This window comes from Mobula birostris, chromosome 15 (assembly GCF_030028105.1).
Source record: "Mobula birostris isolate sMobBir1 chromosome 15, sMobBir1.hap1, whole genome shotgun sequence".
In the NCBI taxonomy this organism is placed as follows: domain Eukaryota; kingdom Metazoa; phylum Chordata; class Chondrichthyes; order Myliobatiformes; family Myliobatidae; genus Mobula; species Mobula birostris.
In genome coordinates this window covers 439,731-583,909 of record NC_092384.1, presented here as the reverse complement: position 1 = coordinate 583,909, position 144,179 = coordinate 439,731, and the positions used below count along the sequence as shown (strand labels likewise).

General features: G+C 44.9%; 1 pseudogene; it reads right to left on the bottom strand.

Moving 5' to 3' along the window:
- Nucleotides 1–52,031: 52,031 nt before the first annotated feature.
- On the bottom strand, nt 52,032–142,663 carry LOC140210348 (uncharacterized; annotated as a pseudogene).
- Nucleotides 142,664–144,179: the final 1,516 nt, after the last annotated feature.

Genomic DNA, 144,179 nt, shown 5'->3' with positions numbered 1-144,179 from the left:
GACTTCGAATTCTATTTCGACTTGGAGTTCGAGTTCGAGTTCGATTTCGAATTGAAATTTGATGCGAGTTTGCGGGTAGTGGGCAAAATATCCGTCTAGTGTTTGTGGATCTCGTACTGGAGATGCAGTATCACTTTACCCTGCCACTTTGTTTTTGGCCCACGTCATCATCATCTTGGTCCTCGCATTAGAGTTAGGGTCTTCGAGTTTGATATCGAGGTCATCTTCGAGTTCGATTTCGACTTCAACTTCGATTTCGACTTGGAGTTCGAGTTCAAGTTCGACTTCGAATTGGACTTTGATGCGAGTTTGCGGATAGTGGGCAAAATATCCCTCTAGTGTTTGTGGATCTCGTACTGCAGATGCAGTATCACTTTACCCTGCCACTTTGTTTTTGGCCCACGTCATCATCATCTCGGTCCTCGCATTAGAGTTAGGGTCTTCGAGTTTGATATCGAGGTCATCTTCGAGTTCGATTTCGACTTCGACTTCAGTTTCGACTTGGAGTTCGAGTTCAAGTTCGACTTCGAATTGGACTTTGATGCGAGTTTGCGGATAGTGGGCAAAATATCCCTCTAGTGTTTGTGGATCTCGTACTGCAGATGCAGTATCACTTTACCCTGCCACTTTGTTTTTGGTCCACGTCATCATCATCTCGCTCCTCGCATTAGAGTTAGGGTCTTCAAATTCGACTTCGAGTTAGACTTCGAATTCGACTTTGAGTTCGAGTTCGACTTCGAGTTCGATTTCGACTTCGGGTTCGACTTCGATTTCGACTTCAGGTTCGACTTCGATTTCAACTTCGACTTCGAGTTCGAGTTCGACCTCGCGTTTGAGTTCGAGTTTGCCATCGAGATCGTCTTCGAGTTCAATTTCGACTTCGAATTCTATTTCGACTTGGAGTTCGAGTTCGAGTTCGATTTCGAATTGAAATTTGATGCGAGTTTGCGGGTAGTGGGCAAAATATCCCTCTAGTGTTTGTGGATCTCGTACTGGAGATGCAGTATCACTTTACCCTGCCACTTTGTTTTTGGCCCACGTCATCATCATCTCGGTCCTCGCATTAGAGTTAGGGTCTTCGAGTTTGATATCGAGGTCATCTTCGAGTTCGATTTCGACTTCGACTTCAATTTCGACTTGGAGTTCGAGTTCAAGTTCGACTTCGAATTGGACTTTGATGCGAGTTTGCGGATAGTGGGCAAAATATCCCTCTAGTGTTTGTGGATCTCGTACTGCAGATGCAGTATCACTTTACCCTGCCACTTTGTTTTTGGTCCACGTCATCATCATCTCGCTCCTCGCATTAGAGTTAGGGTCTTCAAATTCGACTTCGAGTTAGACTTCGAATTCGACTTTGAGTTCGAGTTCGACTTCGAGTTCGATTTCGACTTCAGGTTCGACTTCGATTTCGACTTCAGGTTCGACTTCGATTTCAACTTCGACTTCGAGTTGGAGTTCGACCTCGAGTTTGAGTTCGAGTTCGACTTCAAGTTCGGCTTCGAGTTGGAGTTCGACTTGGAGTTCAATTTCGAGTCTGAGTTCAAGCTTGACTTCGATTTCGACTTGATACAAATTTGCGGGCAGTTGTCAAAATATCCCTCTAGTGTTTGTGGATCTCGTACTGGAAATGCAGTATCACTTTACCCTGCCACTTTGCTTTTGGCCCACATCATCATCATCTCGGTCCTCGCATTAGGGTTAGGGTCTTCGAGTTTGCCATCGAGTTCATCTTCGAGTTCAATTTCGACTTCGAATTCTATTTCGACTTGGAGTTCGAGTTCGAGTTCGATTTCGAATTGAAATTTGATGCGAGTTTGCGGGTAGTGGGCAAAATATCCCTCTAGTGTTTGTGGATCTCGTACTGGAGATGCAGTATCACTTTACCCTGCCACTTTGTTTTTGGTCCACGTCATCATCATCTCGCTCCTCGCATTAGAGTTAGGGTCTTCAAATTCGACTTCGAGTTAGACTTCGAATTCGACTTTGAGTTCGAGTTCGACTTCGAGTTCGATTTCGACTTCGGGTTCGACTTCGATTTCGACTTCAGGTTCGACTTCGATTTCAACTTCGACTTCGAGTTCGAGTTCGACCTCGCGTTTGAGTTCGAGTTTGCCATCGAGATCGTCTTCGAGTTCAATTTCGACTTCGAATTCTATTTCGACTTGGAGTTCGAGTTCGAGTTCGATTTCGAATTGAAATTTGATGCGAGTTTGCGGGTAGTGGGCAAAATATCCCTCTAGTGTTTGTGGATCTCGTACTGGAGATGCAGTATCACTTTACCCTGCCACTTTGTTTTTGGCCCACGTCATCATCATCTTGGTCCTCGCATTAGAGTTAGGGTCTTCGAGTTTGATATCGAGGTCATCTTCGAGTTCGATTTCGACTTCGACTTCAATTTCGACTTGGAGTTCGAGTTCAAGTTCGAATTCGAATTGGACTTTGATGCGAGTTTGCGGATAGTGGGCAAAATATCCCTCTAGTGTTTGTGGATCTCGTACTGCAGATGCAGTATCACTTTACCCTGCCACTTTGTTTTTGGTCCACGTCATCATCATCTCGCTCCTCGCATTAGAGTTAGGGTCTTCAAATTCGACTTCGAGTTAGACTTCGAATTCGACTTTGAGTTCGAGTTCGACTTCGAGTTCGATTTCGACTTCGGGTTCGACTTCGATTTCGACTTCAGGTTCGACTTCGATTTCAACTTCGACTTCGAGTTCGAGTTCGACCTCGCGTTTGAGTTCGAGTTTGCCATCGAGATCGTCTTCGAGTTGAATTTCGACTTCGAATTCTATTTCGACTTGGAGTTCGAGTTCGAGTTCGATTTCGAATTGAAATTTGATGCGAGTTTGCGGGTAGTGGGCAAAATATCCGTCTAGTGTTTGTGGATCTCGTACTGGAGATGCAGTATCACTTTACCCTGCCACTTTGTTTTTGGCCCACGTCATCATCATCTTGGTCCTCGCATTAGAGTTAGGGTCTTCGAGTTTGATATCGAGGTCATCTTCGAGTTCGATTTCGACTTCAACTTCGATTTCGACTTGGAGTTCGAGTTCAAGTTCGACTTCGAATTGGACTTTGATGCGAGTTTGCGGATAGTGGGCAAAATATCCCTCTAGTGTTTGTGGATCTCGTACTGCAGATGCAGTATCACTTTACCCTGCCACTTTGTTTTTGGCCCACGTCATCATCATCTCGGTCCTCGCATTAGAGTTAGGGTCTTCGAGTTTGATATCGAGGTCATCTTCGAGTTCGATTTCGACTTCGACTTCAATTTCGACTTGGAGTTCGAGTTCAAGTTCGACTTCGAATTGGACTTTGATGCGAGTTTGCGGATAGTGGGCAAAATATCCCTCTAGTGTTTGTGGATCTCGTACTGCAGATGCAGTATCACTTTACCCTGCCACTTTGTTTTTGGTCCACGTCATCATCATCTCGCTCCTCGCATTAGAGTTAGGGTCTTCAAATTCGACTTCGAGTTAGACTTCGAATTCGACTTTGAGTTCGAGTTCGACTTCGAGTTCGATTTCGACTTCGGGTTCGACTTCGATTTCGACTTCAGGTTCGACTTCGATTTCAACTTCGACTTCGAGTTCGAGTTCGACCTCGCGTTTGAGTTCGAGTTTGCCATCGAGATCGTCTTCGAGTTCAATTTCGACTTCGAATTCTATTTCGACTTGGAGTTCGAGTTCGACTTCATGTTCGGCTTCGAGTTGGAGTTCGACTTGGAGTTCAATTTCGAGTCTGAGTTCAAGCTTGACTTCGATTTCGACTTGATACAAATTTGCGGGCAGTTGTCAAAATATCCCTCTAGTGTTTGTGGATCTCGTACTGGAAATGCAGTATCACTTTACCCTGCCACTTTGCTTTTGGCCCGCATCATCATCATCTCGGTCCTCGCATTAGGGTTAGGGTCTTCGAGTTTGCCATCGAGTTCATCTTCGAGTTCAATTTCGACTTCGAATTCTATTTCGACTTGGAGTTCGAGTTCGAGTTCGATTTCGAATTGAAATTTGATGCGAGTTTGCGGGTAGTGGGCAAAATATCCCTCTAGTGTTTGTGGATCTCGTACTGGAGATGCAGTATCACTTTACCCTGCCACTTTGTTTTTGGTCCACGTCATCATCATCTCGCTCCTCGCATTAGAGTTAGGGTCTTCAAATTCGACTTCGAGTTAGACTTCGAATTCGACTTTGAGTTCGAGTTCGACTTCGAGTTCGATTTCGACTTCGGGTTCGACTTCGATTTCGACTTCAGGTTCGACTTCGATTTCAACTTCGACTTCGAGTTCGAGTTCGACCTCGCGTTTGAGTTCGAGTTTGCCATCGAGATCGTCTTCGAGTTCAATTTCGACTTCGAATTCTATTTCGACTTGGAGTTCGAGTTCGAGTTCGATTTCGAATTGAAATTTGATGCGAGTTTGCGGGTAGTGGGCAAAATATCCCTCTAGTGTTTGTGGATCTCGTACTGGAGATGCAGTATCACTTTACCCTGCCACTTTGTTTTTGGCCCACGTCATCATCATCTTGGTCCTCGCATTAGAGTTAGGGTCTTCAAATTCGACTTCGAGTTAGACTTCGAATTCGACTTTGAGTTCGAGTTCGACTTCGAGTTCGATTTCGACTTCGGGTTCGACTTCGATTTCGACTTCAGGTTCGACTTCGATTTCAACTTCGACTTCGAGTTCGAGTTCGACCTCGCGTTTGAGTTCGAGTTTGCCATCGAGATCGTCTTCGAGTTGAATTTCGACTTCGAATTCTATTTCGACTTGGAGTTCGAGTTCGAGTTCGATTTCGAATTGAAATTTGATGCGAGTTTGCGGGTAGTGGGCAAAATATCCGTCTAGTGTTTGTGGATCTCGTACTGGAGATGCAGTATCACTTTACCCTGCCACTTTGTTTTTGGCCCACGTCATCATCATCTTGGTCCTCGCATTAGAGTTAGGGTCTTCGAGTTTGATATCGAGGTCATCTTCGAGTTCGATTTCGACTTCAACTTCGATTTCGACTTGGAGTTCGAGTTCAAGTTCGACTTCGAATTGGACTTTGATGCGAGTTTGCGGATAGTGGGCAAAATATCCCTCTAGTGTTTGTGAATCTCGTACTGCAGATGCAGTATCACTTTACCCTGCCACTTTGTTTTTGGCCCACGTCATCATCATCTCGGTCCTCGCATTAGAGTTAGGGTCTTCGAGTTTGATATCGAGGTCATCTTCGAGTTCGATTTCGACTTCGACTTCAATTTCGACTTGGAGTTCGAGTTCAAGTTCGACTTCGAATTGGACTTTGATGCGAGTTTGCGGATAGTGGGCAAAATATCCCTCTAGTGTTTGTGGATCTCGTACTGCAGATGCAGTATCACTTTACCCTGCCACTTTGTTTTTGGCCCACGTCATCATCATCTCGCTCCTCGCATTAGAGTTAGGGTCTTCAAATTCGACTTCGAGTTAGACTTCGAATTCGACTTTGAGTTCGAGTTCGACTTCGAGTTCGATTTCGACTTCGGGTTCGACTTCGATTTCGACTTCAGGTTCGACTTCGATTTCAACTTCGACTTCGAGTTCGAGTTCGACCTCGCGTTTGAGTTCGAGTTTGCCATCGAGATCGTCTTCGAGTTCAATTTCGACTTCGAATTCTATTTCGACTTGGAGTTCGAGTTCGAGTTCGATTTCGAATTGAAATTTGATGCGAGTTTGCGGGTAGTGGGCAAAATATCCGTCTAGTGTTTGTGGATCTCGTACTGGAGATGCAGTATCACTTTACCCTGCCACTTTGTTTTTGGCCCACGTCATCATCATCTTGGTCCTCGCATTAGAGTTAGGGTCTTCGAGTTTGATATCGAGGTCATCTTCGAGTTCGATTTCGACTTCAACTTCGATTTCGACTTGGAGTTCGAGTTCAAGTTCGACTTCGAATTGGACTTTGATGCGAGTTTGCGGATAGTGGGCAAAATATCCCTCTAGTGTTTGTGGATCTCGTACTGCAGATGCAGTATCACTTTACCCTGCCACTTTGTTTTTGGCCCACGTCATCATCATCTCGGTCCTCGCATTAGAGTTAGGGTCTTCGAGTTTGATATCGAGGTCATCTTCGAGTTCGATTTCGACTTCGACTTCAGTTTCGACTTGGAGTTCGAGTTCAAGTTCGACTTCGAATTGGACTTTGATGCGAGTTTGCGGATAGTGGGCAAAATATCCCTCTAGTGTTTGTGGATCTCGTACTGCAGATGCAGTATCACTTTACCCTGCCACTTTGTTTTTGGTCCACGTCATCATCATCTCGCTCCTCGCATTAGAGTTAGGGTCTTCAAATTCGACTTCGAGTTAGACTTCGAATTCGACTTTGAGTTCGAGTTCGACTTCGAGTTCGATTTCGACTTCGGGTTCGACTTCGATTTCGACTTCAGGTTCGACTTCGATTTCAACTTCGACTTCGAGTTCGAGTTCGACCTCGCGTTTGAGTTCGAGTTTGCCATCGAGATCGTCTTCGAGTTCAATTTCGACTTCGAATTCTATTTCGACTTGGAGTTCGAGTTCGAGTTCGATTTCGAATTGAAATTTGATGCGAGTTTGCGGGTAGTGGGCAAAATATCCCTCTAGTGTTTGTGGATCTCGTACTGGAGATGCAGTATCACTTTACCCTGCCACTTTGTTTTTGGCCCACGTCATCATCATCTCGGTCCTCGCATTAGAGTTAGGGTCTTCGAGTTTGATATCGAGGTCATCTTCGAGTTCGATTTCGACTTCGACTTCAATTTCGACTTGGAGTTCGAGTTCAAGTTCGACTTCGAATTGGACTTTGATGCGAGTTTGCGGATAGTGGGCAAAATATCCCTCTAGTGTTTGTGGATCTCGTACTGCAGATGCAGTATCACTTTACCCTGCCACTTTGTTTTTGGTCCACGTCATCATCATCTCGCTCCTCGCATTAGAGTTAGGGTCTTCAAATTCGACTTCGAGTTAGACTTCGAATTCGACTTTGAGTTCGAGTTCGACTTCGAGTTCGATTTCGACTTCAGGTTCGACTTCGATTTCGACTTCAGGTTCGACTTCGATTTCAACTTCGACTTCGAGTTGGAGTTCGACCTCGAGTTTGAGTTCGAGTTCGACTTCAAGTTCGGCTTCGAGTTGGAGTTCGACTTGGAGTTCAATTTCGAGTCTGAGTTCAAGCTTGACTTCGATTTCGACTTGATACAAATTTGCGGGCAGTTGTCAAAATATCCCTCTAGTGTTTGTGGATCTCGTACTGGAAATGCAGTATCACTTTACCCTGCCACTTTGCTTTTGGCCCACATCATCATCATCTCGGTCCTCGCATTAGGGTTAGGGTCTTCGAGTTTGCCATCGAGTTCATCTTCGAGTTCAATTTCGACTTCGAATTCTATTTCGACTTGGAGTTCGAGTTCGAGTTCGATTTCGAATTGAAATTTGATGCGAGTTTGCGGGTAGTGGGCAAAATATCCCTCTAGTGTTTGTGGATCTCGTACTGGAGATGCAGTATCACTTTACCCTGCCACTTTGTTTTTGGTCCACGTCATCATCATCTCGCTCCTCGCATTAGAGTTAGGGTCTTCAAATTCGACTTCGAGTTAGACTTCGAATTCGACTTTGAGTTCGAGTTCGACTTCGAGTTCGATTTCGACTTCGGGTTCGACTTCGATTTCGACTTCAGGTTCGACTTCGATTTCAACTTCGACTTCGAGTTCGAGTTCGACCTCGCGTTTGAGTTCGAGTTTGCCATCGAGATCGTCTTCGAGTTCAATTTCGACTTCGAATTCTATTTCGACTTGGAGTTCGAGTTCGAGTTCGATTTCGAATTGAAATTTGATGCGAGTTTGCGGGTAGTGGGCAAAATATCCCTCTAGTGTTTGTGGATCTCGTACTGGAGATGCAGTATCACTTTACCCTGCCACTTTGTTTTTGGCCCACGTCATCATCATCTTGGTCCTCGCATTAGAGTTAGGGTCTTCGAGTTTGATATCGAGGTCATCTTCGAGTTCGATTTCGACTTCGACTTCAATTTCGACTTGGAGTTCGAGTTCAAGTTCGAATTCGAATTGGACTTTGATGCGAGTTTGCGGATAGTGGGCAAAATATCCCTCTAGTGTTTGTGGATCTCGTACTGCAGATGCAGTATCACTTTACCCTGCCACTTTGTTTTTGGTCCACGTCATCATCATCTCGCTCCTCGCATTAGAGTTAGGGTCTTCAAATTCGACTTCGAGTTAGACTTCGAATTCGACTTTGAGTTCGAGTTCGACTTCGAGTTCGATTTCGACTTCGGGTTCGACTTCGATTTCGACTTCAGGTTCGACTTCGATTTCAACTTCGACTTCGAGTTCGAGTTCGACCTCGCGTTTGAGTTCGAGTTTGCCATCGAGATCGTCTTCGAGTTGAATTTCGACTTCGAATTCTATTTCGACTTGGAGTTCGAGTTCGAGTTCGATTTCGAATTGAAATTTGATGCGAGTTTGCGGGTAGTGGGCAAAATATCCGTCTAGTGTTTGTGGATCTCGTACTGGAGATGCAGTATCACTTTACCCTGCCACTTTGTTTTTGGCCCACGTCATCATCATCTTGGTCCTCGCATTAGAGTTAGGGTCTTCGAGTTTGATATCGAGGTCATCTTCGAGTTCGATTTCGACTTCAACTTCGATTTCGACTTGGAGTTCGAGTTCAAGTTCGACTTCGAATTGGACTTTGATGCGAGTTTGCGGATAGTGGGCAAAATATCCCTCTAGTGTTTGTGGATCTCGTACTGCAGATGCAGTATCACTTTACCCTGCCACTTTGTTTTTGGCCCACGTCATCATCATCTCGGTCCTCGCATTAGAGTTAGGGTCTTCGAGTTTGATATCGAGGTCATCTTCGAGTTCGATTTCGACTTCGACTTCAATTTCGACTTGGAGTTCGAGTTCAAGTTCGACTTCGAATTGGACTTTGATGCGAGTTTGCGGATAGTGGGCAAAATATCCCTCTAGTGTTTGTGGATCTCGTACTGCAGATGCAGTATCACTTTACCCTGCCACTTTGTTTTTGGTCCACGTCATCATCATCTCGCTCCTCGCATTAGAGTTAGGGTCTTCAAATTCGACTTCGAGTTAGACTTCGAATTCGACTTTGAGTTCGAGTTCGACTTCGAGTTCGATTTCGACTTCGGGTTCGACTTCGATTTCGACTTCAGGTTCGACTTCGATTTCAACTTCGACTTCGAGTTCGAGTTCGACCTCGCGTTTGAGTTCGAGTTTGCCATCGAGATCGTCTTCGAGTTCAATTTCGACTTCGAATTCTATTTCGACTTGGAGTTCGAGTTCGACTTCATGTTCGGCTTCGAGTTGGAGTTCGACTTGGAGTTCAATTTCGAGTCTGAGTTCAAGCTTGACTTCGATTTCGACTTGATACAAATTTGCGGGCAGTTGTCAAAATATCCCTCTAGTGTTTGTGGATCTCGTACTGGAAATGCAGTATCACTTTACCCTGCCACTTTGCTTTTGGCCCGCATCATCATCATCTCGGTCCTCGCATTAGGGTTAGGGTCTTCGAGTTTGCCATCGAGTTCATCTTCGAGTTCAATTTCGACTTCGAATTCTATTTCGACTTGGAGTTCGAGTTCGAGTTCGATTTCGAATTGAAATTTGATGCGAGTTTGCGGGTAGTGGGCAAAATATCCCTCTAGTGTTTGTGGATCTCGTACTGGAGATGCAGTATCACTTTACCCTGCCACTTTGTTTTTGGTCCACGTCATCATCATCTCGCTCCTCGCATTAGAGTTAGGGTCTTCAAATTCGACTTCGAGTTAGACTTCGAATTCGACTTTGAGTTCGAGTTCGACTTCGAGTTCGATTTCGACTTCGGGTTCGACTTCGATTTCGACTTCAGGTTCGACTTCGATTTCAACTTCGACTTCGAGTTCGAGTTCGACCTCGCGTTTGAGTTCGAGTTTGCCATCGAGATCGTCTTCGAGTTCAATTTCGACTTCGAATTCTATTTCGACTTGGAGTTCGAGTTCGAGTTCGATTTCGAATTGAAATTTGATGCGAGTTTGCGGGTAGTGGGCAAAATATCCCTCTAGTGTTTGTGGATCTCGTACTGGAGATGCAGTATCACTTTACCCTGCCACTTTGTTTTTGGCCCACGTCATCATCATCTTGGTCCTCGCATTAGAGTTAGGGTCTTCGAGTTTGATATCGAGGACATCTTCGAGTTCGATTTCGACTTCAACTTCGATTTCGACTTGGAGTTCGAGTTCAAGTTCGACTTCGAATTGGACTTTGATGCGAGTTTGCGGATAGTGGGCAAAATATCCCTCTAGTGTTTGTGGATCTCGTACTGCAGATGCAGTATCACTTTACCCTGCCACTTTGTTTTTGGCCCACGTCATCATCATCTCGGTCCTCGCATTAGAGTTAGGGTCTTCGAGTTTGATATCGAGGTCATCTTCGAGTTCGATTTCGACTTCGACTTCAATTTCGACTTGGAGTTCGAGTTCAAGTTCGACTTCGAATTGGACTTTGATGCGAGTTTGCGGATAGTGGGCAAAATATCCCTCTAGTGTTTGTGGATCTCGTACTGCAGATGCAGTATCACTTTACCCTGCCACTTTGTTTTTGGTCCACGTCATCATCATCTCGCTCCTCGCATTAGAGTTAGGGTCTTCAAATTCGACTTCGAGTTAGACTTCGAATTCGACTTTGAGTTCGAGTTCGACTTCGAGTTCGATTTCGACTTCGGGTTCGACTTCGATTTCGACTTCAGGTTCGACTTCGATTTCAACTTCGAATTCGAGTTCGAGTTCGACCTCGCATTTGAGTTCGAGTTTGCCATCGAGATCGTCTTCGAGTTCAATTTCGACTTCGAATCCTATTTCGACTTGGAGTTCGAGTTCGAGTTCGATTTCGAATTGAAATTTGATGCGAGTTTGCGGGTAGTGGGCAAAATATCCCTCTAGTGTTTGTGGATCTCGTACTGGAGATGCAGTATCACTTTACCCTGCCACTTTGTTTTTGGCCCACGTCATCATCATCTCGCTCCTCGCATTAGAGTTAGGGTCTTCAAATTCGACTTCGAGTTAGACTTCGAATTCGACTTTGAGTTCGAGTTCGACTTCGAGTTCGATTTCGACTTCGGGTTCGACTTCGATTTCGACTTCAGGTTCGACTTCGATTTCAACTTCGACTTCGAGTTCGAGTTCGACCTCGCGTTTGAGTTCGAGTTTGCCATCGAGATCGTCTTCGAGTTCAATTTCGACTTCGAATTCTATTTCGACTTGGAGTTCGAGTTCGAGTTCGATTTCGAATTGAAATTTGATGCGAGTTTGCGGGTAGTGGGCAAAATATCCGTCTAGTGTTTGTGGATCTCGTACTGGAGATGCAGTATCACTTTACCCTGCCACTTTGTTTTTGGCCCACGTCATCATCATCTTGGTCCTCGCATTAGAGTTAGGGTCTTCGAGTTTGATATCGAGGTCATCTTCGAGTTCGATTTCGACTTCGACTTCAATTTCGACTTGGAGTTCGAGTTCAAGTTCGACTTCGAATTGGACTTTGATGCGAGTTTGCGGATAGTGGGCAAAATATCCCTCTAGTGTTTGTGGATCTCGTACTGCAGATGCAGTATCACTTTACCCTGCCACTTTGTTTTTGGTCCACGTCATCATCATCTCGCTCCTCGCATTAGAGTTAGGGTCTTCAAATTCGACTTCGAGTTAGACTTCGAATTCGACTTTGAGTTCGAGTTCGACTTCGAGTTCGATTTCGACTTCGGGTTCGACTTCGATTTCGACTTCAGGTTCGACTTCGATTTCAACTTCGACTTCGAGTTCGAGTTCGACCTCGCGTTTGAGTTCGAGTTTGCCATCGAGATCGTCTTCGAGTTCAATTTCGACTTCGAATTCTATTTCGACTTGGAGTTCGAGTTCGAGTTCGATTTCGAATTGAAATTTGATGCGAGTTTGCGGGTAGTGGGCAAAATATCCCTCTAGTGTTTGTGGATCTCGTACTGGAGATGCAGTATCACTTTACCCTGCCACTTTGTTTTTGGCCCACGTCATCATCATCTCGGTCCTCGCATTAGAGTTAGGGTCTTCGAGTTTGATATCGAGGTCATCTTCGAGTTCGATTTCGACTTCGACTTCAATTTCGACTTGGAGTTCGAGTTCAAGTTCGACTTCGAATTGGACTTTGATGCGAGTTTGCGGATAGTGGGCAAAATATCCCTCTAGTGTTTGTGGATCTCGTACTGCAGATGCAGTATCACTTTACCCTGCCACTTTGTTTTTGGTCCACGTCATCATCATCTCGCTCCTCGCATTAGAGTTAGGGTCTTCAAATTCGACTTCGAGTTAGACTTCGAATTCGACTTTGAGTTCGAGTTCGACTTCGAGTTCGATTTCGACTTCGGGTTCGACTTCGATTTCGACTTCAGGTTCGACTTCGATTTCAACTTCGACTTCGAGTTCGAGTTCGACCTCGCGTTTGAGTTCGAGTTCGACTTCAAGTTCGGCTTCGAGTTGGAGTTCGACTTGGAGTTCAATTTCGAGTCTGAGTTCAAGCTTGACTTCGATTTCGACTTGATACAAATTTGCGGGCAGTTGTCAAAATATCCCTCTAGTGTTTGTGGATCTCGTACTGGAAATGCAGTATCACTTTACCCTGCCACTTTGCTTTTGGCCCACATCATCATCATCTCGGTCCTCGCATTAGGGTTAGGGTCTTCGAGTTTGCCATCGAGTTCATCTTCGAGTTCAATTTCGACTTCGAATTCTATTTCGACTTGGAGTTCGAGTTCGAGTTCGATTTCGAATTGAAATTTGATGCGAGTTTGCGGGTAGTGGGCAAAATATCCCTCTAGTGTTTGTGGATCTCGTACTGGAGATGCAGTATCACTTTACCCTGCCACTTTGTTTTTGGTCCACGTCATCATCATCTCGCTCCTCGCATTAGAGTTAGGGTCTTCAAATTCGACTTCGAGTTAGACTTCGAATTCGACTTTGAGTTCGAGTTCGACTTCGAGTTCGATTTCGACTTCGGGTTCGACTTCGATTTCGACTTCAGGTTCGACTTCGATTTCAACTTCGACTTCGAGTTCGAGTTCGACCTCGCGTTTGAGTTCGAGTTTGCCATCGAGATCGTCTTCGAGTTCAATTTCGACTTCGAATTCTATTTCGACTTGGAGTTCGAGTTCGAGTTCGATTTCGAATTGAAATTTGATGCGAGTTTGCGGGTAGTGGGCAAAATATCCCTCTAGTGTTTGTGGATCTCGTACTGGAGATGCAGTATCACTTTACCCTGCCACTTTGTTTTTGGCCCACGTCATCATCATCTTGGTCCTCGCATTAGAGTTAGGGTCTTCGAGTTTGATATCGAGGACATCTTCGAGTTCGATTTCGACTTCAACTTCGATTTCGACTTGGAGTTCGAGTTCAAGTTCAACTTCGAATTGGACTTTGATGCGAGTTTGCGGATAGTGGGCAAAATATCCCTCTAGTGTTTGTGGATCTCGTACTGCAGATGCAGTATCACTTTACCCTGCCACTTTGTTTTTGGCCCACGTCATCATCATCTCGGTCCTCGCATTAGAGTTAGGGTCTTCGAGTTTGATATCGAGGTCATCTTCGAGTTCGATTTCGACTTCGACTTCAATTTCGACTTGGAGTTCGAGTTCAAGTTCGACTTCGAATTGGACTTTGATGCGAGTTTGCGGATAGTGGGCAAAATATCCCTCTAGTGTTTGTGGATCAAGTACTGCAGATGCAGTATCACTTTACCCTGCCACTTTGTTTTTGGTCCACGTCATCATCATCTCGCTCCTCGCATTAGAGTTAGGGTCTTCAAATTCGACTTCGAGTTAGACTTCGAATTCGACTTTGAGTTCGAGTTCGACTTCGAGTTCGATTTCGACTTCAGGTTCGACTTCGATTTCGACTTCAGGTTCGACTTCGATTTCAACTTCGACTTCGAGTTCGAGTTCGACCTCGAGTTTGAGTTCGAGTTCGACTTCAAGTTCGGCTTCGAGTTGGAGTTCGACTTGGAGTTCAATTTCGAGTCTGAGTTCAAGCTTGACTTCGATTTCGACTTGATACAAATTTGCGGGCAGTTGTCAAAATATCCCTCTAGTGTTTGTGGATCTCGTACTGGAAATGCAGTATCACTTTACCCTGCCACTTTGCTTTTGGCCCACATCATCATCATCTCGGTCCTCGCATTAGGGTTAGGGTCTTCAAATTCGACTTCGAGTTAGACTTCGAATTCGACTTTGAGTTCGAGTTCGACTTCGAGTTCGATTTCGACTTCGGGTTCGACTTCGATTTCGACTTCAGGTTCGACTTCGATTTCAACTTCGACTTCGAGTTCGAGTTCGACCTCGCGTTTGAGTTCGAGTTCGACTTCAAGTTCGGCTTCGAGTTGGAGTTCGACTTGGAGTTCAATTTCGAGTCTGAGTTCAAGCTTGACTTCGATTTCGACTTGATACAAATTTGCGGGCAGTTGTCAAAATATCCCTCTAGTGTTTGTGGATCTCGTACTGGAAATGCAGTATCACTTTACCCTGCCACTTTGCTTTTGGCCCACATCATCATCATCTCGGTCCTCGCATTAGGGTTAGGGTCTTCGAGTTTGCCATCGAGTTCATCTTCGAGTTCAATTTCGACTTCGAATTCTATTTCGACTTGGAGTTCGAGTTCGAGTTCGATTTCGATTTGAAATTTGATGCGAGTTTGCGGGTAGTGGGCAAAATATCCCTCTAGTGTTTGTGGATCTCGTACTGGAGATGCAGTATCACTTTACCCTGCCACTTTGTTTTTGGTCCACGTCATCATCATCTCGCTCCTCGCATTAGAGTTAGGGTCTTCAAATTCGACTTCGAGTTAGACTTCGAATTCGACTTTGAGTTCGAGTTCGACTTCGAGTTCGATTTCGACTTCGGGTTCGACTTCGATTTCGACTTCAGGTTCGACTTCGATTTCAACTTCGACTTCGAGTTCGAGTTCGACCTCGCGTTTGAGTTCGAGTTTGCCATCGAGATCGTCTTCGAGTTCAATTTCGACTTCGAATTCTATTTCGACTTGGAGTTCGAGTTCGAGTTCGATTTCGAATTGAAATTTGATGCGAGTTTGCGGGTAGTGGGCAAAATATCCCTCTAGTGTTTGTGGATCTCGTACTGGAGATGCAGTATCACTTTACCCTGCCACTTTGTTTTTGGCCCACGTCATCATCATCTTGGTCCTCGCATTAGAGTTAGGGTCTTCGAGTTTGATATCGAGGACATCTTCGAGTTCGATTTCGACTTCAACTTCGATTTCGACTTGGAGTTCGAGTTCAAGTTCGACTTCGAATTGGACTTTGATGCGAGTTTGCGGATAGTGGGCAAAATATCCCTCTAGTGTTTGTGGATCTCGTACTGCAGATGCAGTATCACTTTACCCTGCCACTTTGTTTTTGGTCCACGTCATCATCATCTCGCTCCTCGCATTAGAGTTAGGGTCTTCAAATTCGACTTCGAGTTAGACTTCGAATTCGACTTTGAGTTCGAGTTCGACTTCGAGTTCGATTTCGACTTCAGGTTCGACTTCGATTTCGACTTCAGGTTCGACTTCGATTTCAACTTCGACTTCGAGTTGGAGTTCGACCTCGAGTTTGAGTTCGAGTTCGACTTCAAGTTCGGCTTCGAGTTGGAGTTCGACTTGGAGTTCAATTTCGAGTCTGAGTTCAAGCTTGACTTCGATTTCGACTTGATACAAATTTGCGGGCAGTTGTCAAAATATCCCTCTAGTGTTTGTGGATCTCGTACTGGAAATGCAGTATCACTTTACCCTGCCACTTTGCTTTTGGCCCACATCATCATCATCTCGGTCCTCGCATTAGGGTTAGGGTCTTCGAGTTTGCCATCGAGTTCATCTTCGAGTTCAATTTCGACTTCGAATTCTATTTCGACTTGGAGTTCGAGTTCGAGTTCGATTTCGAATTGAAATTTGATGCGAGTTTGCGGGTAGTGGGCAAAATATCCCTCTAGTGTTTGTGGATCTCGTACTGGAGATGCAGTATCACTTTACCCTGCCACTTTGTTTTTGGTCCACGTCATCATCATCTCGCTCCTCGCATTAGAGTTAGGGTCTTCAAATTCGACTTCGAGTTAGACTTCGAATTCGACTTTGAGTTCGAGTTCGACTTCGAGTTCGATTTCGACTTCGGGTTCGACTTCGATTTCGACTTCAGGTTCGACTTCGATTTCAACTTCGAATTCGAGTTCGAGTTCGCCCTCGCGTTTGAGTTCGAGTTTGCCATCGAGATCGTCTTCGAGTTCAATTTCGACTTCGAATCCTATTTCGACTTGGAGTTCGAGTTCGAGTTCGATTTCGAATTGAAATTTGATGCGAGTTTGCGGGTAGTGGGCAAAATATCCCTCTAGTGTTTGTGGATCTCGTACTGGAGATGCAGTATCACTTTACCCTGCCACTTTGTTTTTGGCCCACGTCATCATCATCTCGCTCCTCGCATTAGAGTTAGGGTCTTCAAATTCGACTTCGAGTTAGACTTCGAATTCGACTTTGAGTTCGAGTTCGACTTCGAGTTCGATTTCGACTTCGGGTTCGACTTCGATTTCGACTTCAGGTTCGACTTCGATTTCAACTTCGACTTCGAGTTCGAGTTCGACCTCGCGTTTGAGTTCGAGTTTGCCATCGAGATCGTCTTCGAGTTCAATTTCGACTTCGAATTCTATTTCGACTTGGAGTTCGAGTTCGAGTTCGATTTCGAATTGAAATTTGATGCGAGTTTGCGGGTAGTGGGCAAAATATCCCTCTAGTGTTTGTGGATCTCGTACTGGAGATGCAGTATCACTTTACCCTGCCACTTTGTTTTTGGCCCACGTCATCATCATCTCGGTCCTCGCATTAGAGTTAGGGTCTTCGAGTTTGATATCGAGGTCATCTTCGAGTTCGATTTCGACTTCGACTTCAATTTCGACTTGGAGTTCGAGTTCAAGTTCGACTTCGAATTGGACTTTGATGCGAGTTTGCGGATAGTGGGCAAAATATCCCTCTAGTGTTTGTGGATCTCGTACTGCAGATGCAGTATCACTTTACCCTGCCACTTTGTTTTTGGTCCACGTCATCATCATCTCGCTCCTCGCATTAGAGTTAGGGTCTTCAAATTCGACTTCGAGTTAGACTTCGAATTCGACTTTGAGTTCGAGTTCGACTTCGAGTTCGATTTCGACTTCAGGTTCGACTTCGATTTCGACTTCAGGTTCGACTTCGATTTCAACTTCGACTTCGAGTTGGAGTTCGACCTCGAGTTTGAGTTCGAGTTCGACTTCAAGTTCGGCTTCGAGTTGGAGTTCGACTTGGAGTTCAATTTCGAGTCTGAGTTCAAGCTTGACTTCGATTTCGACTTGATACAAATTTGCGGGCAGTTGTCAAAATATCCCTCTAGTGTTTGTGGATCTCGTACTGGAAATGCAGTATCACTTTACCCTGCCACTTTGCTTTTGGCCCACATCATCATCATCTCGGTCCTCGCATTAGGGTTAGGGTCTTCGAGTTTGCCATCGAGTTCATCTTCGAGTTCAATTTCGACTTCGAATTCTATTTCGACTTGGAGTTCGAGTTCGAGTTCGATTTCGAATTGAAATTTGATGCGAGTTTGCGGGTAGTGGGCAAAATATCCCTCTAGTGTTTGTGGATCTCGTACTGGAGATGCAGTATCACTTTACCCTGCCACTTTGTTTTTGGTCCACGTCATCATCATCTCGCTCCTCGCATTAGAGTTAGGGTCTTCAAATTCGACTTCGAATTAGACTTCGAATTCGACTTTGAGTTCGAGTTCGACTTCGAGTTCGATTTCGACTTCGGGTTCGACTTCGATTTCGACTTCAGGTTCGACTTCGATTTCAACTTCGACTTCGAGTTCGAGTTCGACCTCGCGTTTGAGTTCGAGTTTGCCATCGAGATCGTCTTCGAGTTCAATTTCGACTTCGAATTCTATTTCGACTTGGAGTTCGAGTTCGAGTTCGATTTCGAATTGAAATTTGATGCGAGTTTGCGGGTAGTGGGCAAAATATCCCTCTAGTGTTTGTGGATCTCGTACTGGAGATGCAGTATCACTTTACCCTGCCACTTTGTTTTTGGCCCACGTCATCATCATCTTGGTCCTCGCATTAGAGTTAGGGTCTTCGAGTTTGATATCGAGGTCATCTTCGAGTTCGATTTCGACTTCGACTTCAATTTCGACTTGGAGTTCGAGTTCAAGTTCGACTTCGAATTGGACTTTGATGCGAGTTTGCGGATAGTGGGCAAAATATCCCTCTAGTGTTTGTGGATCTCGTACTGCAGATGCAGTATCACTTTACCCTGCCACTTTGTTTTTGGTCCACGTCATCATCATCTCGCTCCTCGCATTAGAGTTAGGGTCTTCAAATTCGACTTCGAGTTAGACTTCGAATTCGACTTTGAGTTCGAGTTCGACTTCGAGTTCGATTTCGACTTCGGGTTCGACTTCGATTTCGACTTCAGGTTCGACTTCGATTTTAACTTCGACTTCGAGTTCGAGTTCGACCTCGCGTTTGAGTTCGAGTTTGCCATCGAGATCGTCTTCGAGTTGAATTTCGACTTCGAATTCTATTTCGACTTGGAGTTCGAGTTCGAGTTCGATTTCGAATTGAAATTTGATGCGAGTTTGCGGGTAGTGGGCAAAATATCCGTCTAGTGTTTGTGGATCTCGTACTGGAGATGCAGTATCACTTTACCCTGCCACTTTGTTTTTGGCCCACGTCATCATCATCTTGGTCCTCGCATTAGAGTTAGGGTCTTCGAGTTTGATATCGAGGTCATCTTCGAGTTCGATTTCGACTTCAACTTCGATTTCGACTTGGAGTTCGAGTTCAAGTTCGACTTCGAATTGGACTTTGATGCGAGTTTGCGGATAGTGGGCAAAATATCCCTCTAGTGTTTGTGGATCTCGTACTGCAGATGCAGTATCACTTTACCCTGCCACTTTGTTTTTGGCCCACGTCATCATCATCTCGGTCCTCGCATTAGAGTTAGGGTCTTCGAGTTTGATATCGAGGTCATCTTCGAGTTCGATTTCGACTTCGACTTCAATTTCGACTTGGAGTTCGAGTTCAAGTTCGAGTTCGAATTGGACTTTGATGCGAGTTTGCGGATAGTGGGCAAAATATCCCTCTAGTGTTTGTGGATCTCGTACTGCAGATGCAGTATCACTTTACCCTGCCACTTTGTTTTTGGCCCACGTCATCATCATCTCGCTCCTCGCATTAGAGTTAGGGTCTTCAAATTCGACTTCGAGTTAGACTTCGAATTCGACTTTGAGTTCGAGTTCGACTTCGAGTTCGATTTCGACTTCGGGTTCGACTTCGATTTCGACTTCAGGTTCGACTTCGATTTCAACTTCGACTTCGAGTTCGAGTTCGACCTCGCGTTTGAGTTCGAGTTTGCCATCGAGATCGTCTTTGAGTTCAATTTCGACTTCGAATTCTATTTCGACTTGGAGTTCGAGTTCGAGTTCGATTTCGAATTGAAATTTGATGCGAGTTTGCGGGTAGTGGGCAAAATATCCCTCTAGTGTTTGTGGATCTCGTACTGGAGATGCAGTATCACTTTACCCTGCCACTTTGTTTTTGGCCCACGTCATCATCATCTCGGTCCTCGCATTAGAGTTAGGGTCTTCGAGTTTGATATCGAGGTCATCTTCGAGTTCGATTTCGACTTCGACTTCAATTTCGACTTGGAGTTCGAGTTCAAGTTCGACTTCGAATTGGACTTTGATGCGAGTTTGCGGATAGTGGGCAAAATATCCCTCTAGTGTTTGTGGATCTCGTACTGCAGATGCAGTATCACTTTACCCTGCCACTTTGTTTTTGGTCCACGTCATCATCATCTCGCTCCTCGCATTAGAGTTAGGGTCTTCAAATTCGACTTCGAGTTAGACTTCGAATTCGACTTTGAGTTCGAGTTCGACTTCGAGTTCGATTTCGACTTCAGGTTCGACTTCGATTTCGACTTCAGTTTCGACTTCGATTTCAACTTCGACTTCGAGTTGGAGTTCGACCTCGAGTTTGAGTTCGAGTTCGACTTCAAGTTCGGCTTCGAGTTGGAGTTCGACTTGGAGTTCAATTTCGAGTCTGAGTTCAAGCTTGACTTCGATTTCGACTTGATACAAATTTGCGGGCAGTTGTCAAAATATCCCTCTAGTGTTTGTGGATCTCGTACTGGAAATGCAGTATCACTTTACCCTGCCACTTTGCTTTTGGCCCACATCATCATCATCTCGGTCCTCGCATTAGGGTTATGGTCTTCGAGTTTGCTATCGAGTTCATCTTCGAGTTCAATTTCGACTTCGAATTCTATTTCGACTTGGAGTTCGAGTTCGAGTTCGATTTCGAATTGAAATTTGATGCGAGTTTGCGGGTAGTGGGCAAAATATCCCTCTAGTGTTTGTGGATCTCGTACTGGAGATGCAGTATCACTTTACCCTGCCACTTTGTTTTTGGTCCACGTCATCATCATCTCGCTCCTCGCATTAGAGTTAGGGTCTTCAAATTCGACTTCGAGTTAGACTTCGAATTCGACTTTGAGTTCGAGTTCGACTTCGAGTTCGATTTCGACTTCGGGTTCGACTTCGATTTCGACTTCAGGTTCGACTTCGATTTCAACTTCGAATTCGAGTTCGAGTTCGACCTCGCGTTTGAGTTCGAGTTTGCCATCGAGATCGTCTTCGAGTTCAATTTCGACTTCGAATCCTATTTCGACTTGGAGTTCGAGTTCGAGTTCGATTTCGAATTGAAATTTGATGCGAGTTTGCGGGTAGTGGGCAAAATATCCCTCTAGTGTTTGTGGATCTCGTACTGGAGATGCAGTATCACTTTACCCTGCCACTTTGTTTTTGGCCCACGTCATCATCATCTCGCTCCTCGCATTAGAGTTAGGGTCTTCAAATTCGACTTCGAGTTAGACTTCGAATTCGACTTTGAGTTCGAGTTCGACTTCGAGTTCGATTTCGACTTCGGGTTCGACTTCGATTTCGACTTCAGGTTCGACTTCGATTTCAACTTCGACTTCGAGTTCGAGTTCGACCTCGCGTTTGAGTTCGAGTTTGCCATCGAGATCGTCTTCGAGTTCAATTTCGACTTCGAATTCTATTTCGACTTGGAGTTCGAGTTCGAGTTCGATTTCGAATTGAAATTTGATGCGAGTTTGCGGGTAGTGGGCAAAATATCCGTCCAGTGTTTGTGGATCTCGTACTGGAGATGCAGTATCACTTTACCCTGCCACTTTGTTTTTGGCCCACGTCATCATCATCTCGGTCCTCGCATTAGAGTTAGGGTCTTCGAGTTTGATATCGAGGTCATCTTCGAGTTCGATTTCGACTTCGACTTCAATTTCGACTTGGAGTTCGAGTTCAAGTTCGACTTCGAATTGGACTTTGATGCGAGTTTGCGGATAGTGGGCAAAATATCCCTCTAGTGTTTGTGGATCTCGTACTGCAGATGCAGTATCACTTTACCCTGCCACTTTGTTTTTGGTCCACGTCATCATCATCTCGCTCCTCGCATTAGAGTTAGGGTCTTCAAATTCGACTTCGAGTTAGACTTCGAATTCGACTTTGAGTTCGAGTTCGACTTCGAGTTCGATTTCGACTTCAGGTTCGACTTCGATTTCGACTTCAGTTTCGACTTCGATTTCAACTTCGACTTCGAGTTGGAGTTCGACCTCGAGTTTGAGTTCGAGTTCGACTTCAAGTTCGGCTTCGAGTTGGAGTTCGACTTGGAGTTCAATTTCGAGTCTGAGTTCAAGCTTGACTTCGATTTCGACTTGATACAAATTTGCGGGCAGTTGTCAAAATATCCCTCTAGTGTTTGTGGATCTCGTACTGGAAATGCAGTATCACTTTACCCTGCCACTTTGCTTTTGGCCCACATCATCATCATCTCGGTCCTCGCATTAGGGTTATGGTCTTCGAGTTTGCTATCGAGTTCATCTTCGAGTTCAATTTCGACTTCGAATTCTATTTCGACTTGGAGTTCGAGTTCGAGTTCGATTTCGAATTGAAATTTGATGCGAGTTTGCGGGTAGTGGGCAAAATATCCCTCTAGTGTTTGTGGATCTCGTACTGGAGATGCAGTATCACTTTACCCTGCCACTTTGTTTTTGGTCCACGTCATCATCATCTCGCTCCTCGCATTAGAGTTAGGGTCTTCAAATTCGACTTCGAGTTAGACTTCGAATTCGACTTTGAGTTCGAGTTCGACTTCGAGTTCGATTTCGACTTCGGGTTCGACTTCGATTTCGACTTCAGGTTCGACTTCGATTTCAACTTCGAATTCGAGTTCGAGTTCGACCTCGCGTTTGAGTTCGAGTTTGCCATCGAGATCGTCTTCGAGTTCAATTTCGACTTCGAATCCTATTTCGACTTGGAGTTCGAGTTCGAGTTCGATTTCGAATTGAAATTTGATGCGAGTTTGCGGGTAGTGGGCAAAATATCCCTCTAGTGTTTGTGGATCTCGTACTGGAGATGCAGTATCACTTTACCCTGCCACTTTGTTTTTGGCCCACGTCATCATCATCTCGCTCCTCGCATTAGAGTTAGGGTCTTCAAATTCGACTTCGAGTTAGACTTCGAATTCGACTTTGAGTTCGAGTTCGACTTCGAGTTCGATTTCGACTTCGGGTTCGACTTCGATTTCGACTTCAGGTTCGACTTCGATTTCAACTTCGACTTCGAGTTCGAGTTCGACCTCGCGTTTGAGTTCGAGTTTGCCATCGAGATCGTCTTCGAGTTCAATTTCGACTTCGAATTCTATTTCGACTTGGAGTTCGAGTTCGAGTTCGATTTCGAATTGAAATTTGATGCGAGTTTGCGGGTAGTGGGCAAAATATCCGTCTAGTGTTTGTGGATCTCGTACTGGAGATGCAGTATCACTTTACCCTGCCACTTTGTTTTTGGCCCACGTCATCATCATCTTGGTCCTCGCATTAGAGTTAGGGTCTTCGAGTTTGATATCGAGGTCATCTTCGAGTTCGATTTCGACTTCAACTTCGATTTCGACTTGGAGTTCGAGTTCAAGTTCGACTTCGAATTGGACTTTGATGCGAGTTTGCGGATAGTGGGCAAAATATCCCTCTGGTGTTTGTGGATCTCGTACTGCAGATGCAGTATCACTTTACCCTGCCACTTTGTTTTTGGCCCACGTCATCATCATCTCGGTCCTCGCATTAGAGTTAGGGTCTTCGAGTTTGATATCGAGGTCATCTTCGAGTTCGATTTCGACTTCGACTTCAGTTTCGACTTGGAGTTCGAGTTCAAGTTCGACTTCGAATTGGACTTTGATGCGAGTTTGCGGATAGTGGGCAAAATATCCCTCTAGTGTTTGTGGATCTCGTACTGCAGATGCAGTATCACTTTACCCTGCCACTTTGTTTTTGGTCCACGTCATCATCATCTCGCTCCTCGCATTAGAGTTAGGGTCTTCAAATTCGACTTCGAGTTAGACTTCGAATTCGACTTTGAGTTCGAGTTCGACTTCGAGTTCGATTTCGACTTCGGGTTCGACTTCGATTTCGACTTCAGGTTCGACTTCGATTTCAACTTCGACTTCGAGTTCGAGTTCGACCTCGCGTTTGAGTTCGAGTTTGCCATCGAGATCGTCTTCGAGTTCAATTTCGACTTCGAATTCTATTTCGACTTGGAGTTCGAGTTCGAGTTCGATTTCGAATTGAAATTTGATGCGAGTTTGCGGGTAGTGGGCAAAATATCCCTCTAGTGTTTGTGGATCTCGTACTGGAGATGCAGTATCACTTTACCCTGCCACTTTGTTTTTGGCCCACGTCATCATCATCTCGGTCCTCGCATTAGAGTTAGGGTCTTCGAGTTTGATATCGAGGTCATCTTCGAGTTCGATTTCGACTTCGACTTCAATTTCGACTTGGAGTTCGAGTTCAAGTTCGACTTCGAATTGGACTTTGATGCGAGTTTGCGGATAGTGGGCAAAATATCCCTCTAGTGTTTGTGGATCTCGTACTGCAGATGCAGTATCACTTTACCCTGCCACTTTGTTTTTGGTCCACGTCATCATCATCTCGCTCCTCGCATTAGAGTTAGGGTCTTCAAATTCGACTTCGAGTTAGACTTCGAATTCGACTTTGAGTTCGAGTTCGACTTCGAGTTCGATTTCGACTTCAGGTTCGACTTCGATTTCGACTTCAGTTTCGACTTCGATTTCAACTTCGACTTCGAGTTGGAGTTCGACCTCGAGTTTGAGTTCGAGTTCGACTTCAAGTTCGGCTTCGAGTTGGAGTTCGACTTGGAGTTCAATTTCGAGTCTGAGTTCAAGCTTGACTTCGATTTCGACTTGATACAAATTTGCGGGCAGTTGTCAAAATATCCCTCTAGTGTTTGTGGATCTCGTACTGGAAATGCAGTATCACTTTACCCTGCCACTTTGCTTTTGGCCCACATCATCATCATCTCGGTCCTCGCATTAGGGTTATGGTCTTCGAGTTTGCTATCGAGTTCATCTTCGAGTTCAATTTCGACTTCGAATTCTATTTCGACTTGGAGTTCGAGTTCGAGTTCGATTTCGAATTGAAATTTGATGCGAGTTTGCGGGTAGTGGGCAAAATATCCCTCTAGTGTTTGTGGATCTCGTACTGGAGATGCAGTATCACTTTACCCTGCCACTTTGTTTTTGGTCCACGTCATCATCATCTCGCTCCTCGCATTAGAGTTAGGGTCTTCAAATTCGACTTCGAGTTAGACTTCGAATTCGACTTTGAGTTCGAGTTCGACTTCGAGTTCGATTTCGACTTCGGGTTCGACTTCGATTTCGACTTCAGGTTCGACTTCGATTTCAACTTCGAATTCGAGTTCGAGTTCGACCTCGCGTTTGAGTTCGAGTTTGCCATCGAGATCGTCTTCGAGTTCAATTTCGACTTCGAATCCTATTTCGACTTGGAGTTCGAGTTCGAGTTCGATTTCGAATTGAAATTTGATGCGAGTTTGCGGGTAGTGGGCAAAATATCCCTCTAGTGTTTGTGGATCTCGTACTGGAGATGCAGTATCACTTTACCCTGCCACTTTGTTTTTGGCCCACGTCATCATCATCTCGCTCCTCGCATTAGAGTTAGGGTCTTCAAATTCGACTTCGAGTTAGACTTCGAATTCGACTTTGAGTTCGAGTTCGACTTCGAGTTCGATTTCGACTTCGGGTTCGACTTCGATTTCGACTTCAGGTTCGACTTCGATTTCAACTTCGACTTCGAGTTCGAGTTCGACCTCGCGTTTGAGTTCGAGTTTGCCATCGAGATCGTCTTCGAGTTCAATTTCGACTTCGAATTCTATTTCGACTTGGAGTTCGAGTTCGAGTTCGATTTCGAATTGAAATTTGATGCGAGTTTGCGGGTAGTGGGCAAAATATCCGTCTAGTGTTTGTGGATCTCGTACTGGAGATGCAGTATCACTTTACCCTGCCACTTTGTTTTTGGCCCACGTCATCATCATCTTGGTCCTCGCATTAGAGTTAGGGTCTTCGAGTTTGATATCGAGGTCATCTTCGAGTTCGATTTCGACTTCAACTTCGATTTCGACTTGGAGTTCGAGTTCAAGTTCGACTTCGAATTGGACTTTGATGCGAGTTTGCGGATAGTGGGCAAAATATCCCTCTGGTGTTTGTGGATCTCGTACTGCAGATGCAGTATCACTTTACCCTGCCACTTTGTTTTTGGCCCACGTCATCATCATCTCGGTCCTCGCATTAGAGTTAGGGTCTTCGAGTTTGATATCGAGGTCATCTTCGAGTTCGATTTCGACTTCGACTTCAGTTTCGACTTGGAGTTCGAGTTCAAGTTCGACTTCGAATTGGACTTTGATGCGAGTTTGCGGATAGTGGGCAAAATATCCCTCTAGTGTTTGTGGATCTCGTACTGCAGATGCAGTATCACTTTACCCTGCCACTTTGTTTTTGGTCCACGTCATCATCATCTCGCTCCTCGCATTAGAGTTAGGGTCTTCAAATTCGACTTCGAGTTAGACTTCGAATTCGACTTTGAGTTCGAGTTCGACTTCGAGTTCGATTTCGACTTCGGGTTCGACTTCGATTTCGACTTCAGGTTCGACTTCGATTTCAACTTCGACTTCGAGTTCGAGTTCGACCTCGCGTTTGAGTTCGAGTTTGCCATCGAGATCGTCTTCGAGTTCAATTTCGACTTCGAATTCTATTTCGACTTGGAGTTCGAGTTCGAGTTCGATTTCGAATTGAAATTTGATGCGAGTTTGCGGGTAGTGGGCAAAATATCCCTCTAGTGTTTGTGGATCTCGTACTGGAGATGCAGTATCACTTTACCCTGCCACTTTGTTTTTGGCCCACGTCATCATCATCTCGGTCCTCGCATTAGAGTTAGGGTCTTCGAGTTTGATATCGAGGTCATCTTCGAGTTCGATTTCGACTTCGACTTCAATTTCGACTTGGAGTTCGAGTTCAAGTTCGACTTCGAATTGGACTTTGATGCGAGTTTGCGGATAGTGGGCAAAATATCCCTCTAGTGTTTGTGGATCTCGTACTGCAGATGCAGTATCACTTTACCCTGCCACTTTGTTTTTGGTCCACGTCATCATCATCTCGCTCCTCGCATTAGAGTTAGGGTCTTCAAATTCGACTTCGAGTTAGACTTCGAATTCGACTTTGAGTTCGAGTTCGACTTCGAGTTCGATTTCGACTTCAGGTTCGACTTCGATTTCGACTTCAGGTTCGACTTCGATTTCAACTTCGACTTCGAGTTGGAGTTCGACCTCGAGTTTGAGTTCGAGTTCGACTTCAAGTTCGGCTTCGAGTTGGAGTTCGACTTGGAGTTCAATTTCGAGTCTGAGTTCAAGCTTGACTTCGATTTCGACTTGATACAAATTTGCGGGCAGTTGTCAAAATATCCCTCTAGTGTTTGTGGATCTCGTACTGGAAATGCAGTATCACTTTACCCTGCCACTTTGCTTTTGGCCCACATCATCATCATCTCGGTCCTCGCATTAGGGTTAGGGTCTTCGAGTTTGCCATCGAGTTCATCTTCGAGTTCAATTTCGACTTCGAATTCTATTTCGACTTGGAGTTCGAGTTCGAGTTCGATTTCGAATTGAAATTTGATGCGAGTTTGCGGGTAGTGGGCAAAATATCCCTCTAGTGTTTGTGGATCTCGTACTGGAGATGCAGTATCACTTTACCCTGCCACTTTGTTTTTGGTCCACGTCATCATCATCTCGCTCCTCGCATTAGAGTTAGGGTCTTCAAATTCGACTTCGAATTAGACTTCGAATTCGACTTTGAGTTCGAGTTCGACTTCGAGTTCGATTTCGACTTCGGGTTCGACTTCGATTTCGACTTCAGGTTCGACTTCGATTTCAACTTCGACTTCGAGTTCGAGTTCGACCTCGCGTTTGAGTTCGAGTTTGCCATCGAGATCGTCTTCGAGTTCAATTTCGACTTCGAATTCTATTTCGACTTGGAGTTCGAGTTCGAGTTCGATTTCGAATTGAAATTTGATGCGAGTTTGCGGGTAGTGGGCAAAATATCCCTCTAGTGTTTGTGGATCTCGTACTGGAGATGCAGTATCACTTTACCCTGCCACTTTGTTGTTGGCCCACGTCATCATCATCTTGGTCCTCGCATTAGAGTTAGGGTCTTCGAGTTTGATATCGAGGTCATCTTCGAGTTCGATTTCGACTTCGACTTCAATTTCGACTTGGAGTTCGAGTTCAAGTTCGACTTCGAATTGGACTTTGATGCGAGTTTGCGGATAGTGGGCAAAATATCCCTCTAGTGTTTGTGGATCTCGTACTGCAGATGCAGTATCACTTTACCCTGCCACTTTGTTTTTGGTCCACGTCATCATCATCTCGCTCCTCGCATTAGAGTTAGGGTCTTCAAATTCGACTTCGAGTTAGACTTCGAATTCGACTTTGAGTTCGAGTTCGACTTCGAGTTCGATTTCGACTTCGGGTTCGACTTCGATTTCGACTTCAGGTTCGACTTCGATTTTAACTTCGACTTCGAGTTCGAGTTCGACCTCGCGTTTGAGTTCGAGTTTGCCATCGAGATCGTCTTCGAGTTGAATTTCGACTTCGAATTCTATTTCGACTTGGAGTTCGAGTTCGAGTTCGATTTCGAATTGAAATTTGATGCGAGTTTGCGGGTAGTGGGCAAAATATCCGTCTAGTGTTTGTGGATCTCGTACTGGAGATGCAGTATCACTTTACCCTGCCACTTTGTTTTTGGCCCACGTCATCATCATCTTGGTCCTCGCATTAGAGTTAGGGTCTTCGAGTTTGATATCGAGGTCATCTTCGAGTTCGATTTCGACTTCAACTTCGATTTCGACTTGGAGTTCGAGTTCAAGTTCGACTTCGAATTGGACTTTGATGCGAGTTTGCGGATAGTGGGCAAAATATCCCTCTAGTGTTTGTGGATCTCGTACTGCAGATGCAGTATCACTTTACCCTGCCACTTTGTTTTTGGCCCACGTCATCATCATCTCGGTCCTCGCATTAGAGTTAGGGTCTTCGAGTTTGATATCGAGGTCATCTTCGAGTTCGATTTCGACTTCGACTTCAATTTCGACTTGGAGTTCGAGTTCAAGTTCGACTTCGAATTGGACTTTGATGCGAGTTTGCGGATAGTGGGCAAAATATCCCTCTAGTGTTTGTGGATCTCGTACTGCAGATGCAGTATCACTTTACCCTGCCACTTTGTTTTTGGCCCACGTCATCATCATCTCGCTCCTCGCATTAGAGTTAGGGTCTTCAAATTCGACTTCGAGTTAGACTTCGAATTCGACTTTGAGTTCGAGTTCGACTTCGAGTTCGATTTCGACTTCGGGTTCGACTTCGATTTCGACTTCAGGTTCGACTTCGATTTCAACTTCGACTTCGAGTTCGAGTTCGACCTCGCGTTTGAGTTCGAGTTTGCCATCGAGATCGTCTTCGAGTTCAATTTCGACTTCGAATTCTATTTCGACTTGGAGTTCGAGTTCGAGTTCGATTTCGAATTGAAATTTGATGCGAGTTTGCGGGTAGTGGGCAAAATATCCCTCTAGTGTTTGTGGATCTCGTACTGGAGATGCAGTATCACTTTACCCTGCCACTTTGTTTTTGGCCCACGTCATCATCATCTTGGTCCTCGCATTAGAGTTAGGGTCTTCGAGTTTGATATCGAGGTCATCTTCGAGTTCGATTTCGACTTCAACTTCGATTTCGACTTGGAGTTCGAGTTCAAGTTCGACTTCGAATTGGACTTTGATGCGAGTTTGCGGATAGTGGGCAAAATATCCCTCTAGTGTTTGTGGATCTCGTACTGCAGATGCAGTATCACTTTACCCTGCCACTTTGTTTTTGGCCCACGTCATCATCATCTCGGTCCTCGCATTAGAGTTAGGGTCTTCGAGTTTGATATCGAGGTCATCTTCGAGTTCGATTTCGACTTCGACTTCAGTTTCGACTTGGAGTTCGAGTTCAAGTTCGACTTCGAATTGGACTTTGATGCGAGTTTGCGGATAGTGGGCAAAATATCCCTCTAGTGTTTGTGGATCTCGTACTGCAGATGCAGTATCACTTTACCCTGCCACTTTGTTTTTGGTCCACGTCATCATCATCTCGCTCCTCGCATTAGAGTTAGGGTCTTCAAATTCGACTTCGAGTTAGACTTCGAATTCGACTTTGAGTTCGAGTTCGACTTCGAGTTCGATTTCGACTTCGGGTTCGACTTCGATTTCGACTTCAGGTTCGACTTCGATTTCAACTTCGACTTCGAGTTCGAGTTCGACCTCGCGTTTGAGTTCGAGTTTGCCATCGAGATCGTCTTCGAGTTCAATTTCGACTTCGAATTCTATTTCGACTTGGAGTTCGAGTTCGAGTTCGATTTCGAATTGAAATTTGATGCGAGTTTGCGGGTAGTGGGCAAAATATCCCTCTAGTGTTTGTGGATCTCGTACTGGAGATGCAGTATCACTTTACCCTGCCACTTTGTTTTTGGCCCACGTCATCATCATCTCGGTCCTCGCATTAGAGTTAGGGTCTTCGAGTTTGATATCGAGGTCATCTTCGAGTTCGATTTCGACTTCGACTTCAATTTCGACTTGGAGTTCGAGTTCAAGTTCGACTTCGAATTGGACTTTGATGCGAGTTTGCGGATAGTGGGCAAAATATCCCTCTAGTGTTTGTGGATCTCGTACTGCAGATGCAGTATCATTTTACCCTGCCACTTTGTTTTTGGTCCACGTCATCATCATCTCGCTCCTCGCATTAGAGTTAGGGTCTTCAAATTCGACTTCGAGTTAGACTTCGAATTCGACTTTGAGTTCGAGTTCGACTTCGAGTTCGATTTCGACTTCGGGTTCGACTTCGATTTCGACTTCAGGTTCGACTTCGATTTCAACTTCGACTTCGAGTTCGAGTTCGACCTCGCGTTTGAGTTCGAGTTTGCCATCGAGATCGTCTTCGAGTTCAATTTCGACTTCGAATTCTATTTCGACTTGGAGTTCGAGTTCGAGTTCGATTTCGAATTGAAATTTGATGCGAGTTTGCGGGTAGTGGGCAAAATATCCCTCTAGTGTTTGTGGATCTCGTACTGGAGATGCAGTATCACTTTACCCTGCCACTTTGTTTTTGGCCCACGTCATCATCATCTCGGTCCTCGCATTAGAGTTAGGGTCTTCGAGTTTGATATCGAGGTCATCTTCGAGTTCGATTTCGACTTCGACTTCAATTTCGACTTGGAGTTCGAGTTCAAGTTCGACTTCGAATTGGACTTTGATGCGAGTTTGCGGATAGTGGGCAAAATATCCCTCTAGTGTTTGTGGATCTCGTACTGCAGATGCAGTATCACTTTACCCTGCCACTTTGCTTTTGGCCCACATCATCATCATCTCGGTCCTCGCATTAGGGTTAGGGTCTTCGAGTTTGCCATCGAGTTCATCTTCGAGTTCAATTTCGACTTCGAATTCTATTTCGACTTGGAGTTCGAGTTCGAGTTCGATTTCGAATTGAAATTTGATGCGAGTTTGCGGGTAGTGGGCAAAATATCCCTCTAGTGTTTGTGGATCTCGTACTGGAGATGCAGTATCACTTTACCCTGCCAATTTGTTTTTGGTCCACGTCATCATCATCTCGCTCCTCGCATTAGAGTTAGGGTCTTCAAATTCGACTTCGAGTTAGACTTCGAATTCGACTTTGAGTTCGAGTGCGACTTCGAGTTCGATTTCGACTTCGGGTTCGACTTCGATTTCGACTTCAGGTTCGACTTCGATTTCAACTTCGACTTCGAGTTGGAGTTCGACCTCGCGTTTGAGTTCGAGTTCGACTTCAAGTTCGGCTTCGAGTTGGAGTTCGACTTGGAGTTCAATTTCGAGTCTGAGTTCAAGCTTGACTTCGATTTCGACTTGATACAAATTTGCGGGCAGTTGTCAAAATATCCCTCTAGTGTTTGTGGATCTCGTACTGGAAATGCAGTATCACTTTACCCTGCCACTTTGCTTTTGGCCCACATCATCATCATCTCGGTCCTCGCATTAGGGTTAGGGTCTTCGAGTTTGCCATCGAGTTCATCTTCGAGTTCAATTTCGACTTCGAATTCTATTTCGACTTGGAGTTCGAGTTCGAGTTCGATTTCGAATTGAAATTTGATGCGAGTTTGCGGGTAGTGGGCAAAATATCCCTCTAGTGTTTGTGGATCTCGTACTGGAGATGCAGTATCACTTTACCCTGCCACTTTGTTTTTGGTCCACGTCATCATCATCTCGCTCCTCGCATTAGAGTTAGGGTCTTCAAATTCGACTTCGAGTTAGACTTCGAATTCGACTTTGAGTTCGAGTTCGACTTCGAGTTCGATTTCGACTTCGGGTTCGACTTCGATTTCGACTTCAGGTTCGACTTCGATTTCAACTTCGACTTCGAGTTCGAGTTCGACCTCGCGTTTGAGTTCGAGTTTGCCATCGAGATCGTCTTCGAGTTCAATTTCGACTTCGAATTCTATTTCGACTTGGAGTTCGAGTTCGAGTTCGATTTCGAATTGAAATTTGATGCGAGTTTGCGGGTAGTGGGCAAAATATCCCTCTAGTGTTTGTGGATCTCGTACTGGAGATGCAGTATCACTTTACCCTGCCACTTTGTTTTTGGCCCACGTCATCATCATCTTGGTCCTCGCATTAGAGTTAGGGTCTTCGAGTTTGATATCGAGGACATCTTCGAGTTCGATTTCGACTTCAACTTCGATTTCGACTTGGAGTTCGAGTTCAAGTTCGACTTCGAATTGGACTTTGATGCGAGTTTGCGGATAGTGGGCAAAATATCCCTCTAGTGTTTGTGGATCTCGTACTGCAGATGCAGTATCACTTTACCCTGCCACTTTGTTTTTGGCCCACGTCATCATCATCTCGGTCCTCGCATTAGAGTTAGGGTCTTCGAGTTTGATATCGAGGTCATCTTCGAGTTCGATTTCGACTTCGACTTCAATTTCGACTTGGAGTTCGAGTTCAAGTTCGACTTCGAATTGGACTTTGATGCGAGTTTGCGGATAGTGGGCAAAATATCCCTCTAGTGTTTGTGGATCTCGTACTGGAGATGCAGTATCACTTTACCCTGCCACTTTGTTTTTGGTCCACGTCATCATCATCTCGCTCCTCGCATTAGAGTTAGGGTCTTCAAATTCGACTTCGAGTTAGACTTCGAATTCGACTTTGAGTTCGAGTTCGACTTCGAGTTCGATTTCGACTTCGGGTTCGACTTCGATTTCGACTTCAGGTTCGACTTCGATTTCAACTTCGACTTCGAGTTCGAGTTCGACCTCGCGTTTGAGTTCGAGTTTGCCATCGAGATCGTCTTCGAGTTCAATTTCGACTTCGAATTCTATTTCGACTTGGAGTTCGAGTTCGAGTTCGATTTCGAATTGAAATTTGATGCGAGTTTGCGGGTAGTGGGCAAAATATCCCTCTAGTGTTTGTGGATCTCGTACTGGAGATGCAGTATCACTTTACCCTGCCACTTTGTTTTTGGCCCACGTCATCATCATCTTGGTCCTCGCATTAGAGTTAGGGTCTTCGAGTTTGATATCGAGGACATCTTCGAGTTCGATTTCGACTTCAACTTCGATTTCGACTTGGAGTTCGAGTTCAAGTTCGACTTCGAATTGGACTTTGATGCGAGTTTGCGGATAGTGGGCAAAATATCCCTCTAGTGTTTGTGGATCTCGTACTGCAGATGCAGTATCACTTTACCCTGCCACTTTGTTTTTGGCCCACGTCATCATCATCTCGGTCCTCGCATTAGAGTTAGGGTCTTCGAGTTTGATATCGAGGTCATCTTCGAGTTCGATTTCGACTTCGACTTCAATTTCGACTTGGAGTTCGAGTTCAAGTTCGACTTCGAATTGGACTTTGATGCGAGTTTGCGGATAGTGGGCAAAATATCCCTCTAGTGTTTGTGGATCAAGTACTGCAGATGCAGTATCACTTTACCCTGCCACTTTGTTTTTGGTCCACGTCATCATCATCTCGCTCCTCGCATTAGAGTTAGGGTCTTCAAATTCGACTTCGAGTTAGACTTCGAATTCGACTTTGAGTTCGAGTTCGACTTCGAGTTCGATTTCGACTTCGGGTTCGACTTCGATTTCGACTTCAGGTTCGACTTCGATTTCAACTTCGAATTCGAGTTCGAGTTCGACCTCGCGTTTGAGTTCGAGTTTGCCATCGAGATCGTCTTCGAGTTCAATTTCGACTTCGAATCCTATTTCGACTTGGAGTTCGAGTTCGAGTTCGATTTCGAATTGAAATTTGATGCGAGTTTGCGGGTAGTGGGCAAAATATCCCTCTAGTGTTTGTGGATCTCGTACTGGAGATGCAGTATCACTTTACCCTGCCACTTTGTTTTTGGCCCACGTCATCATCATCTCGCTCCTCGCATTAGAGTTAGGGTCTTCAAATTCGACTTCGAGTTAGACTTCGAATTCGACTTTGAGTTCGAGTTCGACTTCGAGTTCGATTTCGACTTCGGGTTCGACTTCGATTTCGACTTCAGGTTCGACTTCGATTTCAACTTCGAATTCGAGTTCGAGTTCGACCTCGCGTTTGAGTTCGAGTTCGACTTCAAGTTCGGCTTCGAGTTGGAGTTCGACTTGGAGTTCAATTTCGAGTCTGAGTTCAAGCTTGACTTCGATTTCGACTTGATACAAATTTGCGGGCAGTTGTCAAAATATCCCTCTAGTGTTTGTGGATCTCGTACTGGAAATGCAGTATCACTTTACCCTGCCACTTTGCTTTTGGCCCACATCATCATCTTCTCGGTCCTCGCATTAGGGTTAGGGTCTTCGAGTTTGCCATCGAGTTCATCTTCGAGTTCAATTTCGACTTCGAATTCTATTTCGACTTGGAGTTCGAGTTCGAGTTCGATTTCGAATTGAAATTTGATGCGAGTTTGCGGGTAGTGGGCAAAATATCCCTCTAGTGTTTGTGGATCTCGTACTGGAGATGCAGTATCACTTTACCCTGCCACTTTGTTTTTGGTCCACGTCATCATCATCTCGCTCCTCGCATTAGAGTTAGGGTCTTCAAATTCGACTTCGAGTTAGACTTCGAATTCGACTTTGAGTTCGAGTTCGACTTCGAGTTCGATTTCGACTTCAGGTTCGACTTCGATTTCGACTTCAGGTTCGACTTCGATTTCAACTTCGACTTCGAGTTCGAGTTCGACCTCGCGTTTGAGTTCGAGTTTGCCATCGAGATCGTCTTCGAGTTCAATTTCGACTTCGAATTCTATTTCGACTTGGAGTTCGAGTTCGAGTTCGATTTCGAATTGAAATTTGATGCGAGTTTGCGGGTAGTGGGCAAAATATCCCTCTAGTGTTTGTGGATCTCGTACTGGAGATGCAGTATCACTTTACCCTGCCACTTTGTTTTTGGCCCACGTCATCATCATCTTGGTCCTCGCATTAGAGTTAGGGTCTTCGAGTTTGATATCGAGGACATCTTCGAGTTCGATTTCGACTTCAACTTCGATTTCGACTTGGAGTTCGAGTTCAAGTTCGACTTCGAATTGGACTTTGATGCGAGTTTGCGGATAGTGGGCAAAATATCCCTCTAGTGTTTGTGGATCTCGTACTGCAGATGCAGTATCACTTTACCCTGCCACTTTGTTTTTGGCCCACGTCATCATCATCTCGGTCCTCGCATTAGAGTTAGGGTCTTCGAGTTTGATATCGAGGTCATCTTCGAGTTCGATTTCGACTTCGACTTCAATTTCGACTTGGAGTTCGAGTTCAAGTTCGACTTCGAATTGGACTTTGATGCGAGTTTGCGGATAGTGGGCAAAATATCCCTCTAGTGTTTGTGGATCTCGTACTGGAGATGCAGTATCACTTTACCCTGCCACTTTGTTTTTGGTCCACGTCATCATCATCTCGCTCCTCGCATTAGAGTTAGGGTCTTCAAATTCGACTTCGAGTTAGACTTCGAATTCGACTTTGAGTTCGAGTTCGACTTCGAGTTCGATTTCGACTTCGGGTTCGACTTCGATTTCGACTTCAGGTTCGACTTCGATTTCAACTTCGAATTCGAGTTCGAGTTCGACCTCGCGTTTGAGTTCGAGTTTGCCATCGAGATCGTCTTCGAGTTCAATTTCGACTTCGAATCCTATTTCGACTTGGAGTTCGAGTTCGAGTTCGATTTCGAATTGAAATTTGATGCGAGTTTGCGGGTAGTGGGCAAAATATCCCTCTAGTGTTTGTGGATCTCGTACTGGAGATGCAGTATCACTTTACCCTGCCACTTTGTTTTTGGCCCACGTCATCATCATCTCGCTCCTCGCATTAGAGTTAGGGTCTTCAAATTCGACTTCGAGTTAGACTTCGAATTCGACTTTGAGTTCGAGTTCGACTTCGAGTTCGATTTCGACTTCGGGTTCGACTTCGATTTCGACTTCAGGTTCGACTTCGATTTCAACTTCGAATTCGAGTTCGAGTTCGACCTCGCGTTTGAGTTCGAGTTCGACTTCAAGTTCGGCTTCGAGTTGGAGTTCGACTTGGAGTTCAATTTCGAGTCTGAGTTCAAGCTTGACTTCGATTTCGACTTGATACAAATTTGCGGGCAGTTGTCAAAATATCCCTCTAGTGTTTGTGGATCTCGTACTGGAAATGCAGTATCACTTTACCCTGCCACTTTGCTTTTGGCCCACATCATCATCTTCTCGGTCCTCGCATTAGGGTTAGGGTCTTCGAGTTTGCCATCGAGTTCATCTTCGAGTTCAATTTCGACTTCGAATTCTATTTCGACTTGGAGTTCGAGTTCGAGTTCGATTTCGAATTGAAATTTGATGCGAGTTTGCGGGTAGTGGGCAAAATATCCCTCTAGTGTTTGTGGATCTCGTACTGGAGATGCAGTATCACTTTACCCTGCCACTTTGTTTTTGGTCCACGTCATCATCATCTCGCTCCTCGCATTAGAGTTAGGGTCTTCAAATTCGACTTCGAGTTAGACTTCGAATTCGACTTTGAGTTCGAGTTCGACTTCGAGTTCGATTTCGACTTCAGGTTCGACTTCGATTTCGACTTCAGGTTCGACTTCGATTTCAACTTCGACTTCGAGTTCGAGTTCGACCTCGCGTTTGAGTTCGAGTTTGCCATCGAGATCGTCTTCGAGTTCAATTTCGACTTCGAATTCTATTTCGACTTGGAGTTCGAGTTCGAGTTCGATTTCGAATTGAAATTTGATGCGAGTTTGCGGGTAGTGGGCAAAATATCCCTCTAGTGTTTGTGGATCTCGTACTGGAGATGCAGTATCACTTTACCCTGCCACTTTGTTTTTGGCCCACGTCATCATCATCTTGGTCCTCGCATTAGAGTTAGGGTCTTCGAGTTTGATATCGAGGACATCTTCGAGTTCGATTTCGACTTCAACTTCGATTTCGACTTGGAGTTCGAGTTCAAGTTCGACTTCGAATTGGACTTTGATGCGAGTTTGCGGATAGTGGGCAAAATATCCCTCTAGTGTTTGTGGATCTCGTACTGCAGATGCAGTATCACTTTACCCTGCCACTTTGTTTTTGGCCCACGTCATCATCATCTCGGTCCTCGCATTAGAGTTAGGGTCTTCGAGTTTGATATCGAGGTCATCTTCGAGTTCGATTTCGACTTCGACTTCAATTTCGACTTGGAGTTCGAGTTCAAGTTCGACTTCGAATTGGACTTTGATGCGAGTTTGCGGATAGTGGGCAAAATATCCCTCTAGTGTTTGTGGATCTCGTACTGGAGATGCAGTATCACTTTACCCTGCCACTTTGTTTTTGGTCCACGTCATCATCATCTCGCTCCTCGCATTAGAGTTAGGGTCTTCAAATTCGACTTCGAGTTAGACTTCGAATTCGACTTTGAGTTCGAGTTCGACTTCGAGTTCGATTTCGACTTCGGGTTCGACTTCGATTTCGACTTCAGGTTCGACTTCGATTTCAACTTCGAATTCGAGTACGAGTTCGACCTCGCGTTTGAGTTCGAGTTTGCCATCGAGATCGTCTTCGAGTTCAATTTCGACTTCGAATCCTATTTCGACTTGGAGTTCGAGTTCGAGTTCGATTTCGAATTGAAATTTGATGCGAGTTTGCGGGTAGTGGGCAAAATATCCCTCTAGTGTTTGTGGATCTCGTACTGGAGATGCAGTATCACTTTACCCTGCCACTTTGTTTTTGGCCCACGTCATCATCATCTCGCTGCTCGCATTAGAGTTAGGGTCTTCAAATTCGACTTCGAGTTAGACTTCGAATTCGACTTTGAGTTCGAGTTCGACTTCGAGTTCGATTTCGACTTCGGATTCGACTTCGATTTCGACTTCAGGTTCGACTTCGATTTCAACTTCGAATTCGAGTTCGAGTTCGACCTCGCGTTTGAGTTCGAGTTCGACTTCAAGTTCGGCTTCGAGTTGGAGTTCGACTTGGAGTTCAATTTCGAGTCTGAGTTCAAGCTTGACTTCGATTTCGACTTGATACAAATTTGCGGGCAGTTGTCAAAATATCCCTCTAGTGTTTGTGGATCTCGTACTGGAAATGCAGTATCACTTTACCCTGCCACTTTGCTTTTGGCCCACATCATCATCTTCTCGGTCCTCGCATTAGGGTTAGGGTCTTCGAGTTTGCCATCGAGTTCATCTTCGAGTTCAATTTCGACTTCGAATTCTATTTCGACTTGGAGTTCGAGTTCGAGTTCGATTTCGAATTGAAATTTGATGCGAGTTTGCGGGTAGTGGGCAAAATATCCCTCTAGTGTTTGTGGATCTCGTACTGGAGATGCAGTATCACTTTACCCTGCCACTTTGTTTTTGGTCCACGTCATCATCATCTCGCTCCTCGCATTAGAGTTAGGGTCTTCAAATTCGACTTCGAGTTAGACTTCGAATTCGACTTTGAGTTCGAGTTCGACTTCGAGTTCGATTTCGACTTCGGGTTCGACTTCGATTTCGACTTCAGGTTCGACTTCGATTTCAACTTCGACTTCGAGTTCGAGTTCGACCTCGCGTTTGAGTTCGAGTTTGCCATCGAGATCGTCTTCGAGTTCAATTTCGACTTCGAATTCTATTTCGACTTGGAGTTCGAGTTCGAGTTCGATTTCGAATTGAAATTTGATGCGAGTTTGCGGGTAGTGGGCAAAATATCCCTCTAGTGTTTGTGGATCTCGTACTGGAGATGCAGTATCACTTTACCCTGCCACTTTGTTTTTGGCCCACGTCATCATCATCTTGGTCCTCGCATTAGAGTTAGGGTCTTCGAGTTTGATATCGAGGACATCTTCGAGTTCGATTTCGACTTCAACTTCGATTTCGACTTGGAGTTCGAGTTCAAGTTCGACTTCGAATTGGACTTTGATGCGAGTTTGCGGATAGTGGGCAAAATATCCCTCTAGTGTTTGTGGATCTCGTACTGCAGATGCAGTATCACTTTACCCTGCCACTTTGTTTTTGGCCCACGTCATCATCATCTCGGTCCTCGCATTAGAGTTAGGGTCTTCGAGTTTGATATCGAGGTCATCTTCGAGTTCGATTTCGACTTCGACTTCAATTTCGACTTGGAGTTCGAGTTCAAGTTCGACTTCGAATTGGACTTTGATGCGAGTTTGCGGATAGTGGGCAAAATATCCCTCTAGTGTTTGTGGATCTCGTACTGGAGATGCAGTATCACTTTACCCTGCCACTTTGTTTTTGGTCCACGTCATCATCATCTCGCTCCTCGCATTAGAGTTAGGGTCTTCAAATTCGACTTCGAGTTAGACTTCGAATTCGACTTTGAGTTCGAGTTCGACTTCGAGTTCGATTTCGACTTCGGGTTCGACTTCGATTTCGACTTCAGGTTCGACTTCGATTTCAACTTCGAGTTCGAGTTCGAGTTCGACCTCGCGTTTGAGTTCGAGTTTGCCATCGAGATCGTCTTCGAGTTCAATTTCGACTTCGAATTCTATTTCGACTTGGAGTTCGAGTTCGAGTTCGATTTCGAATTGAAATTTGATGCGAGTTTGCGGGTAGTGGGCAAAATATCCCTCTAGTGTTTGTGGATCTCGTACTGGAGATGCAGTATCACTTTACCCTGCCACTTTGTTTTTGGCCCACGTCATCATCATCTTGGTCCTCGCATTAGAGTTAGGGTCTTCGAGTTTGATATCGAGGACATCTTCGAGTTCGATTTCGACTTCAACTTCGATTTCGACTTGGAGTTCGAGTTCAAGTTCGACTTCGAATTGGACTTTGATGCGAGTTTGCGGATAGTGGGCAAAATATCCCTCTGGTGTTTGTGGATCTCGTACTGCAGATGCAGTATCACTTTACCCTGCCACTTTGTTTTTGGCCCACGTCATCATCATCTCGGTCCTCGCATTAGAGTTAGGGTCTTCGAGTTTGATATCGAGGTCATCTTCGAGTTCGATTTCGACTTCGACTTCAATTTCGACTTGGAGTTCGAGTTCAAGTTCGACTTCGAATTGGACTTTGATGCGAGTTTGCGGATAGTGGGCAAAATATCCCTCTAGTGTTTGTGGATCAAGTACTGCAGATGCAGTATCACTTTACCCTGCCACTTTGTTTTTGGTCCACGTCATCATCATCTCGCTCCTCGCATTAGAGTTAGGGTCTTCAAATTCGACTTCGAGTTAGACTTCGAATTCGACTTTGAGTTCGAGTTCGACTTCGAGTTCGATTTCGACTTCGGGTTCGACTTCGATTTCGACTTCAGGTTCGACTTCGATTTCAACTTCGAATTCGAGTTCGAGTTCGACCTCGCGTTTGAGTTCGAGTTTGCCATCGAGATCGTCTTCGAGTTCAATTTCGACTTCGAATCCTATTTCGACTTGGAGTTCGAGTTCGAGTTCGATTTCGAATTGAAATTTGATGCGAGTTTGCGGGTAGTGGGCAAAATATCCCTCTAGTGTTTGTGGATCTCGTACTGGAGATGCAGTATCACTTTACCCTGCCACTTTGTTTTTGGCCCACGTCATCATCATCTTGCTCCTCGCATTAGAGTTAGGGTCTTCAAATTCGACTTCGAGTTAGACTTCGAATTCGACTTTGAGTTCGAGTTCGACTTCGAGTTCGATTTCGACTTCGGGTTCGACTTCGATTTCGACTTCAGGTTCGACTTCGATTTCAACTTCGAATTCGAGTTCGAGTTCGACCTCGCGTTTGAGTTCGAGTTTGCCATCGAGATCGTCTTCGAGTTCAATTTCGACTTCGAATCCTATTTCGACTTGGAGTTCGAGTTCGAGTTCGATTTCGAATTGAAATTTGATGCGAGTTTGCGGGTAGTGGGCAAAATATCCCTCTAGTGTTTGTGGATCTCGTACTGGAGATGCAGTATCACTTTACCCTGCCACTTTGTTTTTGGCCCACGTCATCATCATCTTGCTCCTCGCATTAGAGTTAGGGTCTTCAAATTCGACTTCGAGTTAGACTTCGAATTCGACTTTGAGTTCGAGTTCGACTTCGAGTTCGATTTCGACTTCGGGTTCGACTTCGATTTCGACTTCAGGTTCGACTTCGATTTCAACTTCGAATTCGAGTTCGAGTTCGACCTCGCGTTTGAGTTCGAGTTTGCCATCGAGATCGTCTTCGAGTTCAATTTCGACTTCGAATCCTATTTCGACTTGGAGTTCGAGTTCGAGTTCGATTTCGAATTGAAATTTGATGCGAGTTTGCGGGTAGTGGGCAAAATATCCCTCTAGTGTTTGTGGATCTCGTACTGGAGATGCAGTATCACTTTACCCTGCCACTTTGTTTTTGGCCCACGTCATCATCATCTCGGTCCTCGCATTAGAGTTAGGGTCTTCGAGTTTGATATCGAGGTCATCTTCGAGTTCGATTTCGACTTCGACTTCAATTTCGACTTGGAGTTCGAGTTCAAGTTCGACTTCGAATTGGACTTTGATGCGAGTTTGCGGATAGTGGGCAAAATATCCCTCTAGTGTTTGCGGATCTCGTACTGCAGATGCCGTATCACTTTACCCTGCCACTTTGTTTTTGGTCCACGTCATCATCATCTCGCTCCTCGCATTAGAGTTAGGGTCTTCAAATTCGACTTCGAGTTAGACTTCGAATTCGACTTTGAGTTCGAGTTCGACTTCGAGTTCGATTTCCACTTCAGGTTCGACTTCGATTTCGACTTCAGGTTCGACTTCGATTTCAACTTCGACTTCGAGTTGGAGTTCGACCTCGAGTTTGAGTTCGAGTTCGACTTCAAGTTCGGCTTCGAGTTGGAGTTCGACTTGGAGTTCAATTTCGAGTCTGAGTTCAAGCTTGACTTCGATTTCGACTTGATACAAATTTGCGGGCAGTTGTCAAAATATCCCTCTAGTGTTTGTGGATCTCGTACTGGAAATGCAGTATCACTTTACCCTGCCACTTTGTTTTTGGCCCACATCATCATCATCTCGGTCCTCGCATTAGGGTTAGGGTCTTCGAGTTTGCCATCGAGTTCATCTTCGAGTTCAATTTCGACTTCGAATTCTATTTTGACTTGGAGTTCGAGTTCGAGTTCGACTTCGAATTGGACTTTGATGCGAGTTTGCGGATAGTGGGCAAAATATCCCTCTAGTGTTTGTGGATCTCGCACTGCAGATGCAGTATCACTTTACCCTGCCACTTTGTTTTTGGCCCACGTCATCATCATCTCGGTCCTCGCATTAGAGTTAGGGTCTTCGAGTTTGATATCGAGGTCATCTTCGAGTTCGATTTCGACTTCGACTTCAATTGCGACTTGGAGTTCGAGTTCAAGTTCGACTTCGAATTGGACTTTGATGCGAGTTTGCGGATAGTGGGCAAAATATCCCTCTAGTGTTTGCGGATCTCGTACTGCAGATGCAGTATCACTTTACCCTGCCACTTTGTTTTTGGTCCACGTCATCATCATCTCGCTCCTCGCAGTAGAGTTAGGGTCTTCAAATTCGACTTCGAGTTAGACTTCGAATTCGACTTTGAGTTCGAGTTCGACTTCGAGTTCGATTTCGACTTCGGGTTCGACTTCGATTTCGACTTCAGGTTCGACTTCGATTTCAACTTCGACTTCGAGTTCGAGTTCGACTTCGCGTTTGAGTTCGAGTTTGCCATCGAGATCGTCTTCGAGTTCAATTTCGACTTCGAATTCTATTTCGACTTGGAGTTCGAGTTCGAGTTCGATTTCGAATTGAAATTTGATGCGAGTTTGCGGGTAGTGGGCAAAATATCCCTCTAGTGTTTGTGGATCTCGTACTGGAGATGCAGTATCACTTTACCCTGCCACTTTGTTTTTGGCCCACGTCATCATCATCTCGGTCCTCGCATTAGAGTTAGGGTCTTCAAGTTTGATATCGAGGTCATCTTCGAGTTCGATTTCGACTTCGACTTCAATTTCGACTTGGAGTTCGAGTTCAAGTTCGACTTCGAATTGGACTTTGATGCGAGTTTGCGGATAGTGGGCAAAATATCCCTCTAGTGTTTGTGGATCTCGTACTGCAGATGCAGTATCACTTTACCCTGCCACTTTGTTTTTGGTCCACGTCATCATCATCTCGCTCCTCGCATTAGAGTTAGGGTCTTCAAATTCGACTTCGAGTTAGACTTCGAATTCGACTTTGAGTTCGAGTTCGACTTCGAGTTCGATTTCGACTTCAGGTTCGACTTCGATTTCGACTTCAGGTTCGACTTCGATTTCAACTTCGACTTCGAGTTCGAGTTCGACCTCGCGTTTGAGTTCGAGTTTGCCATCGAGATCGTCTTCGAGTTCAATTTCGACTTCGAATTCTATTTCGACTTGGAGTTCGAGTTCGAGTTCGATTTCGAATTGAAATTTGATGCGAGTTTGCGGGTAGTGGGCAAAATATCCCTCTAGTGTTTGTGGATCTCGTACTGGAGATGCAGTATCACTTTACCCTGCCACTTTGTTTTTGGCCCACGTCATCATCATCTCGGTCCTCGCATTAGAGTTAGGGTCTTCGAGTTTGATATCGAGGTCATCTTCGAGTTCGATTTCGACTTCGACTTCAATTTCGACTTGGAGTTCGAGTTCAAGTTCGACTTCGAATTGGACTTTGATGCGAGTTTGCGGATAGTGGGCAAAATATCCCTCTAGTGTTTGCGGATCTCGTACTGCAGATGCAGTATCACTTTACCCTGCCACTTTGTTTTTGGTCCACGTCATCATCATCTCGCTCCTCGCAGTAGAGTTAGGGTCTTCAAATTCGACTTCGAGTTAGACTTCGAATTCGACTTTGAGTTCGAGTTCGACTTCGAGTTCGATTTCGACTTCGGGTTCGACTTCGATTTCGACTTCAGGTTCGACTTCGATTTCAACTTCGACTTCGAGTTCGAGTTCGACCTCGCGTTTGAGTTCGAGTTTGCCATCGAGATCGTCTTCGAGTTCAATTTCGACTTCGAATTCTATTTCGACTTGGAGTTCGAGTTCGAGTTCGATTTCGAATTGAAATTTGATGCGAGTTTGCGGGTAGTGGGCAAAATATCCCTCTAGTGTTTGTGGATCTCGTACTGGAGATGCAGTATCACTTTACCCTGCCACTTTGTTTTTGGCCCACGTCATCATCATCTCGGTCCTCGCATTAGAGTTAGGGTCTTCGAGTTTGATATCGAGGTCATCTTCGAGTTCGATTTCGACTTCGACTTCAATTTCGACTTGGAGTTCGAGTTCAAGTTCGACTTCGAATTGGACTTTGATGCGAGTTTGCGGATAGTGGGCAAAATATCCCTCTAGTGTTTGTGGATCTCGTACTGCAGATGCAGTATCACTTTACCCTGCCACTTTGTTTTTGGTGCACGTCATCATCATCTCGCTCCTCGCATTAGAGTTAGGGTCTTCAAATTCGACTTCGAGTTAGACTTCGAATTCGACTTTGAGTTCGAGTTCGACTTCGAGTTCGATTTCGACTTCAGGTTCGACTTCGATTTCGACTTCAGGTTCGACTTCGATTTCAACTTCGACTTCGAGTTGGAGTTCGACCTCGAGTTTGAGTTCGAGTTCGACTTCAAGTTCGGCTTCGAGTTGGAGTTCGACTTGGAGTTCAATTTCGAGTCTGAGTTCAAGCTTGACTTCGATTTCGACTTGATACAAATTTGCGGGCAGTTGTCAAAATATCCCTCTAGTGTTTGTGGATCTCGTACTGGAAATGCAGTATCACTTTACCCTGCCACTTTGCTTTTGGCCCACATCATCATCATCTCGGTCCTCGCATTAGGGTTAGGGTCTTCGAGTTTGCCATCGAGTTCATCTTCGAGTTCAATTTCGACTTCGAATTCTATTTCGACTTGGAGTTCGAGTTCGAGTTCGATTTCGAATTGAAATTTGATGCGAGTTTGCGGGTAGTGGGCAAAATATCCCTCTAGTGTTTGTGGATCTCGTACTGGAGATGCAGTATCACTTTACCCTGCCACTTTGTTTTTGGCCCACGTCATCATCATCTCGGTCCTCGCATTAGAGTTAGGGTCTTCGAGTTTGATATCGAGGTCATCTTCGAGTTCGATTTCGACTTCGACTTCAATTTCGACTTGGAGTTCGAGTTCAAGTTCGACTTCGAATTGGACTTTGATGCGAGTTTCCGGATAGTGGGCAAAATATCCCTCTAGTGTTTGTGGATCTCGTACTGCAGATGCAGTATCACTTTACCCTGCCACTTTGTTTTTGGTCCACGTCATCATCATCTCGCTCCTCGCATTAGAGTTAGGGTCTTCAAATTCGACTTCGAGTTAGACTTCGAATTCGACTTTGAGTTCGAGTTCAACTTCGAGTTCGATTTCGACTTCAGGTTCGACTTCGATTTCGACTTCAGGTTCGACTTCGATTTCAACTTCGACTTCGAGTTCGAGTTCGACCTCGCGTTTGAGTTCGAGTTTGCCATCGAGATCGTCTTCGAGTTCAATTTCGACTTCGAATTCTATTTCGACTTGGAGTTCGAGTTCGAGTTCGATTTCGAATTGAAATTTGATGCGAGTTTGCGGGTAGTGGGCAAAATATCCCTCTAGTGTTTGTGGATCTCGTACTGGAGATGCAGTATCACTTTACCCTGCCACTTTGTTTTTGGCCCACGTCATCATCATCTCGGTCCTCGCATTAGAGTTAGGGTCTTCGAGTTTGATATCGAGGTCATCTTCGAGTTCGATTTCGACTTCGACTTCAATTTCGACTTGGAGTTCGAGTTCAAGTTCGACTTCGAATTGGACTTTGATGCGAGTTTGCGGATAGTGGGCAAAATATCCCTCTAGTGTTTGTGGATCTCGTACTGCAGATGCAGTATCACTTTACCCTGCCACTTTGTTTTTGGTGCACGTCATCATCATCTCGCTCCTCGCATTAGAGTTAGGGTCTTCAAATTCGACTTCGAGTTAGACTTCGAATTCGACTTTGAGTTCGAGTTCAACTTCGAGTTCGATTTCGACTTCAGGTTCGACTTCGATTTCGACTTCAGGTTCGACTTCGATTTCAACTTCGACTTCGAGTTGGAGTTCGACCTCGAGTTTGAGTTCGAGTTCGACTTCAAGTTCGGCTTCGAGTTGGAGTTCGACTTGGAGTTCAATTTCGAGTCTGAGTTCAAGCTTGACTTCGATTTCGACTTGATACAAATTTGCGGGCAGTTGTCAAAATATCCCTCTAGTGTTTGTGGATCTCGTACTGGAAATGCAGTATCACTTTACCCTGCCACTTTGCTTTTGGCCCACATCATCATCATCTCGGTCCTCGCATTAGGGTTAGGGTCTTCGAGTTTGCCATCGAGTTCATCTTCGAGTTCAATTTCGACTTCGAATTCTATTTCGACTTGGAGTTCGAGTTCGAGTTCGATTTCGAATTGAAATTTGATGCGAGTTTGCGGGTAGTGGGCAAAATATCCCTCTAGTGTTTGTGGATCTCGTACTGGAGATGCAGTATCACTTTACCCTGCCACTTTGTTTTTGGCCCACGTCATCATCATCATTTCGGTCCTCGCATTAGGTTTAGGGTCTTCGAGTTCGAGTTCCAGTTCATCTTCGAGCTTGAGTTCGAATTTGACTTTGAGTTTGAGTTCGAGTTCAAGTTTGACTTCGACTTCGAGTTCGGGTTCGACTTCGACTTGGAGTTCGAGTTCGAGTTTGACATCGAATTGGACTTCGAGTTCGACTTCGAGTTGGAGTTGGCGTTCGACTTCGAGTTCGAGTTCGAATTCGTCTTTGAGTTTTAGTTCAAGTTCAGGTTCGACTTAGTTAGATTTCGATTTCGAGTTCGACTTCGATGTGAGTATGCGGGCAGTGGGCAAAATATCCCTCTAGTGTTTGTGGATCTCTTACTGGAGATGCATTATCACTTCACCCTGCCACTTTGTTTTTGGCCCACGTTGTCATCATCTCGGTTCTCGACTTGCCTTTACTGGGATCTTCCTCCTCTTTATCCTCCATTCTGGAGTTTAAGTTAAAATGATGGAGTTATTGCCGATGGATAGTGTTTTGGATTTGGGGTCATTTTATAGGGACTGGGTGCTGTGTTCTGGGGTTGTGCGGTAGCTAATTGAGGGGTGTGTGGGGAGGGACATGCCTGGGGGTAGAGTTAGGTAATGGGGGTTGAGGATTCACGGCGAAGGGAGGTGGGGTGGGATGGCAAATGGTATTGCGGGCGGGGGGGGGGTTGTTTGGCCTTTGCAGTGGGGGGGGGGACTGAAATAGGAGCCTAACTACTGGTGATATTGGGTGAATTTGGCCCCTTGATGGGGTAAGGGCTTGGGTATATGGGGGAGTTTAGCAGGGTGGGAGGTGATAGGTTTAGGGGTAGGGTAAAGGACTGTTACATGGGCCCTTTTGTGTGGTGTGGTTTGGGTTATTTGGGCTGCTGTCTGGTTTAGTTGGGGTGCGCGGTCCATTGGAAGTTATGCTTAGGGTGAGTGTTTAGGTTTGGGGATGTTTGCGGGGTGGCGTGGTGTTGGTGATGTGGGGTGAACCTGGCTCCCGGGTGGGGGGAGGGCTAGGGTTTATGGGGGTGTGCTGAAGGGTTGGTATTGTTGTGCTGGGGTGTATGGCTGGGTAGTGGGTTAGGGTTAGGGTAAACGCTAAACCCATCGGATTCACAATGCCACCGGGTACACTACAGTCAATGAAAATAAATATGCGGAGTAGACGACTATGATCACTCAAGCTAAATTTAGACAGCAGAAAGACTGCAGAACTAGAATCTACAAGGCAGCTAAAATCCAGTGACACTACCTACGAGACGGTTACATTTTCCAGGGGTAATTCTTTTAAGAGTGTTGTGTATGTGGCCTGGCTACACAACAATGCTATTAATTAAAACGCTGGAGACGGGAGCTAAGTTTCATGGTTCTTTACTCGTAGAAAACGAATGCAGAACACACACATACGTATCAATGTGCGCCTAATAGCGCATGCAATGACATGTTACTACAACATAAAGTAGTCCCCATATTATACAGTAGGCTGACCTGGCTGGTGATGTGGTGGCATCACCCCGAGTTCGAATCCAGCCGGCTCCCCTGCACGCTTTCCATCCGTGCTGGGTTACGAGCTGGTGATCTCTTTGGAAACTCAGCCAGCAGGAGGCAATGGCAAACCACTGCTGTAACTTGCTTCGTACGCGGTTCCCCACTACGTCAGAGAGGCGTGGAGGGAAATCGTCCACTAACTGGAGAAACTCCGGATGTGACGTAACTTTCCTTTTTCCGATACGGTACAAAGAGAGAGTGGAAGAAGGTTTTCAAAGATGTCGGCGGCAGATCTCGTTGCAAGTCTGGAGAGCCGTTTCTTCGCTCCTTTCTACGATAAGGCAAGAACTAGATAAGAAGGAACATGTGCAGATTAGATAGTAAAAGGAGACAAAATGTGAACGTTTCTGAAGATAATCAGAACATATATCTATCTGTAAGCTATGACAACAACTTGTGGGAATTCTAGCGATGGAGTATGTCATTTCTAAAATATTGCAAGTGAATTCATAGAATTGCCAACTCTTAATTCCTGTTGCTTCCAGACCTATTTGGGCAGATGGGACTCGTCAGCTCATCTAGGAGAAGGAAAATTCTGATCTCAAACCTCCGCTGCCTTGCGGCTGTACCCACTCACAGAGAAGGCTTCAGGAGTAAACCTGGAGCTGGAGTCTCTAAGGCAGTCCTACGCTGACTGACAACTCCTGCGGTACTCCTGGTACCAAATTGTATGTGCCGTTCCTTTGGGTGCGTGCAGAGGGGGAACTTGCTACATGGGGCAACAGCTTGCTCTCCATATCGTACTGCCCAAGCTTGCGTATCTAGACAGCTAGGACACAACATTCATGGTCGACTCTGACCGATGGAGGCCTCAGTCACTGTAAGACCTATTGAATGGCAGCACTACAGACATCCCACCTCTCCCGGAAGTCTCGGGAGTCTCCTGCATATGAATAGCGGCTCCCTGATGCCCACAAATTATATACAATATCATGGAAATCAATTTTTTTGAGAGCGAGGGAGAGAAAGCAAGAGAGAGCATCAGAGAGACCACGAGAGAGAGCGTGGGCGCAAGAGAGCAAGAACAAGCAAGCGAGTGAGAGAGAGCGTGAGCATGAGAGTGAGAGCAAGCAAGCGAGTGTGAGAGTGAGAAAGCAAGCGAGAGAGCGAGAGACAGCGAGAGCGCTTGAGAGCGCGCGAGTGACTGCGAGAGAGAGAGAGAGAGAGAAAGAGAGAGAGAGAGCACCATGGCAGAGTGTTCCAAAAAAATATAAAACGTACGTCACCCCAGACTACACTAAAGTGTACCCCTGCCTAATAGGGGTCAAAATAATGACAGTGTTGCTCGCTGTACTGCTTGCAACAGTGACTTTTCTATTGCCCATGGTGGGTTAAGACTTTAAAAGACGTGTTGAGGTGAGTTTAACAGGTGTCATCCGTTCATTAGCATAGCTAACGTTATTTAAACTGGCTGGCTAGCTGCTAAGGAGCTACTTTATTGCAGACATCCCAGCTCTCCCGGAAGTCTCCCGCAAATTGATGGTGTTACCTCCCTGAAATGAGTTTTTGCTAGGTGGGATGTCTGGCACTTGATTTTAACACCCATTCCTGAACCCTAAAAATCACCTAATATAAACACAGAACTCTTTACTGAGGATTGTACTCAAAACTCTGGACTAGTTCTTAAAATATTCAGCCTACAGAAACAGGGAGGCAAGTAAGAGACAGAACTGAGAACTTCATGTTTGGCTCTCTAACAAGGTTTATAATTCTGAACAATTAGCAAATCCCTCTAACTGGAAAGAGTTCCAAATATCACAGCATTGTTCCAGCTCCTCGAATAACCCTCTTGCTGGTTCAGTTTTGAATCCATAATCTGTGTTTTATCCTCTTTATTGAACTTGCTGAGCACTGCATGTTTTTCCCTGACCCTCACTAGTTACACGCGCAGATTACAAGGCACACATCTTTAGTTTAAAGAGCCTTTTCTACCATCAGTACACATACAGCAGGAACCCAGCAGACACCCATCTTGTCTTGTGCTCATCTTCAGAGACCCAGTGACAGACTCTGGGACAATGAAGGCCACAGCTGCTTGAAGGGAGAATGCTTATGCTCGTACTGAGCTGGGTCCAAAGCCACAACTTACCAGTCATGGTCTCCTGCGCAAAGTAATGCTCTACCTTCGGATGGCGGGGGAAACTTGTGCCTGGAACACACCGACGGCTCTGGTGGAAGTGGATGCAGGTATGAAAGAAGTGTTTACGATCCAATGAAGGGTCACGGTCTGAAACGTCGACTGGTTATTCATTTCCATGGATGCTGCCTGACCTGCTGAGTTCCTCCAGCATTTTGTGTGAGCGTTGAAGTATTTACACTGTTGGACAGGCAAATGAATGTGCGGAGAATGGAGGATATCAGCCACATGCGGGCGAAAGGACACGGTTCAATTAGGCGCTGCTTTAGTTATAAAGTCTGCAGGTGTTGGAAATCCAGAGCAACACGCACAAAATGCTGGAGGACCTCAGCAGGTCAGGTAGCACCTATGGAAATGAATAAACAGGTGACATTTCGGGCCCAGACCCTTCGTCCGGACTGAAAAGCAAGAATTAGTTTGGCACAACATTGTGGGCAAGTTCAGTGAGCAAGACAGAGGGATGTGGAGTTAGTGTGGCTGAGTGGGTTCACTATAGCAAGGAGTGATTGTCAGTATAGATGCAATGGACAAGAGGGCATGCTTCTATATGGTACAACTGACTATATCCAGAACCCAAGCTTTGCTTGAAACACCCTCCACCACCCTCAGCCAACTTTTAACCCATGTTGCCAGCTTGCCAGAAGTTTTAACAATAAGGACCAGCCTCCCGTGCGGGACCCTGTCAAAGGTCTCACTGAAGTCCATGCAGATGACATATATTGCATGACACACGAACAAAATGGTTTAATTACTGTGCTAGGCTCCCAAAAGGCCACTGGGAGCTGGGGAACAGATATACAGGCAGATACAACCATGCCACACAGGAGCAAAATCAGGCCATTCAGCCCATCGAGTCTACTCTGCCATTCCATCACAGCCAATTTATTATCCCCCTCAACCCTAGTCACGGAAAGACTTAAAAATAGGGTCACTGAGTGGCTGATGTCAACTTCCCCAGTACTGAATGGAACTTCCTGAGCACCAGAGGCTTCAATGGGTCAAAACTGATAACTGTGTCTAGGGGGGGTTACACCAGACAGTATGCAGACACTCCAAGTTGGCATGGCGACGTAACAGAGCTTACGAGGAAATGAGCCGGGCCAGATGATCAAATTTTCAACCATGATTGTAATTCCCTCAGTTTTAAGATAGTTACGGATTAAAACTGATCCTTGGGTGAAGGTGCTGAGGTGCAGAAGGGCTAAATGTAACAGTGTTAGGCAGGAACAGGAGAAGGTAAACTGGAAAGCAGCTGCTCGAGGGGCAAACAACACCTCTGACATGTGGGACTCTTTAAAAAGGCCAGTTAACTGGAGTTCCTCAGGTAGCGTGGGTGATGAGAGAGAGAGTGCAAGGTCAGACTTACAACCTTACAAAAAGGAATATTGCACATGGCTTGGGAAAGCTGTAGTAAAATGAGGCCCTTGGAATACAAAGGCAGTGGAGAGACCTAAAACAAGTAACTCGGAGGGTAGAAACGGGCCACTAAATGTTCTTGGTGAGGATGTCCTTTTTTAAAAAGAAATGGGGAGAAGGCAGGCGAGTGGGTTTGAGGGGAATAATAAATCAGCCATGATAGAATAGCCGTGCAGTATCAATGGGCCGAACAGCCTGTTTCTGCTCCTGTGTCTTATGGTCTTACTCTCTGGACAGAGAAGAAGATCGTTTAAGGGTACCAAAGGATCCAGGTCAAGCAGGAAAGTGAGGCAAACACCACAGGGGAAGGGGAGGCCCGAGGGTTAAGTTTATGCCCCTCCCCCAAGCAGCACATGGAATGAGCTGCCAGAGGAACTGGTTGAGGCAGGCACATTAACAACTTTTAAACGGACAGGTACGCGGACAGGAAGGGTTTAGAGCAAGGGTTCACAACTATTTTGGTGCCATGGACCATTACGCTAGAGGTCCATGAACCCCAGGTTGAGAAGCTGGGACGATGGGACCGGCAGAGACGGTGGTCTTGGCTGGAATGGACCTGTGGGGACAAAAGACGGTGCGACTCCATCACTAAACGCCACCACAGTGGCGTCTCAACTTCCATTCCAAACCGGAGACAAAACATTCTCCGCAGGCCGGGTTAAAAGCCCCAACTCAAATACTTACCTGGCATCTAAAACCGGTTCTATTTTCTGCAATGATTTAGCCACGTCGAAGTGAACATTTGCCACCTGATCGCCTGCCATCTGGAGAACCGTCAGTAGCATGTGCTTTGCTGTGATTTCTTGGCTACAGGCTTCAGACAACACCTAAAAAAAACAGCAGAAAATGCAAACGTTCATTCACAGCCCCGACCTTCACGAAGCAAGACTGAAGAAAAGATCATCGATCTGATTTGTGCGACGCTCAGAATGTATTTTGCCCCATGATAAGAAGGCATAGTCCAGGCTGGCACCAATGATCATCTGCAAGGAGAGAGATGAGGTCCTGCAACAGAGATTTACAGATCAATAGACAAGTTGTAAAGAAGAAGTGGTGGTATATTGTAATCGCTGGACTACCCCTTCTGCCATGTACGAGCGAGTTTAGAAACAGGAAGGCAGGACGGCTGAAACGTAGAGACAAAGTGTGGGTGCAGATCAGACAGCATCACTGGGGTCTCTTCCATGGCAAGGTGACCCGAGCCAAGAGGGGACCAAGACTATTAGACGCAAGACCGGAATTAGGCTACCGAGTCAAATATGATGGCAGAATATAGCATTAGTGGTAAGACTCTTGGCACTGTGAAGGATCAGAGGGATCTTGGGGTCTGAGTCCATAGGACACTCAAAGTTGCTATGCAGGTTGACTCTGTGGTTAAGGAGGCATACGGTGCATTGGCTTTCATCAATCATGGGATTGAGTTTAAGAGCCAAGAGGTAATGTTACAGCTATATAGGACCCTGGTCAGACCCCATTTAGAGTACTGTGCTCAGTTCTGGTCACCTCACTACAAGAAGGATGTGGAAACCACAGAAAGGGTGCAGAGGAGATTTACAAGGATGTTGCCTGGATTGGGGAACATGCTTTATGAGAATAGGTTGAGTGAACTCAGCCTTTTCTCTTTGGAGCAACAGAGGATAAGGGGTGACCTGACAGAGGTGAACAAGATAATGAGAGGCATTGTGTGAATAGTCAGAGGCTTTTTCCCAGGGCTGAAATGGTTAGAACAAGAGGGCATAGTTTTAAGGTGCTTGGGAGTGGGTACAGAGGAGATGTCAGGGGTAAATGAGGTGGAGGATAAATGCGTGGCTGAGGGATTGGAGCAGGGGGCAGGGATTCAGATTTCTGGATCATTGGGACCTCTCTTGGGGCAGGTGTGACCTGTAGAAAAAGAACGGGTTGCACTTCAATCCAAGGGGGACCAACATGCCGGCAGGGAGGTTTGCTAAGGCTACTGGGGAGAGTTTAAACTAGAATGGTTGGGGTGTGGGAACCAAACTGAAGAGACTAGGGAAGAGGAGGTTGGCTCACAAATAGAGAAAGCTTGTAGACAGTGCGAGAGGGAGGATAGGCAGGTGATAGAAAAGGGATGCTCTCAGACCGAAGGTTTGAGATGCATCTATTTTAACGCAAGGAGTGTTGTGAACAAAGCAGATGAGCTTACAGCGTGGATCAGTACTTGGAGATATGATGTGGTGGCCATTACAGAGACTTGGGTGGCTCAGGGACAGGAATGGTTACTTCAATTGCCGGGTTTTAGATGTTTCAAAAAGGACAGGGAGGGAGGCAAAAGAGGTGGGGGCATGGCATTGTTGATCAGAGATAGTGTCACAGCTGCAGGAAAGGTGGACGCCATGGAAGGATTGTCTATGGGGTCTCTATGGGTGGAGGTTAGGAACAGGAAGGGGTCAATAACTTTACTGGGTGTTTTTCATAGGCCACCCAATAGTATCAGGGATATCGAGGAGCAGATAGGGAAACAGATCCTGGAAAGGTGTAATAATAACAGAGTTGTCATGATGGGAGGCTTTAATTTCCCAAATATCGATTGGCATATCCCAAGAGCAAGGGGTTTAAGATGGGGTAGAATTTGTTAGGTGTGTTTAGGAAGGTTTCTTGACACAATATGTAGATAAGCCTACAAGAGGAGAGGCTGTACTTGATCTGGTATTGGGAAATGAACCTCTCACTGGGAGAGCATTTTGGAGATAGTGATCATAATTCTATCTCCTTTACCATAGCATTGGAGAGGGATAGGAGCAGACAAGTTAGGGTTTAATTGGAGCAAGGGGAAATATGAGGCTATCAGGCAGGAAACTGGAAGCTTAAACTGGAAACAGATGTTCTTAGGGAAAAGTACGGAAGAAATATGGCAAATGTTCAGGGGATATTTGTGTGGAATTCTGCATAGGTACGTTCCAATGAGACAGGGAAGTTATGGTAGGGTACAGGAACCGTGGTGTACAAAGGCTGTAATAAATCTAGTCAAGAAGAAAAGAAAAGCTTACAAAAGGTTCAGAGAGCTAGGCAATGTTAGAGATCTAGAAGATTATAAGGCTATTAGGAAGGAGCTTAAGAAGGAAATTAGGAGAGCCAGAAGAGGCTATGAGAAGGCCTTGGCAGGCAGGATTAAGGAACACCCCAAGGCATTCTACAAGTACGTGAAGAGCAAGAGGATAAGACGTGAAAGAATAGGATCTATCAAGTGTGACAGTGGGAAAGTGTGTATGGAACCGGAGGAAATAGCAGAGGTACTTAATGAATACTTCACTTCAGTATTCACTATGGAAAAGGATCTTGGTGATTGTCGTGATGACTTGCAGCAGACTGAAAAGTTTGAGTATATATTTATTAAGAAAGAGGATGTGCTGGAGCTTTTTGGAAAGCAACTAGTTGGATAAGTTACCAGGACCGGATGAGATGTACCCCAGGCTACTGTAGGGGGCAAGGGAGGAGATTGCTGAGCCTCTGGCGATGATCTTTGCATCATCAATGGGGGCGGGAGAGGTTCTAGAGGATTGCAGGGTTGCGGATGTTGTTCCTTCATTCAAGAAAGGGAGTAGAGATAGCCCTGGAAATTATAGACCAATGAGTCTTACCTCAGTGGTTGGTAAGTTGATGGAGAAGATCCTGAGAGGCAGGATTTATGAACATTTGGAGAGGTATAGCATGTTTGGGAATAGTCAGCATGGCTTTGTCAAGGGCAAGTCGTGCCATACAAGCCTGATTGAATTTTTTGAGGATGCGACTAAACACATTGATGAAGGAAGAGCAGTAGATGTAGTGTATATGGATGTCAGCAAGGCATTTGATAAGGTACCCCATGCAAGGCTTATTCAGAAAGTAAGGAGGCATGGGATCCAAGGGGACATTGCTTTGTGGATCCAGAACCGGCTTGCCCACAGAAGGCAAAGAGTGGTTGTAGACGGGTCATATTCTGCATGGAGGTCAGCCTCAGGGATCTGTTCTGAGACCCTTACTCTTCATGATTTTTATAAATGACCTGGATGAGGAAGTGGAAGTGGAGGGATGGCTTAGTAAGTTTGCTGAGACACAAAGGTTGGGTGTGTTGTGGATAGTGTGGAGGGCTATCAGAGGTTACAGCGGGACATTGATAGGATGCAAAACTGGGCTGAGAAGTGGCTGATGAAGTTCAACCCAGATAAGTGTGAAGTGGTTCATTTTGGTAGGTCAAATATGATGGCAGAATATAGTATTAATGGTAAGACTCTTGGCAGTGTGGAGGATCAGTGGGATCTTGGGGTCCGAGTCCATAGGACACTCAAAGCTGCTGCGCAGGTTGACTCTGTGGTTAAGAAGGCATACAGTGTATTGGCCTTCATCAATCGTGGAACTGAATTCAGGAGCCAAGAGGTAATGTTGCAGCTATATAGGACCCTGGTCAGACCCCACTTGTAGTACTGTGGTCGCCTCACTACAAGAAGAATGTGGAAGCCATAGAAAGGGTGCAGAGGGCAGAGGAGATTTACAAGGATGTTGCCTGGATTGGGGAGCAGGACTTATGAGAATGGGTTAAGTGAACTCGGCCTTTTCTCCTTGGATCGACGGAGGATGAGAGGTGACCTGATAGAGGTGTGTAAGATGATGAGAGGCATTGATCGTGTGGATAGTCAGAGCCTTTTTCCCAGGTCTGAAATGGTTGCCACAAGAGGACACAGGTTTAAGGTGCCGGGGAGTAGGTACAGAGGAAATGTCAGGGGTAAGTTTTTTACTCAGAGAGTGGTGAATGCATGGAATGGGCTACCGGCATCGGTGGTGGAGGCAGATATGATAGGGTCTTTTAAGAGACTTTTGGATAGGTACATGGAGCTTAGAAAAATAGAGGGCTATAGGTAAGCTGAGTAATTTCTAAGGTAAGGACATGTTCGGCACAACTTTGTGGGCCAAAGGGCCTGTATTGTGCTGTAGGTTTACTTTGTTTCTATGAGTTCCCTCTGCCATTCCATCATGGCTGATTTATTTTTCCTTTCAACCCCATTCTTCTGCCTTCTCCTGTATCCTTTCACGCCCTTAACTAATCAAGAATCTATCAACCTCCACTTTAAATATACTCAATAACTTGGCCTCCAAAGCCGTCTGTGGCAATGAATTCCACAGATTCACCACCCTCTGGCTAAAGAAATTCCTCCTCACCTCTGCTCTAAAGGGACGTCCTTCTATTCTGAGGCTGTGCCCTCTGGTCCCAGACTCTTGCACTATTGGAAACCGCCTCTGTGCATCCCTTTTATCTATACCTTTGCTCGAGCACTTTGGGAGTGTTTAAGCTAGTGAGGCAGCAGGGCTGGGACAGAGAATACTAGTGTAGCAGGTGTTGAGTCAGAATTCTATGTCAAACCAACTAAACAGGCAGGTCCGGTAAGCAGAGCAGGCAGAAATAAGTGAGGGAGCACGAGAGGGCTGGGAGGTTTAACTGCATCTGTTTCCGAACATAGAAATTCGCAGCACATTACAAGCCCTTCGGCTGACAATGTTGTGCGACCACGTAACCTACTCTAGAAACTGCTTAGAATTTCCCTAGTGCAGCAGTCCCCAACCACCGGGCCACGAGGAAACGATATGATTTGGTGATTGGAGCTGCTGCACCTTTCCTCGTTTCCTGTCACGCCCTGTTCAGCTTGAACGCACGCGAGGTCATTGCCCGCATGTCATCCATGTCAGCGCAGGAAGAAGATCAACTCCTCGAGCTTGCAAATGACAGCGGGCTGAAAAGTATGTTTGACATAACATCTCTGCCGGCATTCTGGATCAAAGTCAACGCTAAATATCCTGAGGTAGCCACAAAAGCACTGAAAACATTGCTTCCATTTCCAACATATCTCTGCAAATAATGCAATGAAAACTAAATTGCGGAATAGACTGGACATAAGGAACCCCTTCGAGTATTGCTGTCTCCCATCAGCCTGCGATAGGACTGTCTTGTTGCAGGGAAACAAGCCCAGGACTCCCACTGATTCAGCAATATTGGTGTGTTGCAATGATTTTATATGTTCATACAGGGAAAATATGTGCTGTGTGTTTAACATCCAAATGTTACTTAAAAGGTTATGATGCTATTGATTTATAAGTGACTTATATAACCATAGAACAATTAAAGCATGGAAACAGGCCATCTTCGCCCTTCTAGTCCGTGCCGAACTCTACTCTCACCTAGTCCCACCGACCTGCACTCAGCTCATAACCCTCCATTCCTTTCCTGTCCATATACCGATCCAGTTTTTCTTTAATTGATAATATTGAACTTGCCTCTACCACTTCTACTGAAATTTGTTCAACACTTACTTCAAGCTCCCCTGTCCTCCCCTGATAATTGATTTATCACTATATTCATGCGAGGAAAATATGCGCTGTGTGTTTAATACTAAATTCATTAGATAAACCCTTTCAGAAACGAAATTGAGTGTATTAGCCACTTATCACCTATATTCCGGTCGTGATTAACACCCCCCCCCCCAGAACAGAATCGCCAAAAAGGATTTGCAGAAAAAAATCGGCACGCACACGCATGCACACTGGTGCCCGTGCAAGGGTTCATGGTCATGGCAGTTTTTCTCAGGGTAAACACAACGTATTTGACTGCTACTCTTGTCCGTTGGCAACCTTACCCCCGCCCCCCCACCCCCCGGTCTGCAAGAATATTGTCAATATTAAACCGGTCCGCAGTGCAAAAAATGTTGGACACCCCTGCCCCAGTGCATAGCCCTCTATTTTTCTAAGCTCCATGCACCTAAGAGGCTCTTAAAAGGCCCTATTGTATCCACTTCCACCACTGCCCCAGCAGTGCATTCCACGTACCCACCACTCTCTGCATGAAAAACTTACCTCTGACATCCCCTTGTACCTAATTCCAAGCACCTTAAAAGTACGCCCTCTCGTTCTAGCCATTTCAGCCCTGGGAAAAAGCCTCTGACTATCCACATGATCAATGCCTCTCAATATCTTGTACACCTCTATCAGGTCACCTCTCATCCTTCATTGCTCCAAGGAGAAAAGGCTAAGTTCACTCAACCTATTCTCATAAGGCACACCCTCCAATCCAGGCTTCATGCTTGTAAATCTCCTCAGCACTCTCTCTATAGTATCCACATCCTTCCTGTCGTGAGGTGGCCAGAACTGAACACAGTACTCCAAGTGGGGTCTGACCGAGGTCTTATATAGCTGTAACATTATGATGCACTATCAATAACTCCAAAAGACTGGAAGTAGAGTAAATACTGAAAGGCTTTTATTAGCAGTGAAATGTGATCTCCACCATGCTGAGTATCTGCCCCGGACTGAGGGGGGAGCAGTGACACAATCGCCTTTATTCAGGGGTCTGTGGGAGGAGCCACAGGAGCAGTCAGCGGAGGGGCCTGTCCAGACAGGTAACCCAGTTACAACATATATGTATGGTTTACCACACATTACCTCACAGCTCTTGAACTCAGTCCCACGGTAGATGAATGCCAACACACCATGCGCCTTCTTAACAACACTGTCAACCTGCACAACAGCTTTGAGTGTCCTATGGACACGGACCCCAAGATCTCTCCGATCCTCCACAATGCCAAGCATCTTACCATTGATACTATATTCTGGTTTTAACAGAGAACTCGGGTGATCTGGCCAGTAATCACTACAGGGATTATATTATTCCTGTAAGTCTAGGAACATGGTTGAGGGATAGGAGCACAACGTCCTGGGTTACAGATGCCCTAGGGACAGGGGGAAGGGTTTGAGTGTTACACTAATCAGGGAGGGCATTACAAGTGACTGCTGAAGCTGGAATCTAGAGCAACAAATGAGCTCAATGGAGCAGATCTGTGGGAGGAAAGCAGACTGGATCAAAACCCTGCATCGGGACCGGGGAGGGGGGGTACAGTGGAATAGTGGGGAGAAAGGAGTCTGAGGTGACTGGTGCACTGATGGCAGGAGAGGAGCGAAGGAGGAGCAGAGACAGTGGCAGGCGGAGGACGACGGGGGGAATGAGGAAATCACATCGCGAGGGAGATGGAACAAGGTAGGGATAGTGTGAAGGTGCAGACTGACAGCAGGAACACAAAGAGCTACAAGGGTTGGACTCTGATAAATAACGGAGGTGGTAACAGGTTCGGGGAGAGGGGTGAACACTAGGTTAAACCAGACAGGGGAGAGAGAGTGTGAGTGTGAGAGAGGCGAAAGAGCGAGAGAGTGCGTATGGGGTGAGGGGTGGGAGAATGGGCCTCGGCCTTTCCTATCAACGTAACTGTACCCACCTCTAGAGATTTCTCTTTCAGCCCCAGTCACATGCCCACTTCTGAAAATCTTGTTCTTTACGTCCTTTTTTAACATCTTTCTCTCTCACTTTTAACCTCGGGGGCTTTAGGCTTCCCCGATGATGCGGGGGCAGGGGGAGGGTGGAATAAATTGGGGGGTAGAGTTCAAGAGTGCGAGGTAATGTTGCAGCCCTATAAAACTCTGGTCAGACCACACTGGTGTCCAGCTTTGGTAGCCCTGAAATAGGAAGCATGGAGAAGGTCTAGAGGGGACGCAGAGGAGACTTGCCAGGATGCTGCCTGCATTAGAGAGCGTGTCTCATGAGGAAAGGTTGAGTGAGTTGGGGCTTTTTCTCTTTGGAGTGAAGGAGGATGAGAGGTGTGGATAGAGTGGACAGCCAGAGACTTTTCCCCAAGGTAGAAATGGCCAATACCGATCAGCAAATCAACTCTGAACCCAATTTGTGAAGTTGCTTCGGATGCCTCAGTCTCTTATGCGTTTGGGGATCTTGTCAAAAGATTTTACCGAAGTCCCTGTAGACGACACCAACTGCACGAGTACACCCGTAACTCCAAGAAACTCAAACTGGCCGACAGAATCACCACTTGCACACTGACCATTTCTGATGAAGCTCTGCCCAAGTGCAGCTGAATCCCGTCCCTCGGGACTTTTTACAACTACCCTTCTACCACTGATGTTAGATTCACAGCTCTGTAGTTACCAGTTGCTGCCTTCGTCGAAGAAAGGCACTGTACTGCTGGGATCCCGTTACCTGGCACCTGTTCTGTGACAATTTAGGATTTTAAACTACTAGGATCCTCGGAACACACACAAAATGCTGGAGGAACTCTGCAGGCCAGGCAGCATCGGTGGAAAAGAGTACAATCGGCATTTCCAGCCGAGACCCTTCGGCAGGAGGGCAAAAAAAAGATGAGTAGATATAAAAGTTGGGGGGGGGGAAGGTGAGTGGAGAAAGAAATACAAGGTGATAGGTGAAACCAGGAGGGGGGAGGGATGAAGTAAAGAGCTGAGCAGATATCACAGAGTGAGAGAAGGTTTCACTGACTCCCGTCGAAGGGAAGCAGAGATCACGGAGGGGCAGCAGTGACAGAGGGTTTCACTGAACTCCCGAAGAGACCTTGGGAGCTCAGCCCTTTCTTCCCATAACAGCCAAGGATACATTTCATCAGGCCTTGGAAACATATCCGTATCCAACCCCACTAAAGACTCCTAATACCTCGGCTTCTTGCCCTGTTTGAGTTTTCCAGCCATGTCCTTCTCTCAGGAAGTTTTCCTGGATTCCCCCTCCTTTGGGCCGTTCCCTTTGAAATCCTTTGTGCTGATATCAGAGAAGTTGAGGTTCTGTACTGCTATAACCTGATAACTCCTACAACTGTGTTTTGCCTCTCTCCTTTGTATCCAGGACATCTTTCAGGAGCGATGCCTCAAAAAGGCAGCGTCCATGGTGAAGGAGCCCACCACCCAGGACATGCCCTCTTCTCACTGCGACCCTCAGGAAGGAGGCACAGAAGCCTGAAAGCACACACTCAGCGATTCAAGAACAGTCTCTTCCCCTCTGCCATTTCTGAATGGACACCTTCACTACTTTTTATTTCTGTTTCTGCACTATTATTTTATACATTTACTGTAATTCACAGTTTCCTCTATTATTATGTGTTGCACTGTACTGCTGCCACAAAGACAACAAATTTCACAACATTATGCTGCTGACGCTAAACCTGATTCTGATTTCCTTGCTTCTGCACCTCATGCTGAATACTGGGAGAGCTGTCATATGTGACCACTCCTAGGGACGACCTGTACAATGTTACTTGAAGCTCTTTTTGCATATTCCTCCAAGGAATGTGTGGGCATCACAGGGTGAAGTGGTATTTAATTCCTTTGTGGTGGGCTGCAGTCCTTGAGGTGTGGGTGCACCCACAATGCAGTTCGGGTGGGTGATCCAGGATTCTGACCCAGTCAGTGTCAATGCCCTGGTTCAGATTTTTACTGCTATGCTGTAGGCATTTCATTTTAGCAGTTCTCTGAGAGCAATCTGTTCTGCTTTCATCCTGTTTGGGTCTGAGCTCAGGAATGAGGTGTCATCCAATCAGGATGGTAGAATTGGGAGAAGGTGCTAGAGAATGCTAGGCAGAGAGGTCTTTGTTTGGCGGGAGCTGGGAGAAGACAGGAGGGAAGGAGGATGGTGCAAGGTGCTTTGTGCAGATGAATGGCTTCGAGGAGGAAGAACCAATAATCCTGTGGGAAAGCCTGTTTGTTCAAGATGGATTTCGAGCATTACACATTAACAATGCCCAACAGGGTTTTGCGATCACAAGAAAAGAGACTAAGACAATTGCTCGCTGCCAGTCTGCACGCCAACCACATTGCTGACTCTCTGACGCGGGGAGCAGCACGATCTGCCCCAAGTCCAGCTCCTTCAGTTTCTACGCTGATGGGGTAGACCCGCAGCACTCTTTAAGTGCTTAACATCCAGCAGAGTCTGTGATCGTAAAGAAATAAATAAAAGACAATAACACCTTTACCTTTGGCTGGCCCTGTAGAACCCGCTGCGCCCCAGCACACCACCATCTTACTGGAAGTTCGCCAGTAGAGGCTTGTGGATTAGTAAGGTGTGTCCGAGAATGCCCTCCTCCTCAATATTTCAGTAATAAATCAATATTACGGTGCCACGCCCAACACACCATTCACTGAGTGAATTGTTCAGCCATTCATTCAACCCTCTCTATGACAGTAACAATATCACCCTCCTGTGAGCTCATTTGCTTTACTAGTAATGTTGCTTACACCAAAATAGATATAATCTTGCATTTCTTATCAGACTGAGGTTTGCTCTCCTTACTGGGCTCGCTTTGTTTCCCTTCGATATTTAACTGCACTGCCACCTCAACTGTAAATGTGGCCTGTGGCCCATCCCTATGAGTTTGAATCCCAGTGAGCACTCCCGCAGGATGTTAGCCCTGTTTTGGTCCAGCCCGCGCAGGCATATCTTTCTGAGGTGTTCCTGCTGATCCAGAGGTCTAAAGTTCAAAGTACATTACTACCAAAGTATGAACTCCATATACAAGCAGGAGATTCGTCTTCTTACAAGCAAAGAAACACAAGAGAATCCATGGAAAAAGAATCTCGCGCAGCAAAGACTGTCAGACATGCAATGTGCCCAGAAAGAAGAAATCGGGCAAACAAGAATAAAAAAATAGTAAACAAGTAAGACACAGAACATGAACCGCAGAGTCACCGAAATTAGGTCCACAGGCAGGGAGCCAGTTCAGATCTGTAGATGGTTGCAGGCCACAGCAAGGGAGTCAGTTCCGTGCTGAGAGAAGTGAAACCAGTCCAGGGGCCCAATGGTTGCCGTCCACAGCCAAGGAGCCAGTTCAGCATTTTATCTGAGCCAGGGGCCCAATGGTCGCAGGGCACAGCCAGCAAGTCAATTCAGTGTGGAGACAAGTGCTGACAGTGACAGTCGGTTCACTGTTGAGGTTTGTAAAGCCTCACGGAGAAGCTAGTCTTTCCCCCCTCGACTCTTTAAACTTTTTAACCTGGCTCATTGCTGAAATCGACTGAACACCGTTTCATTTTCCCCTCTCAGGCCACTGTCATCCAACCTGAAGTCCACTCCCAGCAATGGCCGCGGCCGCCGCACCTGCGTTCTTGAGAGTCCTTAAGGATACCGCAAAAACACCAGGTCGTGCAGACCTCTCGACACCCTCCAAAACCTATCAAGCTCCACTTTAAATATACCCAATTACTTGGCCTCCATTGCCATCTGTGGCGATGAATTCCGTAGACTCACCACGCTCCGGCTAAAGAAATTCTTCATCTCCGTTCTAAAGGGATATCCCTCTGTTCCAAAGGCTGTGCCCTCCGGTCCTAGACTCACCCACTTTTAGAAACATCCATTCTATCTAGGCATTTCAATCGAATCTCCCCCTCACCTTGTCCCAAACTCCAGCGAAGCCCAGGCCCATCAAATAAATCCAGGGAAAGAAGTTAATTCTGCAACTGGAATGACTGTGGGGGCCTTTAAGTACACTTGTAATTTGAAACTAGTTGCGTCAAAAAACTTAAAATTCCCTTAGCCAGATAATGTCCATTTCAAGGTACTCAGATCTCTAAGCAAAAGACAGAGCCATAGTCCACTACAGCACGGAAACAGACCCTTGTGAAATAAAACTTGAAAGCTGTAAGCCATCAGGTGGGTCAACAGGTCATTAAATCAGTTGTCCTTCAGCTAACACCATCAGTCCATTTCCACAGGGACGGTTAGGAACTCTGCTCACGAAATCATAAAAAGTCTCGTCCTCAACTCAATTTTTACTCCAGATACCTTGCAGATTAAACACAAAACACCACTACACCTCAGCAAATAATGCAAGCACAGAAGCTCGTATCAAGCAGATGTCAATATTGGAAGGAGCAGCTTTGGCAAAGTGTTGTTAATTGATTTTTTGCAGAATCTAAACATTCACAAATAACATATTAAAAATCCATAATATTTTTGTTAAATCCTTTATTCTTAAGTGTGTGTTCTAACTGTACGTTTTATTCATGAAATATTTTAGCAGCTTGTGAAGTGTAATTGAAGTATTTTCAAAGCTATACTCACGTTAATGCAAAAAAGGGTGGTCATTTTATGAAGGTAGTTGGGGTCACTGGCCATGGGCAAGTACATTGTCAAACCCATACTCATGTTAATGCAGAACAGGATGGTCATTATGTGATGGTAGTTGGGGTCACTGGCCATGGCAAGTACTTTCGGCACAATGGTGGATTCTGCCCAGTCTTTGCCAAGCTTCTCCACCAACTTGGTCAAGTTGTTGGTCGTGGCCTCGCAAATGGTGTATACTGCAAGACAGCATTCACAGGTCAAGAAATGATCTGATCTGATTGCCGTTACTACTTGATTTTCAAATAAGTAGCTTGCTGATAAAATACAAAGTTCCGAAATGAAATGCTCGTACCACCTTTTTCAAAGTGTAAACCTGTTCCATACCAAGTTACACACAGTGGAGGAAATTATTCACTTGGAAAGTAGCATTTTAATATACTTATTTATTATTGATTATTTATTGAGATACAGCATGGAACAGGCCCTTCTTACCCTGCCAGCCACCCCTGATTAACCCTAGCCTAATTACAGGACAATTTACAATGACCAGTTAACCTACCAACCAGTAGGTCTCTGGGAGGAAACAGGAGTACCCGGAGGAAACCCACGCGGTCACGCGGAGAACGTATAAACTCCTCACAGGTGGCAGTGGGAATCGAACCGAATTGCAAAGTGTTGCGCTAAACAGACACCACTGTGTCGCCCCGTTAGTTACTTAAAAAATACATTGAATAGATTACCATTATTTATTACTAATTATTGTAATTGAATAATTAGTCATTGTTCAAGCCCTAACCGCAATATTCACATTCCAGGGTAAAAGGGACCTACCCTAAAAGCAAAACAGTCCAGATCAAATTTCTTGTAAATTTTATTGGTCTTTAATCAAGTGTTCTACAAGATTGCTTGCAGCAGTAATAATTGGGGTGGGGGGGGGGGCGGGTGTTTGGATTATGATGGTATTGGGCAGGAACCTGGGAGTACAAACTGGGATGAATGCACTCAGAAACACACAATTGAAATGTGGAAATCGTTCTGGGCTTCACTTGGATGGGGCTCTGCAGAGTTTTGTCCCACTGAGACGGGGAAAGAACAGAAGGGTGAAGGAGCCATGTTTGACAAGAGACGCGCAACAGCTGGTCTAGGAGCGTAGGATGCAAAGATCAGCCTGGGCTCCAGAGGGTTACAATGTGGCCAGGAAGGGAGTGAAGAATGGACTTCGGAGAACTAGGAGGGGCCATGAGAAGGACTTGGCGAGTTGAATTCGGAAAAACAAACTTGAAGAACAGGAGGATGGCCAGAATGAGAGTCTGGGCCGGCCAGAGCTAAAAGAGGCAAAACGTTTGGAGTCGGAGGACTTTGGGGGAGATCAGCAATGAATTCTTTGCTTTAGTGATCACCAGTGAGAGGGACCTTGATGCTTGTGAAGGCAGTGATATGCTACAACATGTTGACATTGAGAAAGAGAATATTCTGGAATTCTGGAAAGCCCTAGGATAGATAAGTTCCCGGGGCCAGATGGGATATACACCAGGGTTAGTATGGGAAGCAAGGGAAGAGATTGCTGTGCCTTTAGTGACGATCTGGACATCCTCACTGGGGCCCGATGGGGTATACCCCAGGGTTACTTACAGGAATCAAGGGAAGAGATTGCTGCACCTTTAGTGACAATCTGGGCATCCTCACTGGCCAGTCCTCACCGGAGGAAGTACCAGATGATTGGAAGTTGGAAAATGTTATTTCCTTGTTCAAGAAAGAGGGTAGGGATAACCCTGGGAATTATAGACCAGTCAGTTTCACTTCACCGGTGGGCAAATTATAGGAGAAGATTCTTACAGACAGGATTTACAAGAAGCATAGTCTGATTCGGGAGAGTCGATATGGCTTTGTGAGGGGCATGTCGTTTCTTGAGCCTGACCCAATCCTTTGAGGATGTGACAAAGCACGATGAAGGATTTTTGGTTAGGCACCTTGTAGGCTCACTCAGCATCAGGGAAGCACCAGTAAGATGACATGGACAACTTTGAAGGACTTTCGTTCAACAAAAGTAACGATTCATCAAGGCTATACACGTCATGCACAAGGAGTTCAACTTCTCATCAAAAAGCTCCACTCCCTAAACAGGTTTTGACAAAAAAAGAATGTTGATAAAATAACCCCTCGAATTTCTAGTAGAACATGCCAACTTGCGACATTTGCATTCTAGCTGTCTTCACCTTTCGCTACTTACCAGTACAGTTTGCTGCCTCCTTTGAGGCAATGGCGAAGGGGTCACACAAGAAAGACTGGCAACGTGCTCTAATAAACTGCACAAAACTAGATTGTGCCGTGGCAGAAGGCGACACAAAAGATACCCTATTTAAGGTACTTGCATCTAGTATTTTGACTATCCTTAATTAATTTCTTTGTGCCAATACCAGGACTATGATCCATGAAAAATAGGAAAAAACTTAAAAGTGCCCGATGGTTTAATGCAGACAGTAAGAACGTTACTAACTACTATCGGTGGCGTGACACTATTACAGTTTGGGAATTCTGATGTCACCTGTAAGGAGCCAGTACATTTTCCCTGTGGAAGGCACGGGTTTCCTCTCACAATCCAAAGACGCACCAGTTGGGAGGTTAATTCATCACTGTTACCTGTCCCCTGTTTAGGATCAGAGATTGCTGGGCAGCACGGTTCGAAGGGCAGGAAGGGCCTTATTCCTCAGTGTACCTTTGAATAAATAACCCAGTGAATCCTGTGCTACCAGATCCACAGCAGGGTTCTGTTTCAGCTTCACGATTTAAATGTAATTATGCATGTGCTGGATTATTCAGATTACAGATCCCACACTCCTGACCGGCACAGTATCTCTCTTCGACATGACAGTGCACCATTCTACATTCACGTCTCCCATGCGGTTAATACATCCCACTTTCTACATTCAGTTACTGGGAACAAGTTAGCCTTTGCATAATTCTCAGGTTACTTTGCTTCATATCCAGCACAACTAACAATTCCCAGGGTAACCGCGTGGCTGAGTAGTCCAACCACAAGCTCTGCCTGTGACTCTGACTCGGACCTTGACAACTCTTTAACCACAAAGGTGTAAATATTCACTAAACAGTTTTATGATTAACCATAAAGTATGGGAACACAGCACAACAAGAACATTGTGAGTTTCTAGCTGAGAAAATCTACTTTGTGTTTACACACTGAAACTGAGAGCGATTTGCTTCCTTAAAACCAAATACATACTAAATCGGTATGATACAGGAGAGCTTAAGTAAGCTACAGAGAGCTATAAAATTAGTCAGCTCCATCGTGTGCTCCAGCCTCCGTATTATCCAGGACATCTTCAAGGAGCGGTGCCTCAAAAAGGCAGTGTCCATCATTAAGGACCCCCACCACCCTCTTCTCATTGCTACTACCAGAAAGGAGGTACAATTTGTCTGAAGACACACACTCACTGATTCAGGAACAGCTTCCTCCTCTCTGCCATACGATTTTTGAGTGGACACCGAACCCATGAACACTACCTCACTACTCCTGCTAGTTACCGACACAGAGGAGGAATCTACAACAACCAGTTTACAACCAGCACGTCTTTGGGATGGAGGAGGAAATCGGAGCGCCTGGCAGAAACAGAGATGAGGAGCGATTTCTTCAGCCAGAGGGTGGCGAATCTGTGGAATTCACTTCCACGGACAACCGTGGAGGCCAAGATATTGGGTATAATTAAAATGGAGGCTGACAGGCTCTTCATTAATCAGGGCGTGAAAGGATACGGGGAGAAGCCAGGAGAATAGAGTTGAGAGGGATCACAAATCAGCCATGATGGAACGTTGGAGCAGAATCAATGGACTATTTCTACTCTCAAGGTCATTTGATCCCAAACAATTGGTTTATTGATCATTACAGAATATCTCTCTCGTGCTTCCCTCTCCCTTCCCCTTTTCCCAATCAAAGATTCAAAGGTTCACTTATTTTTCTTCAAACATCTCTTTATTGCGTTTACAGAATGAAAAGAAAACACATTAGATCATCCATAGGTTTGAAAGTGTAACAAAGTTAAAGAAAAAGGGAAAAATAAAGTACATGAGAAATAAAAAGGAAAAAAAACACACAGAAAAAAAGCAAACACCTGCCATTAAAAAAAAGCAGTTAATTCAATTTAATTCGTTACTTTCATCATCCCAAATATTGTTCTCCAGAAATTTGTAGAAAATGTCCCAAATTTCCCGAAATTTGCCAAGTTTGTTTTTTGTGATGTAGTTTATCTTCTCTAGAGCAAGACAAGAAATCATTCCTTTCAGCCATTGTGAAAGTCCACTGGTTACTTCCATGAATAGGCTATGCAACGTTTGGCTTCCACAAAACAAATATTAAGCAGAGACCTTGCATTTTTGGAGGTTACAAAGTCCATAATTTTTGATAGAGGTATATAAAATTATGATGGGTATAGATAGAGTGAATGCAAGCAGGCTTTTTCCACTGAGGCAAGGGGAGAAAAAAACCAGAGGACGTGGGTTTAGGGTGAGGGGGGAAAAGTTTAAAGGGAACATTAGGGGGGGCTTCTTCACACAGAGAGTGGTGGGAGTATGGAATGAACTGCCAGACGAGGTGGTAAATGCGGGTTCTTTTTTAACATTTAAGAATAAATTGGACAGATACATGGATGGGAGGTGTATGGAGGGATATGGTCTGTGTGCAGGTCAGTGGGACTAGGCAGAAAGTGGTTCGGCACAGCCAAGAAGGGCCAAAGGGCTTGTTTCTGTGCTGTAGTTTTTCTATAGTTTCTATGGTTTCCTTTGGATAAATGTTCAGAATACATAATTTAGGATCAAGGAGCACCTTTTTACCAATAATCTGATTTATCAAATCCAGCACCTTCTTCCAGAAGCAGATTATCTGGGGGCACTCGCACATACAATGGAACAGAGACCCCTTTTAGTGATTACATTTAAAGCATGTGTCTGGAATGTTGGGGTTATGGTGATGAAACCTGACTGGAGTAATGTACTGTCTGGTTATCCGTTTAGAATGAGTGTTCACTGACTGGGTTTGAACTAAGGAACAAGCTTCTGACCACTCTTTTTCTGACAGATTCTCATGCAAATCAGTTCTCCATGCTTGTAGCATGTTGTTTGATGACTCTTTGCATTTACTTGCAAACAAATTGTATGTAGCCCCCTGGTAAGCCTCAGACTCGCTCAGCTCGCTTTCGTCTAGGGGGAGCAGCCTTCGGCCCCGCCAAACGGGGAGATCAAGTTTGTGTGGATGCTGTGTGATGTACCCCACACCGCCAATTAACAGACAGTACGCCATATGCGATTAAATGATTACACTTTATAAGTATTTCTTGGTGATGGGTTAGTAGAAACAAATACAATAAAGGTGCCAAGTCAGTAACTCTATCAGTTCGGTGCACACTCGTTGGAGCTCTTACAGAACCGGGTTCCCCTTCCTCCAATCGATGTCCTCTGAACTCCGCCGACCCACGAATGGGATCACCCTCGGTGATCGACCAAACACTCCACACGAGTCTGTCCTCATCTCCTCTCCTCGCCGAAGACCCTGGGCCTCGGACTCCCGCTCGGGGTCCGTGCCGTCACCCAGCTTACAGCATGTCTCTCCTCGCGCCTCCTCTCTCTGTCCCCATCACGCCTTCTGCCCAAAGCCCACAAAAAACAATAGCTTACAGACACACAAGAAAGAATACCATCTTTCCCAATTGGTTAGCAAATGAATACAATTCCGCATCAGTAATGATAATGCAAACAAGCTGCTATAGAGAACCACTGTCTCAGCAGTTAACAGTACAGAGAAGCCATTTTATTAGCCTTAGCAAGTAACATAAAAGAAGAAACCCTTACATGCATCATTCAGACACTTGTCCCCTAGCTTCAGATAATTTCAGAGTGATGTCTTCTAGTGTAAATAAAGGAGGGAGCTTCAAACTGTAACTTTGCCTGGACATAATAAAACTTCACAACTAAAGGTATTTAAAAAAGTGTTTTGTTGGAAATCCATATGTGGCCTTGAGTTCTTCAAATGACATAAATGTATTGCCATTATAAAGATCAGACACCTTAGCTATGCCCCGGGTTGACCAAGTTTTAAAACCAGGATCTGCTCTGCTGGGCTGGAGCTATCATTACCAAAGATAGCAGTGAACTGGGATAACTGTGATGTCTGTCCCAAATACGCGAGAGCATCGTGCCAAACCATTATTGTATTTTTTAAGAAAGGGTTTTTAGATTGTTTGACATGTTTTTTCTTATTTGCCGAATACATATATAGTTCTAGAGGGATATTGATCAACTGGGATTCCACTGAGACCCAAGGAGGGGAGTGATCCTGAACAAAGTAAAACATTCCTGCTCTAATTTGGGCTGCCAGAAATACCATCTAAGATTTGGTAGCTGAAAGCCACCTCTATCATATGGCAGATATAACAGGGAAAGCCTGAGTCTTGGACGTCTATTATTCCAGATGAAATTAGAAAAAAATTTCTTTAATAAATAAAAGAAAGATGATGGAAGAGAAAGTGGGATAGATTGGAAAAGGTACAGGAACTTCAGTAAAATTGACATTTTTAGAATGTTTATGCGTCCAATCAAATTTATGAGCAATTTCGGCCATCTGTTTATAAGTTGAATAACTGAGTCTGTGAGAGGGTTATAATTAGTTGGGATAATTTTATCAGTAGTAGGAGTAATTTTAACACCCAAATAGGTAAACCCTATTTTGACAAAATGACGTCATCCACGTGCAGGGCTGTGCGATGTTCTATATCTCCTATAGTTATTCCTGCTATGTTAGCCTGTTTTCGAATTGCCATAGCAAGTGGCTCAATAGCCAGGATAAACAGGAGGGGAGATAGGGGTCAGCCCTGTCTTGTTTCCCATTGCAGTTTAAAAGGTGCGGAAAAAAGCCCGTTAGTCAAAACTTCACCCTTTGGGTTACAAAATAGAAGCTGTATCCACCTTAGAAATTTGCCCCCTATTCCACTCCACTCTGTCGAAGGCTTTCTCGGCATCCAATGACAGAATAGCGCTATCAGAGCTTCCAGATTTTTCATAAGGTATATTAAGCACTCTTCAAATGTTGTGGCAGCCCTGCCTTCCCTTACAAATCCATTTTGGTCAGGGTGGACCATTTTTGGCAAGAGTGGCTCCAGCCTCCTAGCTGAGCTGGCAGGCACTCTGTGAGCCACATGGAGAGGATATTGATGGGCTCACAGAGTGCATCACTGATTATATCAACTTCTGTGTGGACTGCAATGTTCCGACAAGAACTGTCCTTTGTTATTCAAATAACAAGCCATGGGTAACAAAGGACATTAAGGACATCCTGAACGATAAAAAGAGGGCATTTAGTGATGGAACTAGGGAGGAGCTGAGGGCAATACATAGGGACCTGAAAGCCAGGATCAAGGAGGCTGAAGACAAGTACAGGAGGAAGTTTGAGTGGAAGCTCCAGCAGAACAACATTAGAGAGGTCTGGAGTGGGACGAGGACCATCACTGGGTTCTGGCAAACTAGCAACAGAGGAGCTGAAGGCAGTGTGGACAGTGCCAACGAACTTAACCTGTTCTTTAACAGATTGCACATTGCGGCCCCTGCCCACCCTCCACAAGTCATTTGTTGTCGGCCCCCAACCAACACATATTCCACTCTCCCCTCCTACCCCTCCTCACAGTCCCCAACCCTGCTCTCATGACTATACCCCTTCCCCACACGAAACCACCACGGTGGGCTTCACAGCTGAACAGGTGAGAAGACAGCTGAAACGTCTCAACCCAAGCAAGGCTGCAGGACCGGATGGTGTCAGTACCAGGGTGCTCAAAGCCTGTGTCCCTCAGCTATGTGGAGGACGTCGCCATGTCTTCAACCTGAGCCTGAGGCTCTGGAGGGTTCCTGTGCTGTGGAAGACGTCCTGCCTCATCCCTGTGCCGAAAACGCTGCGCCCCAGCGGCCTCAATGACTACAGACAGGTGGCATTGACCTCCCACATCATGAAGACCCTGGAGAGACTTGTTCTGGAGCTGCTCCGGCCTATGGTCAGGCCACACTTAGATCCCCTCCAGTTCGCTTACCAGCCCCGACTAGGAGTTGAGGATGCCATCGTCTACCTGCTGAACCGTGTCTATGCCCACGTGGACAAGCCATCAAGAACTGTGAGGGTCATGTTTTTTGACTTCTCCAGTGCGTTCAACACCATCCGCCCTGCTCTGCAGGGGGAGAAGCTGACAGCGATGCAGGTGGATGCTTTCCTGGTGTCATGGATTCTTCATTACCTGACTGGTGCTTGCAACACTGTGTGTCCGACAGAGTGATCAGCAGCACTGGGGCTCCACAGGGGACTGTCTTGTCTCCCTTTCTCTTCACCATTTACACCTCGGACTTCAACTACTGCACAGAGTCTTGTCATCTTCAGAAGTTTTCTGATGACTCTGCCATTGTTGGATACATCAGCAAGGGAGATGAGGCTGAGTACAGGGCTATGGTAGGAAACTTTGTCACATGGTGTGAGCAGAATTATCTGCAGCTTAATGTGAAAAAGACTAAGGAGCTGGTGGTAGACCTGAGAAGAGCTGAGGTACCGGTGACCCCTGTTTCCATCAAGGGGGTCAGTTTGGACATGGTGGAGGATTACAAATACCTGGGGATACGAATTGAACTGGACTGGTCAAAGAACACTGAGGCTATCTACAAGAAGGGTCAGAGCCGTCTCTATTTCCTGAGGAGGCTGAGGTCCTTTAACATCTGCCGGACGATGCTGAGATGTTCTACTAGTCTGTGGTGGCCAGTGCTATCATGTTTGCTGTTGTGTGCTGGGGCAGCAGGCTGAGGGTAGAAGACACCAACAGAATCAACAAACTCATTCGTAAGGCCAGTGATGTTGTGGGGATGGAACTGGACTCTCTCACGGTGGTGTCTGAAAAGAGCACGCTGTCCAAGTTGCATGCCATCTTGGACAATGTCTCCCATCCACTACATAATGTACTGGTTGGGCACAGGAGTACATTCAGCCAGAGACTCATTCCACCGAGATGCAACACAGAGCGTCATAGGAAGTCATTCCTGCCTATGGCCATCAAACTTTACAACTCCTCCCTTGGAGGGTCAGACACCCTGAGCCAATAGGCCTGTCCTGAACTTATTTCCTGGCATAATTTACGTATTACTATTTAACTACTTATGGTGTTATTACTATTTATTATTTATGGTGCAACTGCAACGAAAACCAATTTCCCCCGGGATCAATAAAGTATGACTATGACTAATACCTTACAGAGAATTTTGAGATCATTGTTCAGAAGTGAGATTGACCTATAAATAGTAGGGGACAGAGGGTCCAGTGAGATGGAGGAACTGAGGGAAATACATGTTAGTAGGGAAGTGGTGTTAGGTAAATTGAAGGGATCAAAGGCAGATAAATCCCCAGGGCCAGATGGTCTGCATCCCAGAGCGCTTAAGGAAGTAGCCCAAGAAATAGTGGATGCATTAGTGATAATTTTTCAAAAATCTTTAGATTCTGGACTAGTTCCTGAGGATTGGAGGGTGGCTAATGTAACCCCAGTTTTTCAAAAAGGAGGGAGAGAGAAACCACGGAATTATAGACCGGTTAGCCTAACATCGGTGGTGGGGAAACTGCTAGAGTCAGTTATCAAAGATGTGATAACAGCACATTTGGAAAGTGGTGAAATGATCGGACAAAGTCAGCATGGATTTGTGAAAGGAAAATCATGTCTGACGAATCTCATAGAATTTTTTGAGGATGTAACTAGTAGAGTGGATAGGGGAGAACCAGTGGATGTGGTATATTTGGATTTTCAAAAGGCTTTTGACAAGGTCCCACACAAGAGATTAGTGTGCAAACTTAAAGCACACGGTATTGGGGGTAAGGTATTGATGTGGATAGAGAATTGGTTGGCAGACAGGAAGCAAAGAGTGGGAATAAACGGGACCTTTTCAGAATGGCAGGCAATGACTAGTGGGGTACCGCAAGGCTCAGTGCTGGGACCCCAGTTGTTTACAATATATATTAATGACTTGGATGAGGGAATTAAATGCAGCATCTCCAAGTTTGTGGATGACAGGAAGCTGGGCGGCAGTGTTAGCTGTGAGGAGGATGCTAAGAGGATGCAGGGTGACCTGGATAGGTTCGGTGAGTGGGCAAATTCATGGCAGATGCAATTTAATGTGGATAAATGTGAAGTTATCCACTTTGATGGCAAAAACAGGAAAACAGATTATTAACTGAATGGTGGCCGATTAGGAAAAGGGGAGATGCAACGAGACCTGGGTGTCATTATACACCAGTTATTGAAAGTAGGCATGCAGGTACAGCCGGCGGGGAAAAAGGCGAATGGTATGCTGGCATTTATAGCAAGAGGATTCGAGTACAGGAGCAGGGAGGTACTACTGCAGTTGTACAAGACCTTGGTGAGACCACACCTGGAGTATTGTGTGCAGTTTTGGTCCCCTAATCTGAGGAAAGACATCCTTACCATAGAGGGAGTACAAAGAAGGTTCACCAGATTGATTCCTGGGATGGCAGGACTTTCATATGAAGAAAGACTGGATGAACTAGGCTTATACTCGTTGGAATTTAAAAGACTGAGGGGGGATCTGATTGAAACGTAGAAAATCCTAAAGGGATTGGACAGGCTAGATGCAGGAAGATTGTTCCCGACGTTGGGGAAGTCCAGAACGAGGGGTCACAGTTTGAGGATAAAGGGGAAGCCTTTTAGGACAGAGATTAGGAAAAACTTCTTCACACAGAGAGTGGTGAATCTGTGGAATTCTCTGCCACAGGAAACAGTTGAGGCCAGTTCATTGGCTATATTTAAGAGGGAGTTAGATATGGCCCTTGTGGCTACGGGGGTCAGGGGGTATGGAGGGAAGGCTGGGGCGGGGTTCTGAGTTGGATGATCAGCCATGATCATACCGAATGGCGGTGCAGGCTCGAAGGGCCGAGTGGCCTACTTCTGCACCTATTTTCTATGTTTCTATATGATCCACAAAGGGACGGTGGTTTTCCAGGTTTTAACAGTAGCATAATTGCTGCCATATTAAGAGAGGCGGGAAGGGATCCTGATACATATCAAGCAGAGGTGGTATTAGTTTAGTCTTACAGATTTTATATATTTCAATGGGAATTTCCATTGGGCCCAGGAGTTTTCCCTCCCTTCATGTTAGTTATAGCTGCAGACAATTCTTTAGCCTCTAAGTTAAACTCCAGTGAGGTCAAGGACGTTTCATCTCAGGGTATAAATTCTAACAAGTCGAGAAATTCCGTTTGTATTTGTGGAGCTGAATCTGAATATTCTGAGTTGTACAGATTTTGGTAAAACCTCAAAAAGATATTGTTTATTTCCTCTGGGACAACAGTTGTCACCCCCTCATCTGATTGTATGGAGTTTATTGTCCTTTCTGTTTGTATCTGTTTGATGTGCAGGCCAAAGGTTCACTTATTGTCATGTGCAACTCTGAAATTTGTCTTCCCCAGATAGTCACGAAACAAAGAAAAAACATGAAAGTCATTGAAATGCATCCTGATCATCAGCACTCCGCCAAAACCACCCCTCCCTCCACACAGAAAATGGAACAGCAACAACCCCAGCCCACCCCCTGCACAAAAAACCAACAGAACATTTTACCCCAAAACACCCTCCCCTCGCACAACAAAATGAAAAGAAACAAGCGATATAAAAACAGAATATAAAATCCGTAAGTCTGAAAATGTCCGCAGTCCTTAAACAGGGGTCTAAACCTGATGGTCTAAGCCAGGGTTTTCCACCCCGGGGTCCGCAGACCGCTTGGTTAATGGTCAATTAAAAAGAAGGTTGGGAGCCCCAAGTCTAAGGTAAGACTACCCCTATCAGTGGGCTACAAGTATAATTGTTACTATCGCACATTTGCTTCTGGTGCAAAAGGAAAGAAGATGCTCAAAGTTATTTCCGTCTTTAAACCAAATTATCAATTTAATACGGGCAATTATTTCCATTCTGCAGATCATCCATATGGAAGCATTGCTAATAGACTATAAAAACATTTTAGAATAAACCACCCACCAGCAGCCCTGCAAGCAGAGGCATGTACTCCATTATCGCAAGGCGCACTCTCCATTTGGCATCTTCTGCTAATTCTACAATGGCTGGCAGGAGAGACTGTGATAACGGCGAATTCCAATAACTTCATTCACGCAGTCCGGATTGAAGATCATGTTCAAACGGACCTCAGGGCACTAGGAAGGAAAGGCAATTTTCTGAGTACAGCAAAGGTGAAAAACGTTCATACTGCGAACGCTGTCTGACAAACACACTGGCGCTCCCCAGACTCTCTGCTTTCAAAGTATTATCTTAGACATTTATGAAATATTCATCCCACAAAAGAAATATGAATGCCACTTTCACACTTACAGTACTTAGGCACATGCACATCTAGCCAGGGTGCCATAGACTTTTGCACAGAACTGTACTTGTCAATGTGCAGCGGAGAGCAAGCTTGTAAATCTGGCGGGAGCACAGGATGTTGGGAATGGCGAGGGTGGAGCACCCGCGAGAGGGGCGTGGGACAGGTGGCTGAGGAGGAGTGCCAGGGGCAGGAGGGTGTGGTGCGAGTGCAGACACACTCAGTCCTGAGAACCCAGGCAAAGCCATTTGATTCCAAACAATTGGTCTATTGGTTATTACAGAATGTCTCTCCAGTGCTTCCCGCTCCCTTCCCCCTTTTCCCAACCAAAGAGTCAAAGGTTTGTTTATTATCAAAGAATGTATCCATATACAACTCTGAAATTTGTCTTCTCCAGATAGCCACGAAGCAAAGAAAGAACATGAAAGTCATTCAGAGAGAAACATGAAATCTACACCCCACCCCCCCATACAAAAAATAATGGCATCCTGATCATCAGATCCCCAAAACCACCTCTCCCTCCACACACAAAATGAACAGCAACATCAACTCCCCCAACCCATCCCCCGCATGAAAAACTAACAGAGCATTTTACCCCCAAACACCCTCCCCTCGTACAACAAAATGAAAAGAAACAGGTGATGAAAAAAATAGAATATAAAAACCCTAAGTCTGAAAAAGTCCACAGTCCATGAACACAAATGCAGAACCACGATATCATCCTACGCTTTCACCGACATTCACCAAAAGAGGGGGACAGGGACACAACTCCCCTCTCCCTGCCCCCTTCCCACTCTCAGTCCACATCAGAGACCCATATCAGACACCTGTGACGTTTATCATCACTCACAGATGTCAAGAAATTTGATTATTTTTGCGGCAGCAGCAGCACAGTGCAATATATAAGAATTACTACAGGACTGTGCAAAACTGAGACACCCTAGCTATATACACCAGCCTAAGACTTTTGCACAGTACTATACATTATGGTCTAAGTTATGGTCACACCAGCAGTATGCCAGAAATTTGAGTGTCAGTTAGCAGAAGTACGTGCAGTTGCTTTTATTAAGGAGAAGGTGCTTGGGAAGCTGAAAGTTTTGAAGGTAGTCAAGTCACCCGGACTAGATGGGCTACACCGCAGGGTTCTGAAAGAGGCAGCTGTAGAGATTGGGGAGGCATTAGTAATAATCTTTCAAGAATCATTAGATTCTGGAATGGTTCCAGAGGACTGGAAATTTCCAAATGTCACTTCACTCTGAAGGGATGGAGGCAAAACACATGAAACTATAGGCCCTTCAGCCTGACTTCAGTGGCTGGGAAAATGTTGGGGAGTCCATTATTAAGGACGAAGCTGCCAGTACTTGGAGGTGCATGGTTTCCTTAAGGGGAAATTACAGGCAGGATAGACAAAGGAGGGTCAGTGGATGTTGTTTACTTGGAGTTTGACAAGATGCCGCACATGAGACGCCTTAATAAGTTCAGAGCCCATGGTATTACAGAATATATCCTAGTATAGATAGAAGATTGGCTGACTGACAGGAGGCAAAGAGTTGCAAATGAAAGGGGCCTTTTCTGGTTGACTGCAAGTGACTATTGGTGTTCCACAGGGGTCAGTACTGTGACCGTTTCTTTTCAAGCATGTGTCAATGATCTGGACAATGGAATTGAAGGCTTGGTGGTCAGATTTGTGGATGATACCAAGATAGGTGGAGGGGCAGAGAGGTGTAGAAGGGCTTGATAGATTGGGAGAATAGCAAGGCAGTGGCAGTTGGAATATACTGTAGTGTCCGAAAGTGTTTCGGGTTGGTAGGGTTCCTCAGCCTTGTACAGCAGCCCGCCAAGGAGAAGGAAAATCCTGATTTTAAACCTCCGCTGCCTTGCAGCCATGCCCACCCATGGGAAAGGCTTTAGGGGTAAACCCCTAAGGCAGTTTGATGTTGCTTACAGCTCCACTCTGGCAACCTCTGCGATGACACCGGTGCCAAGCTGTATTGGCACTTGCCCTTCCCTTCGACAACATCAGTGACGTGGAGAGGGGGAGCCTGGCGAATGGGCAAGAGCTAGTCCTCCAAGGACACAGTCCACCAGAGGCACAAACCCATCATCCCCTGGGATCGAAGGGTGCCTACTACCAGACATGTATGGCCATGCAGTTTGGTAGAAGGAATAAGGGCATGTACTATTTTCCAAATGGGGAGAAAATTCAGAAATCAGAGGTGCAAAGGCACTTGGGAGACCTCGTGCAGGGTTCCCTAAACGTCATCTTGCGGGCTGAGTTGGTGGTACATAAAGAAAGTGTTGGCATTCATTTTGAGAGGACTAGAAAAGATATAAGGGTAATGCTGAGGCTTTATAAGACCCATACTGTTAGGGGTCTAGATGGTTTAGAGTTTGTAAAATGTGTTCAGGAAAGTTTTCTAAATCAATATATAGAGGGACCAACTAGAGGGGATGCAATATTGGATCTCCTGTTAGGAAACGAGTTAGGACAAGTGACAGAAGTCTGTGTAGGGGAGCACTTTGGTTCCAGTTATCATAACACCATTAGTTTCAATTTGATCATGGACAAGGATAGATCTGGTCCTAGGGTTGAGGTTCTTAACTGGAAGAAGGGCAAATTTGAAGAAATGAGAAAGGATCTAAAAAGCATGGATTGGGACAGGTTGTTCTCTGGCAAGGATGTGATCGGTAGGTGGGAAGCCTTCAAAGCAGAAATTTTGAGAGTGCAGAATTTGTATGTTCCTCTCAGGATTAAAGGCAAACTGAATAGGAATAAGGAACCTTGGTTCTCAAGGGATATTGCAACTCTGATAAAGAAGAAGAGGGAGTTGTATGACGTGTATAGGAAGCAGGGAGTAAATAAGGTGCTTGAGGAGTAAAGAAGTGCAAGAAAATACTTAAGAAAGAAATCAGGAGGGCTAAAAGAAGACATGAGGTTGCCTTGGCAGTCAAAGTGAAGGATAATCCAAAGAGCTTTTACAGGTATATTAAGAGCAAAAGGATTGTAAGGGATAAAATTGGTCCTCTTGAAGATCAGAGTGGTTGGCTATGTGCTGAACCAAAGGAAATGGGGGAGATCTTAAATAGGTTTTTTGTGTCTGTGTTTACTAAGGAAACTGGCATGAAGTCTATGGAATTAAGGGAAACAAGTACTGAGATCATGGAAACTGTACAGATTGAAAAGGAGGAGGTGCTTGCTGTCTTGAAGAAAATTGAAGTGGATAAATCCCCGGGACCTGACAGGGTGTTCCCTCGGATCTTGAAGTAGACTAGTGTTGAAATTGCAGGGGCCCTGGGTGAAATATTTAAAATGTCGCTGTCTACAGGTGAGGTGCCGGAGGATTGGAGAGTGGCTCATGTTGTTCCGTTGTTTAAAAAAGGATCGAAAAGTAATCCGGGAAATTATAGGCCAGTAAGTTTAACGTCGGTAGTAGGTAAGTTATTGGAGGGAGTACTAAGAGACAGAATCTATAAGCATTTGGATAGACTGGGACTTATTAGGAAGAGTCAACATGGCTTTGTGCGTGGTAGGTCATGTTTGACCAATCTATTGGAGTTTTTCGAGGAGGTTACCAGGAAAGTGGATGAAAGGAAGGCAGTGGATATTGTCTACATGGACTTCAGTAAGGCCTTTGACAAGGTCCCGCATGGGAGGTGAGTTAGGAAAACTCAGTCGCTAGGTATACATGGAGACGTGGTAATTTGGGTTAGACATTGGCTCGATGGAAGAAGCCAGAGAGTGGTGGCAGAGAATTGCTTCTCTGAGTGGAGGCCTCTGACTAGTGGTGTGCCACAGGGATCACTGCTGGGTCCATTGTTATTTGTCATCTATATCAATGATCTAGATGATAATGTGGTAAATTGGATCAGCAAGTTTGCTGATGATACGAAGACTGGAGGTGTAGTAGACAGTGAGGAAGGTTTTTAGAGCCAGCAGAGGGACTTGGACCAGCTGGAAAAATGGGCTAAAAAATGGCAGATGGAGTTTAATACTGACAAGTGGGAGGTATTGCACGTTGGAAGGACAAACCAAGGTAGAACATACAGGGTTAATGGTAAGGCACTGAGGAGTGCAGTGGAACAGAGGGATCTGGGAATACAGATACAAAATTCCCTAAAAGTGGCGTCACAGGTAGATAGGGTCGTAAGGAGAGCTTTTGGTACATTGGCCTTTATTAATCAAAGTATTGAATATAGGAGCTGGAATGTTATGATGAGGTTGTATAAGGCATTGGTGAGGCCGAATCTGGAGTATTGTGTTCAGTTTTGGTCCCAAATTACAGGAAGGATATAAATAAGGTTGAAAGAGTGCAGAGAAAGTTTACAAGGATGTTGCCGGGACTTGAGAAACTCAGTTACAGAGAAAGGTTGAATAGGTTGGGACTTTATTCCCTGGAGCGTAGAAGAAAGAGGGGAGATTTGATAGAGGTATATAAAATTATGATGGGTATAGATAGAGTGAATGCAAGCAGGCTTTTTCCACCGAGGCAAGGGGAGAAGAAAACCAGAGGACATGGGTTTAGGGTGAGCGGTGAAATGTTTAAAGGGAACATTAGGGGGGCTTCTTCACACAGAGAGTGGTGGGAGTATGGAATGAGCTGCCAGACGAGGTGGTAAATGCGAGTTCTTTTTTAACATTTAAGAATAAATTGGACAGATACATGGATGGGAGGTGTATGGAGCGATATGGTCCGTGTGCAGGTCAGTGGGACTAGGCAGAAAATGGTTCGGCACAGCCAAGAAGGGCCAAAAGGCTTGTTTCTGTGCTGTAGTTTCTATGGTTTCTATTGGTCAGAACGCAGTCAGGGGTATAGTGAGCAGCTTTGGGCCCTTTACCTAAGATGTGCTGGGAGTCAGATAGGCGATTCTGTGGACGCAGTCCAGAGACCCGGATGGTAGTTTGCCTCCCTGGTGCCAGGGTCCGGGATATTTCTGATCGTGTCCAAGATATCCTGAAGTGGGAGGGTGAGGAGCCAGAGGTCGTGGTACATATAGGTACCAATGACGTAGGTAGGAAAAGGGATGAGGTCCTGAAAGGAGAATATAGGGAGCTAGGAAGGGAGTTGAGAAAAAGGACCGCAAAGGTAGTAATCTCGGGATTACTGCCTGTGCCACGCGACAGTGAGAGTAGGAATGTGATGAGGTGGAAGATAAATGCGTGGCTGAGGAATTGGAGCAGGGGGCAGGGATTCAAGTTTTTGGATCATTGGGACCTCTTTTGGCGCAGGCGTGACCTGTACAAAAAGGACGGGTTACACTTGAATCCTAGGGGGACCAATATCCTGGCAGAGAGATTAGCTGGGGCTACTGAGGTGACTTTAAACTAGAATGGTTGGGAGGTGGGAATCAAATTAAAGAGGCTAGGCGTGAGGAGGTTAGTTCACAACAGGGGGATGAGAACCAGTGCAGAGAGACAGAGGGGTGTAAAGTGAGGTTAGAAGCAACAAGTACTAAGGAGAAAAGTAAAAGTGGCAGGCCGACAAATCCAGGGCAAGCATTAAAAAGGGCCACTTTTCAGCATAATTGTATAAGGGCTAAGAAAGTTGTAAAAGAGCGCCTGAAGGCTTTGTGTGTCAATGCAAGGAGCATTTGTAATAAGGTGGATGAATTGAAAGTGCAGATTGTTATTAATGATTATGATATAGTTGGGATCACAGAGACATGGCTCCAGGGTGACCAGGGATGGGAGCTCAACGTTCAGAGATATTCAATATTCAGGAGGGATAGACATGAAGGAAGGGGAGGTGGGGTGGCGTTGCTGGTTAAAGAAGATATTAACGCAATAGAAAGGAAGGACATAAGCCGGGAAGATGTGGAATCGATATGGGTAGAGCTGCGTAACACTAAGGGGCAGAAGACGCTGGTGGGAGTTGTGTACAGGCCACCTAACAGTAGTAGTGAGGTCGGAGATGGTATTAAACAGGAAATTAGAAAGGTGTGCAATAAAGGAACAGCAGTTATAATGGGTGACTTCAATCTACATGTAGATTGGGTGAACCAAATTGGTAAAGGTGCTGAGGAAGAGGATTTCTTGGAATGTATGCGGGATGGTTTTTTGAACCAACATGTCGAGGAACCAACTAGAGAGCAGGCTATTCTGGACTGGGTTTTGAGCAATGAGGAAGGGTTAATTAGCAATCTTGTCGTGAGAGGCCCCTTGGGTAAGAGTGACCATAATATGGTGGAATTCTTCATTAAGATGGAGAGTGACATAGTTAATTCAGAAACAAAGGTTCTGAACTTAAAGAGGGGTAACTTTGAAGGTATGAGACGTGAATTAGCTAAGATAGACTGGCAAATGACACTTAAAGGATTGACGGTGGATATGCAATGGCAAGCATTTGAAGGTTGCATGGATGAACTACAACAATTGTTCATCCCAGTTTGGCAAAAGAATAAATCAAGGAAGGTAGTGCACCCGTGGCTGACAAGAGAAATTAGGGATAGTATCAATTCCACGGAAGAAGCATACAAATTAGCTAGAGAAAGTGGCTCACCTGAGGACTGGGAGAAATTCAGAGTTCAGCAGAGGAGGACAAAGGGCTTAATTAGGAAGGGGAAAAAAGATTATGAGAGAAAACTGGCAGGGAACATAAAAACGGACTGTAAAAGCATTTACAGATATGTAAAAAGGAAAAGACTGGTAAAGACAAATGTAGGTCCCCTGCAGACAGAAAGGGGTGAATTGATTATGGGGAGCAAGGACATGGCAGACCAATTGAATAATTACTTTGGTTCTGTCTTCACTAAGGAGGACATAAATAATCTTCCAGAAATAGTAGGGGACAGAGGATCCAGTGAGATGGAGGAACTGAGCGAAATACATGTTAGTAGGGAAGTGGTGTTAGGTAAATTGAAGGGATTGAAGGCAGATAAATCTCCAGGGCCAGATGGTCTGCATCCTAGAGTGCTTAAGGAAGTAGCCCAAGAAATAGTGGATGCATTAGTGATAATTTTTCAAAACTCGTTAGATTCTAGACTAGTTCCTGAGGATTGGAGGGTGGCTAATGTAACTCCACTTTTTAAAAAAGGAGGGAGAGAGAAACCGGGGAATTATAGACCGGTTAGCCTAACGTCGGTGGTGGGGAAACTGCTGGAGTCAGTTATCAAGGATGTGATAACAGCACATTTGGAAAGCGGTGAAATGATCGGACAAAGTCAGCATGGATTTGTGAAAGGAAAATCATGTCTGACGAATCTCATAGAATTTTTTGAGGATGTAACTAGTAGAGTGGATAGGGGAGAACCAGTGGATGTGGTATATTTGGATTTTCAAAAGGCTTTTGACAAGGTCCCACACAGGAGATTAGTGTGCAAACTTAAAGCACACGGTATTGGGGGTAAGGTATTGGTGTGGGTGGAGAATTGGTTAACAGACAGGAAGCAAAGAGTGGGAATAAACGGGACCTTTTCAGAATGGCAGGTGGTGACTAGTGGGGTACCGCAAGGCTCAGTGCTGGGACCCCAGTTGTTTACAATATATATTAATGACTTGGATGAGGGAATTAAATGCAGCATCTCCAAGTTTGTGGATGACACGAAGCTGGGTGGCAGTGTTAGCTGTGAGGAGGATGCTAAGAGGATGCAGGGTGACTTGGATAGGTTGGGTGAGTGGGCAAGTTCATGGCAGATGCAATTTAATATGGATAAATGTGAAGTTATCCACTTTGGTGGCAAAAATAGGAAAACAGATTATTATCTGAATGGTGGCCGATTAGGAAAAGGGGAGGTGCAACGAGACCTGGGTGTCATTATACACCAGTCATTGAAAGTGGGCATGCAGGTACAGCAGGCGGTGAAAAAGGCGAATGGTACGCTGGCATTTATAGCGAGAAGATTCGAGTACAGGAGCAGGGAGGTACTACTGCAGTTGTACAAGGCCTTGGTGAGACCACACCTGGAGTATTGTGTGCAGTTTTGGTCCCCTAATCTGAGGAAAGACATCCTTGCCATAGAGGGAGTACAAAGAAGGTTCACCAGATTGATTCCTGGGATGGCAGGACTTTCATATGAAGAAAGACTGGATGAACTAGGCTTGTACTCGTTGGAATTTAGAAGATTGAGGGGGGATCTGATTGAAACGTATAAGATCCTAAAGGAATTGGACAGGCTAGATGCAGGAAGATTATTCTCGATGTTGGGGAAGTCCAGAACGAGGGGCCACAGTTTGAGGATAGAGGGGAAGCCTTTTAGGACAGAGATTAGGAAAAACTTCTTCACACAGAGAGTGGTGAATCTGTGGAATTCTCTGCCACAGGAAACAGTTGAGGCCAGTTCATTGGCTATATTTAAGAGGGAGTTAGATATGGCCCTTGTGGCTACGGGGGTCAGGGGGTATGGAGGGAAGGCTGGGGCGGGGTTCTGAGTTGGATGATCAGCCATGATCATAATGAACGGCAGTGCAGGCTCGAAGGGCCGAATGGCCTACTCCTTCACCTATTTTCTATGTTTCTATTAGAGCGGGTTCACGAGAATGATCCTGGGAATGAAACATACAAGAGGAGTGCTTGATGGCTCCGGCTCTGTCCTCGATGGAGTTCAGAAGGGAAGGAAGAGGGGTGAATCTTATTGAAACTTATGGAATATTAAAAGGCCTAGAACAGAGAGGATGTTTCCTGTGACCAGAGGGCACAGCTTCAGAATAGAGGGACGTCCATTTAGAACAGAGCTGAGAGGGAATTTCTTCAGCGAAAGGGCGGTGGATCTGTGGAATCCATCAACGCTGATGGCTGTGGAGGACGAGTCACTGGGTATATTTAACATGGAGGCTGACAGGTCCTTGATTAGTCAGAGTGTTAAAGGTTACGGGGGAGAAGGCAGGAAAATGGGGCTGAGAGGGTAATAAGCCAGCCATCATGGAATGGCAAAGCAGACACGATGGGCTGAGTGGCCTAATTGTGTTCCCGAGTCTTAATTGTCCTTTATTGTCCGTTCACTCTGCCTGAGTGCAGGCGAGCTCCTCGGGAGGGCCATGGGAGGAAACAACGGTCATTTTGTGAAAAGCTGCATTTCACAAAAGAAAAACACTTCAATTTCTGCGTTTGAGAAATCTTTCTGCACCTTTGGCATAAATACATGCAAAATACTAATTACTATTAAATTATCCAATAGTTCAAACCATGATTCGGCAGGCTATTTTCTTGATTTCATTTCAAATGAACAAATAATTCAAGGCTTGAATTAACAGCTGACAATTTGAAGATGTACACTTGGAATCTGTCAGCTGTGCCTGGAAAATCGAGGCATTTCCGACATTTGGGGAATCTTTTGGGGTGTAGCACATAAAGGGAATCATTTTAATTATAAACACTAGCAAGTCTGCAGACGCTGGAAATCCAGAGCAACTCACCCAAAACGCTGGAGGAACTCAGCAGCTCAGGCAGTGTCTGTGGGAATGAGTAAACAGTCGGTGTTTCAGGCTGAGGCCTTTTATTGGGACTGTAAAGGGAGGGGGAGATGCCAGGATAAAAAGGTGAGGAGAGGGGAAGGAGGCCAGCTGGTGAAGACAGGTGGGTGGGAAAGGTCAAGGGCTGCAAAAGAAAGAATCTGAGAGAGGAAAGGAGAGGAGAGGAGAGTGGACCACAGGAGAGATGGAAGGAGGTGGGGACCCAGGGAGAAGTAATAGACAGATGAGAAGTAAAAGCTCAGAGTGGGGAATTGAGGAAGGAGAGGGGAAGGGAAAGATTTTTTTAATTTTTTAAAATAATTTTAATTCTGTAAAAATAGTGAAAGAATGCAAATTTCCATATTAATTAAAAAATCCAGAATTTGCACACGCAGCATTTTTGTTTAAGTTCACGCCAAAATAAAAAAGGAACTTGATAGATGGAAAAATAACAGCTTCATCACACCAGTAAGCAATTCACCTTTAATCCAATATGCACTGAGATTACAAACTAGCTCCCATCACCGCTTCTAAAGAACGCACTGCACATTTGCTCTTATCTAATGCTCTCAAACTAAAAGAACAGTTGGAGAGACTCTGGTGAAAGAAGCAGTTGTTATTCCATTCATGATTCATAAGAACATAAGAAATAGGAGCAGGAGTAGGCCATCTGGCCCATCGAGTCTGCCCTGCCATTCAATAAGATCATGGCTGATCTGTCTGTAAACTCAGCTCCACCTACCTGTCTTTTCCCCATAACCTTTAATTCCCCTACTATGTAAAAATCTATCTAACTGTATCTTAAATATATTTAGTGAAGAAGCCTCAACTGCTTCCCTGGCCAGAGAATTCCACAGATTCACCACTCTCTGGGAAAAACAGTTTCTCCTCATCTCCGTCTTAAATCTTCTCCCCTGAATCTTGAGGCAATGTCCCCTAGTTCTAGTCTCACCTGCCAATGGAAACAACTTTCCTACTTCTATCTTATCTATTCATTTCAAAATTTTATATGTTTCCATAAGATATCCTCTCATTCTTTTGAATTCCAGAGAGTATAGTCCCAGGCAACTCAATCTCGCTTCATAGGTTAACCCCTTCATCTCTGGAATTAACCTGGTGAACCTCCTCTGCATGCCTCCAAAGCCAGTATATCCTTCCTCAAGTATGGAGATCAGAACTGCACACAGTATTCCATGTGCGGTCTCACCAGTACCCTGTAAAGTTGCAGCATGACCTCCCTGCTCTTGAATTCAATCCTTCCAGCAATGAAGACAAACATTCTGTTTGCCTTAATACCCTGTTGTACCTGCAAGCCAACTTTTTGCGATTCATGCACAAGCACTCCCAAGTCCTTCTGAACAACAGCATGCTGCAAACTTTCACCATTTAAATAATCATCTTCTCTTCTATTATTCCTTCCAAAGTGGATGATCTCGCATTTACCAACGTTGTATTCCATCTGCCAGACCATGGCCCACTCACTTAACCTATCTATATCTCTCTGCAGACTCTCCACATCCACTGTACAAATTGCTTTTCCACTCAGTTTAGTGTCATCAACAAATTTTGCTACGCTACACTCTGTCCCCTCTTCCAAATCATCAGTGTAAATGGTAAACAGCTGCGGGCCCAGTACCGACCCCCGCGGCATCCCACTCACCACTGACCGCCAACCGGAGAAACACCCATTTATACCAACTCCCTGCTGAGTTTCTCCAGCATTCTGTGCGTGTGTGTTTGTGTGTGAGTGTGCATGCGTGCGTGCGTGTCAGTGTGCGTGCATGTGTGAGTGTGTGAGTGTGCATGTGTGAGTGTGTGTGTGTGTGTGTGTGTGTGTGTGTGAGTGTGCGTGCGTGTGTATGTGCATGTGTGTGTGTGAGTGTGTATGTGTGCATGTGTGTGTGTGTGTGTGTGAGTGTGCATGTGTGTGTGTGTGAGTGTGCATGTGTGCGTGCGTGTGCGTGTGTGTGTGTGTGTGTGCGTGCGTGTGCGTGTGTGTGCGTGCGTGTGCGTGTGTGTGTGTGTGTGTGTGTGTGGCTCTGCATTGCCAGCATCTGCAGAATCTGTGATTCTAACACTTTAGAATGCTGGACATCACCGCACAGCTCCAAGCAAACGGCAGTTACAATGTTTGTCAACAGGAAAGAAAGCAGATGAACATGGGCCAACTGCTGTCCCCTTCCAGGAATCAGTATCAGTGAGAGTAAAAGCCTAGACACATCAGTCTGTATTGCAACACGTCCCATTCTGGCACACTTATCCAGATACCTGTATCTCGTGGTGGAGCATGGACTGCTCGTCACCTTCAGCAGATGTACAAGTTCCAGAGACGGCAACCAACTTTTTGATCACCTAATGAACAGTAAGCGACCTTTCATCAGCACTCTTGACTTGACAACAGCTCTCAAACAGCACACAGAAGAAAGCTCTCCATTGGTGTTTGCCTGATTTCGGTAGGCTATTCAAAAAATATCCACCATGCCCACCAGTCACGCAAGGGGCATGTTAAAGTTTGTACTTCATGATAAAATTACCTTATCTTTGAGCTGAGCCAAGAACAGGGGAAGCAGGTGCTCAACAGTGCTGTCCTTGCCCAGGATGGTGGACAAGCCCATAATAACAGAGGCCAGAGCTGACTTCACGTGTTGATTGGTGTCAGACACAAGTTCCTGGAAAAGAAACACATAAAATGATCAAATGAAAACCTAGACAGATATCTCAGTCAACACGCACAAAATGCCGGAGGAACTCAGCAGGCCAGGCAGCACCTACAGAAATGTCGACTGTACTGTTCCCCATAGGTGCTGCCTGGCCTGCTGAGTCCCTCCAGCATTTTGTGTGTGTTGCTCGGATTTCCAGTATCTGCAGATTTTCTCTTGTTTGTCATTAGATATCTCAGTCATGTTGCCATCCTGCTCCACGTTCTTATGATCCACCTGGTCAGTCAGGGATCATTCTTAAATAATTTCTTTTACAGTTTGATATTCTAGTTTATATAAATCATGGGACAGAACCGGCCCTATAACTCACAATGTTATACTTGAATTCCTAATCAAGTGGGCAATCCAATCTACACGATGTCCATATTCTTCCGTTTTCCTCACATTCGTGTGCTTCTTTAAACGTCATTAAAAGTCCCCAATATATCTGCCTCTACCATCACTCCAGGCAGCCAACACCATGTTAAAAAACCAGCAACACATACAAGATGCTGGAGGAACTCAGCAGGCCAGGCAGCACCTATGGAGAACAGGACAGTCGATGTTTCTGTCCAAGACCCTTCGGCAGGACTCAACCCTTTGGGAGAGGGGGAGGGAGTGGGAGAGGGAGATGGGGCGGGAGAGGGGACGGGAGAGGGGGCAAGATGTGACTCGTGCTTGGATATTGAGCTTTTCCAGTTACAAGCAGTTCACAGTGATAAAGCCTGAATTAAAAGGTGCCTGAATCCTCGTTTCAGGCCCACCCGAAATACTGAGGGACTTTTTCCTGAAGTGAATGAGATGAGTTGCTACATTAATTTTAGATAGACTGTATAACCAGCCAAGAATTTGAGAAGGCATATTACCTTAACATACAGCAAGATGTGACTTATTATGACAGTCTCCCTGCAATCTACTGGCAAGTTTTCACAAAGATCTGCAAGATAGAGTACTGCATGTTAAAGAGTTATTCTCAAACAAAACAGTGGAGTCAGAGGAAAGTACAGCACAGAAACAGGCCCTTCAGCCCATCTATTCTGTGCTGATCCATTTCAATTGCCTACTCCCATCGACCTGCATCTGGACCATAGCCCTCAATACCACTACCATCTACGTACCTATCCAAACTGACTGTAAAAGCTTTTATAGATATGTGAAAAGAAAAAGATTGGTTAAGACAAATGTAGGTCCCCTACAGACAGAAACAGGTGAATTGATTATGGGGAGCAAGGACATGGCAGACCAATTGAATAATTACTTTGGTTCTGTCTTCACTAAGGAGGACATAAATAATCTTCCGGAAATAGTAGGGGACAGAGGGTCCAGTGAGATGGAGGAACTGAGGGAAATACATGTTAGTAGGGAAGTGGTGTTAGATAAATTGAAGGGATTAAAGGCAGATAAATCCCCAGGGCCAGATGGTCTGCATCCCAGAGTGCTTAAGGAAGTAGCCCAAGAAATAGTGGATGCATTAGTGATAATTTTTCAAAACTCTTTAGATTCTGGACTAGTTCCTGAGGATTGGAGGGTGGCTAATGTAACCCCACTTTTTAAAAAAAGAGGGAGAGAGATACCGGGGAATTATAGACCGGTTAGCCTAACATCAGTGGTGGGGAAACTGCTAGAGTCAGTTATGAAAGATGTGATAACAGCACATTTGGAAAGCGGTGAAATCATCGGACAAAGTCAGCATGGATTTGTGAAAGGAAAATCATGTCTGCCGAATCTCGTAGAATTTTTTGAGGATATAACTAGTAGAGTGGATAGGGGAGAACCAGCGGATGTGGTATATTTGGATTTTCAAAAGGTTTTTGACAAGGTCCCACACAGGAGATTAGTGTGCAAACTTAAAGCACACAGTATTGGGGGTAAGGTATTGATGTGGATAGAGAATTGGTTGGCAGACAGGAAGCAAAGAATGGGAATAAACGGGACCTTTTCAGAATGGCAGACAGTGACTAGTGGGGTACCGCAAGGCTCAGTGCTGGGACCCCAGTTGTTTACAATATATATTAATGACTTGGATGAGGGAATTAAATGCAGCATCTCCAAGTTTGCAGATGACACGAAGCTGGGCGGCAGTGTTAGCTGTGAGGAGGATGCTAAGAGGATGCAGGGTGACTTGGATGGGTTAGGTGAGTGGGCAAATTCATGGCAGATGCAATTTAATGTGGATAAATGTGAAGTTATCCACTTTGGTGGCAAAAACAGGAAAACAGATTATTATATGAATGGTGGCCGATTAGGAAAAGGGGAGGTGCAACGAGACCTGGATGTCATCATACACCAGTCATTGAAAGTGGGCATGCAGGTACAGCAGGCGGTGAAAAAGGCGAACGGTATGCTGGCATTTGTAGCAAGAGGATTCAAGTACAGGAGCAGGGTGGTACTACTGCAGTTGTACAAGGCCTTGGTGAGACCACACCAGGAGTATTGTGTGCAGTTTTGGTCCCCTAATCTGAGGAAAGACATCCTTGCCATACAGGGAGTACAAAGAAGGTTCACCAGATTGATTCCTGGGATGGCAGGACTTTCATATGATGAAAGACTGGATGATCTAGGCTTATACTCGTTGGAATTTAGAAGATTGAGGGGGGATCTGATTGAAACGTATAAAATCCTAAAGGGATTGGACAGGCTAGATGCAGGAAGATTGTTCCTGATGTTGGGGAAGTCCAGAACGAGGGGTCACAGTTTGAGGATAAAGGGGAAGCCTTTTAGGACCGAGATGAGGAAAAATTTCTTCACACAGAGTGGTGAATCTGTGGAATTCTCTGCCACAGGAAACACCCTCGTGGCTAAAGGGATCAGGGGGTATGGAGAGAAGGCAGGTGCAGGGTTCTGAGTTGGATGATCAGCCATGATCGTACTGAATGGCGGTGCAGGCTCGAAGGGCCGAATGGCCTACTCCTGCACTTATTTTCTATGTTTCTATGTTTCTCTTAAAGGTTGAAATCGAGCTTGCACGCACCACTTGTGCTGGCAGCTCGTTCCACACTCTCACCACGCTGATAAATCAATAAAGTTTAACAGATTAAACAACTGCTGAAAAGCATCTGCCTACATATTTGTATCTTTTCACAAGACAGTGGCAAGAGAAAACATACATTCTGAAGCACAATTTAAGTCGCACAAGGAAAAGCAAGGCCAGCACCTACAGCGTAAACATCAAGAGTCAGACGGCACAGTTTCAATTCTGGCACATCTGTACATTCTCCCCGTGACGGCGTGGGTTTTCTTCGAGTGCTCATTTCATCCCCCATTCCAGTTGGTAGGTTAACTGGTCATTGTAAATCGTCCCGTGATTAGGCTAGGATCGAATCGGGGGATAGCTGGGCAGCGTGGCTCGGTGGACCTATTCTGCACTGTAATCTTAATAAATAGATGTTCAGAGGTATCAAATTGGCCCACTCCTCCTCTATAGTGTTGGCCAAGTTGTTCTGGTGAGTTGGCATTAATGTACCAGCTACTGAAGATGACTGGCAAAGAACTTTGGCAGGCACATCACAATTGACTTGAAACATTTGATTTATGGAAACTGGCCAGGCCAAGACGACTGATGCTGCGATACTCATCCTGGCCAGCTCCACTTTGCATGAAGGCATAATCCATGACTAAACTACCACAATCTGAAAGGCCAAATATAATTCATGCATTCCTTTTCAAAACGCACGATTGGAGCCAGATTTTGTGGATGAAGTGGGTCCATCTGGGAAGCAACATCACAATGTTTCTACCCTTGTCTACTAGCTGGCTTACTCGAAAGCAGGGAATCCACATTACACTACCAAAGACGGTTCATGAAGCAATCCCTTTCACATCTTCGTTTTACTTCAGAGGCTGTCCTCTCCCATCTGGTGACTCGATTTCAGGCTGATCGGGCGCTTTGCTGTCTCCAAGCGCTTCATAAGCCCACGGTCGACTCCACCTCTCGCTGATTAAAGCGCTGAAGAAGATTGAAATCAAGTCAGGCGCGCAGGGCAAGCGAGTATGCAGCGCCGTCTATCAGCCTCTCGCTGGCTGCTGCTGGAGAAGACGCCAGCTTGTGGCAGCCTCTCACTGGCTGTTCCCGAGGGAAGGGCCTCGCGCTCAAGTGAATCTCCCTCTCTCCCCCGATGCTGTCGGCCGATGGTACCTGAGCATGCTTTAATCGAAGTAGATTTCGACTCATTCAGGTTTATGATGTGCTCTAGTTTCTAGTTCCAGTTTATCTCTCTATGTGATGATGCGCTTCTGCAGACACAATTGATGGACAGTGGTGTGGCTGGGTGGCCCGACATCCACCCAAGTTTCTCTGATGAAAGATCCGATCAAGAGACACGTACACGAGAAAAGATGCAGCTTATTAGGCAGTTAATGATACCTTAAGGTTGTCATGGCCAGGGGCGGTAATGGGGACAAGCTCCCACTACAGACTAAATGCTCCTAATGGCATGCACCCCAAACAGCCTCTCACACCAAGTCCAGCTCCTGGCCTTTGCATGTGGCTTACTGACAGCAGAAGGCAGGTCACTGACACTTTAAAACTGGTTGCTTCGGTCAGATGGGGCTCATGGTTAGCAGCTCATCTAGGAGAAGGAAGACTCTGATCTCAAACCTCCAATGCCTTGCGGCTATACCCACTCACGGGAGTAAACCCCGAGGGAAAAATCTGGAGCCGGATTCTCCCAGGCAGTCCTACGTTGAGTTCAACGCTGACTGGCAACTCCTGCGACGCCACTGGTACCAAACTGTATCGGTCTCTGCCGATCCTTTGGATTCATCAGATGCGTGGAGAGGGGGAGCCTGCTACACGGGCACCAGCTTGCTCTCCATATCATACTGCCCTGGCTTACGTATCACGTAGTCAGCTGCACGTAACTTCTATGGTGGACCCTGACCAACGGAGGGCCTCGGGTTAGGCAGTCAGTGGTACAAACGTGAAGAACACCATTCACTCTTTTTCACAATCTCACAACCTTTCAAGACTCTTCACAAGCAATGACGTGCACTTTGTAAGGAGCAGCCACCATCAAAACATGAAGTCAAGTGGCACACAATTCCCTTCCATTTGCTGTTATCCAGTTCTGGGATCAGATCAGGATGCCAAAGGGGAGGCATGCTGGCATGCTGTTCTCACTTGGAGAAGTGTCACCTGGGTATGTGGTACGACATTAAATAGAGTCATCGAAAAGCACAGCGCAGAAAAGGCCCTTTGGCCCCTCTCGTCCATTCTGAACAATTCAAACTGTCTACTACCATCGGCCTGCACCAGGTACATAACACTCCCACCCCCCATATCCCTACTATCCATGTACCTATTCAAACTTCTCTTAAATATTGAAATCAAAACTGCACGACCACTTGTGCTGGCAGCTCGTTCCACTCTCATGACCCTCTGTGTGACGAAGTTTCTCCTCATGTTCCCCTTAAACTTGTCACCTTTCACCCTTAACCCATGACCTCTGGTTGTCATCAAACCCCACCTCAGCGGAAAAAACCTGCTTGCATTTACCCCATCCATACCCCCCCATAATATTGTACCTCCATCAAATCTCCTCTCAATCTTCTGCATTCTGAAGAACACAGTCCTAACCTATTCAATCTTTCCTTATAAGTCAGGTTCTCCAGACCAGGCAGCATCCACCGGACACTCATGTCTCACCTGTGGCTGCAAGCAGCCATTTGCACGTGACAGCAGTCTCATACTCCGGTGAGATTGGGACAAGCCAGTCCTAGCACACAAAGTCAGCCTCAGCGGACTGGACAGCTGCGATCTACAGTAAAACCCAACGGCCAGGAAGGTGGCTCTGCATCGCTCCATGGAGAGCGAGGGGCATGAAAAGACACAGAAAACGTCCTGGTCATCCACTGCAAACAAGAAGACCCCAGTTTCTTCTGGCGCTTGTTCATACCACTGGACCCGGACTTCTGAGGCCGAGAGAGTGGAACTGCCACAGTGCAAAGGCTTTTCCATTTTAAAAACTCTCCAGCACAGGTTTCCCGTCATCGTCGGACAAAATGTGCAACCACCATGCATACTATACACAACCTTGACATTTGTCTCCTTACAGGCAGCCACAAAGCAAAGGAACCCAACAGAACCCATTAAAAACAGAAAACCATCAATCACACAATGCGCACGAAAAAAAGACAAATTGTGCAAACAAGAAAAGTAAGCAAATAACGTTCAGGACTGCACCGCAAAATGCCAGGTTGTACAGCTGGATCAAGGGCTCGTCTCCACTAGGAAAATTACAGGCACAGATTGCAGTGTCATTGCCCAGAACAAGAGTCTATTAATAAAGTAATTGATAGTTGTTTCTGCTGCCAGAAAGTTGTCACTGTGCTTCACCAACAACATCTTAAACTGGATGGAAAAGGCAAGAATGAGAATTCCCAACCAACCTTTAACTTTGTTGGCCCCAGCTGCTCACACTTCATCCTCACAATCTTTCAACAGGTTTTGGAAAGCAGGAGCTAGATCATTTTCTGCAATTTCAGGACCCACGGTTTTCTGAAGCTTTAAAGGCAAGAGAAACTAAATGAGTAACAAAGATGGAGCGGGTTTCAATAGCAGCGATCTGTGCATTAACACGTGAACAGAGAAATCACAAAGACAACACCATCTTTCTTTTCCACACTTGTCTCGCTGCTGCCATCAGGTAGAAGGTGCAGGAGCCTCAGGACTTTCACCACCAGGTTCAAGAACAGTTATTACCCCTCAACCATCAGGTAGAAGGTACAGAAGCCTCAGGACCCACATCACCAGGTTCAAGAACAGTTATTACCCCTCAACCATCAGGCTCTTGAACAACAGGGGATAGGTACACTTATTCGATTGAGATGTTCCCACAACCAATGATCTTACTTTAATTACTCGTTATCTTGTTATTTCATACTCTTGTTATTTATTGCTATTTATTTACATTTGCATTTGCACTTGATCTTTTATTGATCCTGTTCACAGTTACTATTCTATAGAAATTGCTGAGTATGCCCACAGGAAAATGAATCTCAGGGTTGTATGTGGTGACATGTACAGGTGTCCCCCACTTTTCCAATGTTCATTTTACGAAACTTCACTGTTACGAAAGACCTACATTAGTATCCTATTTTCGCTTTCAGAAAGTGTTTTCACTGTTACAAAAAAAAAATCAGCGCGTGATAAAAGGCAGCCGCACTCCCCCAGATTCAGAATGGCATTGCTTAAAAACGAGCCTGTGAGCAGCCGTTTGCAAGATGAGTTCTAAGGTATCGGAAAAGCCTGAAAGATCTCGTAAGGGTGTTACACTTAGCGTAAAACTAGACATAATTAAGCGTTTCGATCATGGTGAACGAAGTAAGGACAACGGGAGCTTGGCTTGCGGAAGCTGATGAACATGATGTTGAAGAGGTTTTGGCATCCCATGACCAAGAACTGACAGATGAAGAGCTGATGCAATTGGAAAAAAAAAGGATAACAATCAAAATCGAATGTCTAATGATAAAGTACGACTTTAATTTTGAAAGGGTATGTCAGTTTAGGAGATATTTGCAGGATGGTTTGAGTCCTTACAAAGAACTGTGTGATAGAAAAATGCGTGAGGCTCAGTGGTCAAGCAAGCCTTTCACATCAGCCACAGCAGACGACGAACCTCAACATTCGACATCGAGGCGGGCAGAGATAGAAGATGAGCTGCCTGCTCTAATGGAAACAGACGATGATGAGATGACACCCCAGTGTCCCACCACCCCAACCCCCAGGCCACGGAGAGATACTGATTCGTGGAGAATGCAATAGTAGCCGGGAGGCACACAGCACATCTTTAAGAAAGAAGCCGAAATAAACAAGCTAATTAATTAGGTGATGCCTACATGTAATTGTCGGCCCAGATCAGAGATGACGCAATCGGAAATCAGCACTGATCTGGGCCGACAATTACGTTTCCGGCGGCACCTAATTAATTAGCTTGTTTATTTCGGCTTTTTCTTAACGATGTGTTGTGTGCCTCTCGGCTACCGCTGCATTCCTGCATGCTTCGTGGCAATGTATCGCTCTGCAACCTGGAGGGTGGGGGCCACTGTACCACCCAAACTCCGACTCAGCCTAACACACCATCATCAGTGTGCTCGGCACTGCCTTCCCGATTCCGGTAAGTGATACTACACTGTACATACATTATTTCTACTTTGCATAGGCTGTGTATTTTTACGTATTATTTGGTATGATTTGGCAGCTTCATAACTTAAAGGTTACTGGAGAGTGTTTTTGCCAACAGTGTTTGCGTGACATTTTCTGCTGACGGCGCTTGCGTGAGATTTTCGCTACGGAGAACAGTGCCGGCAATGATTGTGGAAAAGTATTTCTACTTTATATAGGCTGTGTATTTATCATATCATTCCTGCTTTTACTATATGTTACTGTTATTTTAGGTTTTATGTGTTATTTGGCATGATTTGGTAGGTTATTTTTGGGTCTGCGAACGCTCACAAAATTTTCCCATATAAATAAATGGTAATTGCTTCTTCGCTTTACTACATTTCAGCTTACGAACCGTTTCATAGGAACGCTCTACCTTCGGATGGTGGGGGAAACCTGTACGTACTTTGAAAATATCAACTTCAAAATTGAAAATCTGAACTGTACTTTAGCTACGGACTTCATTCCAAGATTAGTTTATACGTGGTCTTCAGCATAGAAAGTGCCTTTTGTTATGGTCTGTCATTAGCAATGATAGCAGAACATTATAAATACAATAAACTCCGTACCGTTATAATGCAATTGTTTTCCAGTGATGGGTTGGTGCCAATTTCACAAGTGCTCTGGCAACCTCTATCTTGTTCTGGCATATTCCCCCTTCCTTTCCAGTCCTGATGAAAGGTCTTGGCCCAAAATGTCGACTGTTTATTCACTTCCACGGATGCAGTCTGACCTGAGTTCCTCCTGCATTTTGTGTGAACCCTTTCCCACAAACTTTCCTTCAACTATCACTTTCTAGAATATTCCCCTTCTCCTCTCCCGCCCCCCCCCCCCACGTTCTTGTTCTGGCATCTTCCCCCTTCCTTTCCAGTCCTGATGAAGGGTCTTGGCCCAAAACGTCGACTGTTTATTCATTCCTTAGATGCAGCCTGACCTTCTGAGTTCCTGCAGCATTTTTGTGTGTGTTACCTAATATAGAGCTTATTTTTGAACACGGGTTAGTTATCTTATAAAGACAAACAATATAAAGTCTTTGCCTGTTCCAAGGGTAACAATCCTAAGCTGACAAAATGGCTGTGTTTTCTGTGTGCTTTTGAACACCGGTCCATCTGCAATTTGCTTTAATTTTCAATCAGGTTTACAGTTTTGAATTATGTAATTTTTTCATGGGTGGCAGGGTGGAAACACATCTCTACCAAGAGAGGTGTAAGGCGTTCCTTCCCTCCACTAGCCTGCAGGTCACCTTTGGGCAAGGTGTAGCACCTGCTTAGCCAAACCCCCCCCCCCAATCAGGGTCATGTGAAGCCATGGGGTAAGAGGAAAGAAACCCAGAGAAATGTTACCATTGTGTTCAGACCTCATGCTCTGGTAAAGAAATAAATGAGAGGGGAGAAAAAGGGGATGGTTAGATAAATGATGTCCATTTAGAAGCAGCGTTCTTTAGTGTTACCCAGGTAAAACATAGTCATAGTCATAGTCCATACTTTATGGATCCTGGGGTAAATTGGTTTTCATTACAGTTGCACCATAAATAATCAATAGTAATAGAACCATAAATAGTTAAATAGTAATATGTAAATTATGCCAGTAAATTATGAAATAAGTCCAGGACCAGCCTACTGGCTCAGGGTGTCTGACCCTCCAAGGGAGGAGTTGTAAAGTTTGATGGCCACAGGTAGGAATGACTTCCTATGACACTCTGTGCTGTATCTCGGTGGAATTAGTCTCTGGCTGAATGTACTCCTGTGCCCACCCAGTACATTATGTAGTGGATAGGAGACATTGACCAAGATGGCATGCAACTTAGACAGCATCCTCTTTTCAGACACCACCATGAGAGAGTCCAGTTCCATCCCCACAACATCACTGGCCTTACGAATGAGTTTGTTGATTCTGTTGGTGTCTACAGCTGTAATGATCTATCCTTGATAATATATCCACAGATAAACCAGCTGCTTCAGTACAGATTTTACACTCATACAGAACAGAAAGATTTAATCTCAATGCTTTGGGGTGGGACTGGAATTTTCTGGCCTTAAGAGACGGAATTTTAAGTTTTTATAGAAAGGCAAAGTTGAGAGAATATTGGCGTTGATGGCTCTGAATCCGAAAGTATGGTACATAGACAACAACATGGGCAATTGTAATCAGCTAGTTTCTCAGGTCAAAAAAACAGCTAAATAATGTTATTTAATCATTAAACAATGTTTCTTGATTGTTAAATAATGTCAACCTGATTGTTATTGTTTTCAATTAACTTATGTAGGCAATGTGCCTTATTTTGAAGATTTGGATTACATTGCGGTGAGAAAAGCACGGAGATTTCAGTAGATCCGAGTGTCTTCCCAGGCTAGGAAAGTCTAAGACTAAAGGGCATAGATTTAATTGGAGACTCAGGACAAAACAAGCTGGTCCGGCCCTTCAAACTGCACCGCCAGCAACCCACCAACTTGTGCAACAATCTACAAGCACCCTTTAACCTACTAACCGGAATGCTTTTGGACTGTGCGAGGAAACCGGAGCACCAGGAGGAAGCCTGAGGCAACAAGGTTTTTTACTGAGAACAAAGACCATCTGGTTCAAAAACTATAAACACACAGGAGATTCTGCAGATGCTGGAAATCTAGCACAAAATACTGGAGGAACTCAGCAGGCCAGGCAGCATCTGTGGGAATGAAATAAACAGTCGATGTTTCGGGCCGAGACTGCTCTTCAGGGCTATAAATCTGCCGATGACACAACCATTGTTGGCAGAATTTCAGATGGTAACAAGGAGCCGAAGAGGAGTGAGATAGATCAGCTGGTTGAGTGGTGTGACAACAATCTGGCACTTTGTCAGTAAGACCAAGGAACTGATTGTGGACCACAGGAAGGTGAGGTTGAATCACCACCTCCCTACCCCATACCTGGTCTGTGTGAAGTCAGCAGTGGGAAGGAACCAGCAAGGTCCAGTCCATCAAAAGTTTTAAGCAGCATTTAATTAATGCACTACATCTCAAAATTTACCACAATGACAGTAAGACCAAGGAACTGATTGTGGACGTCAGGAAGGGGAAGTCAAGGGAACACACATCAGTCCTAATCAAGGGGACTGTGGAAAGGGTGAGTAGTTTCAAGTTCCTGAGTGTCAAAGTCTCTGAGGATCATCCTGGGCCCAACATATTGATGCAATTACAAAAAAAACGCACAAAGGTGGCTGCATTTCATTCGGAGTTTGAGGAGAATTGGCAGGTCATCAAAGACACTCTCAAATTTCTAGAGGTGTACATGGAGAACGTTCTAACTGGTTGCATCGCTGTCTGGTATGGAGGGAACACTACACAGGATCAGAAAAGGCTGCAAGTCGTTATAAAATCAGCCAGTTCCATCACAGGCATTAGCCTCTCTGGCATCCAGACGCCTTCAAAAGGCAATGCATCAAAAAGAGGGCATCTATTAAGGACCCATCACCCAAGATATGCCCTCTTCTCATTGCTACCATCAAGGTGGAGGTACAGGTGTCACACTCAATATTTCAGGAACAGCTTCTTCCCCTCTGCCATCAGATTTCCGAATGCACAATGAACCCATGGACACTACCTCAGTAATTTTTAAATACCTACACTTTTAATATATATAGTAATTTTTAAAATTATGTACTGCAATGTACTGCTGGCATAAAACAACCAAATTTCACAATGTATGCCAGTGATATTAAACTTGATTCTGGGATGAGGTGAAAGTAAGGAAATAGCACCCTTCTTGGAGGAGATAGATGAAAGAGTTGGAGAGTTTGCAGAAGATGTCAATGAGAGGCTGTTGGAGATTCAGAAACGGAAGTGAAGTGTCAGAATAAATTATAAATTTGTAAATTCAGAGTAAATCCAGGTAACTCTGCGGCAAGATGAAAGTTGGTGGCACAGGTGATGAAAATGTTGGGCTCCGCACGAGAGTATGAAGCAGCTCTGATATTATTGATGCCGGGGAGAGGGGGAGAAAGGCAGAGGTGTGTACAGGGATACGCTTGGACAACCAAAAGATAGCTGCAGCGAAAGCCCATGTGACTGTATCCTTTTAGTCCCATTACTCCTCAGGCTTTTTTCAAAATTTCTTTAAGCTTACTACTGGCTTTCCGACCTTTCGGCTCATTCTTAAACAGAACTGAAGTTCCCCTTAACTTCCTCCAGTCATAAGTAAAAAAAATCAGTGTCATCAACCTGTGCACGTGCTGAATCCCCAGATCCCTGGCACTATGCCAACAAGTTTGTTCTAAACCCTTGTCACAGGATTATCCTTCAGATACACTGAAAAAGATCTGAGCTCAATTCAGACCAACTTTGTTCTATTTCAGATCCATATTTAAAAACAGGCTAATTAAATGAATCTGGAAAAAAATCTCAGCACCTTTTGGCATGTCAGTCAAATAGCTTTTTATATTAAAAATACGCAGGTGCTTGATTTAATGATTTTTTAAAACTATTTTAGAGGAACTAATTGTGTTTTCATGACTTTTGACAGAATCAGAAGGAATTTGAGCTGGAACAGAAAACTTAAAGACTAGTTTTAAAATATAAATGCATCATATCATCATACCAAAGAGATGCACTTTGTGCTTTAGCAATAACACGTACTTCAGAAAATTTGTCTGCCACCATATAGCGAACACGCCAGGATTTATCGCCCACTGCCTGCCGGAGGGTAGGCATCACCAACGCTTCCAGGTCTTCCTGGGGCAGCAGCTGGGCTATGCTCACACAAGCCTCAACTGCCAACAGCCTCACCGAATCCTGTGAAAAAGATGTTCAAACCGGGTTTGAGCTGGTTCTTAATTAAAACACAAAATTAATTTACTGAAGTTAACATTAGGAAGCACTAATCTCATCAAAAAAATCATAAAAATAAATACTGACAACATAACAATTGTTTCCCAGATGATATCCGTTCAGATCACCTAGAAAGTAGCAACAGGTTTCATTACTTTGCAATGTGTGCTGGAATCTTCCCAGGATACAAGTACTGGAATGGAGATACTGAACTTGTAAGTTATAACTGCTGAAAAGGCATGTTTAATTGGGGCCCATGCAACTGTCCGAGGCTACACCTTTAGTTTGGAGAAAGTGGGAGAAACCTAAGTCAAACTTGAGAGTAAGAACTAGTTCTACCAGGTGAGGAAAGATGGTGATGAAGGGGAACTGATAAGGTCTGTTGTCTAAAAAGAAGCAGAACTTTAAGGACTTCCTGGAAGGGGATGAAAACGTATAAACACCAAATCCATAGTGAAAATAAAGTGATCTGGGCCAGGAAACTGTAAGTGATTGAAGTGATGGAGAGATTACAGATCAGATAATGTTCCAAGTGTCGGTTGCCAGAAAAACATTGGCAAGAACTCGAGGAAGAACACTTCCTACTTCTTTTTAAAATTAGGACTACATTACTTGTTACATTGATAAAACCAGACAGGCTTCCGAATACCATTGCATCTCTATTGGTAGAGTAATCCATCAATACCATACCATATCAATAGCCTGGATTCTGGGACTCCAGATCGGTCTTGCAAGAGATATTGTTAAGCCTAGAAAATTGTAGTTATGGAGGAAAGATTGGATAAGTTTGGGTTGTTCTCTAGTCTTGAGATGTATAAAATTGGGAGGATTAAATGGCAGAAATGAGAAGGACTTATTTCCTGAACAGGGGGATTAAAAAACAAACTGAGGTGCATAGTAACTGCTAGTAGTATTAAAAGTATTTTCACTCAGAGGATGGTAAAGGGATCTGAAATACTTCCAAGGCATAAATTCCCCTCATATTTAAAAAGTAAATGAATATCTGAAGAGCTGTGATCAACTGGGCTACAGAGCCTGAGGTCGGATGTGGAATTAGAATGGGTAGCTCTTTTCTCGACCATCACAGATACAGTTCCCATCATATTTATTCTTATGGTTCTATGAGCTTGGCTTAGGAAATAGGCAGGTAGGTTTTATTTTCAGAAACACAATTTAGTTGTTCAACTAATTTTTGAAAGTGTTTATACTTGCAAACTTTCAACTTAAAAGACTTTCTTTTATCAAGTTTTTTTGGAATGCGTCATCTCAGGTGTTTACAGAGAGAACATTTTGAGATGCAGACGTACCTTTTTTAACAATGCAACTCAATGACACATTAGATCCTTCACCCTTTCCAGCTCTTTGCAGATTCAGTCCTGAAAACAAAAAGCAGAAAACTAATTTTGAGTTTAAGAGCTTGGCAGATAAATATCACACTGTCTTTGGAATTTTGCAGTGACAAAGGATTGCAGATCGACAGTGTAGACTGCTTTTCTTTTCACAAATTCTGCCTGATTCCGTGCACGTTACAGCAAGCTACTCACAACATTTCTGAGCCAAATCCCAGAGTCTCAAAAGCACAGCAAATTTTACAGATTATCATTAAACTGCAAAATAGAATGAATTATGTCACTGGATGGAACAATCTGCTATTGAAAGAAAACCTGCTAGAAATTTAGGTAAACTTTTTGAAAACAGAAATCAAAATATCACAGATGCTGGAAACGTAAAGAGAATGACAGAAATATTCAGCAGGTGAAGCAGTGTCTAAAGAGAGAGAAACAGAATTACTGAAATAATATTTCAAAAGTCACTGTCATTGTTTCATGCTCCACCTCCTCAGCAGAAAATACTGTACCACTCTTTAAAGAAGTCTGCTAAATAAATGAACAACAGTCACGTGCAACCTAATTTTAAAAAAAAGTACTTTCAATAGGGGAGAAGGCATCCCATTATGTTTAACTTATAAAACAGTGATACTACCAATATTCTGAGAAGTCTTTTTCCAACTAAGGCTGTATTGCTCAGTGACATTACCTTTGTAGAGAAAGTGGTTTAGCCTTGGGCTTCTCAGCAGCAATGGAGGAAAGGGTTTTGATTTGTGGTTTGCTGGAACTGGACACTTTGCTCGAGTCCTTTTAATCATTTCATCACAGGACTGGTAATACAAGAGAAAGAAAAAGGTTAAACGTTCAAAGGTTCATTTTACTGTCAAAGTATGCACGTACAACTCTGATATTTGTCTTCTCCAGATAGCCCTGAAATACAGAAAGACCATGAGAGTTGATGAAAGAAAAGACACTAACTCTCCCCCACCATCAGTACGAAAAAGAAAAGAAACAATAACAACCCCCGACTCCCTGACTCGCAGAAAAAAACAGCGACAATAACAATCTGCAATCCCCTGACTCACAGAGAAAAACAGCGACAATAACAATCCCTGACCAGCTCACTTGCAGAAAAATCAGGGACAATAGCATTAAATCCACACTGCTCCCCCACAGGAAAAAAAATTACAATAACAATCCCCGGCCCCCTCGCCTGCAATAAAGAACAGTGACAGTAGCATCAAAACCCCCAACCCCCACCTTACACACAAAATATTTACAGATCACCCACCCACCAACCAGCCACAATTAAGAAAACACCAAAAACCTAAAGGAAACCAATATAAAGTACAGTCCAAAATTCACATATGTCTCAGAATATTGGAAACAGCTTTCCATCAGCATACGAAGGCAGTGGCTGTAAACTCAACAAATCAGCAAAAGCATTTTCAACTTAATAAATCCAATTTTAGTTGGTAAATTAGTCAAGGCTGACAACTGAAAATATTCAGAGGATGGCAAATCAATTTGGCTAAATGCTGTAAAAAATAAATTGTAAAGACTGCAACAATCCAGATTTCTTCAAACTTTCAGAAAGCGTTGCCTCCTGCTGCTTTAACATAGCAGATACAAAGCAGGAGAATAGCAGCAATTGGGGAGAGACAACCGAATGCACTATTGAATGCTGCATAATTTTCAAAGACTTTTGAAAGTCAGAAGCAATATAGCAATGCAAAGAGCCTTGAGAATGAGTTGAGGGTGATATAAAGGATTTTCCAGCAATGGAACAGAAACAAAAAGAATAAAGGCAGATCAAGCCCTTTGAATAATCATATACTTAATTTCCTCAAACACGAGGAAATCTGCAGATGCTGGAATTTCAAGCAACACACATAAACATTCACCCGCAACTTTTATGTGTTACTTAATTTCCTCAACAATTTTCCAAATTAAACAATGAATATTGTGGATAGCAAATTGATTTTGGAGTAGTATATACTTACAAGTTTCTTATTGCCCTAATCAAAGATTGGCAGGACAGTCAAGATAACAAGGTACGACGATAATCTTACCCTTAGCTCTTTAATGAGACTGGCCTCCTGTGCCTGCAATCTCTCCTTCTGAAGCTTCTGCTCTTTCTTCAATTTGTTTACAACAGATTTATGTTTCCTCAGATCATCTTTCAGTGCATGAATCCTGCCCTCGATATCACACTGCTCAGATACTTTCTCTGTTAGGGATGCAATCAAATCAATGTTATAATAGGTAGTAGCTTCCAATTCAACCAATTATTTATCATTCAAAATACATATCACAGCAGGGTGAAATCAACTAACAATTTTACTTAGTTTCTATTCACTTATTGCTACTTGAAGCTTAAATTTCCAATTAAAATCCACCTGATTCAATGCAGTAATAGCTGCAAGAATTAAATGGAAACTCTCACATACCATTTTGTTTTGTTTATCACACATGTCCTGAGATCCCCAGTGGCAGGAAATGCATTTTGATTTTGACACTGTCCTCCTGGTACCATTCTCCTGTAAATATAATCAAAAGCTGTCACTGTACAGTGCAATCAGATCCATAACTCACTAAATGCACTCTTAAAGCTCAGAATACGACTAACACACAGCTGAGCAAAGCAATAGACTCTCAAGTGCCTTCTTAATTGGCCCAGTAAGCCAATAGATGAAGGGCAAACAGGGAAGGAAAGAAATACTGATATCCCCCAAAATACCAATTACGCACATCGAGTCCCAACCTCATCGGACACCGACCGGCCAGAGTCACGGCCTTGTTGGAGACGTGGCTCACACTCTCAACAGTAAATACAGTTGTGGACTCATTGAGATCATAAACAGGGGAACATCAGGAAATAATTTAAATATAAAATCGGATTTTAAAAAAAAATGGAAGCTAATGGTGAGCATTGCATCAATAGGCAGAGAAACACTTGCTGCAAAATAGAGTACGTGCAGCATTTCACTAACCAAAGTTAGAACTCACTGACCACTGCTTTTAAACCTTTTCCTTTCTGTGGTACAAATCTTGCCAGTGTAGTTTTCACATTGATTTCCAGAGTTCAATTTGATTCGGGCTATTTAATCCCACACCCTGTCAAATACAGCCTCATTAAAGGCAGTCACTCAAATCACCTGTAAATACTGCACTAACTCTGACCATGGAAAGTCAAAATGGGCATGGGAGAACAGATTACTGAAGAGCAAATGTCCCTTAAGAGCACTGTTGGTGACACCTCCCATTACTTTTATGACAGGACAGTAATTAGCCAGATCGGATAGACTCTGTTTTTGGTGGATAGAATGTAACTAGGGACATGTAGTTGCCACTGACAGACCTGTACTGGGTATGCTTGGCATGCCAGGCATTTAGTTCTGAAGTGCAACTTTAAGCACGACACATCGGAGGTTGCCCATTTTCATTATTATTGCTTTTCCTGCTACTTGCTCATTCTTTGATTTGGCTGAAAACTACCATTATAACAGTGAGGACTTTGGGAGGAAGCACAGATGCATCATTCACTCAGTTCTTCGAGTTGAATATAGTTTCACAAAGTTCATTCCAGGCTCTGGTTTAATTGAAGGTGGGGATCTGTAATGGAGAAGTGTCCTCACGTTAGCTAACCTATCACCATCATGACTGTGTGAACCAGGGTGGCAGAACTTTGATCAGATCCATTGGTTGGGGAACTGCTGGACTCTTAATTGAAGTTGAGAAAATCTGCAGATGTCGGAAATCCAAAGTAATACCCAGAAAATACTGAAGGAACTCAGCAGGCCAGGCAACAGCTACGGAAAAGAGTTAACAGTCGTGGAACAGTCCATGTTTCGAACCTAAACGGGCATCACTCCACAACTCTTCCTACGCTACAAAGATAACTGCATTGGTCCTGCTTCCAGCACCCATGCTGAGCTCATCAATTTCCTCAACTTTCTCCAATTTCCACACTGCCCTCAACTGGCCCATTTCTGACACCTCCCTCCCCTTTCTCGATCTCTGTCTCCATCTTTGGAGACAGTTTATCTACTGATACTCTTCACAAACCCACTGACTCTCACAGCTCTCTGGACAAGACGTCTTCCCACCCTATCACTTGCAAAAATGCCATTCCCTAGCTTCAGTTCCTCCATCTCCACTGCATCTGCTCCCAGAATGAAGCTTTTCATTCCAGAACAACTGAGATGTCCTCCTTCTTCAAAGAAAAGGGCTTCCTTTCCTCCACTTCAACGCAGCCCTCAACCATATTGCACAAGTCACCCTCAACCCTTCCACCTGCCGCCACACGAGGGATAGGGTTCCTCTTGTCCTCACCTATCACCACACAAGCCTCTGTATCCCGCACGTAACTCTCTGCAACTTCTGCTATCTCCAAAGGGAGCCCACCACCAAGCACATCTTTCCGTAGGAATCACTCCCTACATGACTCCCTTGTCCACTCGTCCCTCCCCACTGATCTCCCTCCTGGCACTTATCCTTGCAAGCGGAACAAGGGCCACACCTGCCCCTACACCTCCTTCCTCACTACCATTCAGGGCCTCAAACAGCCCTTCCATGCCAGGCGACACTTCACCCGTGAGTCTGTTGGGATCACCTATTGTATCTGGTGCTGCCTCCTATATACTGATCAGACCAGACTGGGAGACTTTTGTCAAGCAGCTTCACTCCATCTGCCACAAGAAGCGGGATTTTCCGGTGGCCAGCCATTCCAACTCTACTTCCCATTCCAATATGTCAGCCCATGGTCTCCTGTCACTGTGAGGCCACCCTCAGGTTGGAGGGGCACCAGCTTATTTTTAGTCTGGGTCATCTCCAACCTGATGGCACAAACATCAATTTCTCAAACTTCCAGTAACTGCCCCCTCCTCCTCTCCATTCGTTTCCCTCTCTCACCTCATCTCGTTACCTGGCCATCACCTTCCACTGGTGCTGCTCCTCCTTCCCTTCTTCAACGGTCCTCTGTCCTCTCCTGTCAAATACCCCCGACTCCAACCCTTTACCCCTTTCACCAATCAACTTCCCAGCTCTTTACTTTAACCCCTCCACCTCTCCCAGTATCACCTATCACCTGCCAACTTGTATCTCTTCCTTTCCTTCCCCCTACCTTCTTTTTCTGACTCCTTCTTCCTTCCGTTCCAGTCGTGAAGGTTTTCAGCCTGAAACATTGATTGCTTACTCTTTTCCGTTAATGCTGTCTGGCCTGCTGAGTTCCTCCAGCATTGTGTGTGATGCATCTGTTTACTGCATGCTGCTTTTGCCATTTAACAAGCTGATGGTTCTGTGTAGCAGCTCTATTCAGTTCAGATCCATCCAATGCAACTTGTAAAACTTCTTTCTATACTCGCCACTGAACTGGCATTGGTCCCTAGCTTGATAGTAATGGTCAAAAGGAGTGATAGACCAGGCCTCGAGATTACAGTTTGCAGTTGAATACAATTCTGCTGATATGGGCAATTGGAACCCTTCGTGAGCAGCCAGATTTACTGAGACTATCCCATCAGTACTGAGCTGTAATGTTAGCTGTGGTTACATGGAATTCTGTGAGTCCCTACCAAGTATTTTCAATAAATACTGAAAAGCTCACACATAGCTGTTAGAAACTTCATACTTGATTGAGTCACAGATACAGATTCGTCAGACGAGCTGCAGGATCCTTGGCGTGACTGTAAACTAGGGCTGGAGTTATTCTTCCTATCAGCTTTGTTTGATGCAGGGACACTCACTTCTGAGGAAGCAGACTGCACAAGGGCAAGGGAATGGCAATAGATTAGTTCCCAAGCTGTTAGTATTTTCTGATTTGATAAAATAAAGATTAGATGGGCAGGAAGCCTGCAAAAGTTTAACATCCAGCAACTTAAATTCTGTACATCTGTCCACTGGATTGCCCCCTCCCTGCCCTTTCAATGCGTCCCATTATATCCTTCCATATATTTCACTAAATTGCTCCAACCTATTCGCCCAAACCCTCAAAGTTTAATGTCCATCTCAAACACGTTACCCTTGAAAGAACCACACAAGAAACACCCCCTTGACCAAATTGATCTAAAAATAACCTACCAAATCATACGAAATAACACATACACCTAAAGTAACACTAACATATAGTAAAAGCAGGAATGAAATGATAAATACACAGTGTGGCAGCTCGCCCACGCAGCAAGCGAACCGGCTCCAGCAGTCGCGGGCGAGTCTGCAGCCAGCGGCAACCGAGAGGGCTCTGAGTGCGGGGCAGACCTCGGCCTGAAAGCCGACCTCACTTCCGCCCTGCAAAGAGCGGGGGATGCTGGGAGCAGGCACTTAAGCGTGTGCAGTTTGAAACAGTGAACAGTTCAACCAGACTATACTCGACTCAGTGTGTTGCTTTCACTCGTTGCATATCAGCACGACCACAACAGCCTATATAAAGTAGAAATAATATATGTACAGCAGTGGTCCCCAACCTCTGGGCTGCGGACCGATACTGATCCGCGAAGCACGCAGTGGTGCAGCGGTAGCCAGGACACACCCAGCACATTTTTTTAAAAAAGCTAAAATAAACAAGCTAATGCTGAGCTCGCTGCATTGGCACTGCTTCCTGCATGCATGCTAAGCTCGTTGACTTCATTAACTTTGCCTCCAACTTTCACCCTGCCCTCAAGTTTACCTTTATACTTCATACTTTATACTTCATTGTCGCCAGACAAGTGGTACTAGAACATACAATCATCACAGCGATATTTGATTTTGTGCTTCACACTCCCTGATTACAAATATTAAATATTAAAGATATTAAAAACAGTTAAAAATAGTAAACATTAAAAATTTAAATTTTATATCATAAATCCTAAATAGGAAAATAGGAAGTAAGGTAGTGCAAAAAAACCGAGAGGCAGGTCCGGATATTTGTAGGGTACGGCCCAGATCTGGGTCAGGATCCGTTCAGCAGTCTTATCACAGTTGGAAAGAAGCTGTTCCCAAATCTGGCTGTACGAATCTTCAAGCTCATGAACCTTCTTCTGGAGGGAAGAGGGATGAAAAGTCTGTTGGCTGGGTGGGTCGTGTCCTTGATTATCCTGGCAGCACTGCTCCGACAGCGTGTGGTGTAAAGTGAGTCCACAGACGGAAGATTGGTTTGTGTGATGTGCTGCGCCGTGTTCACGATCTTCTGCTGCTTCTTTCGGTCTTGGACAGGACAACTTCCATACCAGGTTGTGATGCACCCTAGAAGAATGCTTTCTACGGTGCATCTAGAAAAATCAGTGAGGGTTTTAGGGGACAGGCCAAATTTCTTTAGTTTTCTCAGGAAGTAAAGGTGCTGGTGGGCCTTCTTGGCAGTGAACTCTGCTTGGTTGGACCAAGTCAGGTCATTTGTGATATTGAGCCCGAGGAACTTAAAGCTTTTGACCTGTTCCACTTGCGCACCACCAATGTAAATTGGGTTATGCGGTCCGCTACTCCTTCTGAAGTCAGCAACCAATTCCTTCGTCTTGCTGACGTTGAGGGATAGGTTATTGTCTTCGCACCATGCCACCAGGTTCTTAATTTCCTCTCTGTACTCAAACTCATCATTACCCGAGATACAGCCTACAATTGTTGTGTCGTCAGCAAACTTACATATTGAGTTTGATGGAAACTTGGCTGCACAATCATGGGTGTACAGTGAGTACAGCAGGGGGCTGAGTACACAGCCCTGTGGGGCACCGGTGCTCAGAGTGATTGTAGAGGAGAGCTTGCCCCCTACTTTTACAGCCTAGATCCTGTTTGTGAGGAAGTTGAAGATCCAGCTGCAGATCTGAGTGCTAAGGCCCAGGATCCAGGAATCAGTTTATTTGGAACTATGGTATTAAAGGCAGAGCTGTTGTCAATGAACAGGAGCCTTACATATGCGTCTTTATTCTCCAGGTGTTCTAAGTAGGAATGTAGGGCCAGAGAGATGGCATCTGCCGTTGACCTGTTGCTCGGGTCGGCGAATTGCAAAGCGTCGAGGTTGACCGGTAGGCTGTGGTTGATGTGTGCCAAAACCAATCTCTCGAAGCACTTCATAGCAATTGATGTCAGAGCCACAGGTCGATAGTCATTCAGGCATGCCACCTTCCTCTTCTTCGGCACTGGGATTATCGTTGCCTTCTTAAAACACGAGGGGATCTTAGACTGAAGCAAGAAGCAGTTGAAAATGTCAGCAAACACTCCAGCTAGCTCCTTTGCACAGGCCCAGAGAACCCATCCTGGGACGCCATCTAAGCCCGTTGCCTTCCTTGGATTTATCTTCAGGAAGGCCCTTCTAACGTCCTCCTTGGTGATGATGAATTTCGATGTCACCAGGTCTGGTTCATCCAGAGGGAGCGGGACACTCCTCTTCTGTTCGAATATTGCGTAGAATACGTTAAGTTCGTCAGGAAGAGAAGCGCCACAGTTATTGATATTCCCAGCCTTTTCTTTGCACCCAGTGATCTCATTCAGACCCTGCCATATTCTACTGGCATCCCTTTGGTTAGCCTGGGCTTCCAACTTAGCTCGATATTGCCTCTTGGCGCCCTTAATGGTTTTCCGGAGTTCATGCCTGGATTCTGTGTAGTGACTGGTAACCCTGGACCTAAAAGCCGCAGCTCTAGCCTTTAAAAGGGACTTGACCTCATAATTCATCCAAGATTTCCGGTAAGGGAATACCCGGATTGCCTTGCAAGACACACAGTCCTCCGTGCACTTCCAAATAAAGTCAATGACAGCTGAGGCATACTCATCGAGGTTAGCTCCGAGTCCTTGAATACTAACCTTGAATACCTGGTCCATTTCCGACACCTCCCTCCCCTTTCTCGATCTTTCTGTCTCTATCTCTGAAGACAGCTTATCTACTGATGCCTACTATAAGCCTTCAGACTCTCACAGCTATCTGGACTATTCCTCTTCTCACCCTGTCTTTTGAAAAAATGCCATCCCCTTCTCGCAATTCCTCCAGCTCAGCCGCATCTGCTCTCAGGATGAGGCTTTTCATTCCAGGACAAAGGAGATGTCCTCCTTTTTTAAAGAAAGGGGCTTCCCTTCCTCTGCCATCAACTCTGTTCTCAAACGCATCTCTGCCATTTCACGCACATCTGCTCTCACCCCATCCTCCCACCACCCCACTAGGAATAGGGTTCCCCTTGTCCTCACCTACCACCCCGCCAGCCTCCGGGTCCAACATATAATTCTCCGTAACTTCCGCCACCTCCAACGGGATCCCACTAATAAGCACATCTTTCCCTCTCCCCACTCTGCTTTCCGCAGGGATCGCTCCCTATGTGACTTCCTTGTCCATTCGTCCCCCCATCCCACCCCACCGATCTCCCTCCCGGCACTTATCCTTGTAAGCGGAACAAGTGCTACACATGCCCTGACACTTCCTCCCTTACCACCATTCAGGGTCCCAGACAGTCCTTCCCGGTGAGGTGACACTTCACCTGTGAGTCGGCTGGGGTGATATACTGCATCCCATGCTCCTGATGTGGCCTTCTATATATTGGCGAGACCCGACGCAGATTGGGAGATCGTTTCGCTGAACACCTACGCTCTGTCCATCAGAGAAAGCAGGATCTCCCAGTGGCCACACATTTTAATTCCACATCCCATTCCCATTCCGATATGTCTATCCATGGCCTCCTCTACTGTAAAGATGAAGCCACACTCAGGTTGGAGGAACAACACCTTATATTCCGTCTGGGTAGCCTCCAACCTGATGGCATGAACATTGACTTCTCTAACTTCTGTTAATGCCCCACCTCCCCCCCATACCCCATCCATTATTGCCCATCCTCTCGGCTTCCCCCCTCCCCCTTTCTTTCTCCCTTGGCCTCCTGTCCCATGATCCTCTCATATCTCTTTTGCCAATCAGCTGTCCAGCTCTTGGCTCCATCCCTCCCCCTCCTGTCTTCTCTTAACATTTCGGATCTTCCCTTCCCCCTCCCACTTTCAAATCTCTTACTAGCTCTTCCTACAGTTTGTCCTGACGAAGGGTCTCGGCCCGAAACGTCGACTGTACCTCTTCCTATAGATGCTGCCTGGCCTGCTGCGTCCACCAGCAACTTTGATGTGTGTTAATTAATTAGGTGCTGATTGCATCGTCTCTGATCTGGGCTGCCATTTACGTGCTGGGCGGCACCTAATTAGCTTGTTTATTTCGGCTTTTTTCTGGGTGCGTTCCGGCTACCGCTGCACCCCTGCATGCTTCGCGGATCGGTACCGGTCCGCGGCCCAGAGGTTGGGGACCACTGATGTACAGCGTAGTTTCACTTAGCAGAGTCAAGAAGACAGCCAGCACGCTGGAAGGTTCACACATCTTTCTATCATACAGTTCTTTGTAAGCACTCAAAACATCCTGCAAACCTGCCCTGAACCTACGTGCCCTTTCAAAGTTAAAGTCATACTCTTCTGCAATCATTGCAGCATTGTCAATTGTAGCGAAAGTCTCACGCAGTTCAAAGCTATGACAGCTTAATGCTGAGATACTGAGTGTAGTTCCCGGGGAAGAAGTTTGGCTTTTCGCCACTCTCGCTGCTCGGGATGCACGCTGCATTTTTTTGTAACAGTGAAAACACCTTCTTGTCAGCGAAAACAGGTAACTAATGTAGGTCTTTCGTAACAGCGAGGTGTCGTAAAGTGAACGTTCGAAAAACGGGGGCCACCTGTACACTGAACACTTGCTGACAAGTTCGGAATTACCTGAGATCTTTCCTCTTCATCCTGCCTGAGCAAGCATCTGCTCCATCCCAATACCACTTGTTCGGGAGTTATCACCTCTTCAGCTCTACAGTATTTCCTAGCTGAAGACTGAGACACAACAATTTGTGCTTCTTATCTGATATCAATACCAAAATATTTCTCATGGTTTCTGATTTAAAGCAACTGTGATGTCATCAGCCATTGTGATGTCTTGAGCCACTGTGATGTCATCAGCCATTGTAATGTCACCATCCAATGTCACCAGCCACTGTAATGTCATCAGCCACTGTGATGACATCAGCCACTGATTAAAACTAATTAAACATTCAATCTGATAAAATGAATATCCCAAATGGGTCTTGTAATTTATTTAATGAAACAGTTATGTATGACAGACTTTTTGTTCCAATGTACACAGTAAAGAAAACGACACAGAATGACATTCATGATCCCAGTACATTAATATTCACCTCTTTGGGCAAGTTAGGATTTAAAAAAAGAAATCACTCTAAATTGTTCTCTGAGGCAAAAAAAAGGGGAAAGTTGACAGTTGTCCATACAACAGGAATTCTGCAGATGCTGGAAATTCAAGCAACACACATCAAAGTTGCTGGTGGACGCAGCAGGCCAGGCAGCATCTCTAGGAAGAGGTACAGTCGACGTTTCGGGCCGAGACCCTTCGTCAGGACTAACTGAAGGAAGAATGAGTAAGAGATTTGAAAGTGGGAGGGGGAGGGGGAGATCCAAAATGATAGCAGAAGACAGGAGGGGGAGGGATGAAGCCAAGAGCTGGACAGGTGATTGGCAAAGAGGATATGAGAGGATCATGGGACAGGAGGTCCAGGGAGAAAGACATGGGGTGGGGGGGGGGGGCGGAAACCCAGAGGATGGGCAAGGGGTATAGTCAGAGGGACAGAGGGAGAAAAAGGAGAGTGAGAGAAAGAATGTGTGTATAAAAATGAATCACGGATGGGGTACGAGGGAGAGGTGGGGCATTAGCGGAGGTTAGAGAAGTCGATGTTCATGCCATCAGGTTGGAGGCTACCCAGGCGGAATATAAGGTGTTGTTCCTCCAACCTGAGTGTGGCTTCATCTTTACAGTAGAGGTGGCCGTGGATAGACATATCAGAATGGGAATGGGATGTGGAATTAAAATGTGTGGCCACTGGGAGATCCTGCTTTCTCTGGCAGACAGACAGTAGGTGTTCAGCAAAGCGGTCTCCCAGTCTGTGTCGGGTCTCGCCAATATATAGAAGGCCACATCGGGAGCACCAGATGCAGTATATCACCCCAGCTGACTCACAGGTGAAGTGTCGCCTCACCTGGAAGGACTGTCTGGGGCCCTGAATGGTGGTAAGGGAGGAAGTGTAAGGGCATGTGTAGCACTTGTTCTGCTTAATTGGCTTTAATTGATTCCTAATCTAAATTACCTTACCACAAATAGTTAGTCAAATAACCTCACACCTCCTCCCTTGCAGGAAGCAAAGAATCTTTAAAATATAGAAATGGTCTTTGAGAAAAACAAATCCTGGCACTGCTAGGAGAATTGCCAACTGAAGAAAACTCAATTCTACCGTTGACTTGTTTCCAAAATGCATCAGGCTTGTTAGATGTTCCTTTTAAAACTTCTGATGCTGAAATTTGTGGTGAGAATGCAGGAAGTGTTTTTTTCCGATGACTCTTCCATGAAGGTCATACTTGTTCAGTGTCGCTGCACAGTAGAACAGTGCACCATCACTCCAGAGTCTGCTAAATCTTCCTGAAGGTCTTTTGCAGTCAAACAGGGGTTTTGATTTACCTTTCTAACAATCCTGCAAGTAGCTCTCTTGGAAAGTTTTCTTGGCCTTACAGACCTCAACCTGACCTCCACCGTTCCTGCTGACTGCCATTTCTTAATTACGTTATGAACTGAGGAAACAGCTATCTGAAAACGATTTGCTCTCATCTTATACCCTTCTCCTGCTTTGTGGGCATCATTTATTTTAATTTTCAGAGTGCTAGGCAGCTGCTTAGAGTAGCCCATGGCCGCTGATTGTTGGGACAAGGTTTGAGGAGTTAGGGTATTTATAAAGCTTTGTAATTTCCTTTACCTGGCCTTTCCTAATGATGACTGTGAACAAGCCATAACCCTAACAAGCTAATTAAGGTCTGAAACCTTGGTAAAAGTTATCTGAGAGCTCAAATCTTTTGGGGTGCCTAAACTTTTCAATGGTGCTCCTTTCCTTTTTTTCACTCTAAAATTGTACAAAACCAAAATAATACTCTAATCTTGCTCAAAATGTTGAAAACAATGTTTCATCTTCAACTTTATGATTTTTGGAGATCAGTTCATCTTCTACTCACCTAACTATTCACAGTAACAGAAATTTTGACCCGGGGTGCCCAAACGTTTTCCTGCCACTGTATGTCAATTTAGGCAGCTGCAAGTACCATGATGTTTACTTCTGCATAGACTGCAAGTAAACGTTATTTTTTTTTCAATAATATTACTGGTATTGTGAAAATGGTATTCTTCACCATCCACTTCAAAGTTCGACATGTGTGTTTAGAGATGCTCTTCTGCACACCACTGTTGTAACGTGAGGTGATTTGAGTTACTGTTACCTTCCTGTCAGCTTGAACCAGTCAGTTGTCATTTTGGGCCAAGATGCTTCATCAGGACTAGAAAAATAAAGATGAGATCAGAGTAAGAAGGCGGGGGAAGACGTACAAGGTTGTGGGTGACAGGTGAAACCAGGAGATGGGGAGTGGTGAAGTAAAGATCTGAGAAATTGGTGAAAGAGATAAAGGGCTGGAGAAGGGGGAATCTGATAGGAGAGGACAGAAGGCCATGGAAGAAAGGGAAGGAGAAAGAGCACCAGAGGGAGGTGATGGGCAGGTAAGGAGATAAGGTGAGGGAGCAAAATGGGAATGGGGAATGGTGAAGTGGAGGAGTCATTACCAGAAGCAGGAGAAATTGATGTTGAGGCCATTAGGTTGGAGGCTACCCAGACGGAATAAGGAGTTGTTCCTCCAACCTGAGTGCAGCCTCATAGCGGCAGTAGAGGAGGCCATGGACCGACATGTTGGAATGGGAATGGGAAAAAGAATTAAAATTGGTGGCCACCAGTTGAAGTGCCACACCTGCCCCTGGATCTCCTCCCTCACTACCATTCGGGGCCCAAACAGTCCTTCCAGGTGAGGCGACATTTCATCTGTGAGACCCGGCCCAGATTGGGGGACCACTTCGACGAGCACCTACAGTCCAGCCAGCAGAAGACAACAGGACCTCTCGGTGGCCACCAATTGACCTGGATGAGGAAGTGGAGGGATAGGTTAGTAAATTTGCGGATGACACAACGATTGGCGGGGTTGTGGACAGTGTGAATAGCGGGACATTGATAGGATGCAAAACTGGGCTGAGAAGTGACAGATGAAGTTCAACGCAGATAAGTGAGAGGTGGTTCATTTTGGTAGGTCAAATATGATGACAGAATATAGTATGAATGGTAAGGCTCTTAGCAATATGGTGACCTTTTATCCAATATTTTCATTTAATTGTTTATTAGTCTTTCAGTCTTTATTTCAAAGTTTTAGATTTGATCATAAAGTCTTTCTTTCTTTCTTTTTTGATCGTATCCTCAAAATGGACTGCCCTGTCCTTTTTTTTTGTTTTGTTTTTTTTTAGTGTAGTGGGTTTTTTTTCTTTTCATTTAAAACCCAATGTATTTTCTTTTCTCTTCATAAACTGCTAAGAGAATTGTTATTTTCATTTTTTTGTTATATATTTTATACTAGTTTAAGAATATCTATGATCTTGACAATGTCTATCTTAACCTTGGATTATATTGTTACTGATATATATATTTGAATGAATTCTCCTCGATTGTATTTATGTTTTTTTTAAATCAATAAAAAGATTAATGAAGAAAAAGACTCTTGGCAGTGTGGGGGATCAGAGGGATCTTGGGGTCCGAGTCCACAGGACGCTCAAAGCTGCTGTGCAGTTTGGCTCTGTGATTAAGAAAGCATACAGTGTACTGACCTTCATCAACCGTGGGATTGAGTTTAGAACCAAGGGGTAATGTTGCAGCTGTATAGGACCCTGGTCATCCCACTTGGAGTATTCTGCTCAGTTCTGGTCGCCTCGCTATAGGAAGGATGTGGACACCATAGAAAGGTTGCAGAGGAGATTTACAAGGATGTTGCCTGGATTGGGGAGCATGCCTTATGAGAATAGGTTGAGTGAACTCGTCCTTTTCTTCTTGGAGCGATGGAGGATGAGAAGTGACCTGATAGAGGTGTATAAGATGATGAGAGGCATTGATTGTTTGGATAGTCAGAAGCTTTTTCCCAGCTAGCATGAGAGGGCACAGTTTTAAGGTGCTTGGAAGTAGGTACAGAGGAGATGTCAGGGCTAAGTTTTTTATGCAGAGAGTGGTGAGTGCATGGAATGGGCTGCTGGTGATGGTGGTGGAGGTGTTCTAAGAGTAAATTGCTCGGTTCTAAGAGTAAACCTAGCAATTATCGGCCTATGAGTTTGACGTCAGTGGTGGGTAAATTAATGGAAAGTATTCTTAGAGATGTATATATAATTATCTGGATAGACAGGGTCTGTTTAGGAACAGTCAACATAGATTTGTGCATGGAAGGTCATGTTTGACGAATCTTATTGAAGTTTTTGAAGAGGTTACTTGGAAAATTGACAAGGGTAAAGTGGTGGATGTTGTCTATATGGACTTCTGTAAGGCCTTTGACAAAGTTCCACACGGAAGGTTAGTTAGGAAGGTTCAATCGTTAGGTATTAATATTGAAGTAGTAAAATGGATTTAACAGTGGCTGGATGGGAGATGCCAGAGAGTAGTGGTGGATAACTGTTTGTCAGGTTGGAGGCTGGTGACTAGTGGTGTGCCTCAGGGATCTGTACTGGGTCCAATATTGTTTGTCATATACATTAATGATCTGGATGATGGAGTGGTAAATTGGATTAGTAAGTATGCAGATGATACTAAGATAGGTGGCATTGTGGATAATGAAGTGGATTTTCAAAGCTTGCAGAGAATTTGGGCCAGTTAGAAGAGTGAGCTGAAAGATGGCAGATGGAGTTTAATACTGATAAGTGTGAGGTGCTACATTTTGGTAGGACTAATCAAAACAGGACATACATGGTAAATGGTAGGGCATTGAGGAATGCAGTAGAACAGCGTGGTCTAGGAATAATAGTGCATAGTTCCCTGAAGGTGGAATCTCATGTGGATAGGATGGTGAAGAAAGCTTTTGGTATGCTGGCCTTTATAAATCCGAGCATTGAGTATAGGAGTTGGGATGTAATGTTAAAATTGTACAAGGCATTGGTGAGGCCAAATTTGGAGTCTTGTGTACAGTTCTGGTCACAAAATAGAGAGAGTACAGAGGAGATTTACTAGAATGTTACCTGGGTTTCAGCACCTAAGTTACAGAGAAAGGTTGAACAAGTTAGGTCTTTATTGTTTGGAGCATAGAAGGTTGAGGGGGGACTTGATAGAGGTATTTAAGACTATGAGTTGACGTGGATTGGCTTTTTCCATTGAGCGTAGGGGAGATCCAAACAAGAGGACATGAGTTGAGAGTTAAGGGGCAAAAGTTTAGGGGTAACACGAGTGGGAACTTCTTTTCTCAGGGAGTAGTAGCTGTGTGGAACGAGCTTCCAGTAGAAGTGGTAGAGGCAGGTACGATTTTGTCATTAAAAAAAAAATTCGATAGGTATATGGATAGGAAAGGAATGGAAGGTTATGGGCTAAGTGCAGGTAGATGGGACTAGGTGAGAGAAAGCGTTCGGCATGGACTAGAAGGGCCAAGATGGCCTGTTTCTGTGCTGTAATTGTTATATGGTTATATGGAAAGCAGGAAATTGCAGCTGAGAGGAAAAATGGATCAGCCATGATGAAATGGCAGATCAGACTTGATGGGCCAAATGGCCTAATTCTGATCTGCATCTTATGGTCTTAACCACATTCTCTACTACTCCTTTATAATCCCTCCCCAATCCTATCGCCCTCTTTCTAATCCCACACCACTTCCCCACTACCCACAACACAATTGTGTCGCGTTCTGGTTGCCTCATGATTGGAAAGGTGCAGAGGAGGTTTGTAAATGTAACTTTGCTGGATCAAATAACGACAGTACAAAAAGATCGTTACTTATCTTTCTACCCGTTTATTTCTTCAAGCTCAGCCGGCGAGTGAATTTGGACCCGACATCAGGGAGAGAACCCTTCTGACCTCCCCGGCAGTTCAACAAATTCTCTGCCTGATGTCAGAATTGTCAGAAGTTATACGGCCACCCATACAAAAGAACAATCAATTTGATAAGCATTCCAGCCAAGTCAATGGACTACTGATACCAATGAACAATCAGTTTCATAACTATTCCGGCCAAGTCAATGGACTACTGATACAAATGAACAATCAATTTGATAGACTCTCCAGCCACCTTAATTAAAGTAAGGAATATCCTACCTGGTTTGCTGAAGCCACAACATAATCACAAAGATAAGTCAAATTTGTGTTTTAATTAAGAAAGCAATGTTCTGTCTAATTTCCATCAGGTACTGCTTTTTATCAAAATCAAAAGGTGTGAAAAGCCCAGAGACGACTTCTGGGTCATCAAGGGAATGGCGGCGTAAGGAAAAGGTCTCTCGACAAAAAAGAAGATAAACTGCCCCATAATCGAATTTAGACAAATACTTAATATTGCATAACTATATTAATAAAACGGGCAAGGATGATGTCTAAGAACAAGATTAAAAAGTCGGCTCTGAAGGCTGATAAACATAAAGAGACGCATCAAGGCGACCGGCCTAGCTCCCCCACGGCAAGCCAGGACGGAGATAACGAGGGGGAATCGGTGACTCTGTCCTTGATTCTCGGAGAGATTCGCGAGTTCCGACAAGATAACAGCAAACAGCTGGAAGATATTAAAGGAGAAATAGTAAAAACTAACTTGCGGATAGATGAAGCCGAAGCGAGGATTGTTGGAATTGAAGAGAAGCTACAAAACGCAGAGGAGGTGATAGCAGAAATGCTGAAGCTGCAAGACCAGCTCCACTGGAAACTAATAGATCAAGAAGGCCGCTCCAGAAGGGAAAATGTGAGGATTTACAGAGTTCCCGAAGGAACTGAAGGTAAACCCGGATTGATGATTCCCTTCGTGGAGAAGCTACTTCGAGAGAACCTTGATATACCGGCCGCAAAAGACCTACAGATAGAAAGAGCTCACCGCGCGTTAGCACCACAGCCTCCAGCAGGCGCCCAGCCCAGATCGATTCTGGTCAGATTTCTCAGTTACAGAACGAAGGAAGAGGTGCTTAAACGGGCATGGCAAGAGAAAGGTTTCATGTGGAACAACTGTAAAATCAGTTTAGACAACGGTTACGCACCGGGGATTCTTGCCAGACGGAAGGAATATACGGAAACACGGAGAGTCCTGAAGGAAAACAACATCAGATTCCAGACCCTGTATCCAGCTCGGCTGAGACTCTTTTACGACGAAGGGACAAAAACTTACGCTACGGTGGAGGAGGCAACGTTGAACCTGGCGGACCGGGGACTACCTATTAAAGTTATCACCCAACCGGAGTCGCTACTGGAGAGGATTCGGCAGAAGTCGTGGCAGTTAGTGCGGCGAGGACGCTCCACACGAACCAGAGTGTCAAACTACAAGGGATAGCTGCAAATATTCAGCGCGAATGTACAGAGAACACAGATTAATTAAGAGAAATGACTGAAAAGAGTAAATCGGACTTAAAGGTAAAATGAAAACTGGTAACTGAAAATAAACAAGACGGAATAACTTGAATGATAGCAATATGGTCGAGACATAAATAGGAGAAAATTCTCTACGATTATTCAAACTGCTGAGGGCCCTCTAACACAGGGTGAAGATAGAGGTTATCCCTCTGAACTGAGGCGGGTCGGTGCTCAGGCCTCACTGTGGGAAGTCGGGAAAAATTTTCAAATGTTGCACGTTCAAAAATGTCAAGGGTGTGGTTATATGTCTTGGTTTACTGTTGAGAAGGGATTGCTTACTGTTTGGTTAGAAAAGGAGAGTGTTTTTTTTCTACTAGAGAAAAATGCAAACTGAATTGGTAAAAATAATTTCCTATAATGTTAATGGGGTTTTGAATCCAATTAAAAGAAATAAGATTATGTCTAAATTGAAAAAAGAGAGGGCACAAATAGCTTTCCTCCAGGAAACACATATGAGCCAATCTGAACATGGAAAATTAAAAAGAATGAGCTTTAAGCATGTATTTTATTCATCATATAAATTGAGTCACAAAAGAGGGGTAGCTACTTTAATATCAAGTACTCTTAATTATGAACATATTTCAGAGACTAAAGACAAAGAAGGACGGTTCGTAAAAATCACAGGAAGAATAGAAGGTACAGAAATAACATTGCTGAATGTTTATGCTCCTCCAGGTTGTGAATGGTCATTTTATAGACACATTTTTGACCTAATGGTCAGTTCTCAAGGGGTAGTAATTTGTGGAGGGGATTTTAATATTAGATTAAATCCTATATTAGATTCTTCAAGAATAGTTACTCAGAATAAACCTCTGACTTGGAAAGTGAATTCATTGATGGAGGAGTTGGGAATTATAGATGTCTGGAGGGAATTACACCCTACTAGTAAAGGTTATACATATTACTCTTTCCCTCATTCAGCCTATTCAAGGATAGACTATTTCTTTATCTTTAATACAGATAGACTCAGGATAAAAAACTGTAATATTGCAACAATTGATCTGTTGGATCATAGCCCAGTCTCTATGTCTCTAATCCTGGAAAGGAAAATGAGGAAAACACTATGGAGGCTAAACTCACATATACTCAATAACCCGAAAGTAATGGAGAGATTAAAGGGAGAAATCAAAGAATATCTAGACCTTAATGACACGGGAGAAACATCACCAGTGATCTTATGGGATACATTGAAAGCTGTACTGAGAGGGAAAATTATTTCCATTACCACTCACATGAAAAAAATCAATGCACAAAAATTAGCAGACCTTCAAGGAAAATTAAAACAACTTCAAGTTGTAGATAGCAACAAAAGTAATTCAAATCGAAAACAGGAAATTAGGAAATTGCAAAGTGAAATTGACGATATTTATACGTTGGAAACTCAAAGAAATTTTCTTTACCTGAGACAAAAGAATTATGAAGTAGGAGGTAAATCAGCTAGATTATTAGCATATAAATTACGAAAACAACAAGTAGACAATACAATTCATAAAATAAAGAATCCAAAGACAAAGCTTGTGGAGAGTACAATAGGGAAAATTCAAGAGAGTTTTGAAACATATTATCGAGAGCTGTACTCCCAACCCCGGGCCCCCAATGAGCCCTATATAGACAGTGTATTGAATTTTTTAGATCTACCTAAACTTACAGATTTACAAAATGAAAGTTTATTAGAACCAGTAACTGTCAAAGAACTGAACGTGGCCATCTCTAGGTTAAAGGCTGGAAAGTCCCCGGTTTCTGATGGGTTTACCTCAGAGTGGTACAAGTCCCTGAAGACACAGTTAGCCCCATTACTACTTAACACCTTTAATTGGATCTTGCAGAGAGGAGAAACTCCACCTTCCTGGAGAGAAGCGATTATTTCAGTTATTCCTAAAGAGGGTAAAGATAAACTAGAATGTGGCAATTATCGGCCAATTAGTGTTCTTAATTTAGATTACGAACTATTTACATCTATATTAGCGCGCAGATTGGAAAAGCTTTTACCTGGCCTAATCCACTTAGACCAGACTGGATTTATTCAACAAAGACAAACACAGGACAACATAAGGAGAACTCTGCACATATTAGAACAGGTTAATAAGAACGAGACAGAGACAATGGTAGTAGGATTGGACGCTGAGAAAGCTTTTGATTCGGTTAGTTGGGCATTCCTATACAGAGTGTTAGGAAGATTCGGCTTTCAAGAAAAGTTTATTAAAGTAATTCAGACTCTATATGACAGCCCTACAGCCCGAATTAAGATAAATGGGGACCTCTCTGACTCCATCTTAGAGAGAGGCACTAGACAGGGATGCCCAATTTCTCCTCTCCTTTTTGCGCTATATATTGAACCGCTTGCCCAACTAATAAGACAGAGCGAAATCGTAAAAGGTATCAAGGTGGCAGGGATTGAACAGAAAGTGGCGTTATTCGCAGATGATGTTTTGGTCTATCTGAGTGAACCAGAAAAATCATTTATAGGATTGTTTACACTGTTGGATGACTTTGGGAAAATATCAGGTTATAAAATAAATGTAAAGAAAACGCAGGTTATGTCCCTAAATTATACACCATCCAAAAAATTGCAGGATACATATGATCTTAAGTGGGAAGCTAAATCATTAAAATATTTAGGAATAACCCTGCCGAAGGATCTTTCAACACTGTCACAGGTAAATTATGGGCCATTAATCTCAGAGATAAAAGCAGATATGCATAGATGGAATCTTATCCCCTTTTTAAGTTTAAATTCAAGGATAACTACTATAAAAATGAATATTCTTCCTCGGTTATTGTATCTTTTCCGTACTTTACCGGTGGAGGTGGATGATAATCAATTCAGGGAATGGGACAAATGGATTTCCCGCTTCATTTGGCAAGGGAAGAAACCTAGAATTCGATATAACACCTTACAGTTCGGGAAGGAAGGAGGAGGTATGGTTCTTCCTTGCCTGAGAAATTATTTTTATGCCTCACAGATAACCCCTCTGTTATATTGGTGTAATAGGGAATATAAGGCTAGATGGAAGGAAATAGAATTTGGATTAGTTGACAGTTTTCCTCTTCAGGCCTCAATAGCTGACAAAGGATTGATGGCCCAGTTGGAAAAATTTAAAAACGCTTGGATAAATCTTACATTAAAAGTATGGCAGAAGGTGGTTAATTCATGTGGAATTAATAACATGTTAAAACTCTTTAGATGGTGTGCATATGATACCGAATTCCTTCCCAATAGAGGAGATAAAAGATTTGAGCTATGGATAAAGAAAGGTCTTACAACCTACCTCTCATTTATAGATAAAAGAGTATTACAAAGTTTCCAAATCCTGCAGGACACACATCGCCTAGAACATAATGACTTTTTTTGGTACCTTCAAGTACGAAACTATGTTAACCAGAGTTGTAGATATACAGACCTATCAACAGTAGAATTAGAATTTTTCAAGATTCTGAATTCGGCTTGCAGTTCAATACCTAGTAAATCAGTTTCTCGATTATATAATGCACTCTCCCATGCTAAAAATGTAAATACACTGTATATTAAAGAGAAGTGGGAGAAAGAAGCGGGGTTGGTACTTTCAGAGGAGGCTTGGGAGAAAATCTGCAGCTTTCAATGGTCCTCGACTAATTCTTTGACTTGGAGAGAACATTGTTGGAAAAACATTATAAGATACTTCAAGACCCCATATCAGGAAAAATATAAAGATACAAATGTGATGTGCTGGAGAAGGTGCGGCTCCAAGGAGGCAAATCATTTTCATATTTTTTGGGATTGCCCTAAATTAAGTCTATTTTGGGAAGGTATTCATAGAACATTAGTTAAGGTACTTGGGTCCCAGATACTTCTGAACTTTGAGACGCTCTATTTGGGGCATGTATTGTTTCTTGAACAGAAGGAAGATATAAAGTTGCTGCAGGCCCTCTTAGCGGCAAGTAAGAAATCAATCACTAGAAAATGGCTAAATCCAATACCACCTACATTAGAAGATTGGTACGAAATTATCTTGGAAATATTTAAAATGGAAAAGTTGACTTACTCCCTGAGAACTCAAAAAGAAAAATTTTATCAAATCTGGAATAAATGGATTGAATATATAACCCCAATGTGAGTAGACTTTAGATGACTCTCCTAATGATTTATACTGCTCTTCTCATCAACACAGTAATATTGCTAACGTAAGCACCCCTAGTCTAAGTGTTTGTTTTTTTTGTTTTCTTTTGGAAAATAGAAAATTAACATAAGTAAAGGGAAAGATTTGGGAAAGGGATAAAAAAATGAAAAAATTAAGTAAATAAGTACATAGGGATTGGATAATTATGTCTGCCGGCAGGAGCAAGCATGAACAAATTAGGATATAAACACCTACAATGGTTGATACATAGGCTTATATACAACATTTTGGACCAGTGGAAATGGTCCAGAAGGGTTATATGGAAACTATTATTACCATTTTTCTTAACAACTAATTCCATTACTTAGCCTAATAGGTTAGATTTACCACAGTACATAATTATCTATTTAAATGTTTATTTTCCTTTTATATCATCTCAATGTGTACTTAAGAATGTATAAATAATTGTAGTTTTATACATATAAAAAAATGGAAAAGGTTATATTTGTGAAAAAAGTACATGATATTTGTGAATTCCTTACCCAAATAAAAATAAAATTAAAAAAAAAAGAAAAGCCCAGAGACATCTTATGTGGATCTGGGTGAACTTTAACCCTTACCTTGCTCCAAAGAAAGCAGCTGTGAGACATTATTCAAACACACTGCAGTCACAGACATAGTCAGTACTGAATCCATTGTTTACAGCGATCTGAGAATCCCCCATTCCCTTAAACTTTATCAGGTTTACCAGGATGCTGCCCAGATCAGAGAGCATGTCTTTATGGGAATGGGTGAACGAGTTAGGGCTTTTCTTTTTGGAGCGAAGGAGGGTGAGAGGTGACTTGACGAAGGAGATGAAAAAGGCATAGATCAAATGGGCAGTCAGAGACTTTTTCCCAGGTTGGAAGTGGCTAATGGGGAAGGGGGGCATCATTTTAAGGTAATTGGAGGAAAGTATAGGGGGGATGTCAGCAGTAAATTCTTCACACAGAGAGTAGTGTGTGCATGGAACACCCTGCCAGGGGTGGTGGTAGAGGCAGATACATTAGGGACATTAAAGAGACTGTTAGATAGGCACATGGATGATAGAAGAATGGAGGGCTCTGTGGAAGGGAAAGGTTAAGTTGACCTTAAAGTAGGTTAAAGATTAGCACCATATCGTGGGGTGAAGGGCCTGTACTGTGCTGTCAGGTTCTATGTTCTCTCTCTCCACAGCTATATATTCTTACCATCATTAAGGACCCCCACCACCCAGGACATGCCCTCTTCTCATTGCTACCATCAGGGAGGAGGTACAGGAGCCTGAAGACCCACAGTCAACGATTCAGGAACAGCTTCTTCCCCTGTGCCATCGGATTTCAGAATGGACATTGAGCCCAGGAACACCACCTCACTGTTTCTTGCAGTCTTTTTGCACTACTCATTCAGTTTAATTTTTAGTATGTTTCCTATTGCAACTTACAGTGTTTTTATGTCGCAAGTTTCACAACAACTTTCCCAATATATGTCAATGATGTGAAACCTGATTCTGATCAAGTGTGGTGATTCATCACTGGTGATACGGAACAGAATCAGAATTTGGTTCATATCACTGGGGTACGTGGTGAAACTTGTTACGTGGTAGCGGTACAATGTAATACATAATAATCAAAACTGTGAATTACTGTATAAATATATATAACAGTTAAATTAATTAAGTAGTGCAAAAAGAGGGGGAGCAAATTAGTGAGCTCGTGTCCATTCATAAACCTGATGGCTGAGGGGAAGGAGCTGTTCCTGAATTGTTGCGTTTGTGCCTTCAGGCTCCTGTACCTCCCCACTGATGGTTGCAGTGAGAAGAGGGCATGCCCTGGGCGATGGGGGCCCTTGATGGTGGAGGCTGTCTTTTTGAGGCATCGCTCCTTGAAGATGCCCTGGATGCTGGGGAGGTTAGTGCTCATGATGGAGCTGACTGAGTTCACAACTTTCTGTAGCTCCTTTCGGTCCTGTGCAGTGCCCACTCCCCCACCATACCAGATGGTGATGCAGCCGATTAGAATGCTCTCCATGGTACATCTGTAGAGATTTGCAAGTGTCTTTGCAGACCTACTAAATCACCTCAGCCTCCTCATGATATATAGCTGATGTTGTACCTTCTTTGTAACTGCATCGATATCCTCAGAGATGTTGACACCCAGGAACATGAAATTGCTCACTCTCTCCACTTCTGATCCCTCTGTGGTGATGAGCAGCGAGCTAAACGGACCTTCCAGCTCGGAGGAGGCTCGGCAGGTGAAGCTAATGACTCAAATTATCAGCTGATATAAGCAAGGCTCGCCCTCGGGGAGCGGCCTTGTCGAGGGAAGTGCCTTGTGAGAAAAGTGCGAGTCTTTGGCTCGGGAGTCTTCGGCGAGGAGGCTGAGAGTGGAGACTACGCCACAGTTGGACAGGGTGAGAAGTGGTGAAGAGATGACCGCTAGGCTGATTCAGTGTGCTGCGTGCATGATGTGGGAAGTCAGGGACACTGATAGTGCCTCTGGCTCCTGCAGCTGTGGAAAATGTGTCCAGATTCAGCTTCTGAAGGACCTTGTTGCAGCACTGGAGAGGAAACTGGATGACATTAGGTTCATCTGGGAGAACGAAAGTTTTCTGGACAGGACCTACAGTTAGATCGTTACACCCAGGATACTGGAAGAGAGAAGGGGAACAAAAATGAGCCAGGAAAGGATGCTTGAAGTACAGGAGACCCCAGGAGATGTGCCTCTCGTAAACAGGTTCTCCCTCTTGGAAGCTGTCGGGACAGAAGACAGTGCCAGTCTAAGAAGCAGACGGGTCTGCGAGTCAACAATTGGCGCTGAGGTCCCAGGAGACAGATGTCAGGCAGAGCCGTGGTAGTAGGGGACTCCATAGTGAGAGGTACAGAAAGGGGTTTCTGTGGCAACAGGCAAGATTTAAGGATGGTGTGTTGCCTCCCTGGTGCCAGGATCCAGGATGTCATGGACCGATTGCAGGGAAGCCTCAAGAGTGGTGAACATCCGGAAGTGGTGGTGCATGTGGGCACAAATGACGTAGGGAAGAAGAGGAAAGACATTCTACAGCGTAACTTCAGAGAACTCGGAAGAAGGCTGAAAAGCAGGACTTCCAGGGTGGTTATCTCCATTTGCTTCCTGTTCCCCGTGCTGGAGTGGTCAAGAACAGGGAGATCATGGATCTGAATGGCTGAGGGACTGGTGCAGGAAGCAAGGATTTACATTCTTGGACCACTGGGGTATGTTTCGGGGTAAGGATGAATTGTACAAAAGGGATGGGTTGCACCTTAATAAGCGGGGCACCAGCGTTCTGGCAGACAGGTTTGCCTCTGCAACATGGGTGTGTTTAAACTAAGTAGTGGGGGGCAGGGGACGAACTGGAAACATAAGGATGGAGATAAAGGGAAAATGAGAATAAGAAAAGTTAAGAAAGACAGCAGAATCAACAGAGCAGGAAGCTCAAGAAGGGATCGTACAGTATGGCCAAGTGAAATAGGAATTGATATGGGAGGTGAGGGGAGTAATGAATTAAAGGTATTGTATATGAATGCACGGAGCATAAGAAATAAAGTGGATGAGCTTGAGGCTCAGTTGGAAATTGGTAAGTATGATGTTGTGGGAATAACAGAGACATGGCTTCAAGTGGACAGGGCCTGGGAAATGAATATTCAAGGGTATATGTCCTATCGAAAGGACAGACTGATGGGCAGAGGGGGTGGGGTTGCTCTGTTGGTGAGGAATGATATTCAGTCCCTTGCGAGGGGGGACATAGAATCGGGAGATGTAGAGTCAGTATGGATAGAACTGAGAAATTCTAAGGGTAGAAAGACCCGAATGGGAGTTATCTACAGGCCCCCAAACAGTAGTCTGGATGTAGGGTGTCAGTTGAATCAAGAGTTAAAGTTGGCATGTCGCAAGGGTAATGCTACAGTTGTTATGGGGGACTTCAACATGCAGGTAGACTGGAGGAATCAAGATGGTACTGGAGTTTGTGGAGATGGATTCTTAGAACAGCTTGTACTGGAGCCTACCAGAGAGAACGCAATTCTAGATTTAGTGTTGTGCAATGAACCGGATTTGATCAGGGACCTCGAGGTAAAGGAGCCATTAGGAGGTAGTGACCATAATATGCTAAGTTTTATAGACAATAGACAATAGGTGCAGAAGTAGACTATTCGGCCCTTCGAGCCTGCACCGCCATTCTGAGATCATGGCTGATCATCTACTATCAATACCCGGTTCCGACCTTGTCCCCATTACCCTTGATTCCCCTATCCATAAGATACCTATCTAGCTCCTTCTTGAAAGCATCCAGAGAATTGGCCTCCACTGCCTTCTGAGGCAGCGCGTTCCACACCTCCACAACTCTCTGGGAGTAGAAGTTCCTCCTCAACTCTGTCCTAAATGACCTACCCCTTATTCTTAAACCATGCCCTCTGGTACTGGACTCTCCCGCATCTGGAACATATTTCCTGCCTCTATCTTGTCCAATCCCTTAATAATCTTATATGTCTCAATCAGATCCCCCCTCAATCTCCTCAATTCCAGCGTGTACAAGCCCAGTCTCTCTAACCTCTCTGCATAAGACAGTCTGGACATCCCAGGAATTAACCTAGTGAACCTACGCTGCACCTCCTCCACAGCCAGGATGTCCTTCCTTAACCCTGGAGACCAAAACTGCACACAATACTCCAGGTGTAGTCTCACCAGGGCCCTGTACAAATGCAAAAGGATTTCCTTGCTCTTGTACTCAATTTCCTTTCTAATAAAGGCCAACATTCCATTAGCCTTCTTCACTGCCTGCTGCACTTGCTCATTCACCTTCAGAGACTGATGAACAAGTACTCCTAGATCTCTTTGTATTTCTCCCTTACCTAACCCCACACCATTCAGATAATAATCTGCCTTCCTGTTCTTGCTCCCAAAGTGACTAACCTCACACGTATTCACATTAAACGCTATCTGCCAAGTTTCTGCCCACTCACCCAGCCTATCCAAGTCACCTTGAATTCTCCTAACATCCACATCACACGTCACACTGCCACCCAGCTTAGTATCATCAGCAAAGCTGATGTTATTCACAATGCCTTCCTCTAAATCATTGACGTAAATTGTAACAGCTGTGGTCCCAATACCGAGCCCTGTGGCACCCCACTAGTCACCACCTGCCATTCCGAGAAACACCCATTCACTGCTACCCTTTGCTTTCTATCTGCCAACCAGTTTTCTATCCATGTCAATATTCTCCCCCCAATGCCATGAGCTCTGATTTTACCCACCAGTCTCCTATGTGGTACCTTATCAAATGCTTTCTGAAAGTCAAGGTACACCACATCCACTGGATCTCCCGCATCTATCTTCCTGGTTACATCCTCGAAAATCTCCAATAGATTAGTCAAGCATGATTTGCCCTTGGTAAATCCATGCTGGCTCGGCCCAATCCTATCACTGCTATCAAGATATGCCGCTCTTTCATCTTTAATAATGGACTCTAGCATCTTCCCCACTATGGATGTTAGGCTAACAGGGTGATAGTTCTCTGTTTTCTCCCTCCCTCCTTTCTTAAAAAGTGGGATAACATTAGCCATTCGCCAATCCTCAGGAACTGATCCTGAATCTAAGGAATATTGGAAAATGATCACCAATGCATCTGCAATTTCCAGAGCCACCTCCCTCTACAATTTGAGAGGGAGAAAGGAAACTCAGAAGTGTCAGTATTACATTTGAACAAAGGGAACTATGGTGCTGTGAGGGAGGATCTGGCCAAAGTTCAATGGAACAATACTCTAGCAGGGATGACAGTGGAACAGCAATGGCAAGTGTTTCTGGGAATAAAGCGGAAGATGCAGGATCAGTTCATTCCAAAGAGGAAGAAAGATCTTAAGGGGAGTAAGGGGAGGCCGTGGCTGACAAGGGAAGTAATGGACAGTATAAAAAAAAAAGAGAAGAAGTATAACATAGCAAAGATAAGTGCAAAGCCGGAGGATTGGGAAACTTTTAAAGAGCAACAGAAGGTAACAAAAAAGGCAATACGCGGAGAAAAATGAGGTACGAAGGTAAACTAGCTAAGAATATAAAGGAGGATAGTAAAAGCTTCTTTAGGTATGTGAAAAGGAAAAAAAATAGTTAAGACCAAAATTGGGCCCTTGAAGACAGAAGCGGGTGAATTTATCATGGGGAACAGGAAATGGCAGACGAGTTGAACAGGTACTTTGGATCTGTCTTCACTAGGGAAGGCACAAACAATCTCCCAGATGTAATAGTGGCCAAAGGACCTAGGGTAATGGATGAATTGAGGGAAATTTATATTAGGCATGAAATGGTGTTGGATAGGCTGTTGGGTCTGAAGGTTGATAAGTCCCCGGAACCTGATGGTCTGCATCCCAGGGTACTTAATGAGGTGGCTTTAGAAATCGTGGACGCACTGGTAATCATTTTCCAATGTTCTATAGATTCAGGATCAGTTCCTGTGGATTGGAGGGTGGCTAATGTTGTCCCTCTCTTCAAGAAGGGAGGAAGAGAGAAAACAGGGAATTATAGACTGGTTAGCCTGACGTCGGTGGTGGGAAAGATGCTGGAGTCAATTATAAAAGATAAAATTACGACACATCTGGATAGCAGTAACAGGATTGGTCCAAGTCAGCATGGATTTACGAAGGGGAAATTGTGCTTGACTAATCTTCTGGAATTTTTTCAGGGTGTAACTATGAAAATGGACAAGGGAGAGCCAGTGTACCTGGACTTTCAGAAAGCCTTTGATAAGGTCCCACATAGGAGATTAGCGGGCAAAATTAGAGCACATGGTATTGGGGGTAGGGTACTGACAGGGATAGAAAATTGGTTGGCAGACTCGAAACAAAGAGTAGGGATTAATGGGTCCCTTTCAGAATGGCAGGCAGTGACTAGCGGGGTACCACAAGGCTCGGTGCTGGGACCGCAGCTATTTACAATATACATTAATGATTTAGATGAAGGGATTAAAGGTAACATTAGCAAATTTGCAGATGACACAAAGCTGGGTGGCAGTGTGAAATGTGCGGAGGATGTTGAGATAATGCAGGACGACTTGGATAGGTTGGGTGTGTGGGCAGATGCAGTTTAATGTGGATAAATATGAGGTTATCCACTTTGGTGGCAAGAACAGGAAGGCAGATTACTATTTGAATGGTGTCAAGTTAGGAAAACGGGAAGCACAACGAGATCTAGGTGTTCTTGTACATCAGTCACTGAAAGCAAGCATGCAAGTACAGCAGGCAGTGAAGAAAGCTAATGGCATGCTGGCCTTCATAACAAGGGGAATTGAATATAAGAGCAAAGAGGTCCTTCTGCAGCTGTACAGGGCCCTGGTGAGACCACACCTGGAGTGCTGTGTGCAGTTTTGGTCTCCAAATTTGAGGAAGGACATTCTTGCTATTGAGGGAGTGCAGCGTAGGTTCACAAGGTTAACTCCCGGGATGGCAGGAATGTCATATGTTGAAAGACTGGAGCGACTGGGCTTGTATACTCTGGAATTTAGAAAGCTGAGAGGGGATCTTATTGAAACATATAAGGTTATTAAGGGATTGGACACGCTGGAGGCAGGAAGCACGTTCCCGCTGATGGGTGAGTCCAGAACCAGGGGCCACAGTTTAAGAATAAGGGGTAGGCCATTTAGAACGGAGTTGAGGAAAAACTTTTTCACCCAGAGAGTGGTGGATATATGGAATGCTTGGCCCCAGAAGGCTCTGGAGGCCAAGTCTCTGGATGCTTTCAAGAAAGAGATGGTTAGAGCTCTTAAAGATATCAGAATCAAAGGTTATGGGGATAAGGCAAGAACTGGATACTGATTGTGGATGATTGGCCATGATCACAGTGAATGGCGGTGCTGGCTCGAAGGGCCGAATGGCCTACTCCTGCACCTATTGTCTATTGTCTATTAATGATTTAATCTACGAGATGTAGATGATTTCAACTGAGCTGACATCTTGTAGATGATTTACAGCTCAGCTCAAAGAGACATCTCAGCTCAATCAGGGTTGGGAATTAAATATCAGGTAATACGGTAGGATAGGCAGGAAGGTAAGGGAGGTGGGGTAGCGCTCTTAATTAAGGATGAGATCAGGGCAACAGTGAGAGACGATATAAGATCTTTTAAGAAGCAGAATGTTGAATCCACCTAGGTAGAAATTAAGGAACAGTAAGGGAAAAAAAATCACTGGTGGGAGTTGTCCATCAGCCACCGAATAATAACATTACAGTGGCACAGGCAATAAACAGAAATATCTCAGGCACGGAAGAATGGAACAGCAGTTATCATGGGAGACTAACTTGCACAAAGATTGGGTGAATCAAGTTGATCAAGACAGTCTTGAGGAGGACTTCATAGAATGCATAAATGATGGCTTTCTTGAACAGCATGTTACTTAACCTACAAGAGAATCTGTTATCTTAGATCTGGTCCTGTGCAATAAGACAGGTAAAACTAGTGATCTTGTAGTTAGGGATCCTCTTGGAAAGATTGATCACAGTATGATTTAGTTTCCCATACAAATGGAGGGTGCAAAAGTTTGATATAGAACTAGTGTATTATGTCTAAACAATGGAGACTACAATGAAATGAGGAAGGATTTGGCTAGTGTCGACTGGGAACACAGGCTATATAGTGGGACTATTGAGGAACAGTGGAAGACTTTCAAAGAGATTTTTCATGGTGCTCAATAAAAGTATATTCCAGTAAAAAGCAAGGACAGTAAGGGTGGGGAGAGCCAGTCTTGGATGACTAAGGATATAAAAGAAGGCGTCAAACTAAACACTTGTGAATAGAAAGCCTCCAAGAGTAGTGGGAAACTGGAAGACTGGGAAAACTTTAAAGAGCAACAAAGGACCATGAAGTAAGTAATAAAGAAAGGGAATAAAGAAAGAAAATAAAGAAAATATAAAAACTGAGAGTAAAATTTTTATAATTATATAAAGTGGAAAAGGGTGGCTAAAGTGAACGTAGGTTCCTTGGAGGATGAGAAGTGGGAATTGATATTGGGCAACGAGGAAATGGCAGAAGCTTTGAATGACTATTTTGTGTTGGTCTTCACGGGGGAGGACATGTTTAACATGAAAAGAGAGATGTTATGGAAGTGATGGGAGGTGAAGACCTCGATACAATAGCTATCATTAAAGAGGTAGTGCTGAGCAAACTTGTGGGCCTGAAGATACATAAGCCCTCTGGTCCTGATGGAATGCATCCTGGTGTCCTAAAAGAGATGGCAGAAGTTATAGTAGAGGCTTTGGTGAGAATCCACTAAAATTCTCTGGATTCTGGGCAGGTTCTGGTGGATGAGGAGACAACGAATGTCACGCCACTGTTCAAAAAATGATGTAGGCAAAAGCAGGTAACTATAGATCAGTAAGTTTAACATCTGTCGTTCGGAAAATGCTTGAAGCTATCATTAAAGAAGAAATAGCAAGACATCTGGCAAGAAATGGATACATCAGGCAGATGCAGCATGGATTCAGCAAAGGGAGATCCTGTTTGAGAAACTTACTGGAGTCCTTTGAGCTTATAATGAGCGCAGTGGATACAGGAGAACAGATGGACGTTACTTACTTGGATTTCTGGAAGGTGTTTGATAAGGTGCTGCATAAAAGACTTATCCATAAGATAAGGATGCAAGGAGTTGGGGTGATGTATTAGCATGGATACAGGATTGGTTAACTGAAAGAAAGCAGAGTTGGGATACATGGGTGTTACACTGGCTGGCAATCAGTGGTGAGCAGTGGTGCCATATGGGTCGGTGCTGGGCCTGCAACTGTTCACGATATATATTAACGATCTCGAAGAGGGAATCGAGTGTAGTGTATCTAAGTTTGCTGATGATACCAAACTGAGTGGAAAAGTAAATTGTGCAGAAGATACAGAGCGGTACGTATAGATAGGTTAGGTGAGTCGGCAAGGCTCTGGCAGATGGAGTACAATGTTGGTAAATGCGAGGTCATCTACTTTGGAAGGAAAACTGGAAGAGCAGATTATTATTTAAACGGTAAAAATTTCCATCATGCTGCTGTGCTGAGGGACTTGGGAGTAATTATGCATGAGTCACAAAAGGTTGGTTTGCAGGTGCAGCAGGCTATCATGAAAGCAAGTGGAATGTTGGTCTTCATTACTAGAGGGACTGAATTGAAGAGCAGGAAGGTTATGCTGCAACTCTACAGGGGACTGGTGAGGCTGCACCGGGAGTACTGCAGGCAGTTCTGGTCTCCTTACTTGAGGAAGGATATACTGGCTTTGGAGGCGGTGCAGAGGAGGTTCACCAGGTTGATTCCAGAGATGTGGAGTTTAGACGATGAGGAGAGATTGAGTAGCCTGGGACTGTACTCGCTGGAATTCAGAAGAATGAGAGGAGACCGTATAGAAACATACAAAATTATGAAGGAGATAGATCAGATAGAGGCAAGAAAATTGTTTCCACTGGTAGGTGAGACTAGAACTAGGGGACGTAGCCTCAAGATTTGGGGGAAGTGATTTAGGATGGAGATGAGGAGGAACTGCTTTTCCCAGAGGGTGGTGAATCTGTGGAATTCTCTGCCCAATGAAGCAGTGGAAGCTACCTCAGTAAATATATTTAAGACAAGGTTGGATAGATTTTTGCACAGTAGGGAAATTAGTCATAGTCATACTTTATTGATCCCAGGGGAAATTGGTTTTCGTTACAGTTGCACCATAAATAATAAATAGTAATAAAACCATAAATAGTTAAGTAGTAATATGTAAATTACGCCAGGAAATAAGTCCAGGACCAGCCTATTGGCTCAGGGTGTCTGACCCTCCAAGGGAAGAGTTGTAAAGTTTGATGGCCACAGGCAGGAATGACTTCCTATGACGCTCTGTGTTGCATCTCGGTGGAATGAGTCTCTGGCTGAATGTACTCCTGTGCCCAAGCAGTACATTATGCAGTGGATGGGAGACATTGTCCAAGATGGCATGCAACTTGGACAGCATCTTCTTTTCAGACACCACCATCAGAGAGTCCAGTTCCATCCCAACAACATCACTGGCCTTACGAATGAGTTTGTTGATTCTGTTGGTGTCTGCTACCCTCAGCCTGCTGCCCCAGCATACAACAGCAAACATGATCGCACTGGCCACCACAGACTCGTAGAACATCCGCAGCATCGTCCAGCCGATGCTAAAGGACCTCAGTCTCCTCAGAAAGTAGAGACGGCTCTGACCCTTCTTGTAGACAGCCTCAGTGTTCTTTGACCAGTCCAGTTTATTGTCAATTCGTATCTCCAGGTATTTGCAATCCTCCACCATGTCGACACTGACCCCCTGGATGGAAACAGGGGTCACCGGTACATTAGCTCTCCTCAGGTCTACCACCAGCCACTTAGTCTTTTTCACATTAAGCTGCAGATAATTCTGCTCACACCATGTGACAAAGTTTCCTACCATAGCCCTGTACTCAGCCTCATCTCCCTTTCTGATGCATCCAACTATGGCAGAGTCATCAGAAAACTTCTGAAGATGACAAGACTCTGTGCAGTAGTTGAAGTCCGAGGTGTAAATGGTGAAGAGAAAGGGAGACAAGACAGTCCCCTGTGGAGCCCCAGTGCTGCTGATCACTCTGTCGGACACACAGTGTTGCAAGCACATGTACTATGGTCTGCCAGTCAGGTAGTCAAGAATCCATGACACCAGGAAAGCATCCACCTGCATCGCTGTCAGCTTCTCCCCCAGCAGAGCAGGGCGGATGGTGTTGAATGCACTGGAGAAGTCAAAAAACATGACCCTCACAGTGCTCGCTGGCTTGTCTAGGTGGGTGTAGACACAGTGCAGCAGGTAGACGATGGCATCCTCAACTCCTAGTTGGGGCTGGTAGGCGAACTGGAGGGGACCTGAGTGTGGCCTGACTATAGGCCAGAGCAGCTCCGGAACAAGTCTCTCCAGGGTCTTCATGATGTGGGAGGTCAAAGCCACCGGTCTATAGTCATTGAGGCCGCTGGGTTCTTGGGAAAAGGCAGGTAGGTGGAGATGAGTCGATGGCCAGATCAGCCATGATCTTATTAAATGGTGGAGTAGGCTTGATGGGCCAGATGGGCCAGATGGCCTACTCCTGTTCCTTTTTCCTATTTCTTATGTTCCTATGTAGGAGGTGGCAGTCTGGTGCTTATGGTCTTACTCCAAGGCATGACTGATGAGAAATTTCCACTTTGTATCAGGTGCTGTTCTGGTCTCGGGGGCCCATCTATGTTCTCCTGAATATCAGGCAGCTTTTTGTGTCGGGCATAGAATGGAACCGAGATATGAGGACATGAGTTCAGTGGGGCAGTAGCAGGCAGAGGCAACAGGCCTACCCAGAGAGTTCGCTCTGTGGATCTTTGGTCGGAGGTAGAAGCGAGCAGTGCAGGGTAAGGGAACTATGAGTTTGGTAACAGTGGTTGGGAGCTCTCCAGAGTGGATGAAGTCAGTGATGTGTCGGAGACAGTTTTCTGATGGTGTGGGGTGGGGTCCTCCTCGAGGGGTAGGTGTGAGGAAGTGTCTGAGAGCCGCCGCCTGGCCTCAGCAAAGTAGAGGTCAGTGGGCCACACTACAACAGCATCCCATTCCCCTGCCAGTTTGATGGTCAGGTTGGGATTGGTGCGGGGAGAGTAGAGGGCAGTGCGTTCAGTGGAGGAGTGAAGCAGTGATGAAGTCGAGATGGTTGATGTCCCGTCAGCAATTCGAGATCAGAAGATCTACCCTCCCTCCTTGTCACCACTCCAAGCCCACTGCCAACATTGAGAGTGCCAACTTACCATAGGGATTGAAACATCAAGTCCTAGTAGCTGTACTACTAATGGAGAGCATTCTAACCGGCTGCATCACTGGTCTGGTATGGAGGGGCCACTGCACAGGATTGGAAACAACTGCGGATAGTTGCAAACTCAGCCGGCTCCGACACAGGAAATAGCCCACCCTCTCCCCCTCAGCATCAAGGACATCTTCAAAAGGTGATGCCTCAGAAAGTCGGCATCCATTATGAAGGACCCCCCATCACCCAGGACATGCCCTCTTCTCATTGCTACCATCAGGGAGGAGGAACTGGAGCCTGAAGACACACACCCAATGATTCAGGAACAGCTTCTTCCCTTCTGCCATCAGGGAGGAGGTACAGGAGCCTGAAGACACACACTCAGCGATTCAGGAACAGTTTCTTCCCCTCTGCCATCAGGGAAGAGGTACAGGAGCCTGAAGACACACACCCAATGATTCAGGAACAGCTTCTTCCCCTCTTCCATCAGATTTCTGAATGGACACTGAACCCATGAACACCATCTCGCTGCTTTCTTTGCTCTCATTTTGCACTCTTTAAATTTTGTATCAAGATCAGGTTTAACATCACTGGCATACGTCATGAAGTTTGTTAACTTTGCGGGAGTGGCACAATGCAATAACAAGCAAATTACAGCAAGTATATGTACAGTATATTAAATAGATAAATTTAGATAAGTAGTGCAAAAAACAGAAAATTTACAAAAAAAAGTGATGAGTTCATGGGTTGAATATCCATTTTGAAAACTGTGTGTATAAGCTATCTTATGTTTTTATACTTATTCCGTTTTTTTTTTAAATTACAGTGTTCTTTATCTTATTGTGTTGGTTATCTTGTGTTTTTTTTTGTCCTGTATCAGATCTGGAGTAACATTTATTTTGTTCTCCTTTACACTTGACATTAACCAATTGTGGACTTCTCCTGTGTTCCGAGAATCAATCAGTAACTTCACTGAGGAACTGAATCGACTCGCAGCATCTAAGGTCCCTCTTTTGGGCAACACTCTACGAGCAAGCTGGGTGCATCAGAAGCTTTCAAACTCCTCTTACCTTCGAACATTCCTTGCTGCTGGCTTTCCACCTGACCGGCCTCCTTCGGGAGAGGAGCCCAAACAAACGTGCGGTAATCTCCAGCTGTACTCCATCCAACCTGCAGCAAAACGGAAGGATAGCTAAAAGCCAAAGAGCTGTGCAGGCAGATCACAAAACTACAAGACATAAAGCACTGTGCAAAAGGCTCAGGTATATAGTGGGGTGCCCAAGACTTTTACACAGTACTGTACTAAATTTATGTATCACACAGAATCAGGTTTATTATCACCGGCATGTGTCGTGTAATTTATCCAATTAGCAGCGACCGTTCAATGCAATGTAGAAGAAAAAAAGAAAAATAAATAAGTAAATCAATTACAGTATATGCATGTTGAATAGATTGTGCAGAAACAGAAATAATATAGATTAAAAAAGCGAGGTAGTGTCCAAGGGTTCAATGTCCATTTGGGAATCAGATGGCAGAGAGAAAGAAGCTGTTCCTGAAACGCTGAGTGTGTGCTGTCAGGCTTCTGTCCCTCCTACCTGATTGTAACAGTGAGAAAAGGGCATGCCCTGGGTGCTGGAGGTCCTTAATAATTGACGCTGCCTTTCTGAGACACCGCTCCTTGAAGATGCCCTGGGTACTTTGTAGACTAGTACCCAAAATGGAGCTGACTAGATTCACCACCCTCCGCAGCTTCTTTCGGTCCTATGCAGTAGCCCCCATCTCCCCCCACCCCTATATCTGACAGTGTCAGAATGCTCTCCACGGAAGTTTTCGAGTGCATTTGTTGACATATCAAATCTCTTCAAACTCCTACTCTGTAGTTCTCAATTCTGTACTGCTGCCATGAAGAATAAAATTTCACAACATTTGTGAGTGACAATAAACCTGATTCTGATGTGGGTATCTATTGTGGACTGAGAGTAGAAGGGGGCAGGGAAAGGGGAATCATGGTTGGGAAAAGGGAAAGGGAGAGGGGAGGGAGCGGGAAGCACCAGAGGGACATTCTGTAATGATCAATAAACCAATTGTTTGGAATCAGATGACCTTGCCTGGTCTCTCAGGGCTGGGTGTGTTTGCACCTGCCTCTGGCACTCCTTCTCTGCCACCTGTCCCACACCCCTCCCGCAGTGCTCCGTCCTCGCCATTCCCAATGTCCTTTACTCCCATTGGATTTACAAGCTCACTCTCCGCTCCACATTGACAAATACAGTACTGTGTAAAAGTCTTGGGCACCCTACCCATATACAGTACATATGTATATACCTACAACTCTTGCGCTGTACTGTAGTTAAGCAGCATTTGTAAAAAAAGACAAAACTAGTCAATCTAGATTATTTCATCCTCTCCCCTCCCATCAGACAGATGGATAAAGTGCCACCCGGTTCCAGGTTAGTTTTTAATCTGCTGTTATAGGACTACTGAACGATCCCCGAACAGGATAACATAGACTCTTAACCTCACAATGTACCTCATTGTAACTATTTACTTTATTATCCGCTGGCGTTGCAATTTCTGAGTAACTGTAATATATTCTGCACTCCGTTATTGTCTTCCCTCAAGTGTTGTGTTGGAATGAAATAATCTCTGCGGAGGGCACACGAAGCAAGTATTTTCACTGTCTCTTAGTTCATTGGCTATGGGCCACGTCGCCTGACATCATCACGCGCCGTGTTGCATGACGTGGGCGATCACGGTCTTTCCATGACCATGATTGTTCTTGGCAAATTTTTCTACAGAAGTGGTTTGCCATTGCCTTCTTCTGGCCAGTGTCTTTACAAGACAGGTGACCTCACCCCAGCCACATTATCAATACTCTTCAGAGATTGTCCACCTGGCATCGGTGGTCACATAACCAGAACTTGTGATCTGCACCAGCTGCTCATACAACCATCCATCACCTGCTCCCATGCTTTCATGTGACCCTGATCGGGGAGTGGGGGCTATGCGGGTGCTACATCTTGCCCAAGGGTGACCAGCAGGCCATCAGAGGGAAGCAGTGCCTCACACCTCCTTTGGTAGAGATTCATCTCCACCCTGCCACCCACATGACCCTCAGTACATGTGACTATAGTAAGGGGTGGGACTCCACGGTAGCGTAGTGGTTCGCGTGAGGCCATTACAGCTCAGGGCATTGGGACTGGTGTTAAAATCCTGTATCCTCAGTCAGCACGTTTGTGTGGTCTTCCTGTGTGCTCGTGGGTTTCCCCTTGGTGCTCCGGGTCCCTCACACAGAACAAAGACGGGTAGGTTAATAAGTTAATTCCCATTCCCGCATGTCGATCCGTGGCCTCCTCTCGTGCCAAGATGAGGCCACCCTCAGGGTGGGGGAGCCCCAACACTCATATTCCATCTGGGTAGCCTCCAACCTGATGGTATGAACATTGATTTCTCCCTCCGGTGAACAAAATCACCCCCCCCCACCATTCCCGGCTCGACCTTTCACCCCCCCCACCATTCCTGGCTCTGACCTTCCACTTCTTCTCAGCTGCCTTCCCTTTCTCCAATGGTCCACTCTCCATTTCCAGTCAGACTCTTCCTTCTCTAGCCCCCTTGACCCTTCCCACCCATCTGGCTTCACCTAGACCCTTCCAGTTAGCCTCTCCCCCCTCCCTCCCACCCCCACCATTTTATTCAGGCATCGTCCCCCTTCCTTCTCAGTCCTGAAGACGACTCTCCGCCCAAAGCATCACCAGTTTTACTCCTTTCCATGGGTGCTGCCTGATGTGCTGCAGTTCCTCCAGCAGTTTGTGTGTGTTGAGAGGTTGGGTTTAAAATTGGTGGGAGCTGCTCGAAGGGCCTATCCTGTGCTGTGTCTCTAAATCGATAAACCGATTACTATTTTGTATTTGCGGGGGGGGGGGGGGGGGAGGTTCTTACCTTGAAAATTCCAATCCAGTCGTTCTTATGGGGTGTGATCCTGGAGGTCAAGGTGTAATTGCATTTTACAGCAACGTCTCTCGTGTACTGCTTTTCGACGTTGATAGAGATTACTTGGGCGAAGGTGCTGGAGCACAGTGAAGAGGTGCCAGTCAATGACTCTTCGTTCATGGTGTCCAGACTGAGCAACAAAGAGAGAAACAAAATGTATTTAGCCACAATATCTGAGATCTCCTTCATAGGGGGAAAAAAACACCTTTATGATGCAAGACCACAGACGTAGGAACAGAATCAGGCCATTTGGGACTGCAGTTGGGAGGGTGAGTAGTTTCACATTCCTCAGTATACACATCACCGAAGATCTCACCTGGATTGTACACACCGGCTATGTGGCAAAAAAATGCACAACAGCCTCTCTTCCACCTCAGGTGACTGAAAAGAGGTTCGGCACGAGTCCCCAAATCCTCAAGACCTTCTGCAGGGGCACCATTGAGAGCATCCTGACTGGCTGTATCACCGCCTGGTACGGGAACTGCACCAACCTTGATTGCTGGTCACTGCAGAGAGTAGTACGGACAGCCCAGCACATCTGTGGATGTGAACTTCCCTCCATTGAGGACACTTACAGCAGCAGGTGCAGAAAGGAAGATCATTGGGGACACCAGTCACCCCCCCACCAACCATAAACTGTTTCTGCTGCTTGATTACCACAGCATTAAAGCCAGGATCAATAGACTACGGGACAGCTTCTTTCTTCAAACTGGTGGTGGCATCCGTTAGTCTCACAAGACCACGGATCCACCCTGGAAGGTTTCCAGGGCGCAGGCCTGGGCAAGGTTTTATGGAAGACCGGCAGTTGCCCATGCAGCAAGTCTTCCCTCTCCACGACACCGACGTTGTCCAAGGGAAGAGCAAGGGCCGATACAACTTGGCACCAGTGTCGTCACAGGAGTTGCCAGAATGAGGTTGAAGGCAGTGTCAGATTGCCTTAGGGACTCCAGCTCCGGATCTGTCCTCAGGATTTACTCTCGAAGCCTTACCCATGAGTGGGTATGGCTGCAAGGCAGCGGAGGTTTGAAAGCAGAGTTTTCCCTCTCTCAGATGGACTGCCTTCCCAGGCTGATGAACTCGATCTACCTGAAGCACCGGTTTTAAGGCGCCAGGACCTGCCTTTGCCCCTTCTCCTGTCAGTAGAAACAGTTCGGCTGGGCTTAGAGGCTAAGCCACACGAGAAGGCCAGGAGTTGAACTTGGTTGTCAGAGGCTATTTGAGTCACATGCCGTAAGGAGCACCTTTAGGTAGTGGGAGCTTGTCCCCATTGCCACTCCTCGGCTTGACAACCTTAGGAACCAAACTTCTTCAAACTATTAGACTTGTAAATTCACATGTCTGTACACTGCGATAGAGTCAAAGATTTTTACTCCCTCACGTTGTGGGATGGATGCAAGATTTAAATAGACGCAAATTAAATTCAAATTCAAATCTCCTCCACCATTCCATCGAGGCTGATAAGAACCCAAGAAATAGGAGCAGGAGTAGGCCATCTGGCTGTCAAGCCTGCTCCACCATTCAATAAGATCATGGTTGATCTGGCCATGGACTCATCTCCACGATCCTGACTTTTCCCCATAACCCTTAATTCCCCTGCTCTGCAAAAATCTATCCAACCTTGTCTTCAATATATTTA